Source organism: Mobula hypostoma, chromosome 4 (genome assembly GCF_963921235.1).
Source record: "Mobula hypostoma chromosome 4, sMobHyp1.1, whole genome shotgun sequence".
In the NCBI taxonomy this organism is placed as follows: Eukaryota; Metazoa; Chordata; class Chondrichthyes; order Myliobatiformes; family Myliobatidae; genus Mobula; species Mobula hypostoma.
This window is the reverse complement of record NC_086100.1, coordinates 12,687,241-12,818,976: the sequence shown is the minus strand read 5'-3', so window position 1 is coordinate 12,818,976 and position 131,736 is coordinate 12,687,241. Positions and strand designations below refer to the sequence as shown.

At 43.0% G+C, this 131,736-nt stretch overlaps 1 protein-coding gene across 1 annotated transcript; it reads right to left on the bottom strand.

Moving 5' to 3' along the window:
* Positions 1-10,615: 10,615 nt before the first annotated feature.
* LOC134345068 (probable G-protein coupled receptor 149) lies at positions 10,616-102,592 on the bottom strand. Its single transcript, XM_063045201.1, has 4 exons — positions 101,669-102,592; positions 97,273-97,465; positions 39,396-39,796; positions 10,616-11,188 (listed from the first exon to the last, which is right to left on the bottom strand). Exons 1-4 carry the CDS (start codon positions 102,590-102,592, stop codon positions 10,616-10,618), a joined length of 2,091 nt encoding a protein of 696 aa, XP_062901271.1.
* Positions 102,593-131,736: the final 29,144 nt, after the last annotated feature.

Below are 131,736 nucleotides of genomic sequence, written 5' to 3'. Positions count from 1 at the left end.
TTAGATCACATTTCTTCCCCAATCTGATGTTTGGTGTGAACAATAATTGAACCTCTTGATCATCTCTCTGTGCTTTTATGCATGGAGTTGCTGCTACCTAACTGGCTGGTTAGATATTTGCATTAACAAGCAGGTGTACACGTGGACCTAATAAAAAGGCCACTGAAATACTCTTTGCAATGGATTTTGTAAGGATAAATGAATTAAGGATGTGGACAAAAACACAATAACATGATCCATTATTTTCTTCCATCAATAAGGTCACTGAGTACAGAAGTTAGAACATCATGATACAGCTGTACAGAATGTTGTTAAGGCCTCAGCTGAAGTGTTGTATACAGTTCTTGTCACCTTGCTACTGGAAGGGTATCAGTAAACTGGAAAAGGTGCAGAAAAGATTTACAAGGACTGAGGGGGACTTGAGTTACAAGGAGAGCTAGGGAACCTTGATAACTTCACTCAGCTGAACACTGTACTGATTCCGCAACTTCAAGGACTCTCCAACTCACGTACTCAGTATTATTCATTTACTTAGCCATTATTATTATTTTTTTTCTATTTGCATGGTTTGCCTTCTTTTTGCACATTGTTAGCTTGCCTGTCTTTGTGTGTAGTTTTTCATTTATTCCATTGTATTTCTTTATTCTACAGTGCACACCCACAAAAATTAATATCAGGGTGATTAACATGCTGATATGTACATATGTACTTTGGTAATTTACTTAGTACTTTGAACTTTGAATCCTGGAGAAAGGTGCACAATATTAGTCTCTGCAGACTGGTACTAGTTAAATGTCATAGTGTTTATTGTCATCTGCACAAGCACATGTATGCACAGGTGCAATGAAAAACTTTCTTGCAGCAGCATCACAGGCTCATTGCATCAGCAGAACATAGAACAGTACAGCGCAGTACAGCTTCTTCCCCCAAATTTATTTTGAACCTTCGATCAGGTATCTGACTAAATGTCTCTTAAAACTTATTTATTGTTGGCAAACATAAACAGATCTTTTAACAAAAACGCTTTATTTTTGCCAGTCCAAGATGAGACATCCTTACATCCCCATTAAGAAAACATCCACCTCAAACCCATGCAATGGCATTCCTGGGACCACTAACATCTTTAGTTTTGGATGCTTGGTTCAGGCACAGCTCAAATCAGCATAAAACATACAGATTCACATTAACAATTAATATTAGCCACTCAAATACTCAGCAAAAACTTAAACTCCACCTCTTCATGCCATAGTGTGCTGTGGTGCAACTCCCTTTTGTCTTTTCCACAGTTGTGACAGTTTTTTAAAAACATGTTACATTATATATTGCTTAGTGGTTGAGTTTATTTTCACCCATGCTCGCTCAATCCTTTGCATTGACCGAAAAGCAATGTATCTTAGAATAGACAAACATCAGAAATCTGAGAACAGAAATTGGTGGAAATACTCAGCAGGTCAGGCAGCATCCATGGACAGAGAAACATAGTTAACGTTTCCAGTCGAAGTCCCTTCAATACAGCTCTGACACAAAACATCTTCTTCTCTTCATGAATCTGACCTGCATTCGCTAATGGGTCCAGTCTTTCCTCTGCAACCTTACGAAAAGCCAATGGACACCAAATGCTTCCCATATCACACAGATCATGAATTCGTCACGTGGAACAGAAAATAACTTGGCACTCTTGTTCTGGCTACAATGTTGAGGTCTTCTTCCTCCTCACCCCAAACAACTGCCTTTGGATGTAGGCTGTGCCAAGTTTTACAGGTAAAGATTCAGATGGATGAAGGGCTTGACAGCCAGTTGTCAACAATCTGGGAGACCTGGCCTTCTTAAGTCCAACATTGCACTCATGTTTTAAGCCATGCAACTAGTATGTGTTCCATATTTGGTTGGGCATCACAGCACAAGAAACTCATAACTGTAAAATATTGAAGAACATGCGTGGAAGTAGTAGGTTGCAAGAAATGCAATTGTGTGTGCTCATTTCATCTTTCGGTTTAAGAAGGAAGCAACTTGATTGGACCTAGGTTGCTCGCAATGAAATCAACCAGAAACAGACCTTCACAACCCAGAAAAGTGTGAGGTGATATTCTTTGGAAGGTCGAATTTGAAAGGAAAAATACAGGGTGAAGGGCAGGATTATTGTCAGTGTGGAGGAACAGAGGGCTCTTGGGATGCATGTTCGCTGGTCCATCAGAGCTGCCGCAGAAGTTGAAAGGCTTGTTTAGAAGGTGACTGGTGTGTTGACCGTCATTATTTGGGACACTGAGTTCAAGAACCGTGAGGTAATACTGCAGTTTCATAAAACCCACATTAGACCTCATGAGGACTATCGTGTTCAGTTTTATTTTTATTATCATAGGAAGGATACCGAAATTTTAGAAGGGGCACGGAGGGGATTTAACAGGATGTTGCCTGGACTAGAGAGCATGTCTAGAAGATAGGTAAGTGAGCTATGGCTTTTCTCTTTGGAGTGAAGGATGATGAAAGTTAATTTGTTAAAAGGGTACAAGATGCTAAGAGGTGTAGATTGAGAGGATGGGCAGAAATGGGTGATACAATGGGGCATAATTTTAAGGTGATTGGAGGAAAGTACAGGTAAACACTTGAAAGTAAATGAAGTATCTTCCAGCAGACAGACCATAGGCAGTTGATACATTGGAGCGTTACCAGCTGCAGGTTCCCCTCCAACACTCTCTCATCCCACCATTGTCTGCCTTTTACCACTGTTGGCTGTAAACACCAGAAAAGCTCTCCCCAACAACATCTGGGAGCACCTCCAACAGGACGACTGTGACATTTCCAGAAGGGGGCTCAATACCGACCTCTCAAGTTCAGTTAAGGATGGACAATTGATGCTGGGCTTGGCATCAATACCAAATCCTGAAAAAATAATAATCTTTAAAATCAGGTATGCAGGTTGTTAAAATGGCATGGAGTGCAGAGGAGATGGTGGTATGGAAGAGTTTGGTAGGGGTGTTGAGTGTAAGATAAAGGAAGTCTTAAATGTGACGGGTTACAAGAGAGACGGGTTACACTTGAACTACAGGGGGACCAATATCCTTTCAGGGAGGTTTGTTAGTGCTACTGGGGAGGCTTTAAACTAGATTTGCAGGGGGATGGGAACCAGAGTGCCAGAGCTGACAGTGTGGCTGGGGAGAAAATAAATCATGTTAAAAGTTCAAGCAAATCCGCTAATAGAAAGGTTGTGAGTGGTGGTAAAAATCTTCTGAGGTGTATATATTTCAATGCTAGGAGTATTGCGGGGAAGACGGATGAGTTGAGGGCGTGGATTGATACGTGGAATTATGACATTATAGCAATTAGTGAAATTTGGCTACAGGAGGGGCAGGACTGGCAGTTTAATATCTCAGGGTTCCGATGTTTCAGACGTGATAGAGGCAGAAGAATGAAAGGTGGGGGAGTAGCATTGCTTGTTAGGGAAAATATTACAGCAGTGCTCAGGCAGGACAGATTAGAGGGCTTGTCTACTGAATCCTTATGGGTGGAGCTGAGAAACAGGAAAGGTATGGCCACATTAGTGGGATTGTATTACAGACCACCCAATAGTCAATGAGAATTGGAAGAGCAAATCTGCAGAGAGATAGCAGGCAACTGCAGGAAACATAAAGTTGTGGTGGTAGGGGATTTCAATTTTCCATATATTGATTGGGACTCCCATACTGTTCGGGGTCTAGATGGTTTAGAGTTTGTAAAATGTGTTCAGGAAAGTTTTCTAAATCAATATATAGAGGGACCAACTAGAGGGGATGCAATATTGGATCTCCTGTTAGGAAACGAGTTAGGACAAGTGACAGAAGTCTGTGTAGGGGAGCACTTTGGTTCCAGTGATCATAACACCATTAGTTTCAACTTGATCATGGACAAGGATAGATCTGGTCCTAGGGTTGAGGTTCTGAACTGGAAGAAGGCCAAATTTGAAGAAATGAGAAAGGATCTGAAAAGCATGGATTGGGATAGGTTGTTCTCTGGCAAGGATGTGATCGGTAGGTGGGAAGCCTTCAAAGGAGAAATTTTGAGAGTGCAGAATTTGCATGTTCCTGTCAGAGTGGTCGGCTATGTGCGGAACCAAAGGAAATGGGGGAGATCTTAAATAGGTTTTTTGCGTCTGTATTTACTAAGGAAACTGGCATGAAGTCTGTGGAATTAAGGGAAACAAGTAGTGAGATCATGGAAACTGTACAGATCGAAAAGGAGGAGGTCCTTGCTGTCTTGAGGAAAATTAAAGTGGATAAATCCCCGGGACCTGACAGGGTGTTCCCTCGGACCTTGAAGGAGACTAGTGTTGAAATTGCAGGGGCCCTGGCTGAAATATTTAAAATGTCGCTGTCTACAGGTAAGGTGCCGGAAGATTGGAGAGTGGCTCATGCTGTTCCGTTGCTTAAAAAATGGATCGAAAAATAATCCAGGAAATTATAGGCCAGTGAGTTTAACGTCGGTAGTAGGTAAGTTATTGGAGGGAGTACTAAGAGACAGAACCTACAGGCATTTGGATAGACAGGGACTTATTAGGGAGAGTCAACATGGCTTTGTGCGTGGTAGGTCATGTTTGACCAATCTATTGGAGTTTTTCGAGGAGGTTACCAGGAAAGTTGATGAAGGGAAGGCAGTGGATATTGTCTACATGGACTTCAGTAAGGCCTTTGACAAGGTCCCGCATGGGAGGTTAGTTAGGAAAATTCAGTTGCTAGGTATACATGGAGAGGTGGTAAATTGGATCAGACATTGGCTCAATGGAAGAAGCCAAAGAGTGGTGGTAGAGAATTGCTTCTCCGAGTGGAGGCCTGTGACTAGTGGTGTGCCGCAGGGATCAGTGCTGGGTCCATTGTTATTTGTCATCTATATCAATGATCTGGATGATAATGTGGTAAATTGGATCAGCAAATTTGCTGATGATACAAAGATTGGAGGTGTAGTAGACAGTGAGGAAGGTTTTCAGAGCCTGCAGGGGGACTTGGACCAGCTGGAAAAATGGGCTGAAAAATGGCAGATGGAGTTTAATACAGACAAGTGTGAGGTATTGCACATTGGAAGGACAAACCAAGGTAGAACATACAGGGTTAATGGTAAGGCACTGAGGAGTGCAGTGGAACAGAGGGATCTGGGAATACAGATACAAAATTCCCTAAAAGTGGCGTCACATGTAGACAGGGTCGTAAAGAGAGCTTTTGGTACATTGGCGTTTATTAATCAAAGTATTGAGTGTAAGAGCTGGAATGTTATGATGAGGTTGTATAAGGCATTGGTGAGGTTGAATCTGGAGTATTGTGTTCAGTTTTGGTCACCAAATTACAGGAAGGATATAAATAAGGTTGAAAGAGTGCAGAGAAGGTTTACAAGGATGTTGCGGGACTTGAGAAACTCAGTTGTAGAGAAAGGTTGAATAGGTTAGGACTTTATTCCCTGGAGCGTAGAAGAATGAGGGGAGATTTTATAGAGGTATATAAAATTATGATGGGTATAGATAGAGTGAATGCAAGCAGGCTTTTTCCACTGAGGCAAGGGGAGAAAAAAACCAGAGGACATGGGTTAAGAGTGAGGGGGGAAAAGTTTAAAGAGAACATTAGGGGGGGCTTCTTCGCACAGAGAGTGGTGGGAGTATGGAATGAGCTGCCAGACGAGGTGGTAAATGCGGGTTCTTTTTTAACATTTAAGAATAAATTGGACAGATACATGGATGGGAGGTGTATGGAGGGATATGGTCTGTGTGCAGGTCAGTGGGACTAGGCAGAAAATGGTTTGGCACAGCCAAGAAGGTCCAAAAGGCCTGTTTCTGTGCTGTAGTTTCTATGGTTTCTATGGTTCTATGAAATAACCTTAGAAAGTAAGGCCATATATTTTGGGTATGTACCTCAAGAATGGTTGAAAAGAGATAAATATTTAATGAATATACTACTGTGGGCTGGTAAAAAGACCCTTACCAGGAAATGGTTATCACAGGAGAGCCCAACTTTAAATGTATGGATGGAAATTACAACGGACATTTACAAAATGGAGAAGATAACAGCATCTGTTAATCATAAGTTGGAACAATTTGATTCATACTGGGGAAAATGGTTTAACTACATAACACCTCATCGGCCTGATTTTATTCTCACAAGTCAATGAATACGTTGTTAAAAAAAAAATCACTCCCTACTTTATACATAGTTTTCTTCTTTAGATTGTTCTATCTTTCCTCTCCTTTCTATAAGTGTATACCTCAGATAAATATTATGTGGAGATTTGTGACAAATATGATTATATGATATATATGTACAGTATCTGAAATACATCTTATGGAAATGTTTGTCTGATGATGAACTTCAGTAAAAAATAAATTACAAAAAAAAGGAAGTCATGCTGCTGCTGTATAAAGCTTTAGTCATACGACACTTGGAGTATTTTATATAATTTATTAATTTAGAGATATAGTGTGGAACAGGCCCTACCAGCCTAATGAGCTTCACCATTCAGCAACTTATCTGTTCAACACTACACCAATCACAAGACAATTTACAATGACCAATTAACCTACTGACCAGCTCATCTTTGGACAGTGGGAGAAAACCACGCAGTTCATGGAGGGAACATACAAACTCCTTACAGAGGGCACCAGAATTGAACTCTGAACACTGAATGCCCTGAGTTGTAAGGGCATTGCGCTAACCGTTACACTACCGTGGCATATTGCGTGTAGTTCTGGTCACGCCACTAGAGGAAGGATATGGGGACTGGGAGAAGAGGTTTACCAGAATGCTGCCTGGATTAGAGAGAATAAGGTACAAGGAAAGGTCAGACAAATGTATTGTTCTCCCAAGAACAGTGGTTCCCAACGTGGGATCCATGGACCCCTTGCTTAATGGTATTGGTCCATGGCATGAAAACTATTGTGAACCATTGCCCTAGAGTGCTGGTGGCTGAGGAGTACATGACAGAGGCCTTTAAAATTATGAGGAGCAAATATAGAGTGGGCAGTCAGAATTGTCTCCCCATGGTAGAAATGTGAAACACCAGAGGGGGATGTTTTCAGGCAGTGTGAGGAACAAGTTTTTTTTTACTGGTTCATATTTTTACTGTTATTCTGTATGTATTTCATTTACCATTTCTGTAAGAGCAGTCTGTTCTGTTTTCAGCCTGCTTGGGCTATTGTCGAAGATAAGGGATGAGGAGAAATGTGTGCCATCCAATTAGGATGGTCGAATTAAGGGCAGGTTTCTCTGGTGAGGGACACTAATGTTGGGCTTGGAGTTTTTTTTAAGATGAGCTGAAGAGGGATGGAGCAGGAGAGAAGAGGTCGTAGGATTCGACCTGAAGCAGGACAGTGATTTGACGAAGCCAGGGGCGAGATTGATTGAAGGTCGGTGACTTGTGGAAGCTTGAATCTCCAACTTGCGCACATTTGATTGTTCTATTAAAACGGGCCCTTTCTTTGTTCTTTTCTTTACTAACCCTTTAGTCAAATTAAGATTCATAAATATAATCTTTTAATCGTATGCGTGTACTGTCCGTTATTTCGTGGCACTAATTTGTATCAGGGTACCGAATTACAGAGCATCCACACAAACAGGGGTTCGGGGTGGGAGAGCGCCTCGATCTCATGAGTTTGGCAGGGCCTGAGGTTGTCTTTCCTAGACCTACACAGCCAAGGAAGCCGGGGGTTTCATATATAAGCTCAGAGGATGGCAGATGCTTAGCGTAGGTTACCAGGGGTACTGTTGGAAGCAGCCAGTTTGGTGTTAAAGAGTGCTTTAGTTACATGAATAAGAAGGGAATGAAGGGATATGGATGAAGTACAGAAAGAAGACATTTTCTGTTCATTGGCATCATGATCAGCAAAACAGGCTCCTAGGAACTCAGTTGTAGGGAAAGGGTGAATAGATTAGGACACTATTCCTTGGAGGGTAGGAGAAAATGGGAGATTTGATAGAAGTGTACAAAATTAGAAGGAGTGTGGATAGGGTAAATGCAAGCAGGCTTTTTCCATTGAGGTTTGGCGAGACTAGAACTAGAGGTCCCAGGTTAAAGGGTGAAATGTCAAGTGCTTAAGGGAAACACGAGGGGGAATTTTATCACTCAGAGGGTGGTGTGAATGTGATACAAGCTGCTAGTGGAAGTCCCGGTTGCAGGTTCATTTTCAGCATTGAAGAGAAATTTGAATAGGTACATATATTGATGGGAGGGTTAGGAAGGGCTATGATCCAGGTTGACGTGACTATGCAGATAAATTGTTTAGCATGGACTAGATAGACCGAAGGGCCTGATTGTGTGCTGTAGTATTCTATGACTCCATGACTACAACATCATGGGCAGAGTGGCCTGTCCAGATTGGTACTACCCTAAGTTCTGTGGACTGTAACCAAACGTCTGCAACACAAGGATCTACTTTACACCTTAAATAATGGATTTCAAGGGCCAGAAATTGCATCAAGAAAAGTGGAGCCCTCACTACACCTGGAACTCCAGGAGAAGCTTTGGGAATCCCAACTTACAAAGGATAGGTTGGTCTAGGAGGGTGGTGTAACGATGATTTAGCAGACACCGGGTCTTTGTGAGTTAACTTACACGGGACAGTTACACAACCAATATCACAATTCCCAGAATTTGGAGGATTAAATGGTGATATGAACAAATCCTTCAATGTGCTTCGGAGAATAACTAAGAGCATTTAGTGAGAAAGTTTTCCATTGTTAGGCAGGAGCAGACGAAGGAGCCAAACTTAACAGGATCGTTGTTTCAGGAGTGAGTCTGGGAAATGCTTCTCTGTGTAGAGGGTATCAGAAGGTACAAATAGCACTGGGTTAATTATTAGTTTTGAGTCTGAGATTGATAGAAAATATGGCTGTCAGAAATATTCTTGAACCAACCTGCACAATGCTAATCACTGCCTTGCTACAGCAACATTATGACACACTGCACTACAATGGGCTTTGTTTTATCTTGTTCCAATTTTGCTCTTTCTTGTGATTGTGTATAATGTATGGTAATTTATAATTTTCTTGTGAATGTTCTTTTTCTGATGCTATATGGATGTAATAACTATGGCATGGATGGTCCCAAGCCTGGCTGCAAAAGCAGGAGGATTAGGCATGAGGCCAGCAACCCCATCCCATTAAAACCCAGTGCTACAGAGACGACAACAGAAGCTCCAAAGACCTCATCCCTGGGAGAGAAAGGATCTTTGAAAGACTGGCCCAGGACAGAGAACTCTGGGGAGCCTCTGTTGGTGACCTATACCCTTGCAGGGGTGATGGGTTTAAGAGAAAGAAGAGATATGCCTATGATGCTGTTGCAATTAAGTTGCATATATATTATCAAAGTCGAAGTGGAGTTTGTTGTCACATGTGCAGGAGTATGTGTATGCATGGGTGCAATGAAAATCTTGCAGCAACATCACAGACACGCATCAGATAAGCGGCATCTACAAGAGAAAAAGAGACTTAAATTCAGCACAATTTTCACAAGAAAGAACACAAAAGAAGGCCTATGGGATGCTGGGCTTCATTAACAGGGGGATTGAGTTCAAGAGTAGAGAGGTCATGTTGCAACTCTACAAATCTCTGGTGAGACCACACTTAAGAGTATTGTGTTCAGTTCTGGTCACCTCATTATAGGAAGGATGTGGAAGCTATGGAGAGGGTGCAGAGGAGATTTACCAGGATGTTGCCTGGATTGGAAAACAAGTCTTATGAGGCAAGGTCAGCAGAGCTGGGACTTCTCTCTTTGGAGCGTAGAAGGATGAGAGGGGACTTGATTGAGGTCTACAAGATTATGAGAGGCATAGATAGGATGGATAGCCAGTACCCGTTTCCCAGGGCACGAATAGCAAATACCAGAGGGCATATGTACAAAGTTAAGGGAGGGAAGTTTACAGGAGATATTGGGGTAAGTTTTTTACACAGAGGGTTGTGGGTGCCTGGAATGACTTGCCAGGGATGGTGGTGGAGGCTAAAACATAGGGGTATTGAAGAGCCTCTTGGACAGACACGTGGATGAAAGAAAAGCAGAGGGTTACGGGGTAGTGTGGGTTTAGTACTTTTTTTTGAGGAATATATGGGCCGGCAAAACATCAAGGGCCGGATGGCCTGTACTTTGCTGTTGTATTCTAGTGTCTAATTAGAAGAAAAAAAGTCTATTTTGGTGGGCAGCATGGTAGTGTATCGGTTAGCTCATCGGTTTACAGAGCCAATGATCGAAGTTCAATTCCTCCAAGCTGCCTGCAAGGAGTTTGTGCATTCTCCCCGTGACCGTGTGGGTTTCCTCTGGGTGCTCTGGTTTCCTCCCACATCTCAAAGACATACAGTTAATTAGTCACATGGGTGTAATCGGCCAGCATGGGCTAGTTGGGCCGGAAATGCCTGTTCCAGTGATGTATCTCTAAATGAATAATACACAGCGTTGCTAAACTGCTGTGATCAGAGTACTTCTACTCAGATATGCTTGTACACATGAAATAAATTCGACTTTTGACTTATTCATGGATATGGGAAAGGGCATGTTGATGGAGCAAAGTCAACTCAGACTGTCGTCAGTGGCTGAACCTTCTCAGGGCTCTGAGGTGAACACATGCCCACATCCTGTTGCAAATGGCATCCAGGCAACACTGGCCTTGCAAAAATCAGCAGGTCTTAGAGTCTTCCTCCCTCTTTCTGTAAGCGTCGTTCAAGAGCTGTATCTCTTCCCGGTAGCCGGATGGATCCTGGTGCTGCTTGTGGCTGTTCTGCCGGTGGGCCTCCACAGTGTCTGGGATGGAGATGCTGATATCGCTGCCGGAGCGATTGGTGGGGATGAGCAACGAGTACGAGGCCGACTCTGCCAGGTCAACGGAGATGAAGCGATTCTCCCGGCGGGAGTAGCGCAGGGAAGGCGAGCGGGCGTGGGCAGAGGACTGGCTGATGTTGCTGATGATGGAGACAGTGTCCAGTGCTTCCTCGTTCTCGCAGATCTCCAGGACTTCCAGGTGGATCTTGACGTTGGTGTCAGCAAGGTTCCCCGGTGAGTCCTCACTGCTGGGCTCATGGCCCACACTCTTTGAACGGTACACCTCCACCTTCTTGGCCACCGGCGTGATCTTCTGGCCCTCGCCACTGATTTCATACGTGGACAGCGAGAGGGTCTTGCCGGTGGATGGGGCATGCAGCGACACCATTCCTTGGAAGGCACACACGGGGATCGAGAGAGCACCAGGCCGCTGGAGGCAAGAACAAAAACAGAATCACCTAAAACAGATGTCACCAAAAAGTTTTGACAAACTTCTATAGATGTACAGTGAACAGTATCCAAACTGGTTGCATTATGGTATGGTATAGAAAAAACAATGCCTAATCCATCACAAATTCATGCTGATGCAACTGTATTTCTATGTTTTATTGATTACCCTGCTATACATAATATTTATTATGTATAACGGGATAGTTAATATTTATTGTGGGAGCATGTGGCCAAGTGGTTAAGGAATTCCACTAGCGATCTGAAGGTCGTGAGTTCGAGCCCCAGCCAAGGCAGTATGTTGTGTCCTTGAGCAAGGCACTTAACTACACAATGCTCTGCGATGACACCGGTGCCAAGCTGTATCGGCCCTTGCCCTTCCCTTGGACAACATCGGTGTCGTGGAGAGGGGAGACTTGCAGTATGGGCAACTGCCAGTCTTCCATACAACCTTGCTCAGGCCTGCGCCCTGGAGAGTGAAGACTTTCCAGGCGCAGATCCATGGTCTCACAAGACTAACGGATTCCTTGAACATATTATAAATTACTATAAATTGCACATTTAGACGGAGACGTAACGTAAAGATTTTCACTCCTCATGTATATGAAGGATGTAAATAATAAAGTCAATTCAATTCAATTCACGGGCAATACACTCCCAGCACTGAGCACATTTACGAGGAGTGCTGCCACAAGAAAGCAGCATCCATCATCAAGGACCCACACCATCCAGGCCATGCTCTCTTCTCGCTGCTGCCAATAGATCCCACACCACCAGCATCAGGAACAGATATTATCCTTCAGCCATCAGGCTCCTGAACCAGTGTGGTTAACTTCACTCACCTCTGCGCTGAACTGATTCCACAACCTATGGACTCACTTGCAAGGAATTTAAAACTCATACTTATTTTCTTTTTCTGCTATTTGTATGATTTATTTTTAAATTCCTGCATGTCACTGTCTCAGGGCATCTGTCCTGGACCCATATAAATATAATTGCGAAGAAAGCATGACCGCACCTCTACTTCCTCAAGAGGCTGAATAGATTCAGTAACTCATCAAAAACCTTTGCAAACTTCTATAGACGTGTGGTGGAAGGTGTGCTGACTGGCTGCATTACGGCCTGCTATGAGAACACCGATGCCTTTGAGTGGAAAATTGTAGAAGGTACTGGATTTGGCCCAGTACATCACTGTAAAGGCCTCCCAACCATTGAGCGCATCTTCATGAATCGTTGCTGTAGAAAAGCAGCTTCAGGTAGAAGGTACACGTGCCTCAGGACTCGCACCACCAGGTTCAAGAACAGTTACTGCCCCTCAGTCTCTTGAACAAAAGGGGCTAATTACACTCATTTAAGGATTCTTGTATCTTTTTATTTCATACTTGTTATTGTCATGTGTGATGCCAAGCAGAGCTACTGGATGGATGATGCTAATGAGAGAGATAACGGAAGACAATGGACAAACATTCAAAATGCTAATAAGAGAGAAGAGAGAGATTAACGAGAAGGAAACACAATTCAGATATTGACAAACCGTTTGCTTTGAACCTGAACTGTTTGAAGTTTGATGGACAGGTGATACCCCAGCAGGGGGATAAAAAGAGCAGGTTTGCTAAGGCACGGACGCCACAAGACCCTGGAAAGAGCAGTGTGCCCCAACAAGTTGGCGAGAGTCTGGAGGACCGGTTCGTGGAAATCGGTCAGAGGCTCCCAGAGTGTAAAGCTACGATCAGTGGGAACCTGGGGTGTGTGTTCACCCTTGCCTGGGTGCCGGGTTCACCGCAGAAGAACGATCGTATCTGGAACGGAAGGGTCACAGTTGGTGACCACAGCGGGATCAGAAGACATCAAAAGGTCTGCCCGAAACCAACTGCATCTCTCACACTCTCTCTCTCTCCATCGATACAACAACAGCGATTACTTCGAACTGCACTAAACTGAACTGAACTCTGCTTCACTTAAGACTGATCATTTTACCCCTAGACTGCAATAGAGCTTGGTTGATTCCTATTACCCTATTTCTGTGTATATGTATATATTATCATTGCTAACCTGTTACATTTATATCCTTGTGATTAGTGCACTGTATTACTTATTTCTTTAATAAAACTTCAGTAGTTCCTAGTAATCACAGATTCCAACGAGCATTCCATTTCTGCTGGTTTGGCAACCCAGTAACAGGATATGTAACATTGTTTACTACTATTTATTTGTATCTGCATCGCATAGTTTGTTGTCCATTGATCTTGTTTACAGTTACTGTTCTATAGATTTGTTAAGTATGTCCACAGAAAAAAAAATCCCAGAGTTGTATGTGGTGACATGTATGTACTTCGAAAATAAATTTTACTTTGAGATTTTATTTGTCTTTGTTTGCACATTGGTTGTTAGTTAGTTTTTGTTTATGTACAGTTTAAATTCTATTGCATTTTTAAAATTTTCCTGGATGAGAAAATGAGTTACATTGTAGTATAGAGAGACATACAGTATACAGTATGTACTTTAACAAAAAGTTTTACTTTGATTTTTGACTTTAATTAACTTTATTCTCCCCTGCACATAAACATGGAGATTTCAAAGGCAGAAAATACTTTGAGAAACAGGCAACATTTGTGGATCTCCGTGTCACTGACAATACTGGCACATGCTAGCATGTGCACTTAGTTAACTGCTCTACTCTCTCTACACCCTTGACAGTGTGGCTAGGCACAGCTCGAGTGCCGCCTCTAAATTTGTTGACAATACAACTATTGTTGGCTGAATTTCAGATGGTGACAGGAGGGCGCAGAGGAGCGACATATACCAGCTAGTTGACTGGTGCTGCAGCAACAACCTGGCACTCAACGTCAGTAAGACCAAGGAAGAGATTGTGGACTTCAGAAAGGGTAGGACAAGGCACCACACACCAGTCCTCATTGAGGGATTAGAAGTGGAAAGATCGAGCAATTTGAACAACTATGAGGATCTATCCTGCGTCCAACATATCGATACAGCTACAAAGAAGGCATAACAGTGGCTATATTTTATAGAAACATAGAAAAACATAGAAATATAGAAAACCTACAGTACAATACAGGCCCTTTGGCCCACAAAGCTGTGCCGAACATGCACTTACCTCAGAAATTACCTAGGTTTACCCATAGCCCTCTATTTTTCTGAGCTCCATGTACCTGTCCAGGAGTCTCTTAAAAGACCGTATTATATCTGCCTCCACCTCCATTGCTGGCAGCACATTCCACACACTCACCACTCTCTGCGCAAAAAACTTACCCCTGACATCTCCTCTGTACCTACTTCCAAGTACCTTAAAACTGTACCCTCTCATGCTGGCCATTTCAGCCTTGGAAAACAGCCTCTCACTATCCACTTGATCAATATCTCTCATTATCTTATACACCTCTATCAGGTCACCTCTCATCCTCCGTCACTCCAAGGAGAAAACACCGAGTTCACTCAACCTATTCTCATAAGGCATGCTCCCCAATCCAGGCAACGTCCTTGTAAATTTCCTCTGCACCCTTTCTATAGTTTCCACATCCTTCCTGTAGTGAGGCGACCAGAACTGAGCACAGTACTCCAAGTGAGGTCTGACCAGGGTCCTATATAGCTGCAACGTTACCTCTCGGCTCCTAAACTCAATCCCACGATTGATGAAGGCCAATGCACCGTATGCTTTCTTAACCACAGAGTCAACCTGCGTAGCAGCTTTAAGTGTCCTACGGACTCAGATTCCAAGATCCCTCTGATCCTCCACACTGCCAAGAGTCTTACCATTAATACTATATTCTGTCATCATATTTGACCGACCAAAATGAACCACCTCACACTTATCTGGGTTTAGCTCCATCTGCCACTTCTCAGCCCAGTTTTGCATCCTATCAATGTCCCGCTGTAACCTCTTACAGCCCTCCAAACTATCCACAAAGCCTCCAACCATTGAGTCATCAGCAAACTTACTAACCCATCCCTCCACTTCCTCATCCAGGTCATTTATAAAAATCACAAAGAGTAGTGGTCCCAGAACAGATCCCTGAGGCACACCACTGGTGACTGACCTCCATGCAGAATATGACCCACCTACAACCAATCTTTGCCTTCTGTAGGCTAGCCAGTTCTGGATCCACAAAGCAATGTCCCTTGGGATCCCATGCCTCCTTACTTTCTCAATAAGTCTTGCATGGGGTATCTTGTCAAATGCCTTGCTGAAATCCATATGCACTATATCTACTGCTCTACCTTCACCAATGTGTTTAGTCACAACCTCAAAATATTCAGTCAGGCTCATAAGGCACGACCTGCCTTTCACAAACCATGCTGACTATTCCTAATCATATTATGCCTCTCCAAATGTTCATAAATCCTGCCTCTTAGTATCTTCTCCATCAACTTACCAACCACTGAAGTAAGACTCACTGATCTATATTTTTCTGGCCTATCTCTACTCCCTTTCTTGAATAATGGAACAACATCCGCAACCCTCCAATCCTCCAGAACCTCTCCCGTCCCCATTGATAATGCAAAGATCATCGCCAGAGGCTCAGCTATCTCCTCTCTCACTTCCCACAGTAGCCTGGGGTGCATCTCGTCCAGTCCCAGCGACTTATCCAACTTGATGCTTTCCATAATCTCCAGCACATCCTCTTTCTTAACATCTACATGCTCAAGCTTTTCAGTCTGCTGCAGCTCATCCCTACAATCACCAAGATCCTTTTCTGTAGTGAATACTGAAGCAAAGTACTCATTAAATACCTCTGCTGTCTCCTCCGGTTCCATACGCACTTTTCCACTGTCACACTTGATTGGTCCTATTCTCTCATGTCTTATCCTCTTGCTCATTACATACTTGTAGAATGCCTTGGGGTTTTCCTTAATCCTGTCTGCCAAGGCCTTCTCATGGCTCCTTCTGGCTCTCCTATTTTCTTTCTTAAGCTCCTTCCTGTAACCCTTATAATCTTCTAGATCTCTACCATTACCTAGTTTTTTGAACTTTTTGTAAGCTCTTCTTTTCTTCTTGACTAGATTTACAACAGCCTTTGTACACCACGGTTCCTGTACCCTACCATCCTTTCCCTGTCTCACTTGAATGTACCTATGCAGAACTCCATGCAAATATCCCCTGACATTTGCCACATTTCTTCCATACATTTCCCTCAGAACATCTGTTCCCAATTTATGCTTCCAAGTTCCTGCCTGATAGCCTCATATTTCCTTTTATTCCAATTAAATGCTTTCCTAACTTGTCTGTTCCTATCCCTCTCCAATGCTATGGTAAAGGAGATAGAATTGTGAGCACTATCCCCAAAATGCTCTCCCACTGAGAGATCTGACACCTGACTAGGTTCATTTCCCAATACCAGATCAAGGACAGCCTCTCCTCTTGTAGGCTTATCTACATATTGTGTCAAGAAAGCTTCTTGAACACACCTAACAAACTCTACCCTATCTAAACCCCTCGCTCCAGGGACATGCCAATCGCTATTTGGGAAATTAAAATCTCCCACCAAGACAACCCTGTTACTATTACACCTTTCCAGAATCTGTCTCTCCATCTGCTCCTCATTGTCCCTGTTACTGTTGGGTGTCTATAAAAAACACCCAGTAGAGTTATTGATCCCTTCCTGTTCCTAACTTCCACCCACAGAGACTCCGTAGACAATCCCTCCATGTTTTCCTCTTTTCTGCAGCTGTGACACTATCTCTGATCAGCAGTGCCATGCTCCCACCTCTCTTGCCTCCCTCCCTGTCTTTCTGAAACATCTAAAGCCTGGTACTCGAAGTAACTATTCCTGCCCCTGAGCCATCCAAGTCTCTGTAATGGCCACAACATCATAGCTTGAAGTACTGATCCACGCTCTAAGCTCATCCACTTTGTTCGTAATACTCCTTGCATTAAAATAGACACATCTCAAACCATTGGTCTGAGCGTGTCCCTTCTCACTTGCCTATCCTCCCTCTCTCACTGTCTACAAGCTTTCTCTATTTGTGAGACAACTGCCTCTTCCTCTGTCTCTTCAGTTTGGTTCCCAACCCCCAGCAATCCTAGTTTAAACTCTCCCCAGTAGCCTTAGCAAACCTACCCGTCAGGATATTGGTCCCCGTGGAATTCAAGTGCAACCCATCCTTTTTGTACAGGTCACTCCTGCCCCAAAAGAGGTCCCAAAGATCCAGAAATCTAAATCCCTGCCCCCTGCTCCAATCCCTCAGCCGCGTATTTATCCTCCACCTCATTCTATTCCTATACTCACTGTCACGTGGCACAGGCAAAAATCCTGAGATGACAACCTTTCTGGTCCTGCTTCTCAACTTCCTTCCTAACTCCCTGTTGTCTGCTTTCAGGACCTCCTCCCTTTCCTACCTATGTCATTGGTACCAATATGTACCATGACCACTGGCTGTTCTCCTTCCCACTTCAGGATATCGTGGACGCGATCAGAAACATCCCGGACCCTGGCACCTGGAAGGCAAACTACCATCCATGCTTCTTTCCTGCGTCCACAGAATCACCTGTCTGACCCCCTAACTATAGAGTCCCCAATGACTACTGCCTTCCTCTTCCTTTCCCTACCCTTTTGAGCCACAGGGCCACACTGTGTGCCAGAGGCACGGCCGCTGTTGCTTCCCCCAGGTAACTGTCCCCCCTCAATAGTACTCAAACAGCAGTACGTATTGTTCAGGGGGACAGCCACAGGGCTACTCTCTAGTACCTGATTCTTCCCCTTCCCCCTCCTGACTGTGACCCACTCATCTGTCTCCTGTGGCCCTGGTACGACCATCTGCCTGTAACTCCTTTCTATCACCAGACAAAGGTCATCAAGCTGCATCTCCAGTTCCCTAACATGGTCCCTAAGGAGCTGCAGCTTGACGCACCTGGTGCAGATGTGGCCGTTCAGGAGGCTGGGAATCTCCAGGACTCCCCACATCTGACACCAAGCACAGAACACCAGCCTCACACACATTCTTCCTGTCTGTATCCTACACAGGCAACCTACCTGGCATCGACCCGTTATCGCCGAAGCCCTGTTGAGCTAAAGCCTTCCTAGTTTGTCTCCTTCTACTCTGCCGCTCATTCCTCCGATGCCTGCTCTGTAAGGTGTCTCCTTTTAAACTCTTCTCACTGTTCTCACTGCCTGATGTCCACGCGCTTGTGCAGTCGTGCCCCGATCAAACTGCTGAAGAAATAGGAGTTTGAAGAGATTCGATATTGTTGCTCAGAAAGAATGCAGGAATGGAGGTAGCCATTTTGTGAGAGTGTCCTTGCAGCCACCATTTTGTGAACTGATTCTTGCTCTGGGATAACTTAATCAGAACAATTGAATATGGACACAAAGAGTTTCTGTTGATGACCTACTAAACCTGAGACAATTCTCAGACAAGCGGCTATTTATTATGTAAAGTGGCAGGCTTGCAGGAGAAGCAATCTGTAATCTCGATAGACTCTGTGTCTGGGTCACTTGGTTTAACGGGTTTGAACTAGTCAGAGTTGAAAAGAAAAGGCACAAGGCTGAGGCCAGAGACCACAGAACAATCCTGGTTGTAGCCCTGAACCGGAGCCAATAAGAAGGTAACTGAGGTAGGTCAGGTGACCTTGAGCCAACAGGATGGAAATACATCATTTAAACTGATGAGGAACACTATAGGAGTTAGGAGCTTCAAATGCAAAAGAGGATAACTCTCCAGAGACCAAGCATCACAGACATGGAGGATCCCCATGCACACTGGAAATCCTCCTCATCTGAGGAGCACCTGGGGGGTGTAGACTCCTTTCCGATGTAATACCTCTTCTCTTCATTGACTGCTCATGGAGGGTCATGGAATCTTAGCGGGTGTGCAAACGGGGAGGTAGTTTGTGAACCCACATGCTTTTTATTTGAGACAATAAAGGTTACTTATTAGTAAATACAGATCCTCTCCGTGCCTCTCTGATCATTATTACTAAGGGGTAGATCCATTTAACCGTAGGTCATGAAAGACACTCACAAATTTCTTCAGATGTGCCATAGAAAGCATTCTGATTGGCTGCATCACTGTCTAGTGTTGGGGGCGGGGTGGTGTTACTGAACGGGATCAAAATAAGCTGCAGAGATTTGTAAACTTAGTCAGCTCCATCAAGGGCACTAGCCTCAGTAGTATCCAGGGCATCTTCAAGGAGTGATGCCTCAAAGTGGCGGCATCCACCGTTAAGGACCCCGTCTCCCAGGACATGCCCTCTTCTCATTGATATCCTCAGGAAGGAGGTACGGGAGCCTGGAGACACACACTCAGTGATTCGGGAACAGCTTCTTGCCCTCTGCCAACAGATTTCTGAATGGACGTTGGAACCCATGAACACTAACTCACTACATTGTTTTATTTTTGCACTAATTTAATTTAACTGATATTATATATATATTTACTGTAATTCACTTTTTTCTCTGTTATTATGTATTGCATTGCACTGCTGTGGCAAAGACAGAAAATTTTACACACATTACGTTGGCAATATTAAACCTGATTCTGATTCTATGCCTCTAACAGAGGAAATGAATGTGAAGACCAGTGTGTTTCAGGGAATGCAACACACATCAAAGTTGCTGGTGAACGCAGCAGGCCAGGCAGCATCTCTAGGAAGAGGTGCAGTCGACGTTTCAGGCCAAGACCCTTTGTCAGGACATTAGGGTCTTGGCCTGAAACGTCGATGGTACCTCTTCCTAGAGATGCTGCCTGGCCTGCTGCGTTCACCAGCAACTTTGATGTGTGTTGCTTGAATTTCCAGCATCTGTAGAATTCCTCTAGTTTGTGTTTCAGGGAATGATTACTTTTGGGGCTGGCGGATGCAGAGAGTGTGGGAAGTAATAGAGATGCAAGAGACTGCAGGTGTTGGCATCTGGAGCAAAATCTCAAAGTTCTGGGAGAACTCGGTAGCTCAGGCAGCCTCTGCAGAGACAAAGAGATGGTTCATCTTTTGGGTTGGGCCCCTGTATCAGGACTGAGAGAGTAAAGGGGGGACAGCCGATACATAGAAGTGGGAGTAAGGGACGAGACAGGGGCTGGGAGGTGATAGGTGGAATCTGATAAGGGAGGGGTGATGAGTCAATGGAACAAGTTGAGGGAGGGGACAGGAAAGGTGAACCAAGTGAGAAGAGCCCAGGTAGAGAGGTTATGTCAGTGATGGGGAGACAAGCCAGGTGTGAGAGGGGTGATGTCCTGGTCATGGCTGGGCAGTGGGGAAGTAAGGATGGAAAAGTTCAACAAAGGGATAGAGACTTAGATGGAAATGGGAAAAGAACTGGCTGTCTTTCCCCATAGTTGCTGCTTGACCTGCTGAGTGTTTGCAGCATTTCTGATTTAATTTTTGATTTCCAACAACTTTTAAAGGTATGGTGGCATGTTATTGTTGTTGTTCGTCCATCGTCGTTGTCGATGAAGACCTCAATACCATGATGGTGTCGAGACTAGCTCTTGATTTGGATTTAAGTGAGGGAGAGTTGTGCAGCGTCAACCTCACTCTCTCTTCCCAATTCCCATCTGGTCCAGTGGCAAGACAAGAGTCGAGATGACTAGAGATGGAACTAGGCGCAGTGGATGACCAGGATGTCTTCTGTGTCTTGTCATGCTCTACGTGTTCCCTGACGCTTGCAGAGACTGCCTTCTTGACCGTTGGACCTTCCATTGGTCTCGTCCGCTCAATCCGTCGGAGTCTGTCTTCACATGCTGGGACATGCGAGTGGGTGGAAGGGTAAACGAATTTCCTTGCAGACTTTTCACAATTTCACCCATAGTATCACGAAGTGGGGAGATTTCATTTGTGGTTTTAAATAGGTGGGACATTACAAAGATAGACCAAATTTCCCAACATTTTCTCCAGACATCACAGACCAGGAAAACTCAGAGCCCTGAATCACCATGGGTAAACTTACCAGCTATCCATGGCCCGCAGGTAGCACAGAGTTGAGTTACAGGAGTCAGTAGGCTTATTCCACTTGGCTGTTGCTCCCCCGACCAAATAAAATAGAAGCAAGCTCTCCAACCCTATCCCCTCCACTGGTGTCAAAGGTGAGCTGCCTTTAGACTATGGAGACTGGCAGCTCGAAGGTTTACATTTTTGGAATTCCATTAATGGCATAATTTCTGGTTGTAAAATGCAACTCAATCCTCAATTGACAGAAACAGATTAACAGAAGCTGTTGAATCTGACTCCCGAAGGTTGTGAATTCTTCCTCAAGATCTTTCATCTTTTTATCACTGAGGTTCACACACAAAATGCTGGAGGAACACAACAGGTCAGGCAGCATCTATGGAGGGAAATAAGCAGTCGACGTTTTGGGGAGAGACTCAGCCCAAACGTCAACTGCTTGATTCCCCTCTACAGGTGCTGCCTGATCTGCTGAGTTTCTCCAGCATTTTGAGTCCCTTGCTCAAGATTTCCAGCATTTGCAGAATCTCTTGTGTTTATCATTGAGGTTTCTTTTCCCTTTCCTTCCTGTCTCTTCCTTTTACCTTGCCTCTTTCTTTTGGTCCAACTGCCCTTTCCCTTCCTTTATTTCTTTCCCTGGGTTGGACTGGGATCCAAAGTTCAAAAGTTTGAAGTGAATTTATCGAAGTGCCAATATGTCACCATATACAGTACTGTATAACCTGAGATTCATTATCTTTCAGGCATTCACATTAGAACAGAGAAATACAATAGAACCAGTGAAAACCTACACATAAAGACTGACAACCAGAGTGCAAAAGACAAACTGTACAAATACAAAAAAATGTATTATTTATTGAGAATGTGAGCTGTAGAGTCCTTGAAAGTGAGTCCATAGGTTGTGGAATCAGTTCAGTGGTGAGGTGAGTGAAGTTATCCATGCTGGTTCAGGAGCCTGATGATTGTGAAGTAATAACTGTTCCTGAACCTAGTGGTGTGGCACCTAAGGCTGCTGTACGACCTACCCAATGGTAGTAGTGAGGAGAGGGGAGCATGGTCTGGATGGTGGGGGTCATCAATGATGGATGCTGCTTTCCTGTGGCAGCTCTCCTTGTGGGTGTGCTCAGTGGTGGAGACAGCTTTGTCCATGATAGTCTGGCCTATATCCACCACTTTCTGTTGGCTTTTCCATTCTTGGGCTTTGGTGTTCCCATACCTGGCTGTGAAGGAATCAGTCAAGATACAGTTTCCCTCTCCAACTTTTGTCTGATTTCTCTGCTAATTTTAGGAGACTATTGGGTCTGCTATTTGAATGACCGGTTATCACTCGTGCTGCATTCCTGCACTTCCAGCACAGAAAGAGACACTCACCCCATTGTCTACCAAACCATTGATAGAGCAGTATCTTGTTGCTATCAAATCACACAAGTATCAAAACATCACAGGAACCAACCACCCCCTACACTTCCCACTGATCAGTAAAACAGACAACAAAATCAAAGATCCCATCGACCCTGGACTTTCCCATCGTGTAGAGATACAAGCATGCACCATCAGGATCGAGGACAACTTTTATTGCTCTATTGTAACACTACTGAATGGACCTCTACTTAGAGATACAGCATGGTAAGAGGCCCTTCTGGTCCAACGAGCCTACGCTGGCAAAATATACCCATACGTGACCAACTAACGCACAAGTCTTTGTAGTGTGGGAGGAATCTAGAGCACCTGGAGGAAACCCTCATGATCATAGACAGAACGTGCAGACTCCTTACAGACAGCGGCAGAATTGAATCCAGGTTGTTGGTACTGCAATAGCTTTACATGAACATGCCACCCCTCTGCTATGACAAGAGGACTCTTGGCCACGTAATCTACCTTGTCCTGGTCTTGTTCATTACTGCCTGTCTGCTGCGCACTTTCCCTAGCTGACAATTTAGTCTGTGTTCTATTATTGCTTTTCTTTGTACTGGTATAATGAAATGATCTCTAAGGGCGGGAGGAGAAGATGGCGGCGCGACGCACCACGCGTAGTCTCTCCGGTGAAATGATATCGTATTGTTAAATAGGTGCCGTGCACAATTCTGATTTGATGGAGACAGCCGTGAGAGCACGGAGGAACATTTGGGTAACTTCTGAAATGCCCGGTTCGCTGCCGCTGCTACTGTGCAATTGAGAATCTCCGAAGGAAAGGCCTCAAAATCCCTGGCTTTGCCTGCTGCTGGCAGCCGGGGCTGGGGTCGAAGCGTTTGGCAGAGATGGTGCTCGATGCTCGGTGTCAGAGGGCTGGTCGGAGCTTGAAGTTTTCGGATGACCCAGAGTCGGACTGTGTTCGGGTATGGCAGGGAGAGTTTTCTTCCTTCTCCCGTCTGCGTGAGATGTGGGACTTTCAAGAGACTTTGAACTTTTTACCATGCTCATGACCTGTTCTTCATCAAGTTACGGTATTGCTTGCACTGTTGTAACTATATGTTATAATTATGTGGTCTTTGTCAGTTTTTCAGTCTTGGTCTGTCTTGTGTTTCTGTGATATCACACCGGAGGAACATTGTATCATTTCTTAATGCATGCATTACTAAATAACAATAAAAGAGGACTGCATGTCCTCATAATCTAAACTGTAATGGATGGAATGCAGAACAAAGATTTTACTGTCAAAATAATAAACCAATTTACTAATTTATCATGTTCTTCGGGTGGCGAGGTGGAAATGTCTCTCTACCTAGGGAGTAGTAAGATACTCCTTCCTCTGTTGGCCTGCCGGTCACCCTTGGGCAAGGTGTGGCACTTGCTTAACCCCTGATCAGAGTCCCGTGAAGCCATTGGAGCAGGAGGCAGATGGTTGTATAAGCAGCTGGTGCGTATCACAAGTTCTGGTTGTGCAACTATTGACAGCAGGCAGACAATCGCTGAAGAGTATTGGTTATGGCTGGAGTCACCCGTCTTGTAAAGGCACTGCCCAGAAGGCGGCAATGACAAACCACTTCTGTAGAAAAATTGCTAAGAACAATCATGGTCATGGACAGAGAAAAGAATAAAAGCAGTGTGAAGGGGTACTTTCCCATAGGTAACAGATTATAGACAGGTGGAAGACTATGACTGCCCAAGTCATACGACACGGTACATAGTGACAATGATAATGATAATCAGACCTAACTTCCTTCTTCTCCATTGCAAATCCTTTGTGAAGACACTCTTCCAAGCAATAAATTCCAGATCTAAATTCCTCTCCGTGTGAACAATAAATTGCTGCCATTCCCTGTGGTTCGTTGGTGGAAACACATCTCTCAATTAACTGTCAAGTAGGCATCTTGTACACCTCCATCAAATCTCTTAATGTTCCGAATTACAACAGTGATCTCGTTTTTTTGAAATGTAATTATTTTAGATGTGAAGAATTTGGAGGAACTTGGTCGTGATAAGCATATACAAATCCAATCTTATAATCTTAAAAGATTATTTCTTAAGATATAAATAATCTTGTCAGAATTTGATTTTTATTGCATTAAGACATTGACAGAGGAAATTTAATTTTAGCTAATGCTATTCATTTACATTTTCAGAATTGTTAAAAATTGGGCAGGTGCATGTGGAAAATGTATCAATGACAGAATTCCATTAAAGCCTTGTGTAATCCTGTAAAAATAGAAAAAGGCACTGTGTTTAATCAAATTACACTTACTTTCCCTAATTTGTTGTATTCATTTGGTAGAACTTTACATTTAGAAGAAGGGAAACAGAGCTACTAAATAAAACTTTAGATCTTTGCTTACAGTTGCTATTGCTGCAAAAGGGACTTGGGAGTCCAGTCCTCATCAGGATTGACTGAAGGTTAACTTACAGGTTGAGTCGGTGGTGAGGAAGGGAAGTGCAATGTTAGCATTTACTTTGAGAGGACCAGAATATAAAAGCAAAGATGTACTGCCGAGGCCACACCAGCAGAATCTGAGCAGTTTTGGGCCCTTTATCTAAGAAAGGATGTGCTGGCATTGGGGAGGGTCCAGAGGAGATTTACAGAAATGATTCTGCTAATGAAAGGGTTAATATATGAGGAATTTTTGATGGCTCTGGGCCAGTACTCACAAGGGTTCAGAAGAACGAGGGCAGATGTCACTGAAACCTGTCGAAAATTGAAAGGCTGAGATAGTGTGGATGTGGAGAGAGTATTTCCTGTAGTGGGGGAGTCTTGGACCAGAGGGCACAGCCTCAGAGTAGCAGGATGTCCCTTTGGAACAGAGATGAAGAGGAATTTCTATTGCCAGTGGGTGATGAATCTGTGGAATTCATGGCCACAGACAGCTGTGGAGACCAAGTCACTGAGCATATTTAAAATGAAGGTTCTTGTTTCATAAGGGTAAGAAAGTTTAAGGGGAGAAGGCAGGAGAATGGGGTTGAGATAGATAATAAATCAGCCACGATGGAATGGCGGAGGAGACTTGATGGGCCAAATGGCCTAATTCTGCTCCTATGTCATGTGGGCTAATGGTCTCATGACTGCATACATTCTGAAAATTTCACCTTCATCTGTGTGTGGTAGATGATACTGATATTATCTTTTACTGCTAAAAATAAATTTCATCTAAGTACAAATGTGAAATACTGTATGCATTTTCATTTTCAACTGAGAATGTTATCCTCATTTCTGTTCTTGAGCTATGTCGTTGTATTCTGAGACTGTGCCCTCTGGTCCTGGACTCTCCCACTATTGGAAACACCCTCTCCACATCCACTCTATCTAGGACTTTGGACAGCAAACCTTTGACTTGCTCTACCAGTCACAGTAATTCTATGGCTGGTCTGGTTGAGACTTTGATCAGAGGTGACCCCTCAGGAAGCAGATAGCAGAAAACTTAGCATGGAAATTACACTCAGATGTCACTTCTGTACACCTGTTCATGAATACAAATACCTTATCAGCCAATCATGTGGGAGGACTCATTGCATAAAAGCAGGCAGACACGGTCATGAAGTTCAGTTCTTGTTCAGACCAAAATGTCAGGACGGGGAAGTAATGTGATCTAAGTGCCTTTGACTGTGGAATGATTGTTCATGCCGGACGGGACGGCCTGACTATCTCAGAAACTGCTGACCTCCTGGGATTTTCACGCACAACCGTCTCCAGAGTTTACACAGATTGGAGCCTAAAACAGAAACATCCAGCGAGCAGCAGTTCAGGGGTGAAATCACCTTGTTAATGAGAGAGGTCAGACTGGTTCAAGCTGACAGCAATTCAAATGACCCTTGCGTTACTACAGTGGTGTACAGGAGAGCATCTCTGAATGTGCAGCACATCAGAGTCACTTCTGGCATGTGTCAGGAAATCTGTTAACTTAGCAGCAGCAGTACAATGTAACACATGATAATATAGAAAAAATAAATAAGCAAATCAATTTCAGTAAGTATATATGTATATTAAATATATTAAAAATAGTGCAAAAACTGTAATAATATACATTAAAAGTGAGATAGAGTTCAAGGGTTCAATGTCCATTTAGGAATCGGATGGCAGAGGGGAAGAAGCTGTTCCTGAATTGCTGAGTGTGTGCCTTCAGGCTTCTGTACCTCCTTGAAGTCAAACCTTGAAGTAGACAGGCCACAGTAGCAGAAGACCACGAAACTACACTCAGTGACCACTTGATAGGTATAGGAGATACCTCATAAAAGTGGCCACCAAGTGTAGATGTCAAGCTGACCAATTAGACTCTTTCTTGTTGTTGGCATTTCCTGAGTCAGTGTAATTGACCAAATAGACTCTTTCTTGTTGTTGGCATTTCCTGAGTCAGTGTAATCCAATTTGTTATCTGCCATCTCACTGGCTGAATGTTATCTCAGTCTTGATGCATACAAGCACGGAAGACTTTGCTTATGTGGTTGTGACTGGAATGAAATGCAATCATATCCAAACACCCTCACCTCTGACCTGATGGAAGAAAATCAATGATGATGAATTAAAGTTAAGGGATGAAGCAAACCTTCATTTATCTTTAGACCGGTGACTTGGGGCTGCCACAGTAGTATAGCAGATAGTACGGCACTATTATAGCTAAAGGCATTCGGAGTTTGGAGTTCCATTCCAGCTCCATCTCCAAGGAGCTTGGATGTTCTTCCCATGAGGGTGTGGGTTTCCTCTAGGTGTTCCCGTTTCCTCCCATAGTCCAAAGTCATACAGGTTATTAGGTTAATTTGTCATTGTAAATTGTCCTTGATTAGGCTAGGGTTAAATAGGTGAGTTGCTGGTCGGTGTGGCTCGATAGGCCAGAACAGCTTGCTTTGCACCGTGTCTCTAAATAAATGAATATATATAAACTCCAGCCATTACAATACATACTGACACGTCTGGGCGGAGTACGGGAAGGAAGTAGAGCTTAGAGACGTGGTGTCATGAATACAACTTTTGTTAGCAAAACAAAAGAGCTGGTCATTGACTTCAGGAAGTGGGGTGGTGCACTTTCTCCTGTTGACATTAGTGGTGCTGAGGTGGAGATGGTTGACAGCTTCAAGTTCCTTGATGTAAACATCACCTAAAACGTGTTCTGGTTGAGACCATGTAGATGCCATGGCCAAGAAAGCACACCACTGTTGTTACTTCCTTAGAAGGTAAGGAAGTTTGGCATTTGACCCTCACTAATTTTTATAGATGCACCATTGAAAAGATCCTACCTAGAAGTATCATGGCTAGGTATGGGAGTCCAAGATCGCAAGAGATTGCAGAGAGTTGTGAACACAGCTCAGCACATCAGGGAACCCAGCTTCCCCTCCATGGACTCTGTCTAATCTACTTGCCACCTTGGGAAAGCAGCCAGATTAATCAAAGACCCCCACGCACCCCAGACATTGTCTCTTTCCTCCACCCCTACACCAGTCCCATCAAACAGCAAGTGCTAAAGCCTGAATTCCGATACCACCAACAAGAAATATCAAAAGTTGTAAAAATGATCCCCAGCAGTATGCTGTTGTTCCTGGTCATTAACTAGTATTGTCCATTCACAAGCTGTGTGAAGTAGTAACCCCATTTACCTTTTGCCTTGTTATAACTTCGGCTTTGGACACATTTACATGGGATTGTAGCTCAGTGCGGTCTTTTCAGAAGTGAAGATTTCTATTGCATACATTCTGTCTGGTTGCTCTGTCATACCTCCCCACTCCCCCTCCCACCACTAGATTCTCTATCTCGCATACGCAATCTCACCCTGCACTGCTCACTTTTCACCTTTTATTGCTGCTTCACATATTCACGCAACTGCTTATTTCATTATAATGGTGTCAGCAACATTTTTCTGTCTGACATAAACTTGTACCTCACACTTCCTGTCAGTCTATCGGTCTGCAGGTGATTCCACCCAGGATCCCGCACTAATATTATTTTGTGACTCTGTGCTGTGTGTGACTACAATATGTGCTGTGCTGTGCTTTGCACCTTCGCTCCCGAGGAACGACCTTTCATTTGGCTGTACACAGATGTATCATTGAATGACAATAAACCTGAGCTTGAAAACAGGGGAAGAGAACAGATCACTCCTCTGGTAGTCTAAAGTGCCCTTTATTCACACTCGGTTAGATTCCAATCATTAAGACCTGACGAGATTTTTTTTCTCAAAAGTTGATAAAATGCTTGAAAAAATTTGCCAGGTTAGTAATTTTCTTTTTAGCAGTTTTCTTCCATGTTATTAATTTTATAGTCTCCACACCTGACTTTAAATTAAAACTGTCTGAAGTTACTTACCTGCAGCATTAATTTCATTAACATTCAACTTTGGAATAATATACTGCAGGTCTATTTGTTGGATATTTGATTAATAGTAATTACAAATTTCATGATGAGTATTTGGCTTTAGCTGTGCATTCTCCATTAATTCAGCTGTTGTTACTGCTATGCCAAAGTTATTAATAATTCACATACAATTAGCATGCATTATGTGTAATTAATAGTGGGGAAGCCTTGCACCAGAAGGCACAGCCTCAGAATGCAAGGACATCCCTACAGAACAGAGAGGAGGGATTTCTTTAGCCTGATGGTGGTGAATCCATGAAATTCATTGCCACAGATGGCTGTGGAGGGATGCCATTGGGTATATTTAAAGCCGAGGTTGATAGGTTCTTGATTAGTAAGGAAATCATAGGTTATGGAGAGAATGCAGGAGAATGGGGTTGAGAAAAAAAAAATAGAGCAAGCAGGATCTTCCAGCAGCCACCCTTCAATTCTACTTCCCATTCCCATTTCAACATGTCAGTTCATAGCCTCTTCTACTGCCATGATGAGGCCACACTCAGATTGGAGGAACAACACTTTATATTCCGTCTGGGTAGCCTCCAACCTGATGGCATGAACATTGATTTCTCGAACTTTGGGTAACTGCCACCCTTCCCTTAACCATTCCCCATTCCCATTCCCCTCTCACCTCATCTCCATATCCCCCTCTGGTGCTCCTTCTTTCCTTTTCTCCATGCTTTTTTATCCTCACCTATCCGATTCCCTCTCCTCCTGCCCTTTAACTCTTTCACCAATTAACTTCCCAGCTCTTTACTTCTCACCTTCCCCTCTCCCAATTTCACCCATCACCTACCACCTTGCATTTCTTCCTCCCCTTCTTACTCTGACTTCTCATCTTTTCCCCCTTGTCCTGATGAAGGGTCTCAGCTAGAAACTCCGACTGTTTACTCTTTTTCATAGATGCTGCCTGGCCTGCTGAGTTTCTCCAGCAATTTGCGTGTGTTAATTCTGCTCCTATGTTAGAGTCTTATAGCACAAGAATATCTTCTATCCCACTATCATAAGCCTATTAAAAAGAACTCTTGCACAATAAGACTGACTCAATCCACCTTGTCATGGCCCTGAACCTTGTTGTCTTTCTACACTGCAATTTCCCTGAAACTAACACTTTTCCCTGCATTCTGCCATTGTTTTCCCTTGTAATGACTCTATGCACTGATTGAATAAATTGATCTGTATGGATGACTTGCCAGACAAAGTTCTTCACATTCCCCAGTCCATGACAATACAAAACCAAAGACCAGATAGTGAAGTGCAAGGTATAACCCAGCTCAGATTTCAAGTTCTCTTCAACTCATGTTCTCAATATCTATTTATTGCTTTTAATTATTTTGTTCTTTTTTTAATCTCCTTTTGTACTTGCACAGTCTTTTCTACCTCTTGCACACTGGTTGTTTGTCCACCTTTGCCGTGTGCTGTTAGTCATTGATTGTATTGATTCTTTGCATTTACTCTGAATGCCTGCAAGAAAATGAAACCCAGGAAAGTTTATGGGGACGTGCGTGTACTTTGATAACAAATTTACTTTGAATTTGGGAATTTGAACTGCAGGGTTCACTTGTAAAACCGGGGGAAATGCAACAAAGTCTGTTCTCCAGCTAGTTCACCCAATGTTGCCACATAGGGGAGCAAAGTGTGGAGATACCAACCCATGGGAAACACAGTCAGAGGGTTGTACGTCTCAGAAACAGGCGTATTGACTCACAACATCCAAACTGAGAACTGCCAGACTCACCGAATTCCCGCAGCTTTTTCAGTAACACACTCAGTGGTCACTTTATTAGGTACCACTTGTACCTAAAAAGAGACCACTGAGAGGGAGTTCATGGTCTTCTGCTGGGGTTTGATGTGCCGTGCATTCAGAGGTGCTCTTCTGCACACCACTATTGTAATGAGTGGTTATTTGAGTTACTGTCCTGTTCCTGTCGGCTTACACCAGTCTGGCTACTCTCTTCTGACCTCTCTCATTATCAAGTCGTCTTTACCCACAAGACTGCCACTCACTGGATGTTTTTGTTTTTTTTTGCAGCATTCTTTGTAAACTCTGGAGACTGTTGTGCATGAAAATCCCAGGAGATCAGCACCTTCTGAGACCGCGTCTGGCACCAACAATCATTCCATGGCCAGGTTCACTTAGGTAACGTTTTTTCCCCATTCTGTTGTTTGGGCTGAACAACTGAACCTCTTGACCATGTCTGCATGCTTTTATGCACCGCGTTGCTGCCACATGATTGGCCAATTAGATATTTGCTTTAAGGAGCAGGCGTACAGGGGTAGAGAATAAAGTGGTTACTGAGTGTATAATGGTTCCACTTAGCTGCATCAGATCGACAGCCTCCAACATGTTCGCAGTTCACAAACTTGCTGACACATCTCAAATGCTTAGACATTTGACACCTCACACCAACCACTGACCCCCCCCCACCCCAGTTCTCTTCCAAACCCCCAGTGCAGACTGAATAATATGACTTCTGTTAATTGGCAACTGAGGTTTACAAACTGGGAAACCCGAGATTTAGTCCCTCTCCTGACAGAGAGTTCACTGCTGCCAAAATTGCCATTAGACCTCAAATCCCAGGATTAAACAATTGGAAGCCAGCCAGGATTTTCATTCCTATTCATTTACACTTTCATAACACAATAAAAATGTCTGTTACTCAAATCTCATGGTGGTGCTTTTATTCAATAAAGCTCCTTGAAACCATTGCAGCACTTTAGAAGTTCAGTCATATTTGTAATACGGGAAATACAAACAGATCTATTAACATAGTCTGATAGATCTGATAGCAGGTATTTGACTTGAAGTATCACCCCTGCTTCTCTCTCTCCCAGGGCTGGATAGATGGAAGGACAGACAGATGGATATAGTGCCAAACAAACCCTTCTGACCCAATGAGTGGCATAGCCCAGCAAGCCACCAATCCAACCCGAGCCTCATCACAGGACAATTTACTACGAGCAATTAACTTACTAACCAGTACATCTTTGGATGGTGGGAGGAAAGCTGAGCGCCCGGAGGTAATCCGTGCATTCACACGAAGAATGCATGAACTTTCTCACAGAGGCAGTCAGATTTGAACTCCGGACTCTGATGCCAAGGCCGTAATGGCGCGGTGCCAACAGGCACGCTACCACGGTGCCTCCTTGATTCCGATGTCCAAAACAGGCAGTATTTTGGTTCAGCTTTGAAATGCGGACAACAGTATGTTGGTGGTTGGAGTTCAAAGCCAGGATTAATTTCAGATTGTTTTGGTAAAAATCTCGCAGTCCATCACACAAAGCAGCCTTACTTCCATTAATTCCCTCCAGGCTTCCTGCTGCCTTTGGAATTCCTGGCCTGCTCAGACTCTCTCCATAACTCAGTCCCTGAGACCTAGTAACCTCCGAAAATATTTTCTTCACTCTTTACAACTTAATAGCAGGGTGACCAGAGCTGAACACAGTATTCAAGATATGGCCCCACAAACACATTCAGATGTTTGTAATCATTACTGAGGGCTGCCAGGGAGCCGGCTGAAGAGGCAGAAAAGGGCAGCTTTTGGCAGTGGTTGAGGAAGAAGGGCAGAAATTGTGGGGACTGACTAACCCCGCAGGAAGCTGCTGGGAGTGGCAGGGAGACGTCTCTGCCAGTGCTCCACTGCCAGGAGGTGTACCCGGGCTAAGGGAGCGAACATCAGTGAATGGTGGTCCCTAGCTGAGGACCCTGCAGCTGACCTAAGGGTTGGAGGTGTGGCAGGCAGCAATGCCAAGCAGGAAACATCTTCCTGTAAATCTCGTTCAAAATACAGCCAAAGAATCTGTCATCTTTACCATTTATCTTCCTGAAGTCATCCCAGGGTTCCCAACCTGGGGTCCACAAACCCTTTGGTAAATAGCAAGGCTCCGTGACATAAAAAAGGTTGGGAACCCCTGTTTTAGTAGAGCTACTAGGACTCGATTTATTCATTCATTATGTGCCATATCATATGACAAAGGTGATCATGCTCTTTGACCATCTGAGTTCTTGGCAAATTTTTCTATAAAAGTGGTTTGCCATTGTTTTCTTCTGGGCAGTGCCTTTACAAGACAGGTGACCCCAGCCATTATCAATTCTCTTCAGAGGTTGTCTGCCTGGCGTCAGTGGTCGCATAACCAGGACTTGTGATTTGCGCTGGCTGCTCATACAACCATCCACGGTTTCATGTGACCCTGATAGTGGGGTTAAGCAGGTGACCTATAGGCTAGCAGAGGGAAGGAGCACCTTACTCCTCCTTTGGTAGAGAAGTATCTCCACCCCAACACCCATTAGACATTACAGTCTGACCCTATAGAGGTGTATAAAATCAGATTCATAGACAAGGATGATGGTCATCATTTTTCCCTGGGCTATTTGTTTAAGGTGAGACGGAAAGGATTTAAATGGGATATGATGGGAAAGTTTTTCTCAGAGGGAGGTGGGTACAAGGGAAATGGCTCGATCGGCAATCCAACTTTCGTCACTAAGTTGGAAGTCCAGCACTCTACCACTGAGGATTGCGAGTGAACCCAATTGCTGAAACCACAATTCAGACAGGAGTCGATGTGCAGACTCAAAAGCAGGCTTTATTTTCTCTTAGCCAAGACCAGGCAACCAGTCCAGCTCAAAAATGCAGTAATCCAAATACAAATTCAGTAATCCAAGATAATGCAGTGTCCATTATTAAGGACGTCCAGCAACTAGGGCATGCCCTTTCCTCACTGTTACCATCAGGTACAGAGGCCTGAGGGCACACACTCAGTGATTCAGGAACAGCTTCTTCCCCTCTGCCAGCTGATTCCTAAATGGACATTGAACCCTTGGACACTACCTCACTTACTTTTAATATACAGTATTTCTGATTTTTGCATGATTTTTAATCTATTCAATATACATATACTGTAATTGATTTACTTATTATTATTATTTTTATTCTACTTATTTATTTTTTCTCTTCTATATTATGTATTGCATTGAACTGCTGCTGCTAAGTTAACAAATTTCACGTCACATGCCGGTGATAATAAACCCGATTCTGACTCTGATTCTGATTGATGCACAAATACAATTCGGAAATGGCAGGCAGTAAGTAGATTATAATTAAAAAAACACACGGCAAAGACGCAAAAAAAAAGAAAACCCAGGCTCTTACTACTTTAAGACTGAGCAAAGTAAGGTTCAAATACACAGGCATTATTTGAGAACGTGCAATTGATGATCAATAACAAGAGAGTCCTATCATAATCATCATCATCAGGTGCCGTGCCCAGTTTGAGCTTTGACTGCCATGGCCCACACACTCCTGCTTCGGGTCAAGTGGATCAATTCATTGGTTTTCATTTCCAGTTCTCTGGCTGCTGTCTCCATCATCATTTGTCTTTGTCTTCCTCTTGCTTTCTTCCCTTCAATCTTTCCCATAATTACCGTGCATTCTAACTCTTTCCTAATCACATCTCCAATGAAGTTATGTTGCCTTTTCATGATGTCATACATTATTTCTCTTTTTGTGTTTGCTCTGTTCATGACATCCTCATTAGATATTCGTTTCATCCATGATATTCTTTGCATCCTCAAAAATCACATCTCTGCTGCTTCAATTCGTTTCCTCATGTTACTCGATATTGTCCAACATTCTGAGCCATATAACATAACTGGATAAATGTAACATTTCAGTACTCTGAGGCGGGTTGTCATGCCTAGTTTAGTATTGGTCAGTATACTCTTCATTCTCGTAAAGGTGTCTTTTGCCATCCCTATTCTACTTTTGATGTCCATGTCGCACCTTCCATCTGATGTCACCCAGCTTCCTAAGTAGCAAAAGTTCTGTACTTGTTTTATGTCTTTCCTGTTTATTATCAGCCTGCAGATAGGATTCTCCTTCTTTTTGGATATCACCATACATTCTATCTTTTTGAAATTGATATATAGACCCATTTTTGCACTTTCTTCAACAATTATATCAATTAAGTTTTGCAGTTCTTCCTTCGTACTTGCAATTAACACAGTGTCATTTGCATATCTGAAATTATTGATGTTTTCTCCACCAACTTTGATTCCCAAGATGTCTCTTATTTTTTGTAATATTGTTTCACTGTACACATTAAATAAATCAGGGGAGAAAACACACCCTTGTCTAATGCCTCTCTTGATTTTCATAAACGGACTCACTTCTCCATTTATTCTTCCAGCGGCAGTGTGTTCCCAGTACAGATTTCTGATTAGGCGGACGTCTTTCGAATCTAGATGTAGAGTTTTCCGTAATATTTCAAATAACTTATTGTGCTTCACTTTATCAAATGCTTTTGTGTAGTCAATAAAACAAACAAACAAATCTTTTTGCACTTGAATAGCTCATTCTGATAGTATCATTAACATCAATATTGTGTTTCCTGTGCCTTTGTCTTTCACAAAAACACATTGTCCTTTACCTATTTCAGCTTGTATCTTACTTTTAGCTCTTGTCATCAAAATTCTTAGAAGTATCTTGCTGATATGACTCATTAAATTTATGGTCCTATGTAATTTACATTCTATTGCTCCAGGTTTCTTAGGAAGAGTGATAAGTACTGATTTTTTCATCTCCTCCGGTATTATTCCAGTCTCATAAATGTCACTGATGAAATCAGTAAGTTTCTGTTAAAAAAAAAAAGATCCTTAGGGAATGATGTCTGCCCTGGCTGGCCAACCCCGGAATAGACCAGAGTCCTAACAGGTGGGTATCTGGAAGCCTCCACTACGGCAAGAAGCAGGGTGGGTATAATTACAAATGTTAACAGATATTTGGCCAGGTATGTACATATGAAAGGTTTAGAGGTATATGAACCAAATGCAAGGAAATAGGACCGCCTCAGATAGGCATCTTTGTATTTGGGCTGAAGTGCTGTACAGCTGTGACACCATGACATTCCTGGTACAGAGCTTTTTGCAGTGGTTTATGGGAAATCCCAGAGCATCTTAGTAAACACCTTCAGCCTCTTGAATGAAATGGTGAACCATGACCCTTAAAATTGTCAGTAAACTTGGGGTGGTAAGGGATCCATTCATTCAGGGAATGAACAGGAGGTTCTGTTGGCGAGAACGAGATTCCCAGGTGGTATGTTACCTCCTGGATGCCTGGGTCTGGGACATCTCAAATTGAGTCCTCAGCATTCTTAAGTGGGAGGGTGAACAGCCAGAGGTGGTGGTCCATACAGGTACCAATATCATGGGCAGGACAGGTGATCAGTTTCTGCATGGGGAGTTCAGGGAGTTAGGTACTAAGTTAAAGGGCAGGACCTCCAGGGTTTTGATTTCAGGATTGCAACCCATGCCATGTGCTAGTGAGGCCAGAACTAATAAGACCATACAGTTTAACATGTGGCTAAGGAGTTGGTGTAGGAGGGAGGGCATAAGACTTTGGATCATTGGGCTCGCTTCCAGGGAAGAGGGAAGCTGTACAGAAGGGATGGTTTGCACCTGAAGTGGGGGAGACGAATATCCTTGTGGGAAAGTCTGTTAATGCTTCACAGTAGGGTTTAAACTAGAGATGCAGGGGGACGGGAACCAGAGTCTTGCATGGGGTACCTTATCAAATGCCTTGCTGAAATCCATATACACTACAGATAGTAAATTGGATTAATCATTGTCTTTGTGGGAGAAGCCAGAGAGTGGTGTAGAGAATTGCCTCTCTTAATGGAGGCCTGTGATTAGTGGTGTGCTGCAGGGAGTGGCGCTGGCTCCTTAGTTGTTTGTCATTTCTATCGATGATCTGGATGATAATGTGATTAAATGGATTGGTATATTTGCGGATGACACTGTGATTGGGGGTGTAGTGGACAGTGAGGAAGGCTATCAGGGTTTGCAGTGGGATCTGCATCAGCTGGAAAAGTGGGCTGAAAGATGGCAGATAGAACTTAATGCAGAGAAGTGTGAGGTTTGGCCCTTTTGTAGGACCAACCAGGGTAAACTTTACACAGTGGACGGTAGGGCACGGAGGAGAGTGGTAGAACAAAGGGATCTGGGAATACAGGTCCATAATTTGTTGAAAGTGGTATCACAGGTCGATAGGGTCGTAAAGAAAGCTTTTGGCACATTGGCCTCCATAAATCAATGTATTGAATACAGAAGATGGGATGTTATGTTGAAGCAACATACATCAAAGTTGCTGGTGAACGCAGCAGGCCAAGCAGCATCTATAGGAAGAGGCGCAGTCGACGTTTCAGGCCGAGACCCTTCGTCAGGACTAACTGAAGGAAGAGTGAGTAAGGGATTTGAAAGCTGGAGGGGGAGGGGGAGATGCAAAATGATAGGAGAAGACAGGAGGGGGAGGGATAGAGCCGAGAGCTGGACAGGTGATAGGCAAAAGGGGATACGAGAGGATCATGGGACACCCAGAGGATGGGCAAGAGGTATATTCAGAGGGACAGAGGGAGAAAAAGGAGAGTGAGAGAAAGAATGTGTGCATAAAAATGAGTAACAGCTGGGGTACGAGGGGGAGGTGGGGCCTAGCGGAAGTTAGAGAAGTCAATGTTCATGCCATCAGGTTGGAGGCTACCCAGACGGAATATAAGGTGCTGTTCCTCCAACCTGAGTGTGGCTTCATCTTTACAGTAGAGGAGGCCGTGGATAGACATGTCAGAATGGGAATGGGATGTGGAATTAAAATGTGTGGCCACTGGGAGATCCTGCTTTCTCTGGCGGACAGAGCGTAGATGTTCAGCAAAGCGGTCTCCCAGTCTGCGTCGGGTCTCACCAATATATAAAAGGCCACATCGACCCGACGCAGACTGGGAGACCGCTTTGCTGAACATCTACGCTCTGTCCGCCAGAGAAAGCAGGATCTCCCAGTGGCCACACATTTTAATTCCACATCCCATTCCCATTCTGACATGTCTATCCACGGCCTCCTCTACTGTAAAGATGAAGCCACACTCAGGTTGGAGGAACAACACCTTATATTCCGTCTGGGTAGCCTCCAACCTGATGGCATGAACATTGACTTCTCTAACTTCCGCTAGGCCCCACCTCCCCCTCGTACCCCAGCTGTTACTCATTTTTATGCACACATTCTTTCTCTCACTCTCCTTTTTCTCCCTCTGTCCCTCTGAATATACCTCTTGCCCATCCTCTGGGTCACCCCCCCCCCGTCTTTCTCCCTAGGCCTCCTGTCCCATGATCCTCTCGTATCCCCTTTTGCCTATCACCTGTCCAGCTCTCGGCTCTATCCCTCCCCCTCCTGTCTTCTCCTATCATTTTGCATCTCCCCCTCCCCCTCCAGCTTTCAAATCCCTTACTCACTCTTCCTTCAGTTAGTCCTGACGAAGGGTCTCGGCCTGAAACGTCGACTGCGCCTCTTCCTATAGATGCTGCTTGGCCTGCTGCGTTCACCAGCAACTTTGATGTATGTTGCTTGAATTTCCAGCATCTGCAGAATTCCTGTTGTTTATGTTATGTTGAAGTTGTCTAAGACATTGATGAGGCCTAATTTGGAGTATTGTGTGCAGTTTTGGTCACCTACCTACAGGAAAGATGTAAATAATGTTGAAAGAACGCAGAGAAAAATTACAAAGAGTAGCCGGGTCTGGAGGACCTGAGTTATAAGGAAAGATTGATTAGGTTAGGGCTGTCATCTTTGGAATGTACAGGACTGAGAGAAGATTTGATTGAGGTATAAAACATTATGAGGGGTATAGATAGGGTAAATGCAAGCAGGCTTTTTCCACGGAGGTTGGGTGAGACGACAACCAGAAGTCATGGGTTAAAGGTTTAAGGTGAGAAGCTTAAAGAGAAACGTCTTCACTCAGAGGGTTGTGAGAGTGTGACATGAGCTGCCAGCAAAAGTGGTGCATGCAAGATCAATTTCAAAGTTTAAGAAGTTTTGATAGGTACATGGATGATAGGGGTATGGAGGGCTATGGTCCCGGTGCAGGTCAACGGCAGTAGGCAGTTTGTATGTTTTCAGCATGGACTAGATGGGCAGAAGGGCCTGTTTCTGTGTTGTAATTCTTCATGAGTCTTTGTCTCTAACTGATCCGATGTTAAGCTAAGATGCCATGTATCTAAGGAATTTCTAAAATCATTAAACGCCATTTTAGACAAACCTTGGCGATAGTGAGCAATACACGCAAGTGATTACCAGCGTTTGCAATACCTCCTGTGTTTATGATTGACTGTAGAGAATATATGTGACCTCTTTGACCCCCTACCATCAGACAGGAGGTAGGACAAGGACTGTTTGGAAGTGAAACAGCTTCTTCCCCCAGGCTGTGATACTACTGAACTCCCTGCGGTCACCAAGGTCTCACCACATATGAAGCAGCAGTATTGTTATACCATTTATTTTTGAACTTGAGTGGTAAATGCACATTATTATTTGTTAAATTATTTGTGGAACTATTACTTTATTTGTTGTGTGTGAGTTATACTGTTGTGCACTTTGGTCCGAAGGAGCGTTGTTTCGTTTGGCAGTGTACGTTTATATGGTTGAATGAATGACAACAAAATTGAACTTTGTATATGGCTTGCATTTATCTTTTCCTTCCCAGTACACTCACCTGACGGGGAGTCCTTTCCGACTTACTTCGGCACCATTCCCAATCCACAAGTTCTGGTTTGTGTCCTTCTTCCTGCACTAGTTTGCTCTCTGCACCATTTGGAGTGCTGGCAAGTGACTTTCCTGTGCCCTTGTCGCTGAATTTCTGTGGATCGGCTTGGTCAAGTGGAGACCACGGGGAGCAGTCTAACGGAGCGGTGGTGCTGATCTCAATGGGTATGTCGCTCTGAATTCCCTCCTTTCCCACAGGGAGGAATTTGCAGCCATCAGGTTGATGAGCAGTAAGGTTCTGATGAGACAGAGACTTGCTTTCCTGGCCAGTGCAGTTACTTGCTTGTGATATCTTATAAATTCCACAGCCTTGTTGCAATGACAGGTTGAATTCAAAACCTTTGCGCTTTCCTAGATATAAAAAATTAGAGTCATAGAGTTATTGAATACTACAGCACAGAAACATACCTTTCACCCCAACTGGTCCATGCTACCTTCTTTTCTGCCTGCACCCAGCACATACCCCTTCATACCCTTCCCATCCATGTACCTATCCAAACTTCCGTACATCTTTCCTGATGGTAACAATGAGTAGAGGGCATGTCCTGGGTCGTGGATGTCCTTAATGATGGACCCCTCTTTTTAGAGGCACTTTTCCTTGAAGGTGTCCTGGATGCTACCGAGCCTAGCATGCCTGATGGAGCTGACTAATTTTATTACTTTCTGCAGCTGACTTCAATCCTGTGCAGTAGCCCCCCACCCCCTTACCAGATGGTTAGAATGCTCTGCACAGTACATCTGTAGAAATTTGTGAGTGGTTTTGGTGACATACAACATCTCCTCAAACTCCTATTGAAATACAGCCACTGTCTCGCCTTCCCTGTAGCTGCATCAATATGTTGGGTCCAGGTTAGATCCTCAGAGATATTGACACCCGGGAACTTGAAATTGCTCACTCTCTCCATGTCTCATCCCTCTATGAGGACTGGTGTGTGTTCCTTCCTCTTGCCCTCTCTGAAGTCCATAATCAGTTCTTTGGTCTTACTGACACCATCCCACCAGTCACTGCCATCAGATTTCTGAATGAACCCATGTACACCACCTCCTGTCTCTTTTTGCTCTACTTACTAATTTAAAAAAGATATTCCTTATTGTAATTTATAGTTTTAAAAAATATAGATTGCTGTGTTCTATTGCGGCAGAACAACATATTTCATGACATATGCTAGTGATATTAAACCTGATTCTGAATGGTATTAGAGTCTGAACCAGATTATAAATATACTAACAAACATCTAGGAATGATTGTGATGCAGATCATTCCATGAGAATAAAAAGTGATGGTTATAAAACTGAGCTCTGTTCAATGAGAAATTGAATTTTCTTGTGGGAAATTATTGATTGGGGATTGCTGCTGCTTTTTTAAAAAAATAGTTGAGGTATTTTTACAAATCCTGTAGGATCCAGAGCAGAAAGATTATTGATATCAATGTTTTCAGTGCAAGGTTCAATAAACATGTATGATACATATTCTTTGTCAAATGGATGCTATATTCAAATTATTCTGTCTTGTATAAAATTTTCTCTGAAAATTTAAAAAGAATAATATCCCATGTGAAACTAACACAAATAACTGATGCGTTCTCTGCTGTTAATGCAAGACTACATAAAGGCAGTATTTGTAATCATAAGAAAGCTTTCAGAACATAACTAGTTGCTCTTTAACCTATGAATCACTTCTGAAATCTAATCACTAAATTAGGAATGATTGATGATTTTAAGCTTATCTAATGAGAGCTAGAAGTTCCTGTGTAATAAAACATTGGCTGTACAATCAGTGCCATTGCTTGTCAGTTTGTGATCTGCTGTTGTCGCCCATCCACTTCAAGGTTAGACGTATTGTGCATTCAGAGGTCCTCCTCTGCACACCACTGGTGTAATGTGTAGTTATCTTAGTTACTGTCACCTCCCTGTCAGCTTCAACCATTCTGGTCATGTTCTCTCTCATTAACAAGGTATTTTCTCCCACAAAACTGCCAGTCGCTAGATTTTTTAAATTCCTTTTTTTTGTATTATTCTCTGTAAATTCTACAGACTGTTGTATGTGAACATCCCAGGAGATCAGCAGTTTCTGAGATACTCAAACCACCCCATCTGGCACCAACTACCATTTCATGATCCCTTAGGTCACATTTCTTCCCCATTCGAATGTTTGGTGCCAGTTTGACTAATGGTGTTCCGCAGGGGTTGGTGTTGGGACAATTTCTTTTTCTGCTGTATATAAATGATTTAGATGATGGAATAGATGTTGCCAAGTTTGCAGATGATACGAAGATTTGTGGAGCAGCAGGTAGTGCTGAGGAAATAGGTAGGATGCAGAAGGACTTACAGATTAGGAGAATGGACAAGAAGGTGGCAAATGAAATACAATGCTGGAAAATGCATGCTCATGCATTTTGGTAGTAGAAATAAATGTGCAGACTATTTTCTAAACAGGGAGAAAAATCCAAAAATCTGAGATGCAAAGGGACTTGGGAGTCCTTGCGCAGAACACCCTAAAAGTTACCTTGCAGGTTGAGTCAGTGGTTAGGAAGACAAATGCCATGTTAGCATTCATTTCAAGAGGTCCAGAATACCAGAGCAAGGATGTGTCGCTGAGACTTTATAAGGCACTGGTGAGGCATCACCTTGAGTATTGTGAACAGTTTTGGGCCCCTCATCTTAGAGAAGATGTGCTGGCATTGGGGAGGGTCCAGAAGAGGTTCACAAGGATGATTCCAGGAATGAAAGGGTTATCATACGAGAATGTTTGATGGCTCTGGGTCTGTAGTCACTGGAATTCAGAAGGATGAGGGGGATCTCATGGAAACCTTTTGAATGTTGAAAGGCCTAGACAGAGTAGATGTGGAAAGGATGATTCCCATGGTGGGAGAGTCTAGGACAAGAGGGTACAGCCTCAGGATAGAGGGGAGCCCTTTCAAAGCAGAGATGCGGAGAAATTTCTTTAGACAAATTTGTGGTGAATTTGTTGCCACATGCAGCTGTGGAGGCCAGGTCATTGAGTGTATTTAAGACAGAGATTGAGAGGTTCTTGATTGGACATGGCATCAAAGATTACGAGGAGAAGGCTGGGAACTGGGGTTGAGAAGCAGGAAAAAAAAGGGATCGGCCATGATTGAATGGTGGAGCAGACTCGATTGGCCAGATGGCCTAATTCTGCTCCTATGTCTTATGGTCTTATGGTCTGAACAACAACTGAACCTCTTGAGAATGTCTGCGTGCTTTTATGCATTGAGTTGCTACCACGTGAGAGAGGGAATGAAATGGAACTTCATTTTGGAAACCAAATTCTTGGACAGCATTTTTGACTAGATTTTGAATACATATTCAATTGGTAAGAGACTTTGCAATTCTTGATAGTAACCAATAGTTCCCTATAGCATAGAATGAGACCATAGATACCATGGCCAAGAAAGTGCCTCTGCCTCCTGAGGAGACTAAAGAAATTTGCCACGACCCCTTTCACTCTTACCAGTTTTTATACTTTACTATACTTTATTGTTGCCAAACAATTGATACTAGAATGTACTATCATTACAGCAATATTTGATTCTGCGCTTCCCGCTCCCTGGATTACAAATCGATAGTAAATATTAAACATTTAAATTATAAGTCATAAATAGAAAATAGAAAAGGGAAAGTAAGGTAGTGCAAAAAAACCAAGAGGCAGGTCTGGATATTTGGAGGGTACGGCCCAGATCCAGGTCAGGATCCGTTCAGCAGTCTTATCACAGTTGGAAAGAAGCTGTTCCCAAATCTGGCCGTACGAGTCTTCAAGCTCCTGAGCCTTCTCCCGGAGGGAAGATGGATGAAAGGTGTGTTGGCTGGGTGGATCGTGTTCTTGATTATCCTGGCAGCACTGCTCCGACAGCTTCTGGTTTAAGTTCTGGTTTCTGGTATCAATACAATTTCTGGTTTAAGATGGCAGTGGTGAAACACAACGACTACTTGCTGGTAGCAAACAAAATAAGCAGACTGTATTAATCACACTCTTTCTTGGATATGATCTGTGCAGTCAATAGCCTGTAACTTTCCTTTCTGAGTTGAGCTTTGCCTATATGACCTGGCATTTTTGTGGTCTGAACTGAAGTCTCATAGGCGTATGACGATTGCTGCTTGGTGCGTGCTGGCTGAATTGAGCAATGATGCCTGGGCACAACAGCGGGAAACAGTCTCCTAATCTGTGTCAGGTCTCACTGATGTAGGAGAGGCCACTTCAGGAACACCGAGTACAGTAGACAACCCCAAATGACTTCCAGGCAAGGTGTCGCCTTACCTGGAAGGACTGTTTGAGTCCCTGAATGGCAGTGAGGGAGGAGGTGTAACACTCTTCACAGTTGCCAGGAGGGAATTAATGGCGTCAGGATGAAAGCTCTTGGCCCGGAATGTTGACCATTCATTTCCCTCTATATACGCTGCCTGACTCCCTGAGTTTCTTCAGCCGTTTGTGTGTTACTCAAGATTTCCAGACCTCTTGTGACAATATTCTGCATTCTGTTATTGCTTTTAACTTGGTATTACTTCATTGTAATATTGTAATGAGAATTTTACAAAGATTACCCCTTAGTAATAATGATCAGTTAGAGATAGAGAGAATCCCTATTTACTGACAAGTACATTTATTGTCCCAGCTAACGAGCACATGAATTTACACAACTGACTAATGGTGTGCTGTTATAATTCACCTGCCTGCCCTCCATGAACAGTCAAAGGATAGAAAAGGTAATACTCAGGCCCTACACTCACCTAGGCATCTGGGCAATTCACAGTAGCCAATTAATGTATTAAACAGCACATTTTTGAATTGTGTGAGGAAGCTTTGTGCAGGTGATAAGGGCTATAGAGTGGACAGCCAGAGACCTTTTCCTAGAACAGAAACAGATAATACAAGGGGACATAATTTTAAGGTGTTTGGAAGAAAGTATGGGGGGACGTCAGAGGTTTTTTACACAAAGAGCGCTGGGTGTAGCGGTGCTGGTAGAGGCAGACACATTAGGATCATTTAAGAGATTCTTAAATAGGCGCACAGATGAAAGAGAAATGGACAGCCTGTCAGAAATTAGATGGACCGACAGTGGCAAATTCACTAACAATAGTTCTCTGATAATGTATTCTGGAGGTCAACAGCATATGTATGGAATTATTTTATACAAACAAGTATCAAAATGTCTTATGGGATATTGGGTGATATCCGATCAGCTGCTTTTAGTTAAATTAAGGGGTAACCTTTTTAACATTAGCATAATCCAAGCCTATGCACCAAAAAATGATGCAGATGAAGAGGATATCAACAAGTTTAATGAAGATCTCAACAGTGCTTATGAGCAATGTAAATCTCAGGATATAAAACTAGTCATGGGAGATTTTAACGCCAAAATTGGACAGGAGAGGTTGATAACGTCATAGGACCCTTTGGATTAGGGGAGAAAAATGAAAATGGAGAAAGGTTTGCTGATTGGAGTGTCAGAAACAACCAAGTGATCACCAGTACTTGGTATAAAAACCATCCACGTAGATTGTGTACTTGGATTAGCCCTGGAGATAGAACAAGGAATCAAATAGATTTCATTACCAACAATGAACACTTTAGAAATAATATCACAAATTCTAAAGCCTACCCAAGAGCAGACTGTGGTTCAGATCACCATCCAGTAATAGCTACCATTAAAACAAAATTAAAGAAACTGAAACGTGGGAAAAAGAGGAAGAAGTATATGTTGGGAGAACTTAAAAAAGGTAGCATACTTAAGCAACAATTCAAGACAGCTGTGGAAGAATACCTCAACAAAAACGTAACAACACCTATTTGGGACAGATTTAAATATGCTATACAGCAATCAGCAGAAGAGATAATCCCAGTGCAAGAAATCCAACACACCAACAAGGGGTGGATAACCTAAGAAATTCTAGATCTGATGGAACAAAGGAGGTTAGTGAAGAATAATGAAGTACAATACAGAGAGCTAGACAGACAGACCAGATAATTGTGCAATATTGCAGAGGAAGAATGGCTGAATCAAAAATGCAATGAAGTAGAAGGCAATATTAACAACAGCAAAGAAATGTACAAGAAAATTAAGGAAGTTACTGGAATTAAGAAAACCTCCTCTACAGGATGCGTAAGATCAGCAGACGGATCCATACTAACAGATCCAGATAAAGTATGTGAGAGGTGGATTCAGTATATAGAGCAGCTGTTTGAGGATAATAGAAGGGAATCCCCAGATATTAAAAACACCCTAATTCTAGCCCACCTATTACCAAAGAAGAAATAACTAAAGCGATGAAAAGCATGAAACATAGTAAAGCCACTGGACCTGATGAAATTTCTGTGGAAATGATACAAACCGTAGAAGATCTGGGCATTGATATTCTTTTTGATCTGTTTAATGGCATATATGAGTCTGGTGTATCACCTGACGATCTCTTGAAATCAGTATTAATGACTCTGCCAAAAATTCCTGGAACTATTGACTGCGAAAATTATTGAACTATCGGTCTTATGAGTCACATAATAAAGATTTGTTGAGAATTGTTCTGAGTTGAACTAAAAACAAGTTAAGACCAGAAACTTCTAAACTGCAATATGGGTTTATTGAGGATAGAGGAACTAGGAATGCAATTTTCATACTACGAATGTTTTCAGAAAGGGCAATTGAATATCAAAATGATGTCTTTTTATGTTTTATTGATTTCACTAAAGCATTCGACAAAGTGCTACATGAAAAATTATTTCAAATTCTCACTAAGCTAAACATTGACGGAAGGGACCAACAACTGCTTCAAAATTTATATTGGAAACAAATGGCGGCGGTAAAAATTGATGATAATTTAAGCAGTTGGACTAAAGTTCAAAGAGGAGTTAGACAGGGACCTGTTGCCTCACCAGAATTATTTAATATCTATAGTGAAGTGATTCTCAGAGAAATAGAAGACCTAGATGGAATAAAAATTGGAGGTGTTAACATCAACAATATAAGACATGCAGACGATACCACCCTTATAGCAAGTACTGCAGAGAAACCTACAAATCCTCCTAGACAAAATAATACAAAGAAGTGCAGATTTTGGTCTAACCATTGACTGTAAAAAAAAACAAATGTATGGTAATATCAAAATAGCAAGATACTCCCAACTGCCAACTGTACATTGGTAACCAAGAGATTGAACAAAAGACCAGCTTTAATTACCTTGGTAGCTTTATATCACAAGGTGCTAGAAGTAAAGTAGAAATAAAAAGAAGAATTGCCATTGCCAAAACCAACTTCCAAAAAATGAAACCCATTTTTACCAACAGACACATTTCTATAACAACAAGGCTTAGGCTACTAAAATGTTACATCTGGTCAATCTTGCTGTATGCTTCCGAAACATGGACCAAAACTCCAAAGAAACTTAGAAGCAACAGAAATGTGGTTTCTTAGTAGAACGCTGAAAATATCATATAGAGATAGGGTAACTAATGAGACAGTACTCCAACGTGCCTGTACAAGAAGATCTTTAATGAGAACATTAAATGAGAGAAAGCTTAAATTCCTGGGCCATGTCATCAGAAAGGGAGAAATAGAATGCCTTACATTACAAGGCCGTATGCCTGGGAAACGCAGAAGAGGAAGGCAAAGAAGTAAATATGTGGACACTGAAAGAATGAACAGATCTAAGTGTGTGAAATATAATTGACGCTGCATGGGATGGTTCAATGTGGAAAGCCATGGTCGCCCCAGCGTGTAACGCGCAAGGCACATGAAGAAGAAGAAGAAGATGTTTATTTATTTAGAGATCCAGCTTGGAATAGGCTCTTCCTGGCCCCACAAGCTGCAATGCAGTGTAATCCCCCCCTAGCCTAATCACACCGGTGACTGCGGAGGAAACGAAGGCTACGGGAGTAAACTAAGATAGTGAATCTGGAGTGGAGCCCCTAAGTCGGCTGGATGTCATTGAACATCCCTCTGGCAGCTCCTGCAGCCAAGCTGGTGCCAAACATATTGCTTCATAAGCTTTCATTTGGACTACACTGGAAGGGCTGAGAGGGGGATCTTGACAACTGGGCACCTCAGGATCTCCTTACTTTCCGTTCAGGCTTACGATGATAATCGTCACCCATTGTCCTTCGAGGCAGACGAATGCCAACACACAACACGATCACAGGACAATGTACAGTGACCCATTACCCTTCTAACCAGGGCAACACACACACACAAAATGCTGGAGGAGCACTCTTCCATAGATGCTGCCTGGCCCGCTGAGTTCCTCCAGCATTCTGTGTGTGTCGCTTGGATTTCCAGCATCTGCAGATTTTCTCTTGTCTGTAACCTTCTAACCGGTAAATCTATGGAGGAAAACAGGGATCCAGATGAAACCCACACATCCACGTGGGGGCTACGTGGCAGGGAAGGATTAGAATGATCTTGCAGTAGGTTAAAAATTTGGCATATTGTGGGCTGAAGGGCCTGTACTGTACTCGACTGTTCTTTGTCTATGAAACAAGAGCAACCAGTGGAAACCCATGCATTACTGGCAGAACATGCAAACTCTACATAGGCAGTACTGGAAGTTAGGATTGAACCAGGATCCCTGAGCCCGTGAGGCAGTATCTCTACTAGCTGTATCACCATGCCAAACAATCTTTAAAGAATTTAATAAAGATGATGTTGCTAATGATGGTTAGGTATTGCAAAGAAATGATCATGATGTTATAAATGTGGAATTTACAAATCAAGTCATCCATTCATTGTACGATTTCACTAGAACCAGCTGGCCCCTTTATATCATGCAAATAATCATTAATAATATACACCCAATGGCCTCTATTAGATACACCTATACACCTGCTTGTTAATGTAAATATCTAATCAGCCAATCATGTGGCAGCAACTCAATACAGACGTGGACAAAAGGTTCAGTTGTTGTTTTTTCTGTAATTTATTTTTTATTGAAGTTCATCATCAAACAAACATTTCCATAAGATGTATTTCAGATACTGTACATGTATATCATATAATCATATTTGCCACAAATCTCCACATAATAGTTATCTGAGGTATCCGCCTATAGAAAAGAGAGGAAAGAAAGAACAAGCAAAAGGAGAAAACTATGTACAAGTAGGGAGTGATCTTTTTTTTAACAACATATTCATTGATTTGTGAGAATAAAATCAGGCCTATGAGGTTTTATGTAGTTGAACCATTTTTCCCGGTATGCATCAAATTGTTCCAATTTAGGATTAATAGACGCTGTTATCTTCTCCATTTTGTAAATATCCGTTGTAATTTCCATCCATGCGTTTAAAGTTGTGGTCTCCTGTGATAACCATTTCCTGGTAAGAGTCTTTTTACCAGCCACCAGCAGAATATTCATTAAATATTTATCTCTTTTCAACCATTCTTGATGTACATACACAAAATATATGGTCTTACTTTCGAAGGGTATTTCACATTTAAGAATGTCTTGTAGGTCATTGTGCATCCCACTCCAATAGTCTTTGATAATGGGGCAATCCCAGAAAATATGAGAATAGTTTGCATTTTCATTTCCATGATTTCTCCAGTAAACATGGAGGTTACTATCAGAACGGGATTTCTGAGAGGGTGTAATAAAATATCTTATCAAGTTTTTCCATCCAAACTCCCTCCATTTCTGTGAACTGGTATGCTTCCATTGATACCTCCATATTATTGTCCATTCTTCCTCAGATATAATTATCCCTCCTTCCTTCTCCCATTTTGTTTTAATGTTTGCAGTTGAATGTGTTTTAAGATTTGACAAACCCTTATACATGCTTGAAATGATTCTACTACCATTACCTGAATTATATGCTTTTCTAAATAGCCCTATCAAACATGTACTTGCTTTGGTTACATTTTTAACCCTCCCATTAACATACTGTCGCATCTGTAGATACCGATAGAAGTCTTGTTTTTCTAATAAGTGTTTCTCTTTAAGCATTTCAGAACTGAACAATGTTCCTTCTTTCATTATATTGCAAAGAACTGTTATTCCTTTAGCTGTCCAGTCCTTAAATCTAACATTCAGTTTATTTGGCATAAAATCCGAGTCATATGCACACCATTTAAGAACTGCAATATCTCCCTCTAGTTTATAGTCTTTTATAATTGTTTTCTATATTTTAAGAGTCCATTTCACCCATGGATTATCAATGGTATTTATGTACCTTTGTAGGTTGTTAACAGCCAAAATTGTGTGGGAATGGGAAGTATCCCCTCCTCAATATTTTTCCATTGAGCGTCATATGATGCGTTGCAACAACATATCACAGCTCTCAACTGTGCTGCAAAATAATCATCTCTAAGAGAAGGTAGGCCCCATCCCCCCTTTTCCTTGGCTAATTGTAAAGTTTTGAGACGAACTCTAGGCCTTTTGCCCCGCCATACATATCTTGATAACATTTTGTTCCATTCAATGAATTGATTCTGATTAATCTCTATTGGTAGGGTCTGAAAGAGATATAATAGTCTGGGCAATATATTCATTTTAATAGATTCAATCCTTGAGCTGAGACTGAAAAAAGGAATTAGGTTCTATCTTGTTGTATCTTCCTTAATTTTTTATATATACTGTATAGGCTGATAATTGCATTCTGATAGTTTTGACAAATCTTTTGGCATAATGATGCCCAAATATTTGAAAGACTCTGTTTGCCATGCCCAGGGATATCTACTTTCCATTTCTCTTGGTGGGATATAGTTATATGAAAGTAATTGGGTTTTATCTATGTTGATCTTGTATCCTGATAATTGACCATATTGTTCGAAGGATTGCATCAACTTAGGTAAAGAGTGTGTTGGTTGCCCTAGATAGATCAAAATGTCATCCACGTAACAGGCCAATTTATGCTCTGTCCCTTTAATAGTAATTCCCTTATATCCCCTGATATCTTCATTTTGTCTGATATATCAAGACCCGATTCTCGGTTTTTTTGCACTACATTACTTTCCATTTTTCTATTTATGATTTATAATTTAACTGTTTAATATTTACTAATTTTTAATATTTTTAATCCAGGGAGCGGAAAGCACAGAATCAAATATTGCTGTGCTGATTGTACATTCTAGTATCAATTGTTTGGCGACAATGAAGTATAAAGTATAAAGTAAAGTATGAAGTATAAAGTATCGAGCTAATGGTTCCAGATATAATGCGAAGATTAGCGGTGACAATGCACAACCCTGTCTCGTGCCCCTTTCTAGGGTAAAACTATTTGATAAATATCCATTGATTTTAATCCTAGCAGTAGGGTTGTCATATAGTGCCTGTATAGTTTTAATAATTGTGTCATGGAAACCAAATCTACGTAAAACTCTGTAAAGAAAATTCCAATTAACCGAATCAAGTGCCTTTTCAGCATCCACGCTTATCACTATTGCTTCGATTTTATTTTTTTGTATATGATCCATAATGTGAAGTGTCCTTCGTATATTGTCTTGTGTTTGGCGTTGTTGTATAAAACCTGTCTGATCCTTATGTATCAGTGTGGGTAGAAACTCTTCTAATCGTTTGGCCATGATGGAGGTAAATAATCTATAATCCACATTAAGAACAGATATTGGTCTAAATGACCCACATTCCATTTTATCCTTGCCTTCTTTCGGTATAGCTGAGATTATCGCCTCCTTCCAGCTGGGGGGCATTTGTGCCTCTTTTAGAGCCCAGTTCAATGTGGGGAGTAAAACAGGAATTAACTCATTTTTAAATTCTTTGTACCACTCTGCCATATATCCATCTGAACCCGGTGACTTGCTTAATTTAAGCCTACTAATTGCAGTTTTTACTTCAACTTCAGTTATGTCAGCAGTCATCGTTCTATTTTGTTCTTTGCTTAAAGTGGGTAACTCTAGAGAATTCAGGGAAGTGTCAGTTTGGGTTATGCTTCCCCCTGGAACTTTGGAATATAGAGTTTTGTAAAACACTTCAAAAGCTTCTTGAATTTCACTTAGTTTAATTTTTTTTATCATTTTTGTTCTTGAATCCCTAATTCTATGAATCGTATTTTTTGCCATCTTTTTCTTCAGTATCCATGCCAGTATTTTCATAGATTTAGATCCACTTTCATAATGTCTCTGTTTCAGAAACATTAAATTTTTCCTGACTTCTTGCATAGCCAAACTATTAATTTCATTCCTAATTTTTAAAATTTCCTCTAATGTATCCTGTGCCAAATTCAATTTGTGTTTTTTTCTAGTTCTTTCAGCATATTTTGTAATTCCTCTAATGTTTTATTCCTTATTTTTTTCTTATATGAAGACATGGCTATAATTTTCCCTCTTAAAACAACCTTCAGAGTATCCCATAGAATGGGAGGTGAAACCTTTCCATTATCATTGAATTCTAAATAAAGACCAATTTCTTTTTTAATTTGTTCCTTAAAGTAGGGATCATTGAGTAGACCTGTATTTAGTTTCCAAATACTATTCTTTGGTTGTAGGTCAAAATCAACAGATACATATATAAGTGCATGGTCACTTACATCTATTGTCCCAATTCCACAGGTGTTTATTTTGTCTTTGTCTTTTCCAAATGTTATGAAATAGTCTATTTTTGTATACACAGAATGGAGGGGGGGGGCAGAATAATGAGTGTAATCCCTTCTGTTGGGGAAGAGGTCCCTCCAGATATCAATTAAACCAACGTCCTCAAAAAGCGTATTAACTCCCTTATGTAAGGATTTTGTTGCATAGGTTTTTCTATTGGAGGAGTCTATTTTTGGTTGTAATTGTAAATTTAAGTCCCCCCACATATCAGGATAAGTCTCCCCCACATATCAGGAGACCTTCTGTGTCCGTTACCATAATATTAGCAATTTTCTGAAAGAAACTAATATCACTTCCTGGAGATGCGTATATATTCAATAGAGTAACTGAATTTCCATCTATATTCCCCCTTACCAGAATATATCTGTCCTCCTTATCTCCCATTTCGAATACTTTTTCAAAATTTAGCTTGCTTGAGATAAGAATAGCAACTCCTCTTCTATGTCCTGATTTATATGAGGAGAAAAACAAATTAGTGAAGCCCATTCTCTTTAGTTTTCCATGCACATTATCACTTAAGTGAGTTTCCTGTAAATATACTACATGGACTTGTTCTTTTTTCATTTTGGATAGAATTTTACTGCGTTTGATTGGATTTAACAGCCTATTGACATTAAAATAAATGTATTTTACTTTGTCCTTAGCCATGTGTATTTATCTTTCAATATATCATTGAAATTAGCAGAATAAATCTTAATTGGTCTACTTCCTGAACAGATAAGAACCAAGAAACGCGAATAATAAAAAAACGGCGACGAAGGTATGATTCCAAGGCTGAGGTCTCTAGTAGATGACCCTGGGTTGAGCTAGAGGAAACGTCTAGCCGTGGGGGATAGCCCCTCCTCCCTGTGAGTTGAGGACCCCCATAACAGTACCCATAAAAGTAAGTGAACATGTCTATGTCCATTACACAGAAAAGATTTCCCTGTGTACTCCTCCCATATATTTATTCTCACTTAGGTGGGGAAAAAGGAGTGAATGAATGAATAAAAATAATTGAGTAATATAAAATCCACCTTATAGTAAGTATTTCTTGAAAGAGGTAGAGAACCGTTTATCTTTGCTTCCGTTTATCTTATCAACACTTTTAAAGTTAGCCAAACATTATGGCTCTTCTGGAGGGGGTGAGGGCTATTTTCAGAAAACTCACAGTCTCTTCCTGATATTCTCTCGACCTCCTCCCATCCCCTGGTTTCTCGGTTCTCTTACTATTTCCCAAGCAGATTGGGATAACTGCTCAGCCAGGCTTTCCCTCGGTTTGATCACACTGACGGACAGCCCTCTGTTCCTCATGTCTGTAGTCACCTCTTCCACCGTCTGATATAGTTGCATACCATCTTCATAAAACACCCGCAGTTTAGCAGGGTACGGAGTTTGGAGTCTAATCTTTCCTTGCTTTAATATTCGCTTTACTGCAGCGTATTCTTTACGTTTCTGCAGGATCGCTGGGGGGTAATCTTGATTGAAATATATTAATTTCCCGTCCAGTGATCACAGTGAATGGCGGTGCTGGCTCGAAGGGCCGAATGGCCTACTCCTGCACCTATTGTCTATTGTCTATTGTCTTTAAAAACACCCTCATCTTACCCTAGGCCCTTCGTAGAATCTCTGCCTTGGTATTGTATCGAAGGAATCTAATTACTATTGAGTGTGGCTTATCTTCTCTGTCTCCAGTAGGCCTCGGGTCGAGCGCACAATGCAGACTCTCAATTTCAAGCCCCATAGTGGAGGGAATCTCTAGCGCGTCCCACAGCAACTTTCCTACAAACTCCATCGTAGACAAATTCTCCGCTCCTTCGGGAACATTGTATATCCTGATATTTTTCTGTCGTGATCTTCCCTCCTGGTCAAGCAGTTTACTTTCTTGTTGATTTAATATTTTTATCATCTTACTTAGTATCTGTTCCACATTTTGCATGCAATCTTCCTCCTTCTCAATTCGAGTCTCTGCCACTGCTATTTTTTGATTGACGTTGGAGAGCTCTGACTTGATATCATTCAGTTGCTGCTTTATATCTTTTTGGAATCCCCGTATCTCTTCCAAAATTTTTATCATATTTGCTGCTTCGCCTGAACGAGGCCCATCATCAGCCTCGCTAGCACGCATTCAGGTAGGAGAGACGCGTTGCACCTCTCCTGTCCATAGGCTCCGCAGTGATGTTTTTATCTCCATTCTTTTTCCCCATTTTTGCCCCCATTATCAGTTCAGATATTTTTGAAAGATCTTATATTTGATGGATTAGCGGGGCAACATATGGGTTTTTCCGGAGGAGCTATTGATTTAAGCTGTCGTTCTGGACGATGACGTCACCGGAACCTTAGTTGTTGTTCAGACCAAACATCAGAATGGGGAAGGCATGCGATCTAAGTGACTTTGACCATGGGATGATTGTATGTGCCAGACAGAGTGGTTTGAGTATCTCAGAAACTGCCGACCTCCTGGGATTTTCATGCACAAGAGTCTCTGGAGTTTACAAAGAATGATGTGAAAAACAAAAATTCCAGTGGGTGGCAGTTCTGTGGGTGAAAATGCCTTGTAATGAGAAAGGAGAGGAGAATTGACAGATTGGTTCAAGCTGACAGGAAGGTGACAGTAACTCAAATAACCATAGTGTGCAGAAAAGCATCTCTGAGCATACAACACATCAAACCTTGAAGTGGATGGGCTACAGCAGCCGAAGAGCATGAACATACAGCTCAGTGGCCACTTTACTAGATTCAGGAGGTACCTAATAAAGTGGGTACTGAGTGTATGATTAGTAAATATAATGAGTTTCAGGTTAATCAGCATTCAAACACTTTGGGGGCAAAACCCTAATAAAGAAGCAGATAAGAATGCATTTATGTCTCAACATCCATTCCCTGCTGCTGACAGAAATGACCATCTCAAATTTTCTGTACTCATAGGTTCCCTTTAACTCTGCCACAGACAGTCCCAAACTCAGCTGCAAAAGGACCTGATGCTAGCAATCCCTTCCTGTAAAAACCCAGAAACGCCTATAGAAGTTCGGAAGACCTTATTCCTGGAAGAGCAAGAAGTTGTGTGGTGAAAGCTGCAGGAACGTGGAAGCCGAAGGGTCTGATCAACTTTCGGTCATCCAGGAAGAGAGGACAGCCAAAGAACATCTGGACAAGTGACCTTGAAGAAGATGGGCTACATATGGGAACAACTCTAAAGACTGGCCTCAGACAGAGGACGAAGATGAGCTGCTGTTGGCGGCCTATGCCTCAGTAGTGTAATGGGTTGAAGTAGTCAAGAAGAAGAACGTTCTAAGTTAAAAAATACTAATGTGTCGTATAGAACAAATCTGATGTTCCTGTGTACATAACTAGTGAATTTATCCATGTAAGTAAGGCATATAATTCTGTTTGCACTTAGACTGTTTGGAGGAGACTAATGGATGGTAATCTCACATGTGTAATTGAGTACGGCTCGATGATGTTTTTGAATCGTGATATAAATTGCTAATATTATCAGATTTAACATCAATGCACATTACAAGAGTGTAACATGGTCCCTGTCTTGAAATATTAATTACTTATTTTTTTTTTAGCAAAGGAATGTGTCGCATTCATCTTTGATGTTTCTTAACTAGGGCATGTTGCCCAGCATTGGGATGACCCAGACAGTGCAAGTGTGGGAGAACTGGTGGTGAGTGCCATCAAGTTTTCTTTTCTTGAGCTGGAAAGGTAAGCTACTGAAGATATGTCAAGGGCAAAGGACCACCAGGGAATTTGGCAAAGATCTACACCACTAACCAGAGGAGCTCTTGACAAACGAAGAGATTCAGATTCATTTATTTATCACATGTACATTGAAGCAGACAGTGAAATGCGTCATTTGCGTTAAGAAGCAACACACCCTCAGGGTGTGCTGAGGGCAGCACACAAGTGTTGCCCCACAGTCCGGAGCCAACATAGCTCGTCCAAAATACGCAGCAGAACAACACAGAACACAAGCAACAAAACGACAACTTCGAAACAAACACCTGTTCCAGCTGATCAGAAGGCAACAGTAACTTAAATAACCTCAACAGTGGTGTGCGGAAGAGCATCTCTGAATGCACAACACATCAAACCTTGAAGTGAATGGGCTACAGCAGCAGAAGACCTTGAACATACACTCAATAGCCATTTAATCATTTTCCTCATAAAGAACCCACTGGGTATATTGCCCTTGAGAAGAAGATAGTGAGTCACCTCTTTTAACTGCTGCCATCCAAGTAGTAAAAGTCCTTTGTTAATAATGGCTGCTACAAGTCTGGAGCTTGCTGGATCATTTTAGTATCCAGGGAATCACAAGGCACTGTGTCTGAATTCTCAGTCCAGCAGATTTCCACAATCAAATTAGGGAGTCTAATAGCTTAATGATCACCGTTACATCAGAATTCTGAATTGTCCATGCACACCACCTTGTTTTCACTCTTTTGCACTGTTAAATCATTTTATCTCTTTAAAGCAGCTTATAATAATTCTTATGTCTTGCTGCTGTGGCCACAAAACAACATATTTTGCAACATATGCCGATAATAGTAAACTTGATTCTGAAACTGACTCTGAATCCTTGTGGGTAGAGTTACAAAACTACAAGTGTAAAAAGACCTTATTGGGAGTTCTATATAGGTTTCCGAACAGTAGTTAAGATGTGGGCTACAAATTACAATGGGAGATAGAAATGCATCTCGAAAGGGCAATGCTACAATAGTCATGGGAGATTTCAGCACGCCAGTGATAATTAACTTGATTCCAATATTGATTCTGACTCTGTTGGACTTTGCAATTCCAGTTCTTACAAGTTTAACTTTCTCAGCTGAGGTGTGAGAATTTGTGCATCCCTTAACATCCCAAATCCTCTCCACTGTCTACAAGAGTGTAAAGGAAGATTTTCCACCGGTGTGGATGAGTACAGCACAGCAGAAGATCATCCAGGACAAAGTCAAATGCATGATTGGCTCCACATTAACGATCCTGCCCTGTTATCCATTCTATCAGTGGTGCAGTGTGCACCATACAAAATATACGGAATGCATTGCCTAGATTGCGCAGATTGGTTAATTGCCTAGAATAATTCCCAAACCTCACTTAGACAATTGGGTGCAGTTCTAGTCTCCTAGCTAAATGACTAATATCATTAATTTTTAATTTTCCTTATTTAATTTATTTTGTGACACAGAGCAGTAACAGGCCCCTCTGGCCCGGCAGGCCCACAGCCCCTAATTGCACTCATGTGAACAACTAACATGCAAGTCTTTGGATTGGTGCAGGAAACTGGAGCCCATCTAGTCTATGCCAAACTATTATCCAGCCTAGTCCCATCAACCCATAGCCGGACCATAGCCTTCCACAACCCTCCCATCCATATACCTATCCGAACTTCTCTTAAACGTTAAAATTGAGCTAGCATGTGTCACTTGCACTGGCAGCTCTCACAACCCTCTGCATGAAGAAGTTTCCCGTCATGTTCCTCTTAAATTTTTCAACTTTCACTGTGAACCCATGACCTCTCTTTCTAGTCTCACCCAACCTCAGTGGAAAAAGCCTCCTTGCATTTGCCCTATCTATACTCCTCATATTTTTGTGTACCTCTATTAGATCCTCCTCTCATTCTCCCAGGCTCTAGAGAATAAAGTCCTAACCTACTCAACCTTTCCCTATAACTCAGGTACTAAAGTTCTGGTGACATCCTTGTAAATTTTCTCTGCACTCTTTCAATCTTATTTACATCTTTCCTCGACGTAGGTGACCAAAACTGCACACATTACTCCTAATTAGGCCTCACTAGTGTCTTACACAACTCTTGTACTCAATACTTCGGTTTATGAAATCTATAGCCTTTATCTATACCCCTCATAATTTTGTATACCTCTATCAAATCTCCCCTTGTTCATCCTAATAATAATAATAATAAATTGAATCTAATCTAATTTAATTTGATTATACACTGTCATGACTTGGAAACATATTGCTCATTCCAAAGCTTAGGGATCATATTTCAGGGTAGTCAGCGCATCTACTGAAAGCGTACTGCTATTCAAGATGATGGTGACTAGCACCTTCTCAGTGGCTATCACATACATATAATAAATGCTGGATTTGTCAATCACCCTCATATCTTATAAATTAATACATCAAAAAAGTCCTTGGTCCAGGAAACACGGGAGATGCTCAAATCTGGAGCAAAAGATGAACTGCTGGAGGAATGCAGTGGGTCAGGCGGTATCTGTGGATCCAGACCAAAATTCAGTGTTTCAGGTTGAGGCCCTTCATCAGTCATTAAATTCCACCAGCAGTTGTCAATAGTAAAATAAGCTTCTGGATAACCTTAAGTGTAATATTTGCACATTGGTTGTTTGTCAGTCTTAACTTATGTATGCATAGATTTTCATAAATTCTATTCATCAGCATCATCATGTGCAATGTTGTATGGTGTGAGCAATCATCGTCTTCTCCATGACCATGATTACTCCTGGCAAATTTTTCTACACAAGTAGTTTGCCACTGCCTTCTTCTGGGTAGTGTCTTCACAAGACAAGTGACCCCAGCCGTTATCAATACTCTTCAGAGATTGTCTGCCTGGCGTCAGGACTTGTGATATGCACCAGATGCTCATACAACCATCCACCACCTGCTCCCTTGGCTTCACAACACTGGTCGGGGGATGAAGCAAGTGCTACACCTGAACCAAAGGAGACCTGCAGGATAGCAGAGGAAAGGAGCACCCCACCCCACCACCCAAATAAATTCTGTTCTATTTCTTTAACTTTCTATAAAAGCTTGCAAGAAAATGGGTAACCCCAGGTAATTTCTAAGGTAAGGACATGTTCCACACAACTTTGTGGGCCGAAGGGCCTGTATTGTGCTGTAGGTGTTCTATGTATCTACGTATAAAATGAATTTCAAGGTAGTAACTGGTGACCTATAATACATTTATTTTGACTTTGAATAATAGTGGCCACTTTGCACCTGTACAACTACTTGTTAATGCATATACTGTATCTAATCAGCCAATAATAGAAACATAGAAACATAGAAAATAGGTGCAGGAGTAGGCCATTCGGCCCTTCGAGCCTGCACCACCATTTATTATGATCATGGCTGATCATCCAACTCAGAACCCCGCCCCAGCCTTCCCTCCATACCCCCTGACCCCTGTAGCCACAAGGGCCATATCTAACTCCCTCTTAAACATAGCCAATGAACTGGCCTCAACAGTTTCCTGTGGCAGAGAATTCCACAGATTCACCACTCTCTGTGTGAAGAAGTTTTTCCTAATCTCGGTCCTAAAAGGCTTCCCCTCTATCCTCAAACTGTGACCCCTCATTCTGGACTTCCCCAACATCGGGAACAATCTTCCTGCATCTAGCCTGTCCAATCCCTTTAGGATCTTATACGTTTCAATCAGATCCCCCCTCAATCTTCTAAATTCCAACGAGTACAAGCCCAGTTCATCCAGTCTTTCTTCATATGAAAGTCCTGCCATCCCAGGAATCAATCTGGTGAACCTTCTTTGTACTCCCTCTATGGCAAAGATGTCTTTCCTCAGATTAGGGGACCAAAACTGCACACAATACTCCAGGTGTGGTCTCACCAAGGCCTTGTACAACTGCAGTAGTACCTCCCTGCTCCTGTACTCGAATCCTCTCGCTATAAATGCCAGCATACCGTTCGCCTTTTTCACCGCCTGCTGTACCTGCATGCCCACTTTCAATGACTGGTGTATAATGACACCCAGGTCTCGTTGCACCTCCCCTTTTCCTAATCGGCCACCATTCAGATAATAATCTGTTTTCCTATTTTTGCCACCAAAGTGGATAACTTCACATTTATCCACATTAAATTGCATCTGCCATGAGTTTGCCCACTCACCCAACCTATCCAAGTCACCCTGCATCCTCTTAGCATCCTCCTCACTGCTAACACTGCCACCCAGCTTCGTGTCATCCGCAAACTTGGAGATGCTGCATTTAATTCCCTCATCCAAGTCATTAATATATATTGTAAACAACTGGGGTCCCAGCACTGAGCCTTGCGGTACCCCACTAGTCACCGCCTGCCATTCTGAAAAGGTCCTATTTATTCCCACTCTTTGCTTCCTGTCTGCTAACCAATTCTCCACCCACACCAATACCTTACCCCCAATACCGTGTGCTTTAAGTTTCCACACTAATCTCCTGTGTGGGACATAATGTGGCAACAACTCAAAACATAAAAGCATGCAGACATGGTCAAGGGGTTCAGTTGTTGTTCAGACCAAACATGAGGATGGGGACAAAGTAGGATAAAAGTGACTTTGATTGTGGATTGATTGTTGGTACAAGACAGTATGGTTTGTGTATCTCAGAAACTGCAGATCTCCTGGGATTTTCATGCACAAGTGTCTCTAGAACTAACAGAGGATGGTACAAAAAAACAAAAACAATCTAGTGAGCAGCAGTTCTGTGGGTAAAAACACAATGATGAAAGAAGAGCATTAGATGGTTTTCAGCAAGGCATTTGATAAGGTACCCCATGCAAGGCTTATTGAGACATTGTATTTCTTTGTATTTCAAATGTGACAAAATACCAAGTTATCAGAAGATTGAGGCCGAGAAGAAAGACAATGGGGGAACATTCAGAAATGTTAATGGGAGACGAGAGAGATTAACGAAAGGAGACACAGTTCCGAGTATTGTCAGACGGGTTGCTTTGAACCCGAACTGTTTGAAGTTTGATGGACAGGCGATACCCCAGCAGGGGGATAAAAGGAACAGGTTCGCTAAGGCAAGACACACCACGACACCACAAGATAACGAGACCCTGGAAAAGCAGTGTGCCCCCACAAGTTGGTGCGAGTTTTGGAAGTCTGGTCATGGGACCAACCATAGACGCCCAGGGTGAGAAGGTACGATCGGCGGGAACCTGGTGTGTGTGTCCGCCCTTGCCTGGGTGCCGGGTTCACCACAGAAGAATGATCGTATCTGGAACGGAAGGATCACAGTCGGTGACCTCAGAAGACATTACAAAGGGCTCGTCCGAAAGCTAACTGCGAGGAATATCAAAGGTCTGTTTGAATCCGATTTGAATATCATCATTCGCTTGCTCTCTCCCCCCCCCCCCCAACGGCACAACAACGATTACTGCGAACTGAACTAAACTGAACTGAACTCTGTGTCACTTGAGACTGATCATTTTACCCCTAGACTGCGATAGAGCTTGATTGATCCTATTATCCTAGTTCTGTGTACATGTGTGTTTTATCATTGCTAACCTGTTGCATTTATATCCTTATGATGAGAGTACTGTGTTGCTTATTTCTTTAATAAAACTTTCTTAGTTCCAGTAATCCAGACTCCAACTAAGTGGTCCATTTCTGCTGGTTTGGCAACCCAGTTACAGAGTATGTAACACAAAGCTTATTGAGACAAGGAGGCATGGGATCCAAGGGGACATTGCTTTGTGGATCCAGAACTGGCTTGCCCACAGAAGGCAACGAGTGGTTGTAGACGGGTCATATTCTGAATGAAGGCTGGTGACCAGTGGTGTGCCTCAGGGATCTGTTCTGGGACCCTTACTCTTCGTGATTTTCATAAATGACCTGGATGAGGAAGTGGAGGGATGGGTTAGTAAGTTTTCTGATGACACAAAGGTTGGTGGTGTTGTGGATAGTGTGGAGGGATGTCAGAGGTTGCAGCGGGACATTGATGGGATGCAAAACTGGGCTGAGAAGTGGCAGATAGAGTTCAACCCAGATAAGTGTGAAGTGGTTCATTTTGGTAGGTAACATATGATGGCAGAATATAGTATTAATGGTAAGACTCTTGGCAGTGTGCAGGATCAGAGAGATCTTGGGGTCCGAGTTCATAGGACGCTCAAAGCAGCTGCGCGAGTTGACTCTGTGGTTAAGAAGGCATACGGTGTATTGGCCTTCATCAATCGTGGAATTGAATTTAAGAGCTGAGAGATAATGTTACAGCTATATAGGACTCTGGTCAGACCCCACTTGGAGTACTATGCTCAGTTCTGGTTGCCTCACTACAGGAAGGATGTGGAAACCATAGAAAAGGTGCAGAGGAGATTTACAATGATGTTGGCCTGGATTGGGGAGCATGCCTTATGAGAATAGGTTGAGTGAGCTTGGCCTTTTCTCCTTGGAGCAACGGAGGATGAGAGGTGACCTGATAGAGGTGTATAAGATGATGAGAGGCATTGATTGTGTGGATAGTCAGAGGCTTTTTCCCAGGGCTGAAAAGGCTAGCACAAGAGGGCACAGGTTTAAGGTGCTTGAGAGTAAGGTACAGAGATGTCAGGGGTACGTTTTTTTTGCTGAGAGTGGTGAGTGCGTGGAATGGGTTGCTGGCAACGGTGGTGGAGGCGGATACAATAGGGTCTTTTAAGAGACTTTTGGATAGGTACATGGACCTTAGAAAAATAGAGGGCTATGGGTAAACCTAGCAATTTCTAAGGTAGGGACATGTTTGGCACAACATTGTGGGCCGAAGGGCCTGTATTGTGCTGTAGGTTTTTCTGTTTCTATGTAACAAAAACACCTTGTTAATGAGAGAGGTCAGAGGAGAATGGCCAGACTGGTTTAAGCTGACAGGAAGGTGATGGTAACTCAAGTAACCTTATGTTACAATAGTGCTGTGCGGGAGAGCATCTCTGAATGCACAACATGTCAAACCCTGAAATGGATAGGCTACAGGAGCAGCAAACCACAAACACACACTCAGTGACCACAGGAGGTAACTAATCTCGTGGCCACAGAGTGTACAGCGTATCCACAGCCCTCTACTCAAGAGTTATCTCTGCTAAATGCTTTCATTAAGTCCTTATTGTAAACCTTAATGGAAATGATGTTCTACATTTCCTGGAACTTTCTGCCTCATGGTTACAGATATCCTATACCGTGCTGATTCTACTCAAGCTCTCCAACCTCCAGTTTGTCTTTAAGTATTTGTTTGCTCTAATGCCCTTCACCAGAGCATCATGAAACAAAGCAAAAATAAAGGGATATTAAGACAAGCAACTACCAGAGTTTGAAGTTCAAAATAAATTTATTATCTAGCTATCTATCTATATATATACAGTGTGTATGTATATATATATGTATGTGTATACGTTACTTATATATGAATATATATGTATATATACACACATATACAGTATATTTTTATATTTATATATACATAAATATATATGTGTGTGTGTGTGTGTGTGTGTATATATATATATACATACACACACACACACCTACAGTGTATATATAATATATGTCACCATATAATACCCTGAGATAAGATTTTCTGGTAGGCATTTATAGTAGAACAAAGAAATACAATAGAATCAGTGAAAAACTACACAGTAAGACTGACAACAAACAATGTGCAAAAACTAAATTGTCAGGGGGATGGGAACCAGAGTGATAGGGCTGAGGGTGGGGAAATTCAGATGTAACTAGATACAGTATGTAATGAGTATCAGGGAGGACAGGCAGATGATAGGTCAAAATTGAAGTCAATGGGATGAGTTGAAGTGTAACATGGGGACAGATTTGAAACGGGTGATGAATACAGGACTGAAGGTGGTATATTTGAATGCAGGCAGTATATGGATTAAGATAGATGATCGTTTAGCACAGTTACAGATTAATAGGTATGACGTTGAGAGCATCACTGAGTCCTGGCTGAAAGAAGATCATAATTGGGAGATTAATATCCAAGGATACACGTTGTATTGAAAAGCTACGTAGGTAGGTGAGGGGGTGGGGTGGCTCCATTGGTTAAAAAAAATGAAATCAAGTCCTTAGAAAGAGGTGACATAGAATCAGAAGACGTAGAATTGTTGAGGGTAGAGTTAAAAAACTACAAGTGTAAAAAGACCCTGAAAGGAGTTCTATACAGGTTTCTGAACAGTAATTAAGATGTGGCTACAAATTATAACAGGATATAGAAATGCATTTCAAAAGGGCAATGTTAGAATAGTCACAGTAGATTTCAGTATGCAGGTAGATTGGAAAAGCAGGTTGGTGCTGGATCCCAAGAGAGAAAATTTGTAGAATGCCTATGAGGTGTTTTATTTTTAAATCACAATTTGTGGTTGAGCCCACTTGGAAAAAGACTATTCTGGATTGGGTTTTGTTCAATGAGCCAGATTTGATTAGTGAGCTTAAGGTAAAGAAACCCTTCTTTGATAGGATTCACCCTGCAGTTTCAGAGGCTCAAGTCAGATGTATCAGTAGTTCAGTGGGGTAAAGGGAACTATAAATACATCAGAGAGAAGCTGTCTGAAGTTGATTGAAAGGGGACACTAGCAGGGATGACGGCAGAACAGCAATGGCTGGAGTTTCTGGGAGCAATTTGGAAGGCACAGAATGGATATATCCCAAAAATGAAGAGGTATTCTAAAGGGAGGATGAGGCAACCATAGCTGACAAGGGAAGTCAAAGCATAAAAGCAAAAGGGAGGACATACAATAGAGCAAAAGTCAATGGGAAGTTAGAGAATTGGGAAGCTTTTAAAAAACAGCAGAAGGCAACTAAGGAAAGTCATTTGGAGAGAAAAGATGAAATATGAAGGTAAGCTCACCAATAATATCAAAGAAGATACCAAAAGTTTATTCAGATATACAGAGTACAAGAGAGGCAACAGTAGATATCAGATCATTGGAAAATTATGCTGGGGGATAATAATGGGGGCAAAGAAATGGCAGATGACCAAAATAAGTATATTCCATCTGTCTTCACTGTGGAGGTCACTCGCAGTATGCTGAAATTTCAAGTGTCAGGGGGTAGAAGTGAGTACTGTAGCTATTACTAAGGAGAAGGTGCTTGGGAAGCTAAATGATCTGAAGGTGAATAAGTCACCTGGACCAGACGGACTATAACCCAGGATTCTGAAAGAGGTACCTGAAGAGATTGTGGAGGCATTAGCAATGATCCTTCAAGAATCAATAGATTCTGGCATGGTTCCAGGGGACTGGAAATTTGCAAATGTTACTCCACACTTCAAGAAGGGTGAGAGGCAGGAGAAAGGACATTATAGGCCAGTTAGCCTGACCTCAGTGGTTGGGAAGATGCTGGAGTCAATTATTAGGGATGGGGTCTCGGGGTACCTGAAGGCACATGATAAAAATAGTCAGTCAACTTGGTTTCCTCAAGGGAAAATATTACCTGACAAATCTGTTAGAATTTTTGAGGAAAATGATAAAGATCTACAAGATTATGAGAGGCATAGATAGGGTGGATAGCCAGTACCTGTTTCCCAGGGCACGAATAGCAAACACCAGAGGGCATATGTACAAAGTTCAGGGAGGGAAGTTTAGGGGAGACATCAGGGGTAAGTTTTTTACACTTAGGTTTGTCGGTGCCTGGAATGACTTGCCAGGGATGGTGGTGGAGGCTAAAACATTAGGGGTATTTAAGAGCCTTTTGGACAGGCACATGGATGAAAGAAAAATGGAGGGTTATGGGGTAGTGTGGATTTAGTACATTTTTTTAAGGCGTATATGGGTCAGCATAACATCGAGGGCCGAAGGGCCTGTGCTGTGCTGTAGTATTCTAGTGTCTAGTGAAAAAACAAGCAGGATAGAGAAAGGGGAATTGGTGTATGTTGTGGCTTGGATTTTTAGAAGGCCTTCGACAAAGTGCCACATTCTAGGCTGCTTAGCAAGGTCGTGCTACTTAAGGAAAGATACGAGCATGAATACAGCATTGGCTGATTGGCAGGAGGCAAAAATGAAGGAAGTCTTTTCTGGTTGACAGCCGGTGATAGTGGTGTTCCACAGGGAATGGTGTAGGGACTGCTTCTTTTTAGATTGTATGTCAAGGATTGATGGTCTTGTGGCCAAGTTTGCTGACGATGCAAAAATAGATGGAGGGGCAGGTAGTGTTGAGGAAACAGGGAGGCTACAGAAGGACTTCGACAGATTTGGAGAATGGGCAAAGTGGCAGATAGAGTACAGTGTCAGGAACTGTATGGGCATGCACTTTGGTAAAAGAAACAAAAGTATAGGCTATTTTCTAAATGAGCAGAAAGTTCAAGAATCCAAGGTGCAAAGGGAGTTGGGAGTCCTCATGTAGGATTCCTTAAAGGTTAACTTGCTGGTGTATTTATTTTGAGAGGACAAGGATATAAAAGAAAGGATGTAATGCTGAGACTTTATAAAGCATTGATGAGATCTCACTTGGAGTATTATTCTCAAAGTTCTGAGCCCCTTAACTTAGAAGGGATGTGCTGACGTTGAGAGGGTTCAGAAGTGATTCATGAGAATGATTATGAGAATGAAAGGGTTATCATGTGAGGTGCATTTGATGGCTCTGGGCATGTACTCGCTGGAATTTAGAATATGGAAGAATCTCATTAAAACCTATTGAATGTTGAGAGGTCTAGATAGAGTGGATGTGGAGAGGATGTCTTCTATAGTGGGAGAGTGTAGGACTAGAGGGCACAGCCTCAGAAAGTTGGGATGTACATTTAGAATGGAGATGAGGAGGAATTTCTTTAGCTCGAGTGTAGTGAATCTGTGGAATTCAATGCCACAGGAAGCTGTGGAGGCCAAGTCATTGGGCATACTTAAGATGGAGGCTGATAAATTCTATGTCAGTGGGGGAGTGAAAGGTTATCGGGAGAAGGAAGGAGAATGGTTTTAAACAGAAAAATAGATCAGCCATGATGAAATGACTGGAGTGAGTGACCTAATTCTGCTTCTATGTTTTAGGGTGTTTATGTGCAAATTGTGCAAATGTAAAAAACACAGATGGTCATAATAATAAATAAGTAATATCTAGATCATGAATCGCTGAGTCCTTGAAAATGTGTCCATATGTTGTGGAATCAGTTCAGAGTTGAGGCGAGTGAAGTTATCCGTGCTTGTTCAGAAGCCTGATAGTTGTAGGGTAATAACTGTTCCTGAACCTGGTGTTATGGGACCTCCTGACGGCAGCAGCAAGAAGAGAACATGGCCTGGATGGTGGGGTCCTTGTTGATGGATACTGCTTCCCTGTGGCACTGCTGCTTGTAGATGTACCCAGTGGTGGGGAGGGTTTTGTCTGTGACGGACTTAGCTGTAGCCACTACTTTTTGTAGGCTTTTTTGTTCTTGGGCATTGGCATTTCTGTATCAGGCCATGATGCAGTCAGGATACTCTTCACTGTGCATCTATAGTTTCTCAAAGTATTAGATGACATGCTGAATTTCTGAGTCGAGCACTTAGCTAAACAGCGAGACATTAAGCAGGATTTTAAAGAAGGGAAAATACGTGGCAGAAAGTTTTGCTGGATGCATGAAGCAAATTCTGCAGCATTTCAAATAATTCTGAGGCTTACTGGAGATTGCAGAGACCAGGAGGGAAAGTGGGTGGAGAAATTTTAATATGGAGATAACAATCTTAACATCAAGGCTTTGTTTTACTGGGATCTAATTATGGTGTATGGTTCCTGGTCTGATAAATAACAGAAGTTGAGGGATTTACGGTATTGATGTCTGTCTGTCTAGGTACCATATCCGATGCAGTCTTTGGTGACCATGGTTTTCCATATAGATCTATCCTTCATTTTTTGGGTGACTTCCATTTCCTCCATGTGTAGCCAGCTGGCTATGCTTTTAACGTACATAAGCCGAGGTCTCCCTCTAGGTTTACTCCCCTCAATCTTTCCAGTTTTTCGAGTTCATCTTTCCGCATGATGTGTCCTAGGAATCTGAGTTGTCTTTCTCTTATTGTTGGTATGAGTGATTGAACTGCTTGGGCTCTTCTGAGAACTTCTTTATTTGATGTGTGTACAGTATTGATAACCCTGGTAATACTAAAATATTTTAATGGAGCACTATATAATTGGTCTTCAGCAACAAACTATCTGCTGCACAAACTTAACAGGTCGAGCCACACCTGGGGGAAATATCAGTTTTATGGATAGAGACTTTACATCAGGACATTTTGTAATGGGTCAGTTATGGAGCCCAAAAATTACAGTTTGAGGCCCCCAAGGCACCAAGTATGTTTGGCATTTAAAGTCAACCCATTTCAGTGAATCTGAAAGGCCAGAAGGTCAATGCAAGCAATCAATATTCTTGCAGGCATTTAACATTAGCAATCAAGGCAGTATTATTCCCCAAGAAGCATTTGAATCAGGTCAGGGTTAATATGAGGTTGCTGCGCAGATAATCTTTCTGATTTTCTTTTGATGATTTTGCCATGGCTGGTGGCTGGAGGAGTTTTGTTTAACTCAGTATTATTTCACACATCTTGTAATTATATATCTTATAATTATTATCATGTTATATATCATGGGACCAGAGTACATCACAGAATCACTTTTATTTCTTAATCCTGCAGGAGCTCTCAGATCTTCTTCTGCCATTCTCTTAAATTTAAACGATCTCCCTCAAAAGATAATTGGCAGGTCAGCTTTTTTGAACTATGCCCCTAAACTGTGGAATTTAGTACCTAAAGCTACAAGGGATGCAGACTTAGTTGAGTCTTTTAAATGGCAGCTCAAAACCTATTTATTTATTAATCTTATTTTTTTATTAACATCTTTTTGTCTTTAATTTTTATGTATGCACTTTATCCTATCATAAAGCACGTTGAGCTGCATCATTTCTATGAAAAGTGCTCTAGAAATAAATAATAATTATTATTATTATTACAATGGGTATCAATTTTACAACTGGTTTCACTTGCTAATCCAGAGAAAACAACCCAAGTTTGTTGAACCTCTCGTTATAGCACTCACCAACACATGAGAGGCAATTTACAGTCACCAATTGAACTACCAACCCAAACAGCTTAGGGAGTTGAGAGGAAAGCAGAGTAACCATGGAAACTCACAGAGTCACAAGCAAAATGTGCCAACTCCAGAAGTGACACCAAAGGCCAGGAATGATGGCAGTCAAGATGGCGTCTGCGTACAATACTCATTTGGTTGACAACTTCTGGATAGATCATGAAACCATCTTTTTCACTTCTTTTATGTATTTTATGTTTGGTGCTCGCCTTGAATGTGATTCTGGAACTGTTGGAGCCTGTGCTTTACTGCTTTGAGCATTTCAACTACAATGAAGTGCTTCGAGAGGTTGGTCATGACTAGACTGACCTCCTGCCTCAGCAAGGAACTTGACCCATTGCAATTTGCCTATCGCCACAATAGGTCAACAGCAGATGCAACCTCAATGGCTCTTCACATGGCCTTAGACCACCCAGACAATACAAACACCTATGTCAGGACCAGAGCTCAACATTTAATACCATCATTCCCACAATCTTGATTGATAAGTTACAGAACCTGGGCCTCTCTACTTCCCTCTGCAATTGGATCCTCGACTTCCTAACTGGAACACCATAATCTGTGCGGATTGGTGATAATATCTCCTTTTTGCTGATGAGCAACACTGGTGCACCTCAGGAGTGTGTTCTACTCCCTCTATACCAATGACTGTGTGGCTAGGCATAGCTCAAATACTATCTATAAATTTGCTGATGATACAACCCTTGTTGGTAGAATCTCAGGTGGTGACGAGAGGGCGTACAGGAGTGAGATATGCCAACTAGTGGAGTGGTGCCGCAGCAACAACCTGGCACTCAACGCCAGTAAGACACAAGAGCTGATTGTGGACTTCAGGAAAGGTAAGATGATGGACACATACCAATCCTCATAGAGGGATCAGAAGTGGAGAAAGTGAGCAGTTTCAAGTTCCTGGGTGTCAAGATCTCTGAAGACCTGACCCAGTCCCAACATATCGATGCAGTTATACGAGGGGTGATTGATAAGTTTGTGGCCTAAGGTAGAAGGACTCAATTTTAGAAAACCTAGCACATTTATTTTTCAACATAGTCCCCTCTTACATTTACACACCGAGTCCAGCGGTCATGGAGCATATGGATCTTGGACCTCCAGAAAGTGTCCACAGCAGGGGTGATTGATAAGTTCGTGGTCTAAAGTAGAAGGAGATGAGTTATACAGCTCTCATTACATGCACGTGCAGCTCAGCTCTTTGAGTGATTATTCAGAAAGTTTGAAGTTAATAACTCATCAGTTAATAACACATCAGGGGTGATTGATAAGTTCATGGCCTAGGGTAGAAGATGAGTTATTAACCAGCATCTACATTAGGCCTCAAACTTATCAATCACCCCTGCTGTGGACACTTTCTGGAGGTCCAAGATCCGTATGCTCCACGACCGCTGGACTCGGTGTGTAAATGTAGGAGGGGTCTATGTTGAAAAATAAATGTGCTAGGTTTTCTACAATTGACTCCTTCTGCCTTAGGTCACAAACTTATCAATCACCCCTCGTAAAGAAGGCAAGACAGTGACTATACTTTATCAGAAGTTTGAAGAGATTTGGCATGTCAACAAATACACTCAAAAACTTCTATAGTTGTACCGTGAAGAGCATTCTGTCAGGCTGCATTACTGTCTGATATGGAGGGGATACTGCACAGGACTGAAAGAAGCTGCAGAGGGTTGTAAATCTAGTCAGCTCCGTCTTGGGTACGAGCCTACAATGTACCCAGGATACCTTCAGGGAGTGGTGTCTCAGAAAGGCAGCGTCCATTATCAAGGACTCTCAGCACCCAGGGCATGCCCTTTTCTCACTGTTACCATCAGGTATGAGGTACAGAAGGCTGCAGATACACACTCAGCGATTCTGGAACAGCCATCCGATTCCTAAATGGACATTGAACCCGTAAACACCACCTTACTTTTTAAAATATATATTGTTTCTGTTTTTTCGCAGATTTTTAATCTATTCAATATACTTTTACTGTAATTGATTTACTTATTTTTATTATTATTATATTTTTCCTCTTCTATATTATACATTGCATTGAACTGCTGCTACTAAGTAAACAAATGTCACGACATGCCGGTGGTAGTATCCAGATTCTGATTCTGATAGTTTGGGTACATCAGCCCCTGCAGACTCTGAGAGGTTTCCAGGACGCAGAGGCAGGGTGAGCGAACCTTGTGGTGTGAGTGCTGATGGTGCATGATCCGATATCTTACCCCGTTTCGCCAATTATAGCTTCCATTGTTCTCCGATTAAAGTGACAAGGGAGATTGAATCTTCAAGGCGTGTCTGGAAGTTTGCAGATCATTTGGGTGTTCCAGCGCTCTGCAGTCTCCGAGAGGATTCCAGGAGGCAGAGACAGTGTATGCGAGCCTCATAGTGGGCAGTCTGCACGACAGGGCGCTAGCTCCATTTTACTGATTAAAGCTTCCATTGTTCGTCAATTAAAGCGACGAGGGAGTTTGAAGCATCAAAGTGTGTGCAGAGGATGAGTGCCAGCTCCTTGCCTTTCGATCGGATGCTCTGTATCGGATAGGGGAGAGCCTGCACCTGGGCCCAGAGAGTGTTGCCCAGGTTTTTTTTTCTGCATTTTGTATGTGGACTTGGTCTATAGAATTTCTTCCAGTCTTATAGTTTTTATATTCTGTGTTTTTTCACCCGATCTTCTTGTTTTTTTTTTGTCCAGGGAGGGGGATTTGGGGGTCAAAGTGCCAGATCTGTTCTGTTCTTTTTTTTCAGGTGGGAAGATGGATTTGGGGTCAAAGTGCCTGATCCATTTTGTTTGTTTTTTGTGTGTGAGGAGGGATTTGGAGGTTGATGCGCCTGTTCTGTGTTTTGTGTGTGAGGAGGGATTTGGAGGTTGATGCGCCTGTTCTGTGTTTTGTGTGTGAGGAGGGATTTGGAGGTTGATGAGCCTGTTCTGTGTTTTGTGTGTGAGGAGGGATTTGGAGGTTGATGAGCCTGTTCTGTGTTTTGTGTGTGAAGAGGGATTTGGGGGTTGATGTGTCTGTTCTGTGTTTTGAGGGGAGGTGGGATTTGGAGGTTGATGCGCCTGTTCTGTTTTTTGAGGGGAGGTGGGATTTGGAGGTTGATGTGCCTGTTCTGTTTTTTGAGGGGAGGTGGGATTTGGAGGTTGATGTGCCTGTTCTGTTTTTTGAGGGGAGGTGGGATTTGGAGGTTGATGTGTCTGTTCTGTGTTTTGAGGGGAGGAGGGATTTGGAGGTTGATGCGCCTGTTCTGTGTTTTGTGTGTGAGGAGGGATTTGGAGGTTGATGCGCCTGTTCTGTTTTTTGAGGGGAGGTGGGATTTGGAGGTTGATGTGCCTGTTCTGTTTTTTGAGGGGAGGTGGGATTTGGAGGTTGATGTGCCTGTTCTGTTTTTTGAGGGGAGGTGGGATTTGGGGGTTGATGTGCCTGTTCTGTGTTTTGTGTGTGAGGAGGGATTTGGAGGTTGATGTGCCTGTTCTGTTTTTTGAGGGGAGGTGGGATTTGGAGGTTGATGTGTCTGTTCTGTTTTTTGAGGGGAGGTGGGATTTGGAGGTTGATGTGCCTGTTCTGTTTTTTGAGGGGAGGTGGGATTTGGGGGTTGATGCACCTGTTCTGTTTTTTGTGTGTGAGGAGGGATTTGGAGGTTGATGTGCCTGTTCTGTTTTTTGAGGGGAGGTGGGATTTGGAGGTTGATGTGCCTGTTCTGTTTTTTGAGGGGAGGTGGGATTTGGAGGTTGATGTGTCTGTTCTGTTTTTTGAGGGGAGGTGGGATTTGGAGGTTGATGTGCCTGTTCTGTTTTTTGAGGGGAGGTGGGATTTGGAGGTTGATGTGTCTGTTCTGTTTTTTGAGGGGAGGTGGGATTTGGGGGTTGATGCGCCTGTTCTGTGTTTTGTGTGTGAGGAGGGATTTGGGGTTTGATGCGCCTGTTCTGTGTTTTGTGTGTGAGGAGGGATTTGGGGGTTGATGTGTCTGTTCTGTTTTTTGAGGGGAGGTGTGATTTGGGGGTTGATGCGCCTGTTCTGTTTTTTGAGGGGAGGAGGGATTTGGAGGTTGATGCGCCTGTTCTGTTTTTTGAGGGGAGGTGTGATTTGGGGGTTGATGATCAGCTGCCTTTCTTTTCTTACTTGGTTTCATGGCTACCTGGAGAATTGAAGAATTTCACAGGTGTATACTTTGATAATAAATAAACCTTTAAACTTTTGAATGAACTGTGTGACATGATAGAGGTGCAGAAGATGATCAGAGGCATAGATCGGGTGAACAGTCAGACACTTTTTTTCCGAAGAATGGAAATGGCTAATATGAGAGGAAAATATAGAGGGGATGTCACTGGTACAGTACTGTGCAAAAGTCTTAGGCTCATATATATAGCTAGCTAGGGTGTTTAAGACTTTTCCACAGTACTGTAGTAATTCTATGTATTACATTGTACGGCTGCCACAAAACAGAAACAAATGTCATGACGTATGTGAGTGATGATAAACCTGATTCTGATCTGGGTCTCTGTTGTGGACTGAGAGTGGGAAGGGTGCAGGGAGAGGGGAATCATGGTTGAGAAAAGGGGAAGGGAGAGGGGAAGGACCAGACAGACATTCTGTAATGATCAGTAAACCTATTATTTGGAATCAAATGACCTTGCCTGGTGTCTAAGGGCTGGCTGTGTCTGCACCCGCACCATCTCCTGCCCCTGGCACCTTTTCTGCCACCTGTCCCACAACCGTCCCGTGGCACTCCATCCTCACCTTTCCTAACTTCCTTCATTCCTGAGAGATTTACAAACTTGCTCTCCAATCCACATTGACAAATACTTTACTGTGCAAAAGTACTTAGGCTCACTAGCTTCATACTTAGATATGCCTGAGACATTTGCACAGTACTGTGGCTTTTTTTTACACAGAGTATTGGGTGTATGGGATGTGCTGTCAAGAATGGTGGTACAGGCTGATATATTAGAGACTTTGTAAGATTAGTCAGTGTCATCATGGGTACTGGCCTCTGTAGTGTCCAAGATATCTTCAAGTGCTGCCTTATGAAGGCAGCATCCATCATTAAGGCCCCCACCTCCCAAGACATGCCCTTTTCTCACTGTTACCATTGGGAAGGAGGTACAGAAGCCTGAAGGCACACACTCAGCAATTCAGGAATAGCTTCCTCTCCTCTACCATCCAATTTCTAAATGGACATTGAACCCATGAGCAATACCTCTCTACTTTTTTACTTGTCTTTTTTTGCATTACTTATTTTAATTTAACTATTTAGATTAGATTAGATTAGATTATGAGGGCACACAGTCCTCTTTTATTGTCATTTAGTAATGCATGCATTAAGACATGATACAATGTTCCTCCAGAAAGATATCACAGAAACACAAGACAAACCAAGACTAAAAAAACTGACAAAAACCACATAATTATAACATATAGTTACAAAGGTGCAAAGCAATACTGTAATTTGATGAAGAACAGACCATGGGCATGATAAAAAAAAGTCTTAAAGTCTCTCGAAAGTCCTATCATCTCACGCAGACGGTAGAAGAGAGAAACTCTCCCTGCCATGAGCTTCCAGCACCACAAACTTGCCGATGCAGCATCCTGGAAGCACCCGACCACAGCCGACTCTTGAGTCCATCCGAAAACTCCGAGCCTTTGACCAGCTCTCTGACACCGAGTACTGAGCACCATCTCTTCCGAGCGCTTCAACCCCGGCCCCGGCAACAGGCGATCGGCAAAGCCGAGGATTTTGGGCCTTCCCCTCCGGAGATTCTTGATCACACAGTAGCAGTGGCAGCAAAGCAGGCATTTCAGAAGTTTCTCCATGTGTTCCTCCGTGCTTCTCACATCTGTCTCCATCAAATCAGGATTGTGCACAGCCGCTACTTAACAAATATAATATCATTTCAGAGCGGCCACGCACGCTGCGTCGCGCCGCCATCTTCTCCTCCCTAATACAGAAATTCCTTGGTGATGTCTGTCTATTCTTCTCACTGCCTTGGTAAAGCAGCCAGCATAATCAAAGAACCCACCCCAGGCAGGATACAAAATCCTGAAAGCACGTACCACCAGGCTCAAGGACAACTCGTATCTCACCGTTATCAGACTTTTGGAAGGACAGCTTATACGATAAGGTGGACTCTTGGCCTCTGCGTCTACCTCGTTACACTGCACTGTTTTGGTAGCTTTTTACACTTTATGCTGTATTATCATTTTATTTTTAATTTATTTAGAGACACAGCACAGTATCAGGCCCATGCCCCTCAATTACTTCCAGGTGATCAAATGACATACTAACCCCGTATGTCTTTGGAGTGTGGGAGGAAACTGGAGCATCCATAAGACCACAAAACTATAAGACTTAGGAGCAGAGTTAGGCCAAAAGAGAGAGAGAGAGACGAAGACTGCTCACGGGTTGTTTATACTTTCCTCAAGGACATCGCCTGCTGGCATTTCATACAGAGAGAGAGGAAGAAGGAGTTATTTGAATGACAGCTGGTAAAGGGCCAGAGCCACCAAACGTGCTCTGCTCTGCCACTCCATCATGGCTGATTTATTATCCCTCTCAACACTATTCTCTTGCCCTTTTTCCCATAACCTCTGAGGCCCTGACTAACACAGAAACTATCAACCTCTGCTTTAAATAAACCCAATGATTTGGCCTCAGCAGCTGTCTGTGGCAATTTTCACAATTCACTACCTTCTACCTAAAGAAATTGTTTCCCATCTCTGTTCTAAATGGACATCCCTCTATTCTGAGGATGTACCCTCTGGTCCTAGGCTCACCCACTATAGGAAACATCCTCTCCGCATCCACTCTGTCTAGGCATTTCAATATTCAATAGGCTTCAATGAGAACCCATTTCATTCATTTAAACTCCAGCAACTAAAGGCCCAGAGCCATCAAATGTGCTTCATATTTTAACCTTTTCTTTCCTAGAGTCACTTGAGTGAACCTCCTCTGGATTGTCTCCAATGTCAGCACAACTTTTCTTAGAAAAGGGGCCCAAAATTGCCCACAATACTCCAACACTGGTCTGACTAATGCCTTATAAAGCCTTAGCATCATATCCTTGTTTTTATTTTCTAGACCTCTCAAAATAAATGCAAACATTGCATTTGCCTTTCTTACCACTGACTCAACCTGCAAGTTAACCTTTAAGGAATCCTGCACAAGGACTCCCAAGTCTCTTTGCCTCTGCTTTTTGTATTTTTTTCTCTGTTTAGAAATAGTCTATGACTTTATTCCTTCTACCAAAGTGCATGACCATACACTTCCCTACACTATTTCCCACTGGCCGCATCTTTGCCCATTCTCCTGATCAGATCAAGTCTTTCCGTAAGCTTCCTGCTTCCACAACGCTACCTGACTATCTTTATATCGTTGGTGAACTTCACCATAAAACCATCAGCTCCGTCGTCCAAATCATTGACATGTAACTTCTAAAACCCTCACTAATTTTTATAGATGCACCGTAGAAAGCATTCTTCTAGGGTGCATCACAACCTGGTATGGAAGTTGTCCTGTCCAAAACCGAAAGAAGCTGCAGAAGATTGTGAACACAGCGCAGCACATCACACAAACCAATCTTCCGTCCGTGGACTCACTCTACACCGCACGCTGTCGGAGCAGTGCTGCCAGGATAATCAAGGACACGACCCACCCAGCCAACACACTTTTCATCCCTCTTCCCTCCGGGAGAAGGCTCAAAAGCTTCAAGACTGGTATGGCCAGATTTGGGAACAGCTTCTTTCCAACTGTGATAAGATTGCTGAACGGATCCTGACCCGGATCTGGGCCGTACCCTCCAAATATCCGGACCTGCCTCTTGGTTTTTTTGCACTACCTTACTTCCCATTTTTCTATTTTATATTTATGATTTATAATTTAAATTTTTAATATTTACTAATTTTAACTATTTAAAATATTTTTAATAATTAATATTGGTAATCCAGGGAGTGGGAAGCGCAGAATCAAATATCGCTGTGATGATTGTACGTTCTAGTACCAATTGTTTGGTACCAATTGTACCAAAGTATAAAGTAAGCCTTCATAAAGTATAAAGTAAAAGAAACAGTCTCAATACTGACCCTGCAGAATATCACTAGTCATCCACAACCATCCAGGATTATCCCCTTTATTCCAACTCTCTGCCTTCTACCAGTCACCCAATCTTCTAACCATGCTAGTATCTTTCCTATAATATCATGGACCCTTAACTTGTGAAGCAGGCTCATATATGGCATCTTGTCAAAGACCTTCTGAAAATCCAAGTAAACAACCTCCAGAGGTTCTGCTTTGTCTATCCTACCTGTTATTTCAAAGAATTCCAACAGATTTTTCAGGCAAGATTTCTTCTTAAGGAAACAGTGCTGACTTTGGCCTACCTTATCATGCAGCTCCAAGTACCCCAAAACCTCAACCTTAATAATGGACTCCATCATCTTCTCAACCACTGAAGTCAGGTTAATTGACCTATAACTTCCTTTCTTCTGCGTCTCTCATTTCTTAAAGACTGGAGGGACATCTGTAATTTTCCAGTCCTCCGGAACCACTTCATACGCCAGAGATTCTTGAAATATGATTACTAATGCCTCCATAATCTCTTCAGCTACCTCTTTCAGAACCCTGGTGTGTTGTCTATCTGGCCCAAGTGACTTATCTACCTTCAAACTTTTCAGCTTCCCAAGCAACTCCTCCTTAGTAATAACAACTTGTCTCACTTCTGTCCCCCTGAAAACTCTTGAATTTCCGACATACTGCTAGTGTCTTCCACCGTGAAGACTGACACAAAATATTGATTAAGTTTGTTCCCCATTTAGTTGTTGCCCATTAGTACCTCTCTGCACCATTTTCTAGCAGTCCAATATCCACTGCCATTTCTCTCTTATTTTTACATATCTGAAAAATCTTTTGTTATCCTCTTTTATATTATTGGCCAGCTTACCTTCATATTTCATCTTATTTCTCCTAATAGTTTATTTTGTTGCCTTCTGTTGGTTTTGAAATGCTTCCCAATCCTCTAACTTCCCACTAATTAAAGCTATATAATATGCCCTCTCTTTTGCATTTATGCCATTTTTGACCTCCCTAGTCAGCCACAATTACCTCATCCTCCCTTTAGAATACTTCATCATTTTTGGGATGTATCTATCCTGCACCCTCTGATTATCCCCAGAAACTCCAGCCATTCCTGTTCTGCCATCATCTCTGCCAGTGTCCCCTTCCAATCTTCTTTGGCCAATTCCTCTCTCATGCCTCTGTAATTCCCTTTACACGCCTGTGATACTGATAGATCTGATTTTAGCTTCTCCTTCTAAAACTGCAGGGCGAATTCTATCATGTTATGATCACTGTCTCTGAAGGTTTCCTTTACCTTAAGCTTCCTAATCTCTCGTGGGCGCAGCCACAAACTGTTCTAAAAAGCCATCTCATTGGCATTCTACAAATTCCCTCACTTGGGATCTAGTACCAACCTGATTTTTCCAATATACCTAAATATTGAAATCCCTCATTATTATTGTAACATTGCCCTTTCTACATGCCTTTCCTATGTCCCGTTGAAATTTAAATCCCTGTTTGGAGGTCTGTATATAACTCATCAGGGTCTTTTTACCCTTGCAGTTTCTTAACTCTACCCACAAAGATTCTACACTTCCGAACCTATGTCATCTCTTTCTGAGGACTTGATTTCATTTTTACCAACAGAGCCACCCCACCCTACCCCCTCTGCCTCCCTGCCTGTCCTTTCAATACAATGTGTATCTTGGGATGTTTAGAACATAGAACATAGGATAGTACAGCACAGTACAGGCCCTTCGGCCCACATTGTTGTGCCGACCCTCAAACCCTGCCTCCCATATAACCCCCCACCTTAAATTCCTCCATATACCTGTATAGTAGTCTCTTAATTTTCACTAGTGTATCTGCCTCCACCACTGACTCAGGCAGTGCGAGTAAAAAACCTTCCTCTAATATCCCCCTTGAACTTCCCACCCCTTACCTTAAAGCCATGTCCCCTTGTATTGAGCAGTGGTGCCCTGGGGAAGAGGTGCTGGCTATCCACTCTATTTTTTCCTCTTAATATCTTGTATACCTCTATCATGTCTCCTCTCATCCTCCTTCTCTCCAAAGAGTAAAGCCCTAGCTCCCTTAATCTCTGATCATAATGCATACTCTCTAAACCAGGCAGTATCCTGGTAAATTTCCTCTGTAACCTTTCCAATGCTTCCACATCCTTCCTATAGTGAGGCGACCAGAACTGGACACAGTACTCCAAGTGTGGCCTAACCAGAGTTTTATAGAGCTGCATCATTACCTCGCGACTCTTAAACTCTATCCCTCGACTTATGAAAGCTAACACCCCATAAGCTTTCTTAACTACCTTATCTAACTGTGAGGCAACTTTCAGGGATCTGTGGACACGTACTCCCAGATCCCTCTGCTCCTCCACACTACCAAGTATCCTGCCATTTACTTTGTACTCTACCTTGGAGTTTGTCCTTCCAAAGTGTACCACCTCACACTCACTCCTTCAGAACGCTCTGCTCTCCACTTCCTCCACACTAATCCTAACCTTATTATTAAACCCGCCGATAACGGGGGTGCTGTTGTAGTCTGGCGTACTGACCCCTACCTTGCCGAGGCACAGCGACAACTCGCGGATACCTCCTCTTATTTACCCCTCGATCGTGACCCCACGAAGGAGCACCAGTCCATTGTCTCCCACACCATCACCGACTTTATCCGCTCTGGGGATCTCCCATCCACTGCTACCAACCTTATAGTTCCCACACCTCGCACTTCCCGTTTCTCCCTCCTACCCAAGATCCACAAACCTGCCTGTCCTGGCTGACCTATTGTCTCAGCTTGCTCCTGCCCCACTGAACTCGTTTCTGCATACCTCGACATGGTTTTATCCCCCCTTGTTCAATCCCTTCCTACCTATGTTCGTGACACTTCTCATGCTCTTAACCTTTCGATGATTTTAAGTTCCCTGGTCCCTTCCGCTTTATTTTCACCATGGATGTCCAGTCCCTATATACTACCATCCCCCATCAGGATGGTCTCAAAGCTCTACGCTTCTTTTTGGATTCCAGACCTAATCAGTTCCCCTCTACCACCACTCTGCTCCGTCTAGCGGAATTAGTTCTTACTCTTAATAATTTCTCCTTTGGCTCCTCCCACTTCCTCCAAACTAAAGGTGTAGCTATGGGCACCCGTATGGGTCCTAGCTATGCCTGCCTTTTTGTTGGCTTTGTGGAACATTCTATGTTCCGTGCCTATTCTGGTATCTGTCCCCCACTTTTCCTTCGCTACATCGATGACTGCATTGGCGCTGCTTCCTGCACGCATGCAGAACTCGTTGACTTTATTAACTTTGCCTCCAACTTTCACCCTGCCCTCAAGTTTACCTGGTCCATTTCCGACACCTCCCTCCCCTTTCTAGATCTTTCTGTCTCTGTCTCTGGAGATAGCTTATCCACTGATGTCTACTATAAGCCTACTGACTCTCACAGCTATCTGGACTATTCCTCTTCTCACCCTGTCTCTTGCAAAAACGCCATCCCCTTCTCGCAATTCCTCCGTCTCTGCCGCATCTGCTCTCAGGATGAGACTTTTCATTCTAGGAAGAGGGAGATGTCCTCCTTTTTTAAAGAAAGGGGCTTCCCTTTCTCCACTATCAACTTTGCTCTTAAACACAACTCCCCCATTTCACGTACATCTGCTCTCACTCCATCCTCCCACCACCCCACTAGGAATAGGGTTCCCCTGGTCCTCACCTACCACCCCACCAGCCTCCGGGTCCAACATATTATTCTCCGTAACTTTCGCCACCTCCAATGGGATCCCACCACTAAGCACATCTTTCCCTCCCCACCTCTCTCTGCTTTCAGCAGGGATCGCTCCCTACGCGACTCCCTTGTCCATCCGTCCCCCCCATCCCTCCTCACTGATCTCCCTCCTGGCACTTATCCTTGTAAGCGGAACAAGTGCTACACATGCCCTTACACTTCCTCCCTTACCACCATTCAGGGCCCCAGACAGTCCTTCTTGGTGAGGCGACACTTCACCTGTGAGTCGACTGGGGTGATATACTGCGTCCGGTGCTCCCGATGTTGCCTTTTATATATTGGCGAGACCCGACGCAGACTGGGAGACCGCTTTGCTGAAAACCTACGCTCTGTCCGCCAGAGAAAGCAAGATCTCCCAGTGGCCACACATTTTAATTCCACATCCCATTCCCATTCTGACATGTCTATCCACGGCCTCCTCTACTGTAAAGATGAAGCCACACTCAGGTTGGAGGAACAACACCTTATATTCCGTCTGGGTAGCCTCCAACCTGATGGCATGAACATCGACTTCTCTAACTTCCGCTAATGCCCCACCTCCCCCTCGTACCCCATCTGTTACTTATTTTTATACACACATTCTTTCTCTCACTCTCCTTTTTCTTCCTCTGTCCCTCTGAATATACCCCTTGCCCATCCTCTGGGTCCCCCCCCCCTTGTCTTTCTTCCCGGACCTCCTGTCCCATGATCCTCTCGTATCCCCTTTTGCCTATCACCTGTCCAGCTCTCGGCTCTATCCCTCCCCCTCCTGTCTTCTCCTATCATTTTGGATCTCCCACTCCCCCTTCAACTTTCAAATCTCTTACTCACTCTTCCTTCAGTTAGTCCTGACGAAGAGTGTCGGCCTGAAATGTCGACTGCACCTCTTCCTAGAGATGCTGCCTGGCCTGCTGCGTTCACCAGCAACTTTGATGTGTGTCACCTCACACTTCTCTGGGTCGAACTCCATCTGCCACTTCTCAGCCCACTTCTGCATCCTATCAATGTCTCTCTGCAATCTTCAACAATCCTGTACACTATCTACAACACCACCAAACTTTGTGTCGTTTGCAAACTTGTCAACCCACCTTCCTATCCCCATACCCAGGTCATTTAGCTCTGAACTAGGATCTTCTTTTAGCCATGACCCAGTGATGCCCACAAATTCATACCTGAAAATCTCCAATTCCACTTCAAAATCATCTACATTATTCTGTATACTGTGTGCATTCAAATGTAACATCTTCAGTCCTGTATTCATCACCCTTTTCAATTTTCCCCCATGTTACACTCCAGCTCATTCCACTGACTGCAATTTTCCCCCATGATCTGCCTGTCCTTCTCACTACAGTCTCACTACACACTACATCTATCAGAATCAGGATTATTATCACCGGCATGCGACGTGAAATTTGTTAACTTAGCAGCAGCAGTTCAATGCAATACATAATCTAGCAGACAAATAATAATAAATAAATCACTTACAGTATACGTATATTGAATAGATTACAAAATGTGCAATAAAACAGAAATACTGTATGTTTAAAAAAGTGAGGTAGTGTCCAAGGATTCAATGTCCATTTAGGAATCGGATGGCAGAGGGGAAGAAGCTGTTCCTGAATCGCTGAGTGTGTGCCTTCAGGCTTCTGTATCTCCTACCCGATGGTGACAGTGAGAAAAGGGCATGCCCTGGGTGCTGGAGGTCTTTAATAATGGACACTGCCTTTCTGAGATACCGCTCCCTGAAGATGCCCTGGGTACTTTGTAGGCTGGTTTCCCAAGGTGGAGCTGACGAGATTTACAACCTTCTGCAGCTTCTTTTGGTCGTGTGCAGTAGCCCGCACAATGCCAGACAGTGATGCAGCCCGTCAGAATGCTCGCCACAGTACATCTATAGAAGTTTTTGAGTGTATTTGTTGACATGCCAGGTCTCTTCAAACTCCTATTGAAGTATAGTCGCTGTCTTGCCTTCTTTATAACTGCATCGGTATGTTGGGACCAGGTTAGATCCTCAGAGATCTTGACACCTAGGAACTTGAAACTACTCACTCTCTCCACTTCTGATCCCTCTGTGAGGATTGGTATGTGTTCCTTTGTTTGTTTTTGTGTGCCCTACTCTGCCAGAGCCTCGGCGACCACTTTTCAAGTGGTTGTCTTGGAGAAAAGATCCTGTGAGTGATCCCCCACGTCCTTCTCACAGCGCAGTTTTTTTTTTACGAGGCCGAGTAGCGAGCTCGACACTCAACCTGGCACGGATGGAAAGTGTGCCCGGGAGCGGCCCGACTGGGTTCAAACTCAGGAACCTTCGCTCTGGAGTCTGGCGCCGATGTCACTGTGCCACCAGCCGGTCTTACCCTTCCTGAAGTTCCAATCAGCTGTTCCGTATTACTGACGTTGAATGCCAGGTTGTTGCTGCAGCACCACTTGACTACTTGGCATATCTCACGTCTGTACGCCCTCTCGTCACCACCTGAGATACCAACTGCCCCATCCTCAGCCCTATCACTCCAGTTCCCATCCCCCTGACAATTTAGTTTAATCTCTCCCCCAACAAATTGAACAATCCTGCTGACAAGGATATTGGTCCTGCTCAGGTTCTTGTTGTACAAGAACCGTTTTTGTACGGGTCATATCTTCCCCAGAAGAGATCCCAGTGATATTTATATCTGAAACCCTGCCCCCTGCACCACTTTCTCAGCCACTCATTCACCTACACTATCATCCTATTCCTGCCTTAACTAACACATGGCTCTGGGAGTAAAAAGCCATCTCATCGGCATTCAACAAATTCCTTCTCTTGCAATCTGACACCAACCTAATTTTCCCAACCCACTTGCATATTGAAGTCCCCCATTACAACTGTGACACTACCCTTATTACACGTCCTATCCAGCTCCCCTTGCAATCTCAACCCCACACCTTGGCTGCTATTCGGAGGCCATTATATGATTCCCATAATGGTTTTTTTACCCTTGCATTTTCTTAACTCCACCCACAACGTTTCAACATTCTCTGACCCTATGTCACCTCTTTCTGAAGATGTAATTCTGTCTCTTACCGATAGAACCACACCACCGCCTACGCCTTCCCACCTTTCCTTTCAATTCAAAATATATCCTTTGATGTTACACTCCCAACTATGACCCTCTTTCAGCCATGACTCCGTAATGCCCACAATGTCATACCGACCAATCTCTAATTCCTCAGACTGTGTTGGTCATTGACATAAAATGACAGCTTTCACTGTGTGTTTCAATGTTTGAATATACATGTGAAAAATAAAAAGCTAATCTTTAATTTTCTTAATGTTGGATTGATTCTATTTCAAACACTTAATTTACTCAGGTAGATGTCTGGAAGATTCCTGAAGGAATCTCTACCTTTTCAAAAATATAAAAGCTTTTATGTATTTTCATTTCAATTCAGAATAATTTACAAGGACAGTAAATGGAAAAGAAAATTTGCTCTTACAAGACAGATATTTCATTTCCCAGTGATGAGCTTAATGTTTGTTTGTTACTGAGTCAGCCTTACTGCTGATAATACAGTATTTCTTGTGAAAGTCATTCTCTTTTGATAATGCGTCCACTTCAAAGCAAATTGTACACAACTCTGTTGGGCTTTTAGGTAAATGGATTTACATGTGATGGCCTTTACATCTGAGAGATAATATTGTTATCTGCGTAATCTATTCTGACGCAGTATAATTATCGCAATCTGTTGACTTACCATATAAGGGTGGACTCTCCAGTACATTTGCATCCAGTTCTTCATTTCAGAAACTGATTAAAAATCATTAATCAATTTTAATGATTTGAGGCAGCAAATTAGTTCCTAACTTGTCTTAGCCATGGAGTAAAATTACAATTACTATAGCCCATCTTGGTTTGGATTACTAGTAAGTGAATCCACGATGATATTGCAAGTAAATACAAGTTCATATTGTTGGCTGAACACATCGCTCACATGTACTTTGATTTAGACTTTTGACTTTGCGTTTGACTTCCTGAAGATTGGGTCTTCTGAATAGTGATGATAACCTTTGATCTTCATAGGGTGTGGAAGGGTACCCTAACTGGTTACATCACAGTCTGGTATGGAAACAACAATGCCCAAGAATGGAAAAGTTTACAAAAAGTGGTGGAGACTGCCCAGTCATCACAGACAAGGAACATTTCAACAGGAAAGCAACATCCATCATCAACGACCCTGACCATCCAAACCATGCTCTTTTCTCACTGCTGCCTTCAGGAAGGAGGTATAGGAGCTTCGGGTCCCACACCACCAGGCTCAGGAACAGTTATTACCCTCCAACTATCAGGCTCCTGAACAATTGCGGATAATTTCACTCACCTCAACTCCGAACGGATTCCACAACTTGTGGATTCACTTTCAAGAGCACTACAACTCATGTTATCAGTATTATTAATTTACTTAGATTTATATAGTTATAAGACCATTAGACAAAGGAGCAGAAGTCGGCCATTCGGCCCATCGAGTCTGCTCCGCCATTTTATCATGAGCTGATCCATTCTCCCATTTAGTCCCACTCCCCCACCTTCTCACCATAACCTTTGATGCCCTGGCTACTCAGATACCTATCAATCTCTGCCTTAAATACACCCAATGACAAGGCCTCCACTGCCGCCAGTGGCAACAAATTCCATAGATTCACCACCCTCTGACTAAAAAAATTTCTTCGCATTTCTGTTCTGAAAGGGCGCCCTTCAATCCTTAAGTCATGCCCTCTCGTACTAGACTCCCCCATCATGGGAAACAACTTTGCCACATCCACTCTGTCCGTGCCTTTCAACATTCGAAATGTTTCTATGAGGTCTCCCCTCATTCTTCTAAACTCCAAGGAATACAGACCAAGAGCAGACAAACGTCCCTCATATGTTAACCCTCTCATTCCTGGAATCATTCTAGTGAATCTTCTCTGTACCCTCTCCAACGTCAGCACATCCTTTCTTAAATAAGGAGACTAAAACTGCCCACAGTACTCCTGTAGTGTTATAGAACACTACAACATAGAAAAAGGCCCGTCAGCCCTTTTAGTTCATGAAGAACTATTATTCTGCCTAGTTCCATCAACTTGCACACAAGCCGTAGTCCTCCATACCCCTCCCTCCCAAGTACTTATCTAAATTTCTCTTAAATACTGCAATCAAACTTGCATCCACCGCTTCCAAGGTTGGCAGCTTGTTCCACATTCACGCCACCCTCTTGAGTGAATAAGTTCTTCCTCATGTTCCCCTCAAACATTTCACCTTTCACCCTTAACCTAGTTCTGGCCTCAGCCAACCCCACCTGCTTGCATTATTTATTGAATTTTTAAATTTTCTTGCACAGTTTACCTTCTTTTGCACATTGGCTATTTGTCAGTCTTCGTGGGTAGTTTTTCATTGATTCTCTTGCATTTCTTTGTTCTATTGTGAATGCTGGCAAGTAAATAAATCTCAGGCTGATATATGGTGACAATAAATATATTTTGAACTTTGAAGTCTAGGGAGAGGTAACTGAGCAGCTGATGTTCACTGTGCTGTTTTTGAGTGGAAAGATGAGTGTGTATCATTGTCTAAAGAGAAACAGGCAGAATAGCTTTGCAAAGACAATACCGGTACAGTAAAGCAACAACTTTACGGGAGGGCTGATGCATGAAACCTGCAGAAATCAAGGCACTCCTTTTGGATCTGAATAACCTCACTGTTAGATTAATGGAAATGCTCTCTTCACGTTACTGTCATCAGGAGAAGATATGGAATCCAAAGACCCACACTCAGCATTTTAAGAACAGATTTCCCTCTGTCATCAGATTTCTGCATGGTGTATGAAACCATAAACACTGCCTCAATATTATGCACTCATTAAAACATAAAATAGTACTGCACAGTACAGACCCATGACCATTACCTCGTTATTCATCTTTTATACTATTAATTTATTTTGTAGCTTATAGTAATTTTATGCTTTGCACTGCACAACTGCCTCAAAACAACATTTTTTACAATTTACACTCAGTGGCCGCTTTATTACATACCCCCTGTACCTAATAAAGTGGCCACTGAGTGTACGTTCATGGTCTCCTGCTGCTGTAACCCATCCACTTCAAGGTTAGATGTGTCCTACATTCACAGATATTCTTCTGCACGCTACTGTTGCAACGCATGGTTATTTGAGTTACTGTCGCCTTCCTGTCAGCTTGAACAGGTCTGGCCATTCTCCTCTGACCTCTCTCATTAACAAGGCATTTTCACCCACAGAACTGCTGCTCACTGGATGCTTTTTGTTTCTCGCACAATTCTCTGTAAAGTTGCCAGTGAAAATCCTAAGAGATCAGCAGTTTCTGAGATACTCAAACCACCCCATCTGGCACCAGCAACCATTCCACACTCAAAGTCACTTGGATCACGTTCCTCCCCTATTCTGACATTTGGTCTGAACAACGACTGAAGCTCTTGACCATGCCCGCATGCATTTATGGATTGAGTTGCTGTTACCTTATTGGCTGATTACATATTTGCATTAATGAGCAGGTGTGCAGGTGTACCTAATAAGGTGTATGTCAGTGATAATAAACCTAAATCTGGGTGGCATCTGTCTCTCTGAGTCCCAATTTCAGACCATTTAATAGTAGGATTATTTGCCTTTCCCTGTCGCTATGCCACAGACAGAGGAGAAGAGCATGAATTGCACATTGGGAAGAAGACACAGAGGCTTGAAAGCACACACCATCAGGCTCAAGTACATCTTCTATTCCACTGTTATTAGAATATTGAATGTTACCTTCAGTACTGTGTACACTTAACCTCACAAGACCATAGGACACAGGAGCATCGAATCTGCTCTGCCATTCCATCATGGCTAATTTATTAATCGCATTCCCCTGCTTTCTCCCCAACTAACTGAATAAGTATTTTGCATCAACCTTCACTGCAGAAGACACTCTCAGTATGCCAGAAATTTAAGAGTGTCGTACAGCGGAAGTGAGTGTAGTTGTTGTTATGAAGAAGTAGCTGCTTGAGAAATTGAAAGGTCTGATGTCACCTGGACCAGATGGACTACACCCCAGGGTTCTGAAAGAGATTATGGAGGCATTAGTAATGATCTTTCAAGAATCACTAGTTTCTGGAAGATTGCAATGTCACTCCAAACTTTAAAAAGGGAGTGAGACAGAAGAAAGGCAATTTAGGCTAGTTAGCCTGATTTCAGTGGTTGGGAAGATGTTGGAGTCCATTATTAAGGTGGTCTCATTCTTTCAGGCATCAAATTGTAGAAGTTTTAAAAAAACATCAAATTTATTTTTTAATTTAGCACCTGAGTTCTGCTTCTCTAAATCCCAGCTCATTTTTCATGGTTTCTTTCTCCTATTGTACTTGACTTGCCATTAAAAATAAAAAAATTAGTTTTATTTGTCAGATGTACTTCAAAACTAGGGAGAAAGAGAGAGCCTGTGGTATGTCGAACGCCGGGTGAACAGTGTAGTCTTTGGAGTGCTGCAAATCTGTGTCTTTGCTGTCACCTTGCTCACATTTGAGTGCTCGGTGGCGGGTGCCGATACTTTTTCTGCTGGTGGGGGGTAGGGGGATTGTTGCTTGCTGCCGCTTACGTGCAGGAGGGAGGGGAGCTGGTGGGGAACTTTATGGTTTCAATATTTAACTGTCGTCTATTCTTTGGGGCACTCCCCTGTTTTCGTGGATGGCTGCGAAGAAAGAGCATTTCAGGATGTATATTGTATACATTTCTCTGACATTAAATGTACCTTTGAAAGTTTTGAAATATACCATGAAATGCCTCATTTCCATCAAATAAAATCAGTGAGGGTTCTGGGGGCAGCCCACAAATGTCACCAAATTTCAGGCACCTACGTAGCAAGCCTACAGCTCAGTAACTCTAACCGGTACGTCTTTGGAATGTGGGAGGACAGCGGAGAACACGGAGGAAACCCACGTGGTCACAGAGAGAACGTACAAACTCCTTACAGCAGCGGCAGAACTGACATCAGATCAGTGATCGCTGTCGCTGTAAAGCATTGCTCTGACCAATATGCTACCATGCTGTCTGGGTACATCAGAACACTGACGTATACCAGCTCCTTACAGACAGAGGTGGGTATTGGCCCCAATCTTACAACTGGCGGTGTAAAGCATCACACTACCAGGCTGTTGAATTCACCATGCTACATATTTTCTTTCCTTCCCAGTCCTTAGGTCCAGAAGTTTGATCATTGACCCATTGTTCATTTAGGTCCCAAACACCTCAGTGTCTCGTCAACATTTGCACATCTAATAGTATCCAGAAGGTAAGGGAAAGAAAACTCTTCTGCCATGTCACACAGCAAGACACAGGAATCCAGCAAACTTAATTATAAAGCATGTTCCCTGCTTGTAAATTTCTCCATGGCCTCTCTATTCGAATCAGAATCGGGTTTATTATCACTGGTTTATGTCGTGAATTCTGTTTTATATGGCAGTACAGTGCAATACATTAAACACTACTATAAATTACATTTAGAAATATATATCATGAAATTTGTTCTGTAGAAGCAGTGCTGTGTAATACATAAAATACTATAAATTAAAATAAGAAATTAATATATTGTACTGTGGACATATATATAGCTAGGGTGTCTAAGACATTTACTCAATACTGTAGCGGATTTATGTATTGCAATGTACTGTTCTGCAAAAACCAATACAAATAGGTCTCTATTGGGACAGGGACAGGGACTGGGAGAGAGGAATGGTTGGGAAGACGGGAGGGAGTGAGAAGCAGCAGAGAGGAATTCTGTAATGATCAATATACCAAGAGTTTGAGATCAAATGACCTTGCCTGGTGTCTCGGGGCTGTGTGTGTCTGCACCAGCACCACACCCCACCCCTGGCATTCTTTTTCTACCACTTATCCCACACCCCTCCCGTGGAACCTCAAAGGTTACAGGAAGAGGGCCGGGGAGTGGGACAGAAGAGAGAGGAAAAAAAGTATCAGCCATGATTGAATGGTGGAGCAGACTTGATGGGTCAAATTCTGCTCCTATGTTTTATGGTCTTATGGTCCCTCCAATACCAGCACATCCTTCCTCAACACCCCTTGTTTCGTCTGCAAACCTGGCCACAAACGCATCAATTCCTTCGTACAAGTCATTGACATATAATGTACAAAGAAGCGGTCCCTACACAGACCCCAGTGGAACACCACTAATCATTGGCAGCCAACAAAAAAAGGCCCCCTTATGCACTCTTGGCCTCCTGTCATTCAGCTACTGCCTTATTCATGCTAGTATCTTTCCTGCAATACCATAGGATCTTACTTGTTAAGAAGCCTCATGTGTGGCACCTTGTCAAAGGTCTGCTGCAGTGAAGCATCCCCACAGCAAGATGCAGCCACCACCATGCTTCACAATAGGTATGGTGTGTTTTTGATGATGTGCGGTATATTTGAATTATGCCAAAAATAGCGTTTAGTCAGCTGGTTTAAAAGCTCAATTTTGGTTTAATTAGATCATAGAACCTTCTTCCGGCTGACTTCAGAGTCTCCCACATTTCTTATCGCAACCTCTAGCCGAGATTTCATGTGAGTTTTTTTCACCAGTGGCTTTCTCTTCCCCACTCTCCCATAAAGCTGCAACTGGTGAAGCACCTGGGCAACAGTTGGTCTTTTGCCTTCATGGTGTAGTTTTTGCCAGGATACCGACTCACCAGCAGTTGGACCTTCCAGATACAGGAGTATTTTTACTACAATCAATCGAAACACCTTGACTGCACACAGGTCTCCAAAAACAGATCCCCATTTAACTAATTATGTGACTTCTAAAACCAATTGGCTGAACCAGTGATGATTTGGTGTGCCATATTACCGGGGCGTGGGGGGGGGGGGCGGTGAATACTTTTGCAACCAATTATGTTGTGTTTTCTATTTGTAATTAAGTTAGATCACTTTGTAGAGTTCTGTTTTCACTTTGGCATGAAAGTCTTTTTCTGTTGATCAGTGCAAAAAATATATGGCTGTTGACATGCCTCCTTAGTAATTGCATCAATATATCACAATCCATTGCACTACGAATATTCTTTCTTAAACTCTTTAACCTCATCACAAATCTGTCCTTTTTCCAGAGAAAGAAATACATGAAATCCCAATATTAAGTTACACCGCAGCAGAATGTGACAGAGTTAACAGGCTCTGTCTGAGACGGGATAGAAGACCAGAATCAGGTTTGTTATCACTGAAGTGTGGCATGAAAATTGTTGCTTCATGGCCGAAGTATATTGCAAGACATAAAAAAACACTTTAAGTTACAATAAGAAATACAAATTAAATAAGTTATGCAAAATGGAGGGAGAAAAGTGAGTAACACGAAATGCTAGTGGAACTCAGCGGGTCAGGCAGCATTAGTGAAAGGAACAAACAGTTGATGTTTCGTGCCAGGACCCTTCTTCAGGTCCGGGTAGCTGCTCCTGATTTGCGTAATCTCCTGTTTATGATCAATAAGTGAATTAGTGCTGACGTGGTCATGGGTCGTTGAGAAATCTGAAAGCAGAGGGGAAGAAGCTGTTCCTAAAACATTGGGTGTGTATCTTCAAGCTCCTGTACCTCCTCCCTGAAGGTAGTAATGAGAAGAGGTCATGTCCTAAACAGTGAGGGTCCTTAACGACAGATGCTGCCTTCTCGAGGCACCGCCTTTCGAAGATGCCCTCAATGGTGGGGAGGGTTATGCCTGTGATGGAGCTGGTTGAGTCTACAATCGTCTGCAGCATTTTCCAATCCTGTGCACTACCACCTCCATATCAGACAGTGATGGAACCAGACAGCATGCTCTCTCCATAGTACAATGACAAGGAGCACTGTGAATAGGGAGCCGGGGAGTGGAAGGTTGAGTGAGAACAAGGTACGAACATATTTTCAAAAGACAACAACAGCTATATAGAAGCTCTTAAGGTTGCTGTCCACGCAAGAGGTTAGGCTGGCAGCTCAAGTCATGTGATATACAAGGAGAAAATAAATTGAAGAGATGGAATATGCATGCACAATGGAATGAAGTGATTTCTTTGATTGTCGACTCAGATTTGTTGTCGTGCGCACAAGTGCAGTGAGGTTGCAGGTACATACAATGAAAAACTTGTTTGCAAGCAGAACCACAGGCACTTTGATTCAACCAATACAGAGGGCATAAATTATACATAAACTACACTGGACAGTGAAGCAAATAAAGACTGAAAAGTAAAACAGTCAGAGACAAGTCCACATCAGTGCAAGAGTGCTGCACTCTTTGTGTGCTGTAGCTGAAGGTGGACAAGGTTGTGCAGGGTGGCACATTAGTGTAATGGTTAGCAGAACACTTTACCATGCCAGCGACCCAGGTTCAATTACCACTGCTGTCTGTAAGGAGTTTGTATGTTCTCCCCCATGAACGTGTGGGTTTCCTCCAGGTGCTCTGGTTTCCTCCCACAGTCCAAAGGCATACAGAGTTAGGGTTAGTAAGTTGTGGGCACGCTATGTTGGCACCAGAAGCGTGGCAATACTTGTGACACATCTTCAGACTGTGTTGTCCCTAGACACAAACAATACACTTCACCGTATGTTTTGATGTCTCACTGTCCATGTGTCAAAAAAGGATCACCTAATCTTTAAGAAGCTCAAATATGATGTCAGAATATAGTATTAATGGTAAGACTCTTGGCAGTGTGGAGGATCAGAGGGATCTTGGGGTCCGAGTTCATAGGACACTCAAAGCAGCTGCGCAGGTTGACTCTGTGGTTAAGAAGGCATACGATGTATTGGCCCTCATCAATCATGGAATTGAATTTAGGAGCCGAGAGGTAATGTTGCAGCTATATAGGAACCTGGTCAGACCCCACTTGGAGTACTGTGCTCAATTCTGGTCGCCTCACTACAGGAAGGATGTGGAAACCATAGAAAGGGTGCAGAGGAGATTTACAAGGATGTTGCCTGGATTGGGGAGCATGTCTTATGAAAATAGGATGGGTGAACTTGGCCTTTTATCCTTGGGGCGACAGAGGATGAGAGGTGACCTGATAGAGGTGTATAAGATGATGAGAGGCATTGATCATGTGGATAGTCAGAGGCTTTTTCCCAGGGCTGAAATGACTGCCACAAGAGGGCACAGGTTTAAGATGCTTGGAAGTAAGTACAGAGGAGATATCAGGAGTAAGTTTTTTATGCAGAGAGTGGTGAGTGAGTGGAATGGGCTGCCAGCAACAGTGGTGGAGGTGGATACAATGGGGTGTTTTAAGAGACTTTTGGATAGGTAGGTGGAGCTTAGAAAACGAGAGGGCTATGGTTAACCCTAGTAATTTCTAAGGTAGGGACATGTTTGAAGGGCCAATATTGTGTTGTGGGTTTTTTATGTTTCTGTGTTTCTATGTTCAGCTGATGGCTGCTCCTGAACCTGGAGGTGTGAGACTTTGGGCGAATGCACCAAGTACAAATCCTACACTCAGCTCATATGCTTTATCATCACTTGTAGAATCTTTGAGCAATACAGCATGGATACAAGCCAATTGGCCCATCGAATCCATGATGACCTTTGTCCATCCAGCTAGACCCTATTTCCTGTTTTAGCCCAGATCCTTCCAGGCCCCATGTACCAATCCAAGCGCTTCTTAAATGATACTATTATTTCTGCTTCAGCCACCTCCTCTGGCAGCTCACTCCACATACTCATCATCTTCTGTGTGAAAATGTTGCCCCTTGGTCCTTTTTAAATCTTTCCCCTCTCACACCATACCTGTGACCCCTGGTTTAGGACTCACTGGGGGATGCATCTATGCATCTCAAAATATTTCTATGCAATCACACTTCATTCAAAGTTCAAACTAAATTTATTATTAAAGTGCATATATATCATGGTGGTGGAGTGGAGATACATCTCTTTCCTTTTCTCTACTCGCCTGCATGCTACCCTTGGGCAAGGTGTAGCACCCGCTTAGCCCTTCAATCAGGATCACATGAAGCCATGAGAGCAGGTGGTGGATGGTTGTATGAGTAGCCAGTGCACATCACAGACCTGGATTTGTGACCACTGACGCCAGGCAGACAACCTCTGGAAAGAATTGGTAATGGCTGGGGCCACCCTTCCTTTAAAGACACTACCCAGAAAAAGGCAAAGGCAAGCTACTTCTGTAGAGAAGTTTGCCAGGAACAATCATGGTCATGGACAGGCCATGATTGCCCACAACATACAACATGGCACATGACAAACAAATGAACATATCTGTCATATACCACGCTGAGATTCAATTTCTTGTAAGCGTTCCCAGTAAACACAAAGAAATACAATGAAAAACTGCATACGAACAGAAACAGACAAACAACCAATGTGCAAAGGACAACTGATTGTGTAAATACAAAGAAAAAAAGCAAATAGTAATAGTAAATAAATAAATAATAAATGGTGAGAACATGAGTTGTAGGGTCCTTGAAAGTCAGTCCATAAGTTGTGGCATCAGTTCAGTGTTGTAGTGAGTGAAGTTATCCACTCTGGTTCAGGAGCCTGATGGTTGAATGGTAACACCCATCTCCCTACTATTGAGACCCGTTAGTCCTGGCACTATCCCTGTAATTTTTCTTTTTGCACTTTCTCCTGATTAACCACGTCTTTCCTATAACAGTGTGACAAAATCTGAAAATGTTACTCCAAGATCATCCTTAGCAGCAACTTATACAAACAAAACATAATATCCCAACTCCTGTACTCAGTGATTGGTCTGGAAACTGATTAGCTCTGTATTCAGAGATCTACATATAAACTTCAATTATCTATAAATATTGAGCAATATAAATGGTTCAACTTGATGTGGAACTGTAGGAAGCTAATTAGATAGAATTTTAGACAATGTACACCACAGAACTGCGCCACTTGTCAAACAATCATGGTGTTTGAATCTCACATAAGACTCATAGCAACATTCATTATCTCATCTGATAATCCATTGTTCTTTTATCCCTTTCTCCTCTCCCTCATCTATCCACTGAGCTCCTCTGAAATTATCCTAAACTCAGTGGCCATTTTATTAGGTACACCTGTACACCTGCTTGTTAATGCAAATCAGCCAATCACGAGGCAGCAACTCAATGCATGAAAGCACACAGACATGGTCAAGAGGCTCAGTTGCTCAGTTTGTGGCCATCAAACTCTACAACTCCTCCCTTGGAGGGTCAGACACCCTGAGCTAATAAGCTGGTCCTGGACTTATTTCATAATTTACTGGCATAATTTACATATTACTATTTAACTATTTATGGTTTTATTACTATTTATTATTTATGGTGCAACCGTAACGAAAACCAGTTTCCCCCGGGATCAATAAAGTATGACTATGACTATGACTACGCTGTTCAGACTGAACAGCAGAGTGGGAAATAAATGTGATCTAAGTGATTTTGACTGTTTAATGATTGTTGGTACCAGATGAAGTGGTTTGAGTATCTCAGAAACTGCTGATCTCCTGGGATTTTCATGCACAACAGTCCCTAAAGTTTACAGAGAATGTTGCGAATAATAACAAATAAAAAATCCAATGAGCAGCAGTCCTGGGGCAAAAATGCCTTGTTAATGAGAGAGGTCCAATGAGAATGGCTAGACTGGTTCAAGCTGACAGGAAGGTAATGACATAAGCAACCGCACTTTACAGCAGTGGTGTACAGAAGAGCATCTCTGAATGCACAACACATTGAACTTTGGAAAAGATGGCTACTGCAGCAGAAGACCATGAACATACATTCAGTGACCATTTTATTAGGAACGGGAGGTAACTAATAAGGTGGTTGCTTCATGTATACTGTTCCTCTCAAGCTGATTCCTCAGGCAGCGATTTCCATATTTGAATTAATCTCCAGTTAAAGAAGTTTCACCCACATTCAAATTGCATTTATTCATTGACATTACCCTGAGTGGGGGAATAGATCATAAAGTGTCAATGAATTTATTACTATTAAATGTCAGGTACCAATTTCACATGTTGAATTTGCTTCAATCTAATAAATAACTATTATTGATCTGATAATTCTCCAGTTCCTGAGTCTAAGAGCCTGTGGTAAATTAAGAGGATAAAGCCTGTCTTCACGGCCCACTTACTGCAGAGAGTTGTGGATAAAGTTCAGCGCATCATGGAAACTAGCCTCCTCTCCAGGGATCCTGTCTTGGTCGAGCACCCAGCGTAATCAAAGACCCCTCTCTCCTGGCACGTTCCCTCTACACGCCCCACTCCTCCCCTCATCAGTCAGAAAATATAAAAACATGAACACACATGCCACCGGGCTCAAAGGCAGCTTCTATCCTGCTGTTATAAGACTACTGAACAGTTCACTACTATGATAAAACAGACTCCTGACCTCATTAGTGGCCCTGACTATCATCAGGGAGCCCCACAATCTCAGTCATCCTCTCCTCTCGCTGCTGCTATCGGGTAGGAAGTATAGGATCCATAGGTCCCACAGCACCATGTTCAGGAACAGCCATTACCCTTCAACCATTAGGTTCCTAACTGGCGTGGATAACTTTACGCGCCGCAACACTGAACTGATTCTACAAACTTTGGACTCACTTTCAAGGACTCTACAACTCATGCTCTCAATATTATTTATTACTTAAGTAACATTATGATTTGTTTTTTCCTGTATTTGCACATTTTGTCTTCTTTTGCACGTTGGTTGTTTGTCAGTCTCGGTGTGTAGTTTTTCGTTGATTCTATTTTGGTTTTTTTTGCATCTACTGTGATTGCGCACAAGAAAATGAATCTCAGAGAAGTTTATGGTGACGTATACAATATGTACTTTGATAATAAATCTACTTCATACTGCATTGTCTGCACAGTATATTTTCTGTAATTTCAACACTTTGTCCTACATTCTGCTATTGTTTTACAACAACGCATTGTCGGAACGAAATGGTCTGTATGGACGGTAGGCAAACAAACTTTGTACCTCAGTACATAGAACACAATTCAGTACAGCGCAGGAATAAGCCCGTCATCCCACAATGTTGTGCCGAACCCGTACGTATGATAATCGTAAACCAATTTAATATTCTTCTGGGTGGCAGGGTGAAGGTATGTCTCTGTAGAAGGCGCTTCTTTCCTCTACTGGTCTGCAAGTCACCCTTGGGCAAGGTGTAGCACCCACTTAGCCCCCCGCCCCCCGATCAAGATCAGACGAAGTCATGGAAGCACGTAGTGGACGAGCAAATCACAAGTCCTAGTTATGTGATCACTGACACCAGGCAGGCAATCTCTGAAGAGTATTGATAATAGCTAGGGTCGCCTATCTTGTAAAGCCAGTGCCCAGATGTAGGCAGTGGCAAACTACTTGTGTAGAAAAAATTGCCAAGAATAATCATGGGACCATGATTATTCATCTCATACGACACAGCACATAATGATGAAAATGATGAATTTACTTCCTCAGCTGTACTTTCAAATGCAGCTTAGCAGTGTCTTTCTGAATGTTACTTCCTCTTTTATAAACATCTCCTTTGTTAAATGTGTTTTGTAAATGGAAATTATCTGTTGTATCAGGAATCAGTTGCAATTACATTGGATTAATTAACTGAAGATTAATGAGAATTTTTTGTAACTTGTATGGGAGGTTCATAGTTATTTCTAATGCAATGCCTCATTATTATAATTTGTCCCTTGACACATCTTGGCTGGAAGCATATCACTCATTTAATCTAATGCTCCGTACCTTTAGCTGGCTCTGAGGCAAATGTGTACGCAGCGTTTCTGCAGTTGATAATGCAGCCACATGGCAGATGAATCCATCGTTCAGACAGAACAAACAGTGGCGTTATAGCAGCCGCTAGCAAGGTCAGGACGAAGCCCAGGGACTCAAAGGACACCTTCTCGGCTTTGGTGATATGATTGACGAGCAATTGTATCTGTAGAACACAGGGGGACAGTCAAGCACGTGCTGAGCCACAGGGAGCATTAATCCTTGAAATTAGAGCACACGTCAAAGCTAATGAGGATGAAAACATCGCTTACTTTTCAAAACCCAGTAAAATTTTCACTATAGTTTGTGCTCTTTTTTCAGGGGGAGGAGAATAATTTTTCTAATTATAAAGAGAGTTGCTATGAAACAAATATGTAATGCTCAAGCATTGGTCAACCCTCACTTGGAGTATTGTGAGCAGTTTTAGGCCCCTTATCTAAAAAAGGATGTGCTGCTATTGAAGAAATTCCAGAGGAGGTTTACAAGAATTATCCCAGGAATGAACGTATGAGGAGGATTTAATGGCTCTGTGCTGGTACTTGCTGGAGTTTAGAAGAATGAGGGGAACCTCATTGAATCCCATCAAACAGTGAAAGGCCTATCTGTAGATAGAGAGGATAGGGAGAGGATGTTTCCTTACAGTAGGGGAGTTAGGGACCAGATGGCACAGCCTTTAGTACAGAAGGACATACCATTAGAACAGAGATGAGGAGGAATTTCCTTGGTCAGCAGGTAGTAGATCTGTGGAATTCATTTTCTCAGAAGGCTGTGGAGGTCAAGTCATTGAGTATATTTAAAGTGGAGGTTGAGAGGTTCTGTCGATTGGTCTCGGTCTGAAATGTCGACTGTACTTTTTTCCATAGATGCTGCCTGGCCTGCTGAGTCCCTACAGCATTTTGTGTGTGTTGCATTGATAGGTTCTTTATTAGTAAGGGTGTCAAAGGTTATGGGGAGGAGGCACAAGAATGGGATTGAGAGGGATAAGAAATCAGCCATGATGGAATGGCCTAATTCTGCTCGTACATGTTATGGTCTTCTGAAAGAAAAGGTAAGCAGATAAAAATATTTTGGATATGAAGGGTTGTTGATGCTGGAATCTGGAGCAACACACAAGATGCAGGAAGAACTCAACAGATCAGGCAGCATCTATGGAGGGAAATGGACAGTTGACATCACAGGTAGATGAAGGATCCCAACCTGAACATTGACTATCCATTTCCCTACACCATTGCTGCTGACCCACTGAGTTCCTCTGGGTGACTTATGAACACACCGGTTCATTTTTACAAGGGATGCCGTGACAGAGAGACCTGGACTCTCACCCAGACAAATGAATTGCTGAGGTTACTAAGGAAAGCCAATGGAGCCTGAGGCTTGAAGTAGAGAGAAAGGTAAGTTATGCCAAAACTCGATAAATTGACAGGTAGATCAATGATAGGGTAGAGTGCAGATGTGAGGGAGGATGTCAAAGCTGGAAGGTTTGAGCTATAAGGAAAGGTTGGATAGGCTGGGGCTTTTATCTCCCCACCCCCCAGATATTTATAAAATTATGAGGGGCACTGAGGCACTGATAAGTTCTATGGTCAGTCTTTGTCCCAATGTAGGGCAGTCTAACATAAGAAGGCTGAATGTGAGAGCATTGTAATTTAAAGGGAGGCCTGAGAGATAAGTTTTCCACCCGGAGGATGGTGAATATTAATAATAATTATTAAAAGAAACAGGATGGTAACAAACCTTCTGCCCTTAAAAAGCCTCTGCCCATCTGACCAATTAACCTACTAAGCTATGTCTTTGGAATATGTGTGGAATCTGATGTGGTGATGGGAAGAATGCACATATGCCTTCCAGACACCACTGGGAATTGAACCCACGTCACTGGTGGTGTAATAGTATTACGTCTACAGAGCCACCACAGCGTATCAATTGATCCCAGCATTGATCATCCCCCAAAGCTGCAAACTCTTGTTACTGGATCAATGTTCCAGCCCTCTGCTTCCTATCCAAGTGCATTAACCACTACACAAACGTACTGTGGGAAGAAGCGGTAGAGCTGGGTACAATGACAATGTTTGGAAGACATTTGTATAGGTACACACAAACTACGGGAAGGAGGTCGAGCCTTTGGAGAGGCTGCAGAAAAAGTTCACCAGGATGCTGCCTGGATTAGATGGTATGAGCAACAAGCAGAGGTTGGACAAAATTGGATTGCTTTCACTGGAGTGTTGGAGAATATATTAGAAGTCTATAGAGTTATAAGAGGCATAGATTATTTTTTTGGAGATACAGCATAGTAATAATCCTTCTGGCCTAATGAACTCACACCACCCAATTACACCCATGTGACCAATTAAGCTGCTAACTCACACAGTATGTTTTGGAATGTGTGAAGAAACTGGAGCACCCGGATGAAACCCATGCAGTCAAGGGGGGAACATACAAACACCTTATAGGCTTTGGTGGGAACGGAACTCGGGTTGCCGGTGCTGTAATAGCATTACACTAACCCCTACACTACCATGTTGCCCACCCAGGATAGATGGTCTCAATCTTTTCCCCAGGATAGAGGTGCCAAGTACTAGAGGACGAACAATTATGCAATGGGAGGAACTTTAAAGATCTCTGGGGCTGGGTTTACTTAGAGTACACAGAGAGCAGTAGATGCATAGAACGGGCTGTCGGGGAGATGGTGTAACTGGATAGTGACTTTTAAAGTCATACAGTATAGAAAGAAGCCCTTTGACCCATTTGCCAATTAACTGCCTCCTATCCATATATCTACCCAAGAGCCTTTTGAATGGCTGATGGACACTTGAACACGGAGGAAGTGGAGAGATATAGGCCACTCACGGGCAGATGAGCTGTATCTTAAACGGGCAAAGTGTTAGCAACGTGGGAAGAAGAGTTTGGTCTTGCGTTGTACTGCTCCCTGTTCCACGTCGTAGGTGTTCTCAGCAGGCAAGTGCTGTTGAGGGGGTGGTGAATGTAGACACTAACCTACACAAGTGCATTAGGTACAGTATGTGCATAAAAAGGAGGGGACAAAAGTGATCTGAGGAGGCACAGGAGATTACGCAGTGGCTGGACATCCAAACCAACACATAGAAAGTGCTGGAGGAAACCGGCAGGTCAGACAGCATTAATGGAAATTAATAAACAGTTGACGTTTAGGACCGAGACCCTACATCAGGACTGGAAAGGAAGGGCGAAGATGCAAGCCTGAGAAGGTGGGGAGAGGGGAAGGAGTACAAGATAGAGGCGACTGGTGGGGTCAGGTGGGTGTGGGGGGAAAGATGAAGAGGAGGCGCCGAGGCAATGAAACTCAACCACTAGACTTAGCAAAGAGCCTGCACAGACACAATGGTACCAATGGCGATGTTCTGAGCTGTGTGTCGTAACGTTTTGCTCATAACCTTTTTTTTTGGCAAACTGAGCGATTTTCTCCCCCTTTGGTCTCTAAGTGTGTTTGTTTTTTACACGCACGACTGCGGAAATGCCGCCCACTCACAGAGCAGAGCCGGAGTGAAAGATATCAATAAGATCGAAAGAGTGCAGAGAAAATTTGCAAGTATGTTAGCGGGACTTGAGGACCTGAATTACAGGGAAAAATTGAATAGGTCAGGACGTTATTTCCCTAGAGTGTGAGAGGATGAGGGGAGATTTGATAGCGGTATACAACATTATGAGGTGAATAGATGGTGTAAAAGCAAGTAGGCCTTTTCACTGATGTTGGGGGAGACTAGAACTAGAGGTCATTGGTGAAAGGCAAAATGCTAAAGGGAAGCATGAGGGGGAGCGTCTTCACTCAGAGGATGGTGAGAGTGCGGAACGAGCTCCAGTGGAAGTGGTTCCATTTCAACATTTAAGAGAGCTGTGGATGGGAGTGGTATGGAGGGCTATGCAGGTCGATGGGACTAGCTAGATTAGTAGTTCGGCTTGGCTAGATGGGCCGAATGGTCTGTTTCTGTGATGTCATGTCCTAAGACTTCTACACGATACTATTGCATTGCACTGAAATTGCAGTTTTTAAACATTGGATGAGAAAGGGTTCTCAGCTTACTCCGAGTGCACGTTTCCCATACACTTTAGGCGAGAAGTGTCCGGTCTGTGAGTGCAGGGCTTGCGCAGGGAATACACAGCGCGACTGTCTGAACGGCCGGCTTGGTGTATTCAGTCATCAGCAATGCAGTAGCAACGAGGTTTTCCCGTAGGATATCTTGATCCTTATTAGTGGGGAAATCAGGTTACGGTGCAATCGCTTTTCTGGTTTGTAAGCAAATTGTTCAGTTAAGTCTATCGCATATATGCACGTCCAAAATCATGGCGGGAAGCAAAGAGTTAAGTAGATAGATAGTAGAGGTGTCGTACGTACCATCAGAGGAAGCCATAGCACAATCCTTGTCATGGCTAAAATCAAGGCAAAACGCTTTTGAGCGAAGGCGACCGCCCGGTTAGTCGACCCGAAGTCCCCGGTCGGACATTGCGGTGAATGAGAGGTCTCGGAGCGACTCTGGAAGTCGTTGCTCCAGTTTACATCAGTCCTCAAAGTTCTGTCCCCCGGATCCTCCAAGACAGGGACTTTGCTGGCCGGAGTCGCGCCGTCTGCCACTTGGTGATAATTGGGAGAGAAGGGTCCGCGATGTTGCCAATCGGAACAAAGCAGTTTGTAGGTGAGCGGGACGGAGAAGCCAATGAGAACAACGAGGCAGACGGAGTACAGACCAAAGAGGAATGGAACGTAAGAGCTTCTGTGGTCGGCGAGGCATCCCCATGGCGTTGGAACGTAGGAACCCCATCCCAAAACTGGAAGCAGACACACGAACAGGCTACAGCCCCAGCAAATCGCCAGGATCCATGTCATGGACATACAAGTCCGTCTCCCTTTGCAAAGACTGGAACCGCTGGTGGTGTAGTAATTATAGGTGACAATCAGTGAAGACTTTAGAGCACTGGAGACCCCGTGCAGTAAGTAGAGCACGGCCGCTGCGGGGCAGGCGAAGGTGAGTACCGCCTTACTCGCCCACTGAAGGGGCATAAATATGGTCATCGCCACCACATACAGGAGGTCATCCGCGGAAAGCGAGGCCACGATCATCACGAGGGAATTCCTGTTCTTCGTCCTGTGCAGGCAAACGAGCGAGTAGACGCTGCCCGGGAGGATGAGGAGGCTGGAGAGGAGAGTGAGGGAAAAGACAAAGAGATTCACCGGTCTCTCCGCGGGTGGAGTAGCCGTTCTGGGATCATCACTGACCGAGTAGATTGTGTTCGTGGGCCATGTAACCGGGCTATCAGACATGGTTCCCCTGGGAATGGAACAATTATCTCTCAAATTAAAGCAGTCCCGCACACCTCGCCCCGGTTCTCATGCCTTAACTCGTCCGCAGCAATGTTCTGTGTAAAGCCGGGCAGGCGCTTACTCTTCAGGTCGCTGTCCCGATATCGTGGTGCTGAAAAGCTGCTCGCTCTCACTTGCTTTGTCCTGGTGGTTGAGTTTGGAGTAAATTAATTGATCCACGGTGAACAGTTCTCTGTACTACTTACCATCTCACTACTGATGAATGAGGTACAGACTATCCTACCAATTCTTTGTTCAAAAAAAAGCTTAACTGTCGTCGAGAGAGAAAGTGTTATAAAGGCTACATTTCGTGCACGTTTGCATTGACTGAGAATAGGTCTGGCGGTGATCTGACGCGCCCAAGTTGCGTCACTGCCTCATCTACATACAATCCATAACCAGGAAATCAGAATTCTTCGGTGACTACTGCACGTGTTTGCACAAACTTACTACCAATCTGCATCTTATGCATGCTGAAGTGCCCTCGCAAATGCTTTGCAGCGGAGCGGGGCTGCTATAGTTACCTTCGCGTTAGACTTGGTTTTCAAAGAAGTCTGGTGATCAAAGGGGAAGCTTCGGGACCCAGGTGCGAATTGCCCATTCATTTATGCAATACGTACTACCTTATGTTAATAGCTTCTGGGGCGATGCATGCTCGTTTTATCAAATGACCTCAAGGGTAGATGCAATCATTATTGCAAGAGAAAAATACTGCGCCTTTCCACAATGAACTACACAATAATACAGCACAGAAGCAGGTTATTCGGCCCATCAAGTCCATGCCCAGCAAAACATACACTTACACGAATTTGAGGCATTATAAGACAGATCACACCTGGGGTATCGTGAGCAGTTTTGGACCCCTTATCTAAGAAATGAAGTGCTGGCGTAGGAGAGGGTCGAGAGGAGGTTTACGGGAATGAAAGGATTAACGCGTGAGGAGAATTTGATGGATTTGGGTCTACACTGGCTGGAGTTTAGAAAAACGAGGGAGAGATTTCATTGAAAGCAATTGAATATTGGAAGGCGTAGATACAGGGGTAATGTGTCCTATAGTGGGAGAATCTAGCATCAGAGGGCACACCCGCAGACTATAAGAAAGTCCCTTTAGAACAGAGATGAGGTGGTGAATCTGCAGAGTTCGTTGCCACAGTTGTCTGTGGAAGTCAAGTGTTTGCGTATATTTAAAGAGGAGGTTGATAGGTTGTTGTTTAGGAAAGGTGGCAGAGGTTCCGGAAAGAAGGCGGATGAATGGGGTAAAGAGTGATAATAAATCGGCCATGATGAAATAGCGGAGCAGACTCGATTGGCCGAATGGTCTAATTCTGGTCCAATGTCTTATGAATTAATCTTACTCTGATCTCCTTTAACCTTCCTCACGTTTCAACCAACTCCTTCCGGCTTCAGTACTCAACTGAGTGCCAGACGCAGTTTAGAACGGCTAAGTAACCCACCAATCGAGTGTTTTAAGGGTGTAGGAGGAAACTGCAGAAAGAAGAAACCTGCACAATCACAGTGAGAACATTGCAAACTCCACACCAACAGCTCTAGAGCCCAAAATTGAACCTGGGTCACCGCACTGTGAAGCAGCAGCTCTACTCGCTGCAGGGCCCCCTAAACACAGAGTGTTTTAGAGAGTTTTGTAGCCAGTTAGATACAATTCTGTTATGATCCAATGGATTGGATACTCTCAATGGGCTGAATGGCCGACTTAATCTCACAGAAAAGCCCATTACTGTTTAAATGCAGGAGATGAAACCATTCATTTGTGGACACCAAGCCCACATAAAGCCAAATAACAATGATCAGGTGGCTCTGCTTTAATGGAGTTGGTTGGGAATGATTATTGGCCATAAGAACATAAGAAATTGGAGCAGGAGTAGTCCTGTTGTCCTGTAGTCCTCAAGAGAAGCAGGCCTCTTGAGACTGCACCTCCACTCAATAGGATGGAGCTCAGAAAAATAGAAGGCTGTATGGGTAACCCTGGGTAATTTCTAAGGTAAGGACATAATCAGCACAGATTTGTGGGCCAAAGGGCCTGTATTGTGCTGTAGATTTTCTGTGTTTCTATGTTAAATCATGACTATTCTGGCCACGAAGTCAGCTCCACCTACCTGCATTTTCCCCATAACCCTTATATCCCCTGTTATGCAAAAATACATCTAACTGCGAACTAACTACACCCAGTAGCCACTTTATTAGGTACTTCCTGTACCTAATAAAGTGGCTACAGGAGTGGAATTTGACATGGTTTTCTGCTGCTGTAAGCCATCCATTTCAAGTTTTGATGAGTTCTAGTCTCAACTAGATCTGTCCTTCTGACAGATCCTCTAGCACCGCACCCACAGTCTCGTCCCCATTCTATCACAGAGATTCTGTTTGTTCTCTCCAACTTCCTTTATAAAGCTGACACTTGATCATTCTGCACTTGGAATATTTTGAAAAGTTTGGCCCATTATCTAGGAAATGGTGAGCTGGCAGGGGAGTGTGTCCAGGAGGCTCAAGAGAATAATCCCAGGAATTAAAGGGTTAATGTACAAGGAGAATTTGGTGACTCTGGGCCTGAACTCACTGGAGTGTAGCAGAATGGAGGGGAAATTTCATTGAAATATATCAATTATTGAATGACCTAAATAGAGTGAATGTAGAGAATATTTCCTATAGTGGGGGAGTCAAGGACCATAGGGCACAGCCTCAGAATACAAGAATGCCCCTTTAGAAAAAAGATTACAAGAAATTTATTTTAGCTGGTGGGTGGTGAATCTGGGAGTTAATTGCAACAGACGGCTGTAGAGGCCAAGTCACTGGGTATATCTAAAGCAGAGGCTGATAAGTTCTTGATTAGTGAGGGCATCAAAGGTTATGGGGAGAAGGCAGGAGACTGGGTTTGAGGGGGGATAATAAATCAGTCATAAATGGTGGAGCAGACTTGATGGTCCAAATAGCCTAATTCTGCACCTATGTCTTATTGCCTCCCCTACTCTGCGATTGTCAATACGCTTGCCTTCTAACTTCTCATTCCTGATGACAGAGACTCAAAACATTGTACTCTGTTTGTTACAACATGGATGCTGCCTGGAATGTTGACCATTTTGTTTTCATCATAGACTTGCAGCATCAGCAGGTTTTGTTCAATTTTTAATCTCCATTCAAATCCAGTCCATCACAGGTAAAGCCCTCCCCACCCATGGAGCACATCTAAAGGAGGACTGTCACAGGAAAGCAGCATCCATTATCAAGGACCCTCACCATGCAGGCCATGCTCTCTGCTTGCTGCTGTCACTGGGAAGGAAATACAGGAGCCTTAGGTTTCAGAAACAGTTATTACCCTGCAACCATCAGCCTTCTGAACCAGTGTGGAGAACTTCACTCACCTCAACACGAAATTGATTGCTCAAACTACAGACTCACAGTCAAGGACTATAAAACTCATATTGTCAATCTTTTAATATTTATTTATTTATTACTGTTAGTTTGTTTTCATCTTTTTTGTATTTGCACAATTAGTTGTCTTTTGCACATTTGTTGCCCGTCTTTAGAAACCTAGAAAACCTAGAGCACAATACAGGCCTTTCGGCCCACAATGTTATGCTGAACATGTACTTACTTTAGAAATTACCTCAGGTTACCCATCGCCCTCTATTTTCTAAGCTCCATGTACCTATCCAGGAGTCTCTTAAAAGACCCTATTGTATCTGCCTCCACCACCGCCACTGGCAGCCCATTCCACGCACTCACCACTCTCTGCGTAAAAAACTTACCCCGTGACATCTCCTCTGTACCTATGTCCAAACACCTTAAAACTGTGCCCTCTCATCTTAGCCATTTCAGCCCTGGGAAAAAGCCTCTGACTATCCACACGATCAATGCCTCTCATCATCTTATACACCTATGTCTTTATGTGCAGTTTTTCATTAATTGGTGCGTCATTTATATTTACTGTAAATGCCTACAAAAAGTGAACCACAGGTGACATATAGGTACTTTGATAATAAAATTTACTTTGAACTTTGACCTAATCTCCATTCAAGTCCAATTGAGCTTTTAGTAGATTAATTGCACTTCAAACATTATGTTAGCTGGAGAGAAGTGTTTTTTCTGCACTCAGTAATGATTTATAGAATTTGCTGCCTGAAAGGATGTTGGAAGCAGATGTAACTGTAAATTTCATAGGGCTACTGGATTAATAGTTTGCAAGGAGAAAAATGGAAAATGTTATAAACACTGTTTCATTACAATATGTTCCAATTCAATTTTAAGAAAATCATTTTATTAAACACTTGGTAGCACAAAAAGAAACATTTTATATTATTCAAGTGAACAGTTGTCAATCACATTCTGTCATTCTGGACAACAGCATATATTCAACAGTCCTTGGCACCACATGGATTTGAGGCCCAATCTCCTCAGTCAACACGGGAAACAAACCATTTTTAAGAGAAAAGTAAACAATGGTCTCACATTCCGTCTGCTATTCTCGACCCCTACACAACATCAAATATTGTTCATTTATTGGTTTACCACAGCACAGGACCTTCCTGTGCAATCTTTCCCCTTACTGGTTTTTCACTTGGCACCTACCAGCCTTCTCCTTCCCACTCTCACCCCACCTTCTTTATAGGGCCTCTGCCCCCTCCCTCTTCAGTCCTGGTGAAGGGTCTTGGCATGAAACATTGACTGTTCATTTCCACGGATGCTGCCCGACCTGCTGAGTTCCTCCAGCATGTAGTGCGTCCTGTCCAATGAGATGCACTCGCCAGCAACACAACTCTTTGTCACTCATCCCAACACAGGACAATTCATGATAACCAATTGACCTACTGACTGGAACATCTTTGGACTGTAGGATCAAACTGGAGCTCCCAGAAGATACCCACGTGTTTACAGGGAGCACATACAAACTCCTTATGATGGCACTGGAATTAAACTCTAATACCCCAAGCGGTAATAGCATCGCGCTAAAGTCATATCTTTCTCCTTTCAGGCTTTAACACTACTTCCAAATCTAATCAAAAGATGCTTATTTCCATCAACAACAAAATCATCTTCTTTGATGCTCATGAGCAAATAACATCAATCACATGATAATGCACAAAATGCTGGAGGAACTTAGCAGGTCAGGCAGCATCTGTGGAAAGGAATATCCAGTCAATGCCTTTGGCCCAGAGACTTTATCAGGACTACAAAGGAAGGGGGAAGAAGGTAGAATAAGAAGGTGGGTGTAGAGGATGGAGTACAAACTGGAAGATGATACGTGAAGTCATATAGACAAATGAAGGAGAAGGTAGGTTGGTGGATGAAGGGGTTGCTGTGAGAACCTGGGAAGTGAAAGGTGGAAAAGCAGAAAAATTGAAGAAGAAAGAATCCGTGTCTTCATGGTGGAGGACATGTTTAACTAGCAAAAGAGAGATGTTATGGATGCAATGGGAGGTGAGGTCCTCGGTACAATAGCTATCACTGAAGATATAGTGCTGACCAAACATGTGCGCCTGAAGATAGATGTTCCCTGCTCCTGATGTAATACATCCCAGGGTACTGAAAAAAATGGGAGGTTATAGTAGAGGCTTTGGTGATAATTTACCAAAATTCTTTAGACTCGGGACAGGTCCTGGCAGATTGGAAGACAGTGAATGTGACTGTTCAAAAAAGGATGTAGGAAAAAGGTAGGTAACAATAGGCCATGTAGTTTAAGATCTGTAGTTTGAAAAATGCTTGAAGCTATCATTAAAGAAGAAATAGTGAGGCATCTGGAAAGAAATGGATCCATCAGGCAGACGCAGCGTGGATTCAGCAAAGGCAGGTGGATAGAGGGGAACAGATGAATGTTATTTACTTGGATCTCCAGAAGGCATAGGATAAGGTGCCGCATAAAAGACATCCATAAGATAAGGATGCATAGAGTTGAGAGAGATTTATTAGCATGGATAGAGGATTGGTTAACTAATAGAAAGCAGAGAGATGGGATACATGGATGTTACTTTGGTTGGTAATCAGTGGTGAGTGGTGTGCCACTAGAGTCGGTGATGGGCCCGCAACAGTTCACATTGACGACCTGGAAGAGGGGACTGAAAGTACGGTATCTAAGTTTGCTGATAATACTAAACTGAGTGGGAAAAGCAAATTGTGCAGAAGATACAGAGAGTCTGCAGAGAGATATAGATAGATTGAATGAGTGGGCAATGATCTGGCAGATGGAGTACAATGTTGGTAGATGCAAGGTCATCCATTTTGGAAGAAAAAATATGATCGGATTATTATTTAAATGGTAAAAAATTGCTTCATGCTGCTGTGCAGAGGGACTTGGGAGTACTTGTGCATGAATCACAAAAGGTTGGTTTGCAGGTGCAGCAGGCTATCAAGAAGGCAAATGGAATATTGGTCTTCATTGCTAGAGGGATTGAATTTAAGAGCAGGGAGGTTATGCGGCAACTGTACAGGGTACTGGTGATGCTGCACCTGGAGTACTGCGTGCAGTCCTGGTCTCCTTACTTGAGGAAGGATATACTGGCTTTGGAGGCAGTGCAGAGGAGGTTCACCAGGTTGACTCCAGAGATGAGGGGGTGAGACTCTGAGGAGAGATTGAGTCGCCTGGGACTATACTCACTGGAGTTCAGAAAAGTTAGAGGAGATCTTATAGAAACATATAAAAGTATGAAAGGGATAGATAAGATAGAGGAAGGAAAGTTGTTTCCACTAATAGGTGAGACTAGAACTAAGGAACATAGCCTCAAGATTCGAGGGAGTAGATTTAGAACGGAGATGAGGAGGAACTGCTTTTCGCAGAAAGTGTTGAATCTGTGGAATTCTCTGCCCAATGAAGCAGTGGAGGCTACCTTAGCAAATATATTTAAGACAGGGTTGGATAGACTTTTGCATAGTAGGGGAATTAAATGTTATGGGGAAAAGGCAGGTAGGTGGAGATGTGTCCATGGCCAGATCAGCCATGATCTTATTGAATGGTGGAGCAGGCTTAACAGGCCAGACGGCCGACTCCTGCTTCTATTTCTTATCTTCTTATGTAGAGGAGGATGGACTATGGGAGAAGGAAAAGTATGAGGGGCACCAGAGGGAGATGAGGGGCAGGTGAGGAGAGAGGAGATGAGCCAGAATGGCTCATGGAAGAAGAGAGAAGGGAGAAAAGGAGGATCGCATGATTTGTTTCAAGTCATGTGTCTAATCACTGAAGAAAACAATCATCAATTAAGCTGTTTAATACATTAACTACTACGAACCAGTGTTTTCTCAAACAGTGTGAGTTGCACATAAACTAATTAGAATTTGTAATATCACTTTTCTAAACTGATTACAAAGTTCTCGCTGTCTTCCAATCATACCAGGGAGGGCTGATGGACCAGCTGTGTCTGTCTTCTTGGATTTGGCGGCATCATGTGGCCAATCTTGTGGCAGCAACCCATGCAATAAAAGCATGCAGACATGTTCCGTCCAAACATTAGAATGGTCAGAAATTTGATCGAAGTGACTTTAACCATGGAATAATTGCTGATGCCAGATGTGATAGTTTATCTCAGAAACTGATCTCCTGGGATTGTCACACACAATAGTCTATAATGTTGTGGAATGGAACAAAGCCATTCATTCCTGTTTCGTCACTTTAATGTGACTCCTAATATGTTAAATGTTCCTCAGTGCTTCTCCAGTTCAAAGGCAAATAGGGATGTCTAGGTTCTGGGTATGTTTGCATAAGTGCAAACCAGAATACAAGAGCTGGTGGAATGGGTTGAAATTTTTCTCCCTGCGTTTCTGTATTCTGTAATTGTTATACATAGAATGCAGGACACAGAAAAGTACAGCACTGGAGCATGTTGGTTAGTTTGTGATGTGTCGAACTAGTTAATCTAGCAACCTGATGCCTAATTAAGATAATCACTTCTTCCTACATGATGTCTGTATTTCTCCGTTCTCTGCACATTCATGTGCCTCTCAAATGCCTCTCACATATTTGCTTCCAGTGCCTCCCCCAGCTCTCTTGCCTCGCACATCTCCTTGGAATTTACCCCCCCCCCCCATATCAAATGCATCCTCTCTGGGATCAGACTTTCAATCCTGGTAAAAAGATACTAGTTGTACATCAAGCAACACACATAAAAGTTGCTGGTGAATGCAGCAGGCCAGGTAGCATTTCTAGGAAGAGGTACAGTCGACGTTTCGGGCCGAGACCCTTCGTCAGGACTAACTGAAAGAAGAGCTAGTAAGAGATTTGAAAGATTCATTGTACATCTATGCTTCTTGTAACCTGATAAAGCTCCCTTCAGCCAGTCCCTTTCCAGGGAAAACAACTCAAAGTTGCCCAAACTCTTCTTATAGCACGTGCCCTCTCATGCAGGCTGCATCATGGAAAACCTCTTCTGTATCCTCTCCAAAGCTCTCTCATCCTTCTTATAATTTGGCACTCACAACTGCATGCAATACTCTAGATGTAGCTGTAAAAGAGTTTTATAAAAATACAGAATAATCCTGACCCTTGAAATCAATGCCTCAACTAAAGAAGATTAGCATGCCATATACTGTATTTTCTTCCCCACATTATCAATATGTGTGGCCGTTGATAGGTAGTTCTGGGCCTTGTTGCGCCTTGAGATAAGAGAGACTTTTGGTTGCACAAATGAAGAGGCAATCAGATGCAAACTATGAATTAGTAGTACGCTCGCTCAAGTTGAGGATGATGTTCTCCTAATGGGTTGTCTTAGGAGGGACGGTGCTCAGGAGGCTGTAGAGGCTGATCTAGGATCCACATATTCTGATGCTGCATGGGCAAGAGTAAGTAGTGGCTGTGATAAATGGTTGGGTCTTTTGGCAGTTCATTCTCTCCTTTCACACTATCACTTGTTCTCAATGGCATAACCAGAAGTTCGCTCTCATGTACCGCAGCTCCTTCTGGTATAAAATGAAATCAAATCTGTAGAACGAGGTGACATGGGATTGGAAGATATAGAATCCTTGTGGGCAGATTTAAGAAACGTCAAAAGTAGACAGACCCTGGTGGGAGTTATTTACATGCCTCTGAACAGTGGCCACGACGTGGACTACAAATTACAGTAGCAGATTGAATAAACATGTCCAAAAAGGCAATGTTACATTAGTCATGGGGGATTTCAATTGGCAGATAGATTGGGAAAATCAAATTGATGCAGAGAAAGAATCTGTGGAATGCCTCCGAGATGGCTTTTTGGAGCAGCTTGTGGTTGAGTGCACTAAGGAATCCCCAAATCTGCATTAGATGTTATGTAATGAATCAGATTTGATTAGGGAACTGAAGGAAATGGAGTATGGAACCTTTAGTGATCATAATATGATAGAATTCACCCTGCAGTTTGAGAAGGAGAAGCTAAAGTCAGATGCATCAGTAATACAGTGGAGTAAAGGGAATTACAGAGGCATGAGAGGGGAGCTGGCCAAAGTTGACTGGAAGGGCACACTAGCAAGGATGATGGCAGAGCAGCGAGGGCTGGAGTTTCTGGGAGCAACCCTGAGGGCGCAGGATAGATACATCACAAAGGAGACAATGTATTCTAAAGGCATGATGCAACCATGGCTGACAAGGGAAGTCAAAGCCAACATAAAAGCAAAGGAGAGGGTGTCTAATAGAGCAAAAATCAGTGGGAAATCAGAGGATTGGGAATTTTTTAAAAACCATCAGAAGGCAACTGAAAAATACCATAAGGGGAGAGGGGATGAAATATGAAAGTAAGCTCGCCAATAATGTCAATATGATACCAAAATTTTTTTTCAGATATATAAAGAGTAAAAGAGAAGTGAGAATGGATATTGGACTGCTGTAAAATGACACAAGGAAAAGGCGAATGAACTGAATAGTTATTTTGCATCAGGCTTCACGATCATGATGGAAGAGAGGAGTAGTACGCTGAACGTTCGAGAGTGTCAAGGGGCAGAAGTGAGTACAATTGCTATTACTAGGGAGATGGTGCTTGGGAAACTGAAAAGTCTGAAGGTAAATAAGTCACCTGGTCCTGATGGACAATACTCCAGAGTTCTACAAGTGGTAGCTGAAGAGATTGTGGAGGCATTAGTGATGATCTTTCAAGAATCAATAGATTCTGGGAAGGTTCCAGAAGAGCGGAAAATTGCAAATGTCACTCCACTCTTCAAGAAGGCAGGGAAGCAGAAGAAAGAAAATTATAGGACAGTTAGTCTGACCTCAATGGTTGGGAAGATGTTGGAATTGATTGTTAAGGATGTGATTTTGGGGTACTTGGAGGCACATGACAAAATAGGCCAAAGTCGGTATTGCTTCCTCAAGGGAAAACCTTGCCTGACAAATCTGTTGGAATTCTTTGAAGAAATAACAGGGAGGATAGAGAAAGGAGAACCTGTAGCTGTCCTGTACTTGGATTTTCAGAAGGTCTTTGAGAAGGTGAGGCTGTTGAAGTAGACAAGAACCCACAGTATTACAGGAAAATTCACAGATTTAAGCACTAGGTCCAGGCTGGAAGTAAGGAAATGTTGCACAATTGGAAAGTCCAGCTTTTGGGTGAAGAAAGGCTGTACCTGTCCTCTGGAGTAAACAAATACATGGGAACATTGTACACCTTCTCTGTAACTGTAACAATTTATTCAGCATTCTGTTAGTATTTTCCCCTGTGTTACTTCAGTGCACTGTTGCAATGAATTGGTCTGTATGGATGGCACATAAGACTAAGATTTTCTTTATACACTATCAGAAATAGGTTTATTCACACGGACCCACCTGTTTCAAGCAGGCTTCAATCATATGGGTGTCCAAGAACAATGTGGCAGCCTACCTCAGTCTCTATAGTCCAGTAGCATTTACATCCACTGTGATGAAATGTTTTGAGAAGTTGATGATGAAAAATATCACTCACCCACTCCACCAAAATCCCCGCCACCACTACTTTATCATCTCCTGTCAGAATCAGCCTATGTACAGACACTCCTGTGCCTAGCACCACTTTATCAATTGTTCAGTAGCACTTACATCTACCGAGATGAAATGCTTTGAGAAGTTAGTAATGAAAAATATCAACTCCTGCCTGAGGAGTGACTTGAATCTGCTCCAATTTGCCTACTGAGGCGGGAGGAGAAGATGGCAGTGCGACGCAGCGCGCGCAGCTCTCCAGTGAAATGATATTGAATTTGTAAGTAGGATTCCGTGCACAATTCTGATTTGATGGAGACAGACGTGAGAAGCAGAGGAACATCTGGAGAAACTTCTGAAATGCCCAGTTTGCTGCCGCTGCTACTGTGCAATCGAGAATCTCCGGAGGGAAGGCCCCAAAATCCCCGGCTTTGCCTGCTGCTAGCGACCGAGGCTGAGGTCAAAGCGATCGGCAGAGATGGTGCTCGGTACTCGGTGTCGGAGGGCTGGACGGAGGCGCGAAGTTTTCGGACGACTCAGAGTCGGACTGTGGTCGGGCATGGCAGGGAGAGTTTTCTTCCTTCTCCTGTCTGCGTGAGATGTGGGACTTCCGAGAGACTTTGAACTTTTTTACTGTGCCATGGCCTGTTCTTCATCAAGTTATGGTATTGTTGCACTGTTGTAGCATATGTTTTAATTATGTGGTTTTTATCAGTTTTTCAGTCTTGGTCTGTCCTGTGTTTCCGTGATATCACACTGGAGGAATATTGTATCATTTCTTAATGCATGCATTACTAAATGACAATAAAAGAGGACTGCATGTCCTCATAATCATAATCACACTGTAACTACAGATCAATAGCAGTTCCACTTCATTGGCTCTTCACTTAACCCTGGAACATCTGGTCAATGAAGATGCATACAGCTCTACATTCAATACTATCATCCACTCAAAACTAATCAATAAGCTCCAAGACCGAGGCCTCAGTACTTCCCTGTGCAATTGAATTCTCAATTTTCTCACTTGCAGATCCTGTTTAGTTTGGATTTGCAACAACATTTCCTCCATCAGCACAGGTGAACCACAGGGCTGTGTGCTTAGCCCCTGCTCTACTTGTCTTATATCTCTGACTGTGTGGCTCAGTACCGCTCCAATGCCATAATTAATTTTTCTGACAACAGCAGTGTTGATGGACAAAACACAGATGGTAATGGATTGGCATACAGAAGGGAATCTGAAAATCTGGCTGAATGGTGCAATAGCAACAACCTCACACTCAATATCAGGAAAGCCAAAGTGCTGATTATTCATGTCATATGACACAGCTCATAATGATGATGATGAAAGAAGTAGAGTACAATAGAGAAAATATTTCACCTTTTGTAACATTTTTCTAGCTGCTTCCAATTCCACCTGCGTGGCAACGAAGGCTACATGTGCAGGAGCAGTTGGGTTACTGCATGCCCACGCACCCACACGGCTAGTGTCAGTGACCTGTTTTTATTTTCATGCATGTTTCATTAACTTGTTGTAACTTTGAACATATTGTAGAACCAAAGAGAATTGCTGTGCCCAGTAACAAAGGCACAATTAAGGAGCAGCTAGATAAACACGTGGAATGAATAAATAAAGTGTGTAATGGTGAGGGTTTGTAAGGCACTGCTCAAACTGCACTTTTAGTACTGTGAGCCGTTTTGGGCCCCTTATCGAAGAAAAGATGTACTGGCATTGGGGGTGGATCCAGAGGAAGTTCACGAGCATGATACAGGGAATGAAAGGGTTAATGTATGAGGTGTATTTGATGACTCTGGGCCTGTACTTGCTGGAGTTTAGAAGAATGGGGAGGGGCAGGATCTCATTGAATCCAATTGATTATTGGAAGGCCTGACAGAGTGGATGTGGAGAGGATGTTTCCTAAAATTGGGGAGTGTAGGACCAGAGGGCTTATACTCAGAATACAAGTAGGCTCCATTAGAACAGAGATAAGGAGGAATTTCTTTAACCAGAGGATGGTGAATCTGCGGAATCATTTGCCACAGATAATAGGGTTACATGTGGAAGGAAGGAGAATAGGGTTGAGAGGGATAATGAATCAACAATGATCGCAAGGCAGAGAAAACGTGATGGGCCAAATGTCCTAATTTTTTTTCCTATATCTTATTGCTTTATGATCTTACAACAAGTTATATTTATGTGTGAATGGATTTTACAGGTGGGTAGGGCAGAGGCAATGGCTTGCTGCACCACATCTAAATGGTTGTTTATTTACCATTTATTTGCAAATAATGTCTTAAGCTTAAGGGTTATTAATTCATGCATAGAATCATAGAATACTCTAGATTCATGCTGGAATTTATCTATTTATGCATATTTTATTCCACATCCATACTATAACCTCCAACTTATTTTGGTGTGACTCTTTGTCCTTTATAACGTTTGAGTGTCGTTACGTGTTGTGCCAACACACCACAGTAAATTCCTAATATAGGTGAACGTATATGGCAAATAAAGTTGATCCTTGATCATAGAGTCCAAGTCAAAGTCAAGTTTATTTTCCCATCCAATAAATGGATCAGCCATGATGAAATGACAGAGCAGAGTTGATGGGCCAAAAGGCCTAATGTTGCTCCTGTGTCCTCTGGTCTTATATACAAGTACGTGTACAGTACTCATTGGTGCAGTGAGAAACTTACCTGCAGCAGCTTCTCAGGCATATCACACCTCCTGATACACAACATTCACAAGGAGAAAATATGAAGTTAGCATAAATTATAGATGATTTTTTTCAGAATACACGCGATGAGTGCAAAACTGAACAAAATCCATTGTAATGCAAAGTGGTCGTGGTGTTGCTATACTGAGGTAGGTATTAGGGTTGTGCTGGTCGGTTCAAGAACTGAATGATTGAAGGGAAGTAGCTGTTCTTGAACCTGGTATTGTGGCACTTTGGGCTTCTGTACCTGCTGTCTGATGGTAGCTGTGACGAGATGCTACTTCCTGTAGATAGGAGGGGTGATTGATAAGTTCGTGGCCCCAGATAGAAAGAGACAATTTTAGAAAACCTAGCACATTTATTTTTCCTACATTTACATACTTAGTCCAGTGGTCGTGGAGCAAACGGATCCCTTCTTTGTAGAAGTCGGCGTCTAGGACCTCCAGAAGTGGTCCACAGCAGGGGTAATTGATAAGTTCGTGGCCTAAGGTAGAAGGAGATGAGTTATTAACTTCAAACTTTCTGCATTTTCACTCAAAGAGTTGAACTGCACGTGCATGTAACAAGAGTGGTATAATTTATCTTCTACCTTAGGACACAAACTTATCAATCACCCCTGCTGTGGACCACCTGGAGGTCCAAGATGCTCTCGTTACATGCACGTGCAGTTCAACTCTTTGAGTGATAATGCAGAAAGTTTGAAGTTAATAACTCATCTCCTTCTACCTTAGGCCACAAACTTATCAATCACCCCTCGTACTACCAATGGTAGGGAGGGATGTGGCCAAGATGTATTGGGCAAAATCCACTGTTCTCTGCATTTCCTTATATTCTTGTGCATTCAGATTGCTGTACCAGGCCATGACACACCCAGTCAGATTACTTTCTACAACAGTATGTCTGTATAATGTTGCTGGAGTTTATTGTCATCACATACACAAGTTCATGTGTGCACAGGTGAAATGAAAACTTTACTAACATCAGCATCACAGGTACAGAGCATCAGGTAAGCCAGATTCATGAGAAAAACATCAATTAAACCTAATTGTTACAGGAAAGACGCAATAAGGACCAAAGCAAACAATGTCCATTTTAGTGCAAAGTGGTCACAGTGTTGCTGAACTGTTGGGATTACGGTTATGCAGATTGATTAAGAACCAAATGGTTGAAGGAAGTAACTGTTGTTGAACCTGGTGGTGTGGGACTTCGGGCTTCTATACCCCCTGCCCGACGGTAGCTGTGAGAGGATGGCACGGTGGGGACAGTGGATGTTGCCCTTTTGAGGCATCATCTCATGTAGGCACTACTGATGCTGGGGAAGGATGTCACCATGATGCAAAGGGTCATACAGCAGTGAACCAGACCCTTCGGCCCAACTCATTCATGCTGACCAAGATGCCATCTAAGCTTGTTCCATTTGCCCATGGTTGGCTCACATCCCTTTAAATCTTCCCTGCCCACCTACATAGAATGCTACTACTGCTGGAAAATAGAACAATCTTTATTGCTCGGCATCATATTTGATTTAATGATTCTCTTAACTTTTTTTCCAGTCTAGAGTTAATTAGGGAATTCCGGTTGTCAGTGAGCTGTTGTGTGTGAAAAGGGAAACAAGTTAAAATTCGCCACTTGCTCTTTCATTCCAGTTTTGACTTTGGAAACAGCAACACAGTGCTTGAGAGAAAACATGATCTCACACATTTCTAAACATAAGAGATTCTACAGATGCTGGAAACCTGGAGCAGCACAAGCACAAAATGCTGGAGGAACTCGGCAAGTCAGGGAGCAACTATGGAGGGGAAGAAACAGTCAATGTTTCAGGCCTAGACCCTTCAATCCGACTCGAAAGGAAGGAAGGAAGAAGACAGAATAAGAAGGTGGGGGATAAAAGAAGGAGTACAAGCTGGCAGGTGACAGTTGGGACCAGGTGAGGGGTGAGGTGGGTGGGTGGGGAGAGAAGCTGTGAAGTGAGAGGTGGAAAAGTTAAAGGGCTGAAGAAGGAGAAATCTTACAGAAGAGGACAGTGGAGCATGGAAGAAGGGAAGGAGGAGGGGCATCAGAAGGAGATGATAGGCAGGTGAGGAAAAGAGGAGGGATAAGAGTAGAGCTAGAATGGTGAATGGGAAAAGAGAGAAGGAGGGAGGTGGAAGAATTATCTAAAGCTATCTCTAATGATGTTCATGCCATCAGGTTGCGGGCTACCTAGGTGAATCTTGATGCTTTTCTGTTGCCTACCTGTTGAAGTGTTTTACGAGCAGTGTTGAGTAACTAGCCAATCAATCCATGCATTACCGGAAGTTTGAGATTAATGTCCTGTCAGAACCTTTCATCAGAGACACCCAGCCAGAACCTTACCTCCCACCTTGACTCCTTGCCAAGGTTCGGTGTGAGGCTTTTTACTTAGTTGATGACTATGAGCTAGCAACAGCTATTTTAAGATCAGAGAACCAGCTGACGCCAATCAGTTCAGATTACACTACCAGCCTGCCATTAGGATCTGCAGAAGTCACAGAGAAAATGAATGATTTTTTTCCTGCCAGTTATCAGAAAGTCTGTCAACAAGATCATGAGTTAGGAACTTTGTTTCTGATTAACTTTGTAGTCATAATTTAGCATGCTGTATTAGGGTAGTACGATGGCTTTAGGTCTAAGTTTCCAGGGAGACAAATTGAATATATACCCTACAAAGACTCTCGAGGGATCTCAAATCAGAAAGTAAAATAAATGAATCTGCAGTTAACAAAGATGATGTAACAGGAGTCATAGAGTCATGGAACACTACAGCACAGAACGGGCCCTTGGACCCATCTAGTCACATCCAACTATTAATCTACCATATCCCATTGACATAGCACACCATATCCCTCCCATCCATGTACTTATCCAAATTTCTCTGAAATGTTGAAATCAAACCCGCATCCACCACTTCTGCTGGCAGTTCATTCCACACTCTCACCATTCTCTGAGTTCCCCTTAAACATTTCACCTTTCATCCTTAACCCATGACCTCTAATCCTGGTCTAACCCAAACTCAGTGAAAAAGCCTGCTTGCATTTACTCTATCATAACTTTGTATACCTCTATCAGATCCCCCCTCATTCTCCTGCTCTCTAAGGTATAAATTCCTAATCTATTCAACCTGTCCTTATAATTCATGTCCTCAAGTCCTGGCAACATCCTTGTACATTTTCTCTGTATCCTTTCAAGCTTGTTGATATCTTTCCTGTAGCTAGGTGACCAGAACTGCACACAATACTCCAAATTAATCTTCACTAATGTCTTATACAACTTCAACATTATATCCCAACTCCAGTACTCAATATTTTGTTCTATATATTTTGCAAAAGTGCCAAAAACTCACTTTACAACTCTGCCTACCCGCGATGCAATTTTCAAGGAATTACAGATCCCTCTAACAAGCTGCTATAGATATGCTGTTGAAAGTGTCCTCACTGATTGCATCATGGTCTGCCACAGATATTTCGAATGTGCGGGTACGTAAGAAGTTGCAGGGAGTGGTGGAAATATTTAGGGTTGCGATGAGAGAGATGAGATAAGTTTCGATGAGAATTTGGGTCAGCATGGACCAGTTGGGCTGAATGGCCTGTTCTGTGCTATGAGACTATGACTCTAAAAGCCTTCACTCGGAAGATGATGAACCTGTGAAACATGCAACTATACAAAATTGTGAGGGGTACAGATAGGGTAAATACAAGCAAGCTTTTTTAACTGAGGTTGGGTGAGACAAAAACTAGAGGTCATGGATTAAGGGTGAAAGGTGAAATATTTAAGGGGAACATGAGAGGGAACTTCTTCACTCAGAGGATGATGAGCGTACGGAACAAGCTGCCAGAGCAAGTAGTGGATGTGGGTTTGATTTCAACAATTAAGAGAAATTGGGATAGGTACAGTATACAGATGGGAGAGATATGGAGGGCTATGGTCTAAGTTCAGGGCAATGGGATGAAGCAGATTAATATCTTAGCATCGACTAGATGGGCTGAAGGGACTGCTTCTGTGCTGTGGTGTCGTATAACTCTATGACTCTATGAGATGGCAGTAGAAACCAAGTTACTGAATGTACCCTCAGCAGCCACTTTATTAGGTACACTTGTACACCTCATCAATGCAAATATCCAATCAGCCAATCATGTGGCAGCAACTCAGTGCATGAAAGCATGCAGACATGGTCAAGAGGTTCAGTTGTGTTCAGGCCAAACATCAGAATGGGGAAGAAATATGATTAAGTGATTTGGACTGTGGATGGTTTGAGTATCTCAAAAATGGCCGATTTCCTGGGATTTTCACGCACAACATTCTCTAGAGTTTACAAAGAATAGTGAGAAAAAAAAAATAACATCCAATGAGCAGCAGTTCTGTGGGTGAAAACTCCTTGTTAATCAGAGAGGTCAGTCAGAGGAGAATGGCCAGACTGGTTCACACTGACAGGAAGGTGACAGTAACTCAAATTAACCACGTGTTACAACAGAGGTGTGCAGAAGTGCGTCTATGAACGTGTTGTCAGACCTTGAAATGAATGGGCTTAAGCAGCAGAATACCGTGAGCATACACTTCATGTCTACTGTATTAGTTACAGGAGGTACCTGGTTAAGTGGCCACTGAGTGCATGCCAGAAAACACGAGAAGATAGAGAGCAGTACATATCCCTCCTCACCATTGGTAGTGTCTACAGAAGACCCTGTCTTAAGAGGTACCATCTATCTTCAAAGATACCCACCATCAGGGCCATGTCATCTTCTCAAGGTTATGAGAAGTTGGCATGGCCAGGACGGTGGGGATCGTTGAAGATGAACTTTGCCTTCTTGAGGTTATGCCTCCTGTAAGTACTACCAACAATGGGGACCGATGTATCTGTGACGTATTGGGTGGAGTCCTCTACTCCCTACAGCTTCTTACCTTCTTGTGCTTTTGAGTTGCCGGACCAGATCATGATGCAATCTGTCAGAATACTTTCAACAGCACATCTGTATAAAATTGTTAACACTGTTCGCTGACAAGCTGAACTTCCCTAACTTCTGAAGAAGGTTAAGATGTTAAGAATTTTAAGTATCTTATCATTAAGATATTCCCAGTATCTTTACATCTAAGTTCTGCTTAGGATTCGGGTTGTGGAAGCCAGTTCAAGGTCCTGGTGGTTGAAAGTACAGATTATCTGGGCTTTGAAGGAAATTGGAACATTCAGATGGGTGACATCACAATATCTCCAAAAGAAATTGTGTAGGTCGTGAAAATGCTCCTTTATCTTCTATTTGAACATGTAATTGTAATTGGTTTATTATTGGCATATTTACTGAGATACAGTGAAAAGCTTGTCTTACATAACATTCATATATAGTAGATCAGGTTATTACACATTACATCGAGAAAGAACAAGGCAAAATTATAACAATGCACAGTTCAACGTGACTCCAGATCTGAATTGTTTAGTGATTTCAAATTCACCTTGTATCATGCAGAAAAGTCTTTCAAATGCATAAGGTTATTCTTGCTGCTAGCTCCATTTGTTTTTACTTTGAACATCATGAATATCGCACAGACATGAAAATGCCTGTGTTTAACTTGTTAGTCTTGGCAAAGAATCTTGGAATGGTTTAGTTGTTAAATGTTGTCCCTGGGAGAGTGTTAAAGACAGCTTGCAGATTCTAGTGGCATAAAAATATCTCCAATGGAAGTCTCTGGGAGTGTATTAATGTTTGTGTATGTTACCGGGAGTGTGTTAATGTTTGTGTATGTTACCGGGAGTGTGTTAATCTTGGTACAAGAAAACGGGGTTAGTGTCAAAGTTTGTGTGCAATCTCTGGATGTGTGTTAATGTCAGCACTTGGACATTGGGAGTATATTAATATAGAGATCAAGATTTGCTCACTTGTCAAATGCACATCAAAACATACAGTGAAATGCATCACTTGCATCAAATCAAATCAGTGAGGTTTGTGCTGGGCAGCCCGCAAGTGTCGCCACGTTTCCGGAGCCAACAGAGCATGCCGAGAACTCACTAACCCTAACAGTAGGTCTTTGGAAAGTTGGTCAAAAATGGAGCACCTGGAGGAAACACATATGGAGACGGGGAGGACGTACAAACTACTTACATACAGTGACGAGAATTGAAATCTGATCGAAGATCACTGATGCTGTAAAGCTACCAGCTATGCTAGAAGTCCTGTACCATTTCTAATGTGTTCAGATTTCAGTGAGATTGTGAGTATGCTCTCATATAGTCCCTATTGAGTCAAAATAATTGCAGGTAGCTCTGTTGAAGGATTGTTTAAATGGGATGGGGAGTATTTTTTTCCATTTCAAGTGTGCTTTAAAATCAAACATTGTGCTCATAATAATACTCTTTGGTTGTGTACTTGACATGATCTCACTGTCCACTTGGAAGTCACTTGGAATATTTTCAAAAGGTGATTTGGAGTGTGATCCTAGAGTATATTATTGTTCCAGAGGGATTGTTATAGAGAAACATCTGAACATTGATCTTCAGGTCATACAATTCACAGCAAATGTGAAGCATTTCAACATGGTGTGCAGGTTTACATAGACATGAAATCATTGGGGATGGAAGATGAAACAACCAGTTTACAAACTGCAGAATCAGACCACCATTGTCATTCTGCTAGTCCTTTTAAGCCTGCTAATGTCATGATCCAACCATGGAGATGCTATGTCCCAATAGTGCACTAGAGCTTCTACTTCATCAGGAGGCAAAAGAAGTTTGGCATGTTCTCTTTGGTCCTCACTCATTTTTAACAATGCACCTGGATGGTCTGGCATATGGTCTGCCCAAGAGTGCAAGAAACTACAGAAAGTTTTAGGGCATCACACACTTTTTCTGGCAGCTCATTCCATATACTGACACCCTCCTGAGTGAAAATGGCTCCTTCAGGTTCCTATTAAACCCTTCCCCTCTCACCTTAAACCTATGCACCTATAGTTTGGAATTCCCCAGTCCTGGGAAATAGACAGTGTACATTCACCCTATCTGTGCCCCACATGATTTTATACACCTCTGTGAGATCACCCCTCACTCTTCTATGGTCAGTGAAAGAAATCCCAACCTGCTCACCTAATTCAGTCCTTCAAAGCTTGAAAACTTCCTTGTCAATATCCTCTGCACTCTTTCCACCTTAATGCTGAAATTACCAGAGGAACTCAGCAGGGCTTACCTCATCTATGGATAGAAATGGGCAGCAGATATTTTGGGTTGAGATCCATTATCTGGGCCCATGCTCAATGAACCGTTATCTAGCAGCATCTATGGAGTGGAGTAAGAGTCAATGTTTCAGGCAGAGATCCTTCATCAGGATACAGCACAGGTCTCGGCCCAAAACATTGACTGTTTACCCCCCTCCATAGATGCTGCCTGACCTGCTGAGTTCCTCCAGGACTTTGAGCATGTTGCTCAATATTTTCACCCTTCTGTAGAACCGCTTAATCTTTATGTACTTTTATCTGCCTCAATTAACCATTTGGTAATCATAGATATTCCCTTTGTTCCACGCAAACACTTCGTTCTTACTTTTTTTTAGACACAAGAAAGTCTGCAGATGCTGGAAATCTAAAGCAACACACACAAAATGCTGGAGGAGCTCAACAGGTCAGCTAGCATCTATGGAAATGAATAAGCAGTTGACACTTCGAGTAGAGACTCTCTTCAGGACTGAAAAGGATGGCGGAAGATGCCAGAATAAAAAAGGTGGGGGGGGGGAAGGAAGATAGCTGGAAGTGATAGGTGAAACCAAGTGGGTGGGAAAGGTAAAGAGCTGGAGAAGAAGGAACCTGATAGGAGAGGATAGTGGACTGTAGCAGAAAGGGGAGGAGGAAGGGACCCAAGCAGAAGCGATAGGTAGGTGAGAAGAGGTAAAAGGCCAGAGTGTGGAATGGAAGAAGAGGGAAAAATGTTTTACCGGATGGAGAAATCAATATTCTCACCATCAGGTTGGAGGGTACCTGGATGGAATATAAGGTCGCAAACACGAGGAAATCTACAGATGCTGGAATTTCAAGCAACACACATAAAAGTTGCTGGTGAACACAGCAGGCCAAGCAGCATCTCTAGGAAGAGGCACAGTCGACGTTTCGGAGTAGAGAGATTAAGATTGATCTCTTACTAGCTCTTCTTTCAGTTAGTCCTGACGAAAGGTCTCGGCCCGAAACGTCGACTGTACCTCTTCCTAGAGATGCTGCCTGGCCTGCTGCGTTCACCAGCAACTTTTATGTGTGTTGCCTGGAATATAAGGTGTTGCTCCTCCACTCTGAGGGTGGCCTCATTTTGGTACAAGAGGAAGCCATGGACAAACACATTGGAACAGGAATGAGAATTAGAATTAAAATGTTTGGCCACCGGGAAGTTTTGCTTCTGGTGGATGGAGTGGAGGTGCTTGACAAAGTGCTCCACCAAATTACGACAGGTCTCACCAATGCAGAGGAGGCTGCATTGGAAGAACAATAGATGACCCCAGCAGATTCACAGGTGAAATATTGCCTCACCTGGAAGGAATGTTCGGGGCTCTGAATGGAGATGAGGGAGGGGGTGTATAGGCAGGTTGCAGGGATAAGTGCCAGGAGGGAGATTAATGGGGAGGGATGAATTCACAGGGGAATCACAGGGGGAGCGATCCCTGCAGAAAGTAGAGAGGTAAAGATATATTTAGTGGTAGCATCGCTTTGGAGATAGCAGAAGTTGCGAAGGATGATGTGTTGGACGCAGAGACTCATGGGGTAGTAGGGAAGGAGAAGAAACGGGGTAGCGGAAAGATGGGGTGAACGTCTATGTTTGGGAAATGGAGGAGCTGCAGGAGAGGGCAGCATCAATAGCGGAGGAAGGGAACCCCCTTTTTAGTAGAAGGAAGACATCTCTGTTGTCCAAAAAAGGAAAGCTGCATCCTGAGAGCAGATGTGGTGGAAACGAAGGTATCCAGAAAAGGGAATAGCATTTGTCCTGTACCTGTTCCCACTCTATCCTAAAAAAAACTACACACAAAGAAAGACAGACAAACAATGTGCAAAAGAAAGCGAACGGTACAAAAACAAAAACAAACAAATAAATAAATAAAGCAAGCTGAGAACGCGAGTTGTAGAGTTGTAGAGTTGTATGGGTTGTAGAATCAGATCAGTGTTGAGGACAAACGACCAATGTGCAAATACAAAAAAAACCTAATAATAATAAATAAGTAACAGATATTGAGAACATGAGTTGTAGGATACTTGAAAGTGAATCTATAGGTTGTGGATTCTGTTCAGAGTTGTCATGAGTGGTTCACAAGCTTGACGGTTGAAGGCTAATAACTGTTCCTGAACCTGATGGTGTGGGACCTAAGGCTCCCGTACCTCCTTCCCTCTGGAAACTGGAACTGACGTAGATCATTCATCAACAGGGAAAATAGGGCTGCCGGCTCCCAAGGGCTGAATGGCCTGCTCTGGCTTCTCATTTCCATGTTTATGTGTAAATTGCACTGTGTTAACCAAGTAGCTTTATGGATGACAGATCTTTAATCAGACTGAACAGAAGCAAAATTAATACAAATCAATCATTTCCCACTGATTACTTGCTTGTTACATGCACCTGTCAGGGTGCATTCTCCAGATATCTTATAAGGTAACTGTAGCCTTCATCCAGGAGCAGATGTCATCAGGTGGTTCCCAACCTTTCGACCCTTAACCACGACACTCTCCAGTTGGTGGGCCGGCAGTGGTGGCCAATCCCTGCCCATCTTCTCCTGGCTTCCAGCTCCCCTCCTCTCACTTACTCCAAATCCAACAAGAGGCTCGTTCTGCCTCTTCCCCCATACTATGAGCTGCTTGTTCTTTGCTCCTTTCATCCTGGCCCAGATCTAACAACAACCGCCATGCCGATTTGGCTAGGAAACCTCTGCAGCCGATCTCCACAGGGAACAACCATGCCTGATAGCCCTTGTCTTTACACTCCTGCACTAAGGGTTGGTACTTCAAGGCCTTTCTCTCGTGGGCCTCTTGTCATCCCTCCTCCCACGGCACAAGTCAGCTCAACCAGAATTATTTTCCCCTCTTCAGCTGACCACAGTACAATGTCTGGGTGTAGGGTTGTGTGCACCACATCCGGGAACTGCAACCTCCTTCCCACATCGACCCTCACCTCACAGGACCTGGCCGTTAGCAGCAGATTGGGCTTTGGTTGTTTGGTTACGAAAGGCCTGGCTCCCTCTTTGATGAAGGTGATGGCCTTCCTCAAATCTGTGCCAGTCGTCCTCTCCTTGCATCTCTCTCGCTCTAGTGTGTCAGCAAGAGCCAGAAGCACCTTATCATGGCGCCACCTATACCGTCCTTGAGTTAGAGCTGTTTTACACCCGGACAGTATATGAGCCAGTGTCCCCTTTTGACCACAGAGCTTACAGTTCGGGTCCTCTCTCATTCCCCATGTGTACAGATGTAATGGTGAAGGAAGGGCGTCATACACGGATTGCAAGAGGAAGGAAATACAGAAGGGCTCCAGTCTCCATAACTCTGCCCATGAGATCTTGCGCTTAGGCAGATCCCATATTGTCCAGGCACCCTGGAACCCTTGTTCCACTGCCTTTGACATCCGCTTCTCTTCCTCACGGATCCGTACTTCTGCCTGTACCATATCTCGCCTGTTCCTTATGCTTACGTTTCCCCACTGCTGGAAGTGAACTGAGCCGAGGCCTTGCCGCCCGACGCAGGGGTTGCCGATGATATCTCGCAGCTTCAGAGAACACACTGCCTCCTCCACAGCTGCGTTGGCTGCCCACTTGCGCCCAGATCTGGTTGTAACGCCTGCCTGCTTTACCAAGACATCATTGGAGTCTCTCAAGCTTAATAGGGCTCTACATTTTGCCACCTTGAATTCCTCCACAACAGATGACAGGGGAAGCTGCAGTTGCCCAGATCGAATATAGAGGCCCACTAAAGAGAAGCTTGGTGGAACTCCCAACCATCTCCGCAGGTGCTTGTTGGTTTTCCTCTCGATGCCCTCTACGACAGTCATGGGGAACTCATAAAATGTGAAGAGCCAGAGAAGCCTGGGCAGAATGCCGTATTGGTACAGCCAGGTCTTGAATTTACTGGGAAGCCTGGATTTGTCGATCTTCTTCAGCCATTCGTCTGTCTGGTTCACAGCATGGGTGACATTGGCCCCATCTGTCAGTGACACATTAAACCACTTCCCCAAGCATTTTATTGGGTTATCTTCAATGGAAGGGGTGACCTCACCCTAAACTTGGAGGCTAAACTTGCTAGTAACTTTGACCTTCCTGCTCACCATGCACTTGGATTTCTTGGCCTTGAAGAACATCCTTGCCCAAATGGCTACATTACACAGGGTTTCCAATACCCATCTTGCTTGGACATGTGACATAGTTGTTATAGTGATATTGTCCATGAACCCTCATACAGCTGGCTGAACAATGCCCAACTCCAGCATCGGGCTGTGGGTTACATCTTCTGCTGCTGATAATAGGAGGTTCATTCCCATAATAAATAGGATGGGGGAGATGGTGCACCCTGTTGGAATCCCCTTCTGGAGGTCCTGCCAACTAGTTGTGAAATGGGATGATGTAAATCTGAGTTTGAATCCTCCTAGGTAGCTGGTGATCATGTCTCGAAAAGCCACTGGGATGTAGTAGTGGACGAGTCCTTCTGGGATGAGGTCATGTGGAATAGACCCGTAGGTGTTCGCGAGGTCTAACCAGACAACTGTTAGGTCGGCTTTTTTCTGCTTGGCCTCACGGATCAAATGGCTAATCATTGAGGTGTGTTCCAGACACCCCAAAAAGCCTGGAATACCGCCTTTCTGGATGGATGTGTTGATATAGCGGTTCTGCGTCATGTAAGAAGTCAGCCTTCTTGCGTGCACAGAAAAAAAATCTTATATTCCACATCCAGGAGAGAAATTGTCCTAAACTGGGCAATTGTGGAAGAACCTCTTCCTTTGGAATAAAGCATCCCTCTGCCAATTTCCAACTTGATGGAATAGTACCTTTGACTCAGATCTTTCTCATGACCTTCCACAGCCTCCAAAGAAGCTTTGGGCATTTTTTATACACCTTATAAGGTATGCTGCTTGGGCCTGGGGCAGCTGATGTTTTAGCTTTCCGGATGATGCCATGTAGGCTCCTTCACATTCAGCTCAATTGATGGTTTTTCCGGTCTACGCACAGCCCAATTGGTTCCTAGTCCCTGACCCCTCCGTGGGTCGCTGTGTGCCTCCTGCAGGAAGTCCTCTACCTCTGGCTTCGAGCTGGATAGTATACCAGATTTTTGTTGGCTAAGAAGAGTCCTGGCGAAGCTGAATGGATCTCTCACAAACTGCACTCACCTTTTCTCTTTCTTCCTTCTTTGCTGCCACAGATGTTCCGTCCTCTGGAGTTTGCACAGCTTTTCCCGCAGCATACTGGTTAAGTCCTTGATACCTTCTTTTTTGACCGGTGAGCTGGTTTTAAACCTCTTGTTGAGAGCTTTTAATTCGCCTCTCAAGCAACGAATCTCCGTTTCCCTCCTGTTTGGTTGCCACGGTAACTCGGGCTGGCTTCTCTGCTCCATTGGGCCAAATCGTTCCTTAGCTAGATTGTACGCTATGGCTGTGAGTGAGTCGATCTCTCTGTGTACTAGACCTGCTAAGGCAACTTCCAGGATGCCGTCTAGATCATCATCGAACTGCATCCAGGTGACGTTGTCTGACGATCTAGGCCATTTGATCCTGTCTTTCCTTGACGAATGGACTGGGGTACCCGAAGAGGAACTCACTAGGTCTGTTGTTCGGTGCTGAGGCAACTCAAGTGCGGAGAGATCTTCAGCTCTGTGGGGTGCTTCCTGGCTGGAATTCTCCTTCGTCTCACCAGACATTAACCTGACCATATGCTAATAAAGCTCTTGCTTAATTGTTCCCCAGTATCATAACAGTAACGAATACTACAAAGATATTAATCAGTATCAGAGTTTATGAAATATGATAAGGGTGAAATATGAACTCATTAAACTGTTTAATAACACAAAATAATATTTCACTCTCAGATAAAAAAGTACAATTTCTAATGAACAGGCAATATGTTCAACAGACTGTGAAATAAGAATTGGAATGTTAAAATACATTAGGACAGATAAATCCCCGGGGCCTGACAAAATATTCCCCAGGCTGCTCCACGAGGCGAGGGAAGAGATTGCTGAGCCTCTGGCTAGGATCTTCATGTCCTCGTTGTCCACAGGAATGGTACCGGAGGATTGGATGGAGGCAAATGTTGTCCCCTTGTTCAAAAAAAGTAGGGATAGACCGGGTAATTATAGACCAGTGAGCCTTACGTCTGTGGTGGGAAAGCTGTTGGAAAAGATTCTTAGAGATAGGATCTATGGGCATTTAGAGAATCATGGTCTGATCAGGGATGGCCAACATGGCATTGTGAAGGGCAGATCATGTCTAACAAGCCTGATAGAGTTCTTTGAGGAGGTGACCAGGCATATAGATGAGGGTAGTGCAGTGGATGTGATCTACATGGATTTTAGTAAGGCATTTGACAAGGTTCCACATGGTAGGCTTATTCAGAAAGTCAGAAGGCATGGGATCCAGGGAAGTTTGGCCAGGTGGATTCAGAATTGTCTTGCCTGTAGAAGGCAGAGGGTTGTGGTGGAGGGAGTACATTTAGATTGGAGGATTGTGACTAGTGGTGTCCCACAAGGATCTGTTTTGGGACCTCTACTTTTCGTGATTTTTATTAACGTCCTGGATGTGGGGGTAGAAGGGTGGGTTGGCAAGTTTGCAGATAACACAAAGGTTGTTGGTGTTGTAGATAGTCTAGAGGATTGTCAAAGATTGCAGAGAGACATAGGATGTAGAAGTGGGCTGAGAAGTGGCAGATGGAGTTCAACCCGGAGAAGTGTGAGGTGGTACACTTTGGAAGGACAAACTCCAAGGCAGATTATAAAGTAAGTGGCAGGATACTTGGTAGTGTGGAGGAGCAGAGGGATCTGGGGGTATATGTCCACAGATCCCTGAAAGTTGCCTCACAGGTGGATAGGGTAGTTAAGAAAGCTTATGGGGTGTTAGCTTTCATGAGTCGAGGGGTAGAGTTTAAGAGTCGCAATGTAATGATGCAGCTGTATAAAACTCTGGTTAGGCCACACTTGGAGTACTGTGTCCAGTTCTGGTCGCCTCACTATAGGAAGGATGTGGAAGCATTGGAAAGGGTACAGAGGAGATTTACCAGGATGCTGCCTGGTTTAGAGAGTATGCATTATGATCAGAGATTAAGGGAGATAGGGCTTTACTCTTTGGAGAGAAGGAGGATGAGAGGAGACATGATAGAGGTGTACAAGATATTAAGAGGAATAGACAGAGTGGATAGCCAGCGCCTCTTCCCCAGGGCACCACTGCTCAATACAAGAGGACATGGCTTTAAGGTAAGGGGTGGGAAGTTCAAGGGGGATATTAGAGGAAGGTTTTTTACTCAGAGAGTGGTTGGTGCGTGGAATGCACTGCCTGAGTCAGTGGTGGAGGTAGATACACTAGTGAAGTTTAAGAGACTACCAGACAGGTAAATGGAGGAATTTAAGGTGGGGGCTTATATGGGAGGCAGGATTTGAGGGTCGGCACTACTTTGTGGGCCGAAGGGCCGTACTGTGCTGTACTATTCTATGTTCTATGTTAAATATAGGATTAAGATCGGAGTTGAAACAAAACTGGTACAGGCTGAAAAAAACTTATTTTCATTGAAAATCCAATATATTTTGAAATACTTCACTGAAGGACTGAGGGAAATACTTCAGTCTGGTAGGAGAATGGATTTAATAATAAATCGGCCATGATGAAATGGTAGATCAAACGCAATGGGCTGAATGGCCAAATTCTGCTCCTATTTCTTATAGTCTTATTGAATTAAAATGTGAAGATGAATTGAAATAAATCAACTTTGATTTTGATTTTGTCCTTAAGAACAACTGCAGCCCAGGACCAGGCCCTACAGCACATTATGTACCAGTTTCTAATCCCATCTGTCTGCATATGGTCAATATCCCTCCATTCCCTGCTTGTTCATGTGTTTGTCTGTACGGTCTTAACCATCGCTATCGTATCTGTTTCCACCACTTCTCATGGTAATGTGCTTCTCCATACTGCTGTGATCTACTGCCGCTCACCTTGCTAACTGACACCATTTTAACTGGGACACCGCAGAGGTACTGGAGCAGGCAAGCACGAAGCAGGTACAAGAATTCTTGGAAGCATGGTTCTCTTCTGGTAACTCAGAAAACAAACAAATTGAAATGGACACCATCTACAAAACCCTAAAGAGCCAAAGAAATGTGAGCCAATAGAATTCAAACGTCAACTGAAGGGGTAGCCAATCAGGACTGAAGCAGGTGAACCTGAGCCTATATAACCGTGAGCACTCCCAAACGGAAGCACCAACAGCTGTGCACTGAGGATATCACCTCGATTGGTGATGAAATGTCTGCAAGCTAATTGCCAAGCTCGATGGACTCTGCTACATCAAATACACTTTTGTATTTAGTATTGGCATTAGTATTGG

Bases quoted from the DNA above. Each gene is read 5' to 3' on its own strand.
- LOC134345068 (XM_063045201.1), bottom strand. From the start codon at position 102,592: ATGTCTGATAGCCCGGTTACATGGCCCACGAACACAATCTACTCGGTC. The intron at 97,466-101,668 runs GTACGTACGACA...TGTGTTCTACAG, and splicing joins TGCTATGGCTTCCTCTGATG to ATACAATTGCTCGTCAATCA. The intron at 11,189-39,395 runs GTGAGTGTACTG...TCTTGCCTCCAG, and splicing joins CGGAAAGGACTCCCCGTCAG to CGGCCTGGTGCTCTCTCGAT.